Raw genomic sequence first — 120,000 nt, forward strand, 5'->3', positions numbered from 1 at the left:
GTTCCGATTTTATGTACTATAAAAAAACATTTACGAACGAATTCAGTTTTTAAAATCATATCTGCGAAATATTACAAAACAAACATTTAAGTATTTCATACAAATTCCATTAAAAAATTAGAAACTTTTAGAAGTTCACTTACGTATACGAGAAGGACAAAGCAGTGAAGAAAATATAAAAGAATGACGAATGCAAAAGCGATGAGAATTTATAACTGAATGTAACACCTCCAATACTAGTAAACAGCTGGTGACAATATATGTCTGTCTTTATTATCCCAAAACTGAAATGTATAATAATGACATTTTATAAAATACTTGCTAAGAACTAAAGATATTTTATGGCTCGTAGAGAAGTGAAAACAACGGTGTCTTCTACTGAACCTGAACTTAATAATCTAAATAAATAAAGGTTGCCTCAATCGACGCGATAGAATAGTTAATATGCAAGGGAGATCGATCGACAGATAGATATACATATGCTCAAACAGAGCTTCATCAGATTTTTGACGAACCAAGTTTCAGGAGTTTTGATTTTCTTGCTAATTTAGTTTCTAAAACCTCACATCTCAAATAACTAATGTCAGACACAAGGATGTCTCAGCAAGGAGATAGTTTATCTCCGTTTCTTTTTGCACCTTGCATGATCCCTGTGATTTTGTGTTGAGGAAAGTGAACATTGGATGTCAGTAACGAGGAAAACATAGGGAGTCAACCATCTTTTTCATGGACGATTTTATGTCGTATGGAAAGGAATAAGTACAAGCGAGGTCTTTGGTAAACATGTTTCCCGGATAAACTTCCATGCTTCCTGAGATTCGCCAACACTACACCTGATTTTCTTCCCTCCATACACACGCAAGCATGTATCTGACTCATACACTGTTCACTTTCCAGACATTTGTACAATACTGCATATGCTTTATATTCACTTTTGACAAGTTGTTGTGCACCTGAGCACTATATACAATAATTTCATTATTATTATTATTATTATTATTATTATTATTATTGAGTGAGAGAGCAGTGCATCCCATCAAAGTGACACTGGGGTAAAATATACAAAGCCCAATATACCCATCATGACTACTTGTCTGATAAGGGTACACCAGATACATGCATCACAACCATATGTGCGCGACATGGTGATCTCATATCAAGATAAACAGCGCATGACCTCGCAGGTGGGGCCCAGTTAGAATTTTCTTCAGGTCGAGTAGCCAATCCCGCTCAAAAGGTCCCTGAATAAGGTTCGTTTAAGGATGTTGAGCAAAACACCCATGTTTGCAAAAGTGAATTATTCAAACCACAAAGAATTCCTCTCAACACATGGCTATGATGCTCCCCCACTACTTCTGCTCATGATCAGAGAGGCACATATCGTCAGCCACCAAGGGACATGCTCAACTAGTTAAGGTCAAACAACTGACAAGCAAATCTGTAGTATTAAGCAGAATATTTACTGTAGCCCATCTTTTTATACCAAGACAAAACAATGTACATGATAACACTTCCAATCAATTAAGATCAGAAACCATGAGAGCCACTGTCTGGTACTACATATCCCTGCATGTAAGTTTATTATTATTATTATTATTATTTTATGTTTGACTTTTGTTTTGCATTTGTACAAGTTGGATCCAAGTCTCACCCAGAGACCTCAAGAGACAACAAGTTAGAAGTTCATGTAGGTGTTATGCCTAGGGTACCATATATTTGGATTTGTAGGGTTTTGTTCAAGTGAATGTTTAAGGAACCATAAGAAAATTATGTGTTTGCTTTAAAATTTGAGATCTCATAGACAGTATTTTACGTAGGATATGGGCAGTTCCCATGAGCACTATCTTTTGAACTTCAGCCATTTTGGGGTTTTCTGGTATCTGAGCTAGGTAGTAATCAGCCCGTTTCGCTGTCATTCCCAGGGCACCTATGACAATAGGTATTGTTTTCGTCTTCACATTCCACATTTTGCTAATTTCTATTTCAAGATCATAATATTTGCTCAGTTTTTTGGTAGTTCTTGATAGATACGTTTATATCGATTGGGACAGTCATATCAATAAGGAGGCATGATGGTGAGAAAGTCTTTTACGTTTCGAGCCTACGCTCTTCAAAAGAAAAGAACGCGAGAAAATAAACAGAAAAAATAAAAAACGCTTTTGTGGCTAGCGATAGGTTTCTTTATTAGCCACACAGGGCTCAACACAGAGGGGACAAAATACAAATGTAGAGTTTTTCTTTTCGAGGGGGTCGAAATCAAAGCAGAAAAAAAAACAAAAGTGGGGACAACGATGAAAAGAAAAAAAAAAAAAAAAAAAAAAAACATCGCAAAACGTTTGGGGTATTTACAAAAAATACGAAATAATACAAAAAATTCCCAATAAATGGGGAGGTTATCCGTGGAAAGAAAAACCTACGAAAAGACCACGGTAACCTCGGTCTTTAGCGTCACAGTTTGTTAAATAAAATTTCTCTGTTTACAAAATTTTAAAACGTTTTATAGAATCATGGTCAAGGTGGCTTCGTCATTTATACGTGCCATTCTTGCTACATGTATCCATCTTTTTTCGAAACATTTGCTAGACAACACTTGCCTCTCTACTCTCACCTTCCTTTTCAAGTGATACTTGAAAAAGTTGATGAGAGATTGACCAGAGAGGAAAGTATTTGTCTCTAATCCTTTCAGACGCGTCCACCAGATGCATTCTTTGGCCATAGCCACAAGTACGATAAATACAGCTCTTCCTTCCCGTTTAAAGGAAGGAGGCGTGACGATATTGACGATAGACTCGGTTGATAAACCGACTCGTCCCACACGCGACAGCAGTCGTTCGACATAAGCCCACAGCTCCGAAATGGTTGGACACTGCACGAGTGCGTGCAGAACGGTTTCATCGCTCTGACCGCATCTCGGGCAGGTCGGCCCCGCATTTCGCGAGCCGTGTCTATAGAGCTTATCCCGAACGGGTAGCGCCTCTCGGTAACACTGCCAGGCCAGGGATCTCTGGAAGTTGTCCATAGGTCCCGGCCCGAAAGTCGTCCTGAACAGGCGGGTCAGGTATTCCTCGTCGACGCCCAGGTTCGCCCCGAGATCGTCGTCGTACCTGCCCTCCACTAATCCCCTATAGAATGACTTCGTTGTGATGCAGCCGCTCAAGGTCGACCCGGGACGGCAAAGTTGTTGCAGAGCAACGCGACACTCACGGTGCCATTCGCCATTCCTCGGTCATGGAGACGAGCTGCGGGAAAGCGCGTCGCACAAACGGCGACCACACCTGCTCACCGTCGTCTACGTAGAGCCGGAGATGTCGCAGTCTCAGCGCATGTCTGCGCATCATCAACCACGGCATGCCCAGCCCTCCTTTCAGCGGGTGTTGGCAACAAACGGATCGCCTCACCATCGGAACGCTTCCTTTCCACAAAAAGCGGAAGAGGATGCGCTCCATTTCGGTGATGGCGCGATCGGGACAAGGCACGACGGTCAGGCGGTATTCGATGACGGACGCGATGTACGCGTTCGCCACCTCCGCCCGACCTTTTAGGGACAGCGTCCTCTCGGACCATTGCCGGCAGAGAGTGGCCACCCTACTCGTTATCTCGTCCCAGTTCTTCTCCGTTTGCAGGTCCGGACCGAACCAGACTCCGAGCAACTTGACCGGACCGTCCGTCCAGCGTCCCACTACTGAGGCGCTGCCGGACGGTATGGGCTTGCTTCTCCAGGTGCCGAGCAGCAAACCCACCGACTTATCCCGGTTGATTTTCGCTCCCGTCACCGCTTCGTAGTCTTTCAGCGTCTCGCCGACAAGCTCGATGTGCTCGTGGCTAGACGCTATGACGGTGACGTCGTCCGCGTATGCCGACACGCTCGTCCCGCACCCCAGTTCTCGCGGGATGCCCCTCAGCGTCGCCAGCTTCCGCAGTAGTGGCTCGAGAGTCAATACGTACAGGAGCGGCGACAGGGGGCATCCCTGACGAACCGAACGTGCAATGTCGAAGGGTCCCGATAGACGTCCATTGACGCGAACAACCGAACGGATGCCTGTGTACAAGGCAGCCATCCAGCCGCGGAAAACGGGACCGAAGCCGGCCGCTTCGAGGACGGCCTCCAAGTATCGATGGTCTACCCTATCGAAAGCTTTCGATTGATCCAAATTGATCAGGGCCCCACCCATGCCAGGTTCCTTAACTACCCTCTCTATGATGTAGCGCATCAGATGGAGGTTGTCATGGATGCTCCGGCCCGGCACGGCGCACGTCTGCTCCGTGCCGACCAGTTTCTCGATGACAAGCGCCAATCGCTTGGCTAACACCTTGGCCAAAATTTTCATGTCTGCATTGAGCAGAGTGATGGGCCTAAAGTTATCTATGGCGTCCCCCTTGTTTGGATCTTTCTTCAGCAGCGTTACCGCTCCTCGGCTCACAAAACCGGGAATGCTCCCGTTCTGCTGCCAGTTGCAGTACACGACCGCCAAGACTTCTCCAAACAAGTCTGGCATACAGTTGTAAAGCTCGTAGGGCAGACCATCCAAACCCGGAGATTTGTCCGTCGAGCAACCCGCCATCGCGTCCCTCACCTCCTCCGCCGTGATGACCCCTTCGCAGCACTCCGCCTCTCTTGCCGAGAGTCGTGGCAAGCTGTGCAGGTAGGCACTAAAATCCACCCTGCCTTCTCGCTCGCCACTCCTCCCGAACAGTCGGGCAAAATGCCGCTGAAACGCCTCGCACATCTTGCTCGGCTCGATCAATTCGCGCCCCTGTTCGTCTACCAGAGACCGGATGGTGGCTCTGTTACCCCGCTGCGCCTCCGCCACCCGGGCCTCTCGTGCGGCTCCAACACCTTCATTCCTCAGAGCACGCATCCTTGCCCTGACAGCACACCCTTCGTGTTTAGCATTGAAGTGTTGGTCGAGGGCCAACCTCGCCGCTAAAACGTCGGATGCGATGCCACTTCGCAATGCCTCTTCTAACTTTATCACTAGCTCCCCCTCTTCTCTGTTCCTCTCTACAGCTAGTGCCCTGCTATACCTTATTGCTTCCGCCCTCACTGCTCTCTTGAGGGCAAACCACCATTTGTTGTTGACGATGGCTCCCGTCAAAGCCCTCTTTACTAACGTGCTAATCCGGTCTCTGAAAACCTGTCTCGACGGGAAAGACGCGTTTAGTTTCCAGTAACCGGGACCCTGCCTATGTGCCTTATCTAAGTCTAGCGTACACGTCACAAGTTTGTGATCCGTGTAGCTGACTATGTGGAACTGTGGACATCCTAAACTATCTCTATCTCTTGTCCTACACACTATCCTATCTAGATACGATCTCGACGACCCAATGCGGTTGCTCCAAGTCCACGTTGGCACATTTGGGTGGTCGAGTCGGTACCTGTCAGACAACTGGAAGCGTCTGAGCAGGTCTATGAGGCCTTTGCATCCCCTTCTACTTTTGTCACTCCCCACGTAGTCTAGATGCGTGTCCAAGGTAGCATTCCAATCCCCCACTAAAAGTAAGGGACGAGACGTTCCCAGGAATACTTCTAGACGTCGAAAGAAGTCCGACCGACCTGTTAAAGGAGGCACATAAACTGCCAGCAACCGAAAAGCGCCTCCATCGCTGCCGTCCACATCTAGGACAACCAGTCTACCCTCCGGGTCCGTAAATATCGTCTTTACTTGGAGATCCAGACTCTTGCGAAAAAGAACCGCCGTGCCACTACCGCCCATCCTCGGCAGACAGGGAGAAAAATAAATGTTAAACTGTCCGCCAAACATGGACTTTAGGGCCCGCGGTTCATGGAGTCTGGTCTCACTAATGGCTATGATATCCAAATTGTGTGACTTGATGTCATTTAAGAGGTACCCTTGTTTCCAAGGGGACCCTAAGCCACGCACATTCACACAACCAATCTTCACCATGATTCTATTTATACGTGTGCTTTAAAGCACAAAACAAAAGAACAGAGTGTTACTTGCCGTTAGAAAGTTTTGTTTCCTCCTTGGATTTTTCACCAAGGAGGCTATTGTACAATTTCTTGCACAAATATTTCTGGAATCCCCCTACCGAGTTGGGGTAGAGGGATTTTATTGTGTTGTGTAATGCTGGTGTTACATGAATAATTTTAATGTGTTTTGGCGGTGTTGTACGTGGGTGGTTGTTGGTTTTGATATCGTTATTTGTGATGTTTGTTTTAGAGTTGATGTAATTCATCAACTCTGTGTTTGTACTGTCTATTGCTGTTAGCATTGTTTTTTTTATATTACTATTGGTGTTAGTAGTATTTTCGGGAGATGTGAATCTCCCTGCTTTGTTTGTGTTTGCATTTTGTTTTGTTTTCTTCTTACTGCGCTTCCTCTTTCCTTTCGTAGCTATTTTCCACTCCTCCCCACTCTCTTCATCGGATGATGGGAGATCTGAGGAGTCAGAAAGAGGTAACGGCAAATTTTGTGCGTCTGTGTGTGTTTCTGTGAATGTTTGTGTTGCTGTTTTTATTGATGTTGGCTGATTGTTATTTGTGTGTGGTGTATGTGATATGGGGGAGGGAGAGGCAGTCTTGGAATTTTCTTTTTTTTCTTCTGTTTTTGCAGTTTCTGTTGTCTTTTCTGTTGTGGTTATTGCTGATATTTCTGTTGTTGTTTTTTGCGTTGCTGGTGGTGTTGGTAGTAAGGTTTTTCTGTTGGGGGTATTTGGTAGTTGCTTCTGTTGTTGTTGTTGTTGTTGTTGTTGTTGTTGTTGTTGTTGTTGTTGTTGTTGTTTTTGTTTAGCGGCCAGAGGGCAGTCCTTTTTCAGATGTGCTTCGCTGTTGCATAGGTAACAGCGAGGTCGCCTGCCCTCTACCACCACATACAGCTTGTGGTCCTCTGCCAATCTAATGTTTGGAGGAATTTTCTGTGAAGCCTCCTCCGTGATGTGGAGAAGGATTTCCAGATTTTTCCCTCCCCAGTTCTTTTCCTCTCCGACCGTAATCTCCAAAATATTTGCCTCCTCCATTTCCAGGCACACGGCCGATATCAGCCATTGGGTGTCCACCTCCGATGGCACATTTTTTATCATAACTTTGGTCACTCTCTGTCCTAGATAACTCGGTATCATTACCAAGTCATCTGTTCGGAGAGAGAGTGTCGAAAATTGTTTAGCTAAATTTTCATCCAGAAACCTTACTTGCACCGTTCCAAATTTCCTTCCCCAGGTGACATGATTCTGATAAGGCCAAATTTTTCTAAGACAAACTTCAATTTTATCTGTGCTAACATTTTCTACACGTCTGGTTTTTGTGTTTACCAGTTTATAAATGATGCACTTTTTGTTTTTCATTTCTATAATATCTTTTGGGATGTTAATTCTGACATCATCTCCTTCTTTCGTAAGAAGGGATTTTGTGTCTTTTATTTGTTTTTGTGTGAATGTCACTGTTGTTCTTTTTTCCTTTAGAGCATTTGCGAAATTTGTTTTTGTTGTGCTGGCGGACATGTTCTTCTGGATATTTTTGTTTATGTTGGTGTATGTACTGCCTGGTTCAAAGGTGGTGGTAGTGGCAGCAGAGTTTGTTGAACAGGTGATGGTGTCATTGCTGACGGCCGATAACTTTACTTCCTTGTTGTTGCTGTTGTTGTTGTTGTTGTTGTCGTTGTTGCTGTTGCTGTTGTTGTTGTTGTTGTTGTCGTTGGTGGTGGTGATGATGGCGTCAGCAGCAGTGGTGCTTACGTCAGAGACATTTGTGACGGTTTTCACGCATGGTTTTGTAACCTTGGTTACAGTTTTGTTTTTGTTGTTGGTGTTGGTGGTGGTGGTGGTGGTGGTGGTGGTGAGAGGGCTGTTAGTAGCTGTACTCACAGTCTTTGTGACGTTTATAGCAACTGCGTTCGTGTCACTGCATGAGCACGCGCTATTCTGTTCTTTTTTCTCTTCTGGCATCTGAAGCCTCGGGAAATGCTTGTCAAAAGAACAAGACAAGCGTTCCAAAATTATGTTTCTCGACATTTTTCAAATGTCAAGAAGGAAATTTTTGTATTTTGCTAGGGCCGAAACTGCCCCTGGGGGTCAATTCCTGCCCTTGAAAATACAGACAAATGAAGCCTAGGTGCTTCGCAACAAAATTATTAAAAAATTCCAACAAAATGTGGACAGTAAAAGGTCAAATAAACGTTTACCTTCGCAGCCGATGTGACAGCACGTCCGTGAGAAGAGATAGATAGATAGATAGATCTTTGTGGCTAGCGATAGATAGATAGATAGATAGATGATAGATGGATAGATAAGTGGATGGATGGCTAGATAGATAGATAGATAGATGGATAAATAGATAGATAGATAAATAGATAGATAGATAAATAGATAGATAGATAGATAGATAGATAGAAAGTACAATTAGTTTAGATTTCGACTTGATATATTTTTTCTTTACCAAAACTTTAAATTAGACACGTTCCGATTTTATGTACTATAAAAAAACATTTACGAACGAATTCAGTTTTTAAAATCATATCTGCGAAATATTACAAAACAAACATTTAAGTATTTCATACAAATTCCATTAAAAAATTAGAAACTTTTAGAAGTTCACTTACGTATACGAGAAGGACAAAGCAGTGAAGAAAATATAAAAGAATGACGAATGCAAAAGCGATGAGAATTTATAACTGAATGTAACACCTCCAATACTAGTAAACAGCTGGTGACAATATATGTCTGTCTTTATTATCCCAAAACTGAAATGTATAATAATGACATTTTATAAAATACTTGCTAAGAACTAAAGATATTTTATGGCACGTAGAGAAGTGAAAACAACGGTGTCTTCTACTGAACCTGAACTTAATAATCTAAATAAATAAAGGTTGCCTCAATCGACGCGATAGAATAGTTAATATGCAAGGGAGATCGATCGACAGATAGATATACATATGCTCAAACAGAGCTTCATCAGATTTTTGACGAACCAAGTTTCAGGAATTTTGATTTTCTTGCTAATTTAGTTTCTAAAACCTCACATCTCAAATAACTAATGTCAGACACAAGGATGTCTCAGCAAGGAGATAGTTTATCTCCGTTTCTTTTTGCACCTTGCATGATCCCTGTGATTTTGTGATGAGGAAAGTGAACCTTGGATGTCAGTAAAGAGGAAAACATAGGGAGTCAACCATCTTTTTCTAGTTTCTAGTTCGTCTAATTCTTGAATTTGTTGCAATTGGAATTCACTTAGATATTCCTTTGCCTGTTTTGTTACTGAGTAAGATGTTTTCTTGCTTTCATGTTTTAAGACAAGTTTTAGCATCCAGTCCTCATAGTTTTTCAGATAGGTGTCTAGGCCAATTGTGGCTACCTTCATTGATAATACCAGCTGTAGAAGTCCTCGGCCTCCCTCTTTTCTTGGCAGATAAAGACGTTCTATATCTGCCTTAGGGTGGTGCATTCTATGCATTGTCAACAGTTTTCGTATTTTTCTGTCAACATTACATATTTCAGTAATTGACCAGTTAACGATATTGAAACTGTAAGTCACGACTGGTATGGCTAGAGCATTGATCGCTTCGATCCTGTTTCTCGCGTTCAGCTCTGTCTTCAGTATTGCTCTCACCCTGCGATAACATTCTCTTCTGATCCTTTCCCTCATCACTGAGTGCTTGATATCGTCCCCTTCAATTACCCCTAGGTATTTGTAGCTTTCCGCTGGTTCTAACTCTTTTATGACATTTTGCTGGTCAAGGTTCACATTAGATGTATTTGTCATTTTTCCTTTGATAAAGGTAGCTTTTGCACATTTATCAAGGCCAAATTGCATCCTGATGTCATCACTGAATTGTTTAACAATCGCTAGTAGGCCTTTGAGTTATTGGTCATTTTTTGCAAAGAGCTTTAAATCATCCATGTAAATGAGATGGTTTATATTTTTATCAAATATTTTATAACCATACTGTGCATCATTGAGCAATTTTGAGAGCGGTATTAGGGCTAGACAGAAGAGGAGTGGTGATAGTGAGTTACCCTGGAAAATGCCACATGAAATTCTTACATCTCCAGCATTTAGAGATTCATTGTCATTGTTCAACATCAGTGTGGTTCTCCATGATCTCATACTTACAGATAAAAAGTTTCGCAGAGTAGGAGCTATTTTATGCATTTCCAGACATTTCCTAATCCAGCTATGTGGTAGGCTATCAAAGGCCTTTTTATAGTCTATCCAGGCTATTGACAAGTTTTTGTGTCGCTTGTGACAATCTTCTAAGATCATCTTATTGATGAGTAGCTGATCTTTACAACCATAAGATCCACGTTTACATCCCTTTTGCTCATTAGGGAATATGCTACTTTCTATTAAAAAACTATAGGTGTACTCGGTTAGGACAGATGTTAGTGTCTTATACATTGTTGTTAAGCAGGTTATGGGGCGATAATTTTTTGGTTCGTTTGTTTCCTCATTTTTTGGAAGCAGGAATGTTAAACCATTAACTAGCCAAGAGGGCATCAAACTAGGATTTTGCAAAACATCGTTGTAAAGTTTTGTTAGCAGTTCATGGCTTTCTGGGAAGGCATTCAACCAGAAGTTAGGAATTTTATCCTTTCCTGGAGACTTCCATTTGCTTGACCTCCTGAGAGCAGATCTTATATCTTCTACCTTGACCCCCTCCCACTTTTGCTCCTCTAAGGAGTCTAGGTCTGTAGATATTCTATCAATCCAAGGGGCCTTTTCATTGTGAGTTTTATCTTCTGCCCAGATTTTATTCCAAAATTCTTGCACTTCTTTTGATGGGACAGACTTTATTGTTACTGGTGTTTTCCCTATCTTCCTGTAGAAAGTTTTGGGGTTATTTTTGAACATGTTATTATCTCGGAAGAATCTAACACGCTTTTCATACCTTGCTATGCGGGCAGCTTTAGCACATACCTTTTGCTTGATGGTTTCTATGGTGGCATCAATGTCAACTATGGTTTTCATATTATATTTTTTCTTTAGTTTTTGGGTCTTTGTAGGTTTGATACTCTTGTCAAATTTAAGGTTTTTCAAACATTTTATGTCAGATCTAAGCAGCTTAATTTGGTGTTGAATGCGTTCTTGCCAAGAAGGCTTTTTGTGGGAGCGTTGTCTTTTTCTAATCTTTTCACCACATAGAATCGTTGAGATTCTTGCGGATGCATAGTACAGGTGGTTGAGATCTGTAATATCAACATCATTAGCTGAAATTATATCCTTAAGTGCAAGGCGGATTTTACCAATTATTTTCAGGTTTTGGTTAGAATTGCAAATTTTGGGGAGAGTGTCGCGTTCATTCATACTAGTTTCTTTAAATTTTCAGCCATTCAATCATGATTTGATTTTTTAGATCATGTAGTTCTGTTGCGTCGATTTCTGTATAACTTTCTTCATCTATTTGATTTTCACCTGCCTTAGTGTTTATGGTTGGTTCAGAGAGTATTTCACTTTGCCTATCAGTTACCTTAACTCTTTCAATCATTACTGTATTTTCATCAGCCTTGGGCTGGTTTATAATTATTTCCTCTGTAGTATCTTCTTTAGCTGCAGTTTCATTCCTTTTATCCCTTACTGCTTGTTTAATTTGGTCAATCTCTACTTCAGTTAGTAATATTTTTTTCATAATGTTTCTTCTGACGTTGGCAAGTTTGTTACTGTCTATGTAGGGTCTTACTTCAAGGTGTTTCTGTCTCCAGTTTATTATTATTATTATTATTATTATTATTATTATTATTATTATTATTATTATTATTATTATTATTATTCCAAAGTGTGATATAATGAGCCTGGAAGGAAGGAAGGTACAGTCCTTGGCAGGGATAGGTTTACCAAACTGAGAAATGATGGAACAAATTGAATAGGAAATCTATAAGTACCATGGAATACGAGAGTTCATTGAAACATAGCGAAAGAAATGGGTTGGGTAGTAACTCGTAGACATTGTGGGACAGCTGCACCGGTATAGGTGAGCCGATATTTTCTGTCTCAAAATAAGGTTTTGGTATTAATTTTGTCTTTCTTTTTGTAATGAGTTATTTAGTAGCTATCTCCGGTTCTTCGTTAGCAAAAACATATCTTTCTAGCTGGGATGTAATGTATCTATCACAGGTGAAAATGAGGCTGCTTTTCCTGCCAATACTCTTGTTATCCTCTACCTTACAGGATATATACCCAAGCATCGCATTTTGGTGGTATGCTGCCTGCCCCTCCTCCCAAGCTTGTGTTTAGTTAGGCTAATCCAGCTTTCGTTGGTTAGCATATGTTGTATCGTCAGAGTACATTCGCAGTTGTTCTCGAACTCTGAATATGCTGTTGCTCTCATTTTCAGTATGCATGGAATGTACACATTCCTTTCTTTACTTTACAGATGTTTGAGTGATAAATGCTATATTCAAAGGATATTTCGACTGATTTTATGACGTTACCACCCTCACCTCTTCCCACGTAGATCTTATCGATGTGGGGGTGATATTCACGATATGCTTTCCTGCATATCTCTGCATGTAACTTTACCGTTTTCTTTACATACATACATACATACATACATACATACATACATACATACATTCTATAAATGACGAAATCGTTCAGAAAATAGTTAATATTTTACCTTGTATTAATATTATTTCTAAAAATAATAATAATTATAAACCAACATTAACACCTATTTTACAGGCGGGTGCTAGTAGAAATTCGTATAGATATGAGGGCAATTTACAAGTGAACAAATCCTTGTGTAATTGTGTAAACAAAACTCGATGCCTATATTGTTATTTAAACCTTTCAGTGTTTAAATAACAATATAGTATATCAGTGCAAAGTAATAACTAGACATCGGAAGTATTGATATATTTGTTCTCCTGATACTGATTGGAATTCTAGACTTTATAATTATTCTAATTCCTTTACATATAAGAGAAAATGTAATTCTACCGATCGTATAATATCGGTAATTGTACTTGTGATCTTTGACTCGAATAATCATTGAATTTTAATGGGCATTTAAATTTAAGATGTTGCCATAAATTTAGAAAGACATTCAACTATTTCAATTATTAATTATAATACTTTTTTTTATTAATTATTTTGTAATATTATTAATTATTTTGTAATAAAGTTAATTCATATTAAAGTGTTTAATATTATGAGTAAGTAATTAACTATAGCTATGTAATGTATCTAAGCTTCGATTAAGCATAACTTAGAATTCTTATTCTTTAGTTATTTACTAAGTTCACCAAGAGTTTAATCGTAATCTAACAAAGCTGCAACAAAATTTACATAATTATTTTTTTAATCCATATTGTGTAATAAATCACAGCACTAAAGTGTAGTGATATATTTGAAAATAGTGTTTAAATATTTTAAAAATGTAACATCGAGGTTCGTAGATGGAGCTCATCTTCTACATGGGCGTTCATAATTTGCCACCTTAAGTCAACATTGATTTTGTTTAAGTACGAAAATATAAATAGAAAGTTATATGTCTTACAGAAATAGGAAGACATTTACGAAGTTGTGGGTATTCTACTGCATTTCCTTACTACAGCTGGATACGTTTTAGCGTTAAATAACGACTTTAAAATGTCATCTTCTGAGAGCTCAATTAATTCCATCTGCAGCTCCTTAGGAGCCTTGCAGACATCAACTAGGTGTCGTTGAAATGCTAGTTTGAGTGAAATATCATGTTCCTGAAATGAGTGATCTTTTCAGAGTATTCTTCAATTAATAATTCCAGAACATCTGCCTATTCATCAACGGATTCATATGAATTTTCATGGTCATAAGTGACCTTAGCTACCTGGGGAAACTGCACATTTCAAATTTCATTTTGAAGGAGATCTTTCCGAAATGCTTCAAGTTCTTGCCACATGACATGAACTGATGTTGTTTTACCCTGCAAATAAATATTCAAGTCATTCTGCTTTGACATGATATCACAAAGAAATGCTGTATTTCTATAGAAATTTTCATATAATAATTCACATTGTTCATTCCATTATTCATGAAATTTCATTATCTGCCCGCGTAAAGTTAAAGCATTTTCGAACACCTTTCCTTGTGATAGTCACCTTACTTTACAATGATACGTCAAATCCACACGGAATAACTCATCCGCCAACGGCAGCATGTTACGAAACTCACGATGCATTGTCGCATTGGCAAGAAATATAGTTAACAATATTTATGACTTTCTGCAGAATGTTACATAAAGTGGTCGATTTCGCACAAAGGTTTTTGCTTTTATAATATGCGATGAAAACACAAATGAGAACATCTGGATCTGATAGGACTTCTTTTTAACTGGACAATAAATCCTTCGCGTTTTCCAGTGATGGACGGAGTACCGTCAGTACATACACTAACTAAAATATCCAAACTCAACACAACTTCTCGACATATATTTTGAAAGTTTGTGAAGATATTTATTCCCCGTGTTCCGCCCGTAAGAGTAACCACAGCCAGTAATTCTTCGTACTAAATGAAATTTTCTGTTACGGCACGAATAAAATATAAAACATAAACCGAGTCCATAGTATCAACTGATTCTTCTAAAGCGACTGAATTATATACATTTTCCATTTGAAGTATATTAGGAGGTTGTTCTGTTACATTGAGGGCCATTTCATGTAGCCGATCTGTTATGGTTCTCCTTGAAAGAGGTAATTGCTTGTACTTCGAAACCTTATTGGTGTCTATGCATCTTATGACTTCAATAATATTCTTTCACAATTTCCACTTCGCTGAAAAGCTTACTTTTTTATTTCTATGACACAAGCAACTATATAAATTGCATCTATTACATCATTTGCAGTCTGAAATAGCCATCTTTGATTTTCTCTTTCATTTTTTGAATTATTACAGAGGAAACATTCCTGCTTGTCCCTCAAAAATTGAAATAGTTATTATGTCTATGAGTCTTATAGTGCTGAAGAACGTTTCGCAGTATCACAAAGAAAACAAATCATCTTATCTTTCGAATTCACAAAGTAATACCACAGTTCTCAATACTCATTATAGATAGTCCACCTACAAAAATCACCAATGCGTCAAACTGCATGAGTTCTCTGCAGGGTTCTTGATCAATGAAACAGTGTTATCTCTAGCAGTGGTCAGCAGACATTTTACATAAAATCCAGCAAAATATGTTGAGAGTATTCATCATGTAATAATAACTATACGACGGAGAAGAATGGGGAGAAGAAGTAGAAGAAGATTAAACCTAACCCTAAGCCTAGACCTAACCCTGACCCTAACCCTAACACTAACACTAATATTATCCCTAGCCCTAACACACTAGCCCTAACCCTAAAATTAACCCTAACCCTAAAACTAACGCTAGCCCTAACCTTAACCCTAACACTAACCCTGACCCTAAACCTTACCCTAGCCCTAACCCTAAACCTAAGCCAAACCCTAGCCGTAAGTAACCCTAGCCGTAACCCTAACGCTAAACCTAACCCTATCCCTAACACTAGGCCTAACGCTAACCCCAGCCCTAACCGTAATCCTAACAATAAGCCTAACGCTAAACCTAGCCCTACCCTAACCCTAAACATAATACTAGCCCTACACTTAACCCTAACCCTAACCCTAACACTAACTCTAACCCTAGCCCTAACCCTAACACTAACTCTAACCCTAGCCCTAACCCTAACACTAACTCTAACCCTAACCCTAACCTAACCATAAAACTAGCCCTGAACTTAACCCTAACCCTAACCCTAACACTAACTCTAACCCTAGCCCTAACCCTAACACTAACTCTAACCCTAACCCTAACCTAACCATAAAACTAGCCCTACCCTAACCCTAAACATAATACTAGCCCTAAACTTAACCCTAACCCTAACCCTAACACTAACCCTAACCCTAGCCCTAACCCTAACCCTAATCCTAAATCTAACCCTAAACCTAACCCTAACACTAACACTAACCCTAACCCTGGCCCTAACCCTAACACTAACCCTAACCCTAACACTAACCCTAACACTAACCCTAACCCTAGCCCTAACCCTAACATTAACCCTAACACTAGCCCTAACCCTAACCCTAACCCTAACACTAACACTAACCCTAACACTAAACCTAACCCTAGCCCTAACGCTAACCCTAAACCTAACCTAACCCTAACCCAAACCATAGCCCTAACCCTAACCCTAACCCTAACCCTAACCCTAACCCTAAATCTAACACTAACCCTAACCCTAACCCTAAACCTAACCCTAATCCTAGCCCTAGCCCTAACCCTAACCCTAAAGCTAACCCTAACCCTAACCCTAACACTAACCCTAACCCTAGCCCTAAACCTAACCCTAACCCTAACCATTGCCCTAACTCTAACCCTAAGCCTAGCCCTAACACTAACCCTAACCCTAACCTAACCCTAGCCCTAACTCTAACCCTAGCCCTAACAGCAAACGAGACCCTAACCCAAACCCTAATCCTAACTGTAGCCCAAACCCTAACCCTAACCCTAACCCTAACCCTAACCCTAACACTAGCAATAAACTCAAACGTAACATTAATCCTAACCCTAACCCTAACCCTAAACCTAACCCTAACCCTAACCCTAACCCTAACCCTAACCCTAACCCTAACCCTAGCCCTAACCCTATGCCTGACCCTAACCCTAACCCTAACCCTAATATGTAAGGGCTTAACCTAGCTGCATTTACGAACACTGTTCTCGATGTATCACTCCCTATCTCCGTATATCCACCCGTACCACTACCACAATCCCTATTCCTTTCCTTCACTTCTTGCCTCTTCTTATCACTCTTTGCAGCCATCTGTCATCCCTAATTGATTTAAAGAATGCTTAGTGAGATTCCCGACCTGCAATAGTACTCCGCAGTCGCTAAGTTTTACCTTTGCCCCCCTCTCTCCGTTTCCTTTATTCTATCTCTTTTCATTCCCCCTTGTCATAGAAAACCTCCACTCTTTCCTTGACTTTGTTTTTTTTCGTCTCTAGTATAGTATAATTATCATAATAAATAGTTGTGGTTGCAATAATATATGCGTTTATCGATGGATGTAATTAATTACTTTACTGGACAAACTTATCTATGCCGACTGGTTTGGTTTAAATGCGTACCCTTTAACGTACAGGCATAACATTTGATGATGAAGCAAGTGGCCATTACTGTGATTGTTTTGGAATACAGAATTTTTAAAGCCAGAAATTCAGGTGACTCCTCTGTGTTAGGTGACAGACATGATATTTTCTTTGAGAAAAAACAAAATAAATAAAATTGTCAATCCAGGTGACTCCTCTGTGTTAGGTGACAGAGATGATACTTTCTTTCAGAACCCCCCCCCCCGAAAAAAAAAATTGTCAGGGTCAAGCTGTCCTAATTATCTGATCAAATTCTACCTACACCACTTACATCTTATGTATCCGACATCCATCCTATATTTGTATTCTATCAATACAAATATACGATGGCAGAGTCAATAGCTCGCCGGACGCAATTCTTAGCGGTATTGCGCCTGCCTCTTAGTTCTGAGTTCAAATGCCGCTGAGCTCGACTTTGCTTTTAATATATTCGAGGTCGATGAAATAAGTACTAGCTACGCACTGGCGTCCATGTAATTGAAGGCCCCCTCCTCCAAAATTTCAGGCCTTGTGCCTATAGTAGCAGGGTCTTGTCAGTGGAATTGCAATATAAGGGGGCATATCATTTTTCTAAGTACAGACTAGTTGATCTGTGGTATTGAGCAGAATACCAAGACAAAACAATATACATGATAACACTTCCTATAAATTAAGATCAAAAGTTATGAGAGCCCCTGCCTTGTAGCGCATCAGGGTATATATTATTGTTAAAGTTATCATTATTGTTATTATTCTTAAGGCAGAATCCTTGCGCGCTGGACGAAATGCTTAGCGGTATTTCGCCCCTCGCTACTTTCTTAGTTCAAACTCCGCTGAAGTCGACTTTGCCTTTCATACTTCGGGGTCGATAAATTAAGTATTAGTGAAACATTGGGGTCGATATAATCGAATAGTCCCTACCCAACAAGTTTGAAGCTTTGTGCCTCCAGTAGGAAGGAGGCTTCTTCTTCTTCTTTTCTCCTCGTCCTCCCCCTCCTTGCTGTTATTATTATTATTATTATCATTATTACTATTATTATTATTATTAGTCAAGACGAAGAGTGCGATTCGATTGTATAGATGTTTTATTTTTTGAACAATATTTCGGCAGAACGTCTGTCTTTGTCAAGTTCAAAACAAAAGGTGATTGAAAATTCAAAATTTCAGAAACCAAACGTAAACTATGAACGAGAGTAACCAGCGTTCATACGTTGATGGAATGACATCATCAGTTTTTGTATTTCTATCAGTGAAAAAACTTAATCGTTTTCGTCTGCTTGTTAAAAAACTGACAAAAACTGATGATGTCATTCCATCAACGTATGAACGCTGGTTACTCTCGTTCATAGTTTACGTTTGGTTTCTGAAATTTTGAATTTTCAATCACTTTTTGGTTTGCACTTGACAAAGACAGACGTTCTGTCGAAATATTGTTCAAAGAGTAAAACATCTATACAATCGAATCGCACTCTTCGTCTTGACTATTTATCTTCGTGAAGAGTTACGTCAATCCTTTTTTAAAAATATTATTATTATTATTATTATTATTATTATTATTATTATTATTATTATTATTATTATTATTATTATTATTATTATTATTATTATTAAGACGGTGAGCTGATAGAATCGTTAGCATGCCGGACGAAATGCTTAGCGGTATTTCGCCTGTCGTTACGGTCTGAGTTCATATTCTGCCGAGGTCGACTTTACCTATCATACTGCTGGGCTCAATAAATTAAGTACCAGATGCATACTGAAGTCGATCTCATCGACATCCCCCAAAATATTAGAACTTGTGCCTACAGTAGAAAGGATTATTATTATATGTCGATCTAATCAACTACCCCTCCCCAAATTTTCAGGCCTTGTGCCTATTGTTGAAATAATAATAATAATAATAATGATACTCATGATAATGATAACAATAATAATGACAATAATAATAATAATAATAATAAAATTAATTATAATCTTTATTATTATTGTTGTTGTTGTTATTATTATTATTATTATTATTATTATTATTATTATTATTATTATTATTATTATTATTGAATGAGTGAGAGAGCAGTGCATGCCATCAAAGTGACACTGGGGTAAAATATACGAAGCCCAATATACCCATCATGACTACCCGTCTGATAAGGGTACACCAGGCACATGCATCTCAACCATTTGTGCACGACATGGTGATCTCATATCATGATAAACAGCGCATGACCTCGCAGGTGGGGCCCAGTTAGAATTTTCTTCAGGTCGAGTAGGCCATCCCGCTCAAAGGGTCCCTAAATAAGATTTGTTCAAGGATGTTGAGCAAAACACCCATGTTTCCAAAGGTGAATTATTCAAACCCCAAAGAATTCCTCTCAACACATGGCTATGATGCTCCCCCACTACTTCTGCTCATGATCAGAGAGGCACATATCGTCAGCCACCAAGGGACATGCTCAACTGGTTAAGGTCAAACAACTGACAAGCAAATCTGTGGTATTAAGCAGAATATTTGTTGTAGCCCATCTTTCATACCGAGACAAAACAACGTACATGATAACACTTCCAATCAATTAAGATCAGAAGCCATGAGAGCCACAGCCTGATACTGCATCCGGGCAGTATTATTATTATTATTATCATTGTTCAGTAGTTTTATTTTTATAACATGCTTTCACTTCACTACCGAGCGCAGCTCTGTGCGCCTTGGGTATGTGCTGTGGTTTGCTGTGGTGCTCTTATGTTTACTGTATTGAAAGTGTTTTGCGTAGAATGTGTGCAGTACCCAGTAGTGCAATTTTCTGTATGTTATATATATTTGTAAGTCCTGGTGTTTTTGTTATGTATTTGTCTGAATATTTTTTTATTATACCTAAGGCACCTACTATGATAGGAATTGTTTCTGTTTTTAGATTCCACATTCGAGTTATCTCTATTTCCAGGTCTTTGTATTTTGAAAGTTTTTCCATTTCTTTTAGAGAAACGTTGTCATCTGCTGGTATTGATACATCAATTAAAAAGCATTCTTTTTCTTCATGATCTTTGAAAACTATATCTGGTATATTTGCCTTAATTTCTCTATCGACCTTTTCTGGCGTGTGTTTATACCATCTTTTTTCTGTTGTTATTCCATAGTGTTGGCATAGCTTCCAGTGTATATAGGTCCCAGCTCTGTCGTGTCTGTGAATATATTCCTTCTTAGCCAGGACTGGGCAGCCAGAGATAATATGATTTATTGTTTCTTGTCCATCTCCACATATTCTACAGTTACTTGTTATATTTCTTTTCATTATGTGTTTTTGGTAATTTCTGGTGGGGAGGCTCTGGTCTTGTGCAGCAATTAAAAATCCTTCAGTCTCTGCTTTGAGTCCTGAGCTTCTCAGCCATTGTTTTATCATGGTCCGTTGCTGTTCTAGTTTTAGTTTGGATTTCATTTGTTTTATAGCTTTTGTTGTTTCTTCTTCTTCTTCTTCTTCTTCTTCTTCTTCTTCTTCTTCTTCTTCTTCTTCTTCGTATTTGTTAGGTAGATTGATTTCTTGGTTGTATTTGTCAGCTTCCTTAAATACTGAAAACAGTTTTTTGTTTTGGTCGAGTTTTGTGACTATTTGTATTGGTTTCCCTTGCTTCTGGAGTAGGTATTTTTGCAGTCCTATGGTGGTTATTTTATAATAGTTTTCTAGCTGTATAAGACCCCTGCCACCTTCTGTGCGTTGTATATATAGCCTTTCTATGTCAGATTTTGGGTGGTGCATCCTATATCCTGTCGTTATTTTTCTTGTTTTCCTGTCTATTTTACATAGTTCGTTTAGTGTCCAGTTAAGGATGTTGTAGCTGTAGCTTATAACTGGGACAGCTAAAGTGTTGATACCCATTATCTTATTTTTAGCATTGGGCTCTATTTTTAGTATTGATCTAACTCGTCTATAGTACTCTTTCTTTATTTTTTCTTTCATTTGTGTATGTTGTATCCTATCTAGTTCATTGACTCCTAAATACTTATATGGTTGGCTTTCGTCTAGTTCTCTTATTTCATTGGCTTTATCTAGTGTTATATTACTACTTTTAACTAATTTTCCTATTATTATTATTATTATTATTATTATTATTATTATTATTATTATTATTATTATTATTATTATTATTATGTTGTTGTTTTTTTCTTCTTCTTTCTTCAAATTTTCTTCCATTTCTCGCCGAGTGTTTTCCGTACACCTAGGGCAGAGAAACTCGTTGTATGCATTCCCAGTTTACACACGCAAATTCACAGGTAAAACATGTATTTAAGAAAACAAAAAAAAAATTTCATGAATGGATGTTGTTTTCACAGCGATAATGCTCTTCTCGGTACATGAGTCGTTCCAGTTAGCACGATTTTTTGCACAAATGGTAAGCCTGGTATCATTTTCAAATAGGTTTCAGTACCTTTTTTTATCATTCCTAGAGATCCCACAATCACTGGTATGGTAGTCGCTTTGAGGTGCCACATTTTTTCAGTTTCTATTAGCAAGTCTTTATATTTACTGATCTTTATTATTATTATTATTATTATTATTATTATTATTATTATTATTATTATTATTATTATTATTAGTCTACACACACAACAGATTACACGGTTGGAAAACAAAAAATCCTAACAGCACTGCGACAACTAACCTTCAATGGCAAGGGACCTCTTAAGTATCCTAGCTGTCTCTAATAGCACTGCTTTCTGGAGTTGCTCTAATCTGTGTTTTATGCTTATTTCCTCTATTCACCTGTGTAAAATTTTTCAGGGTTGTTCCTAATGCACCTATAACTACTGGGATACCCACACTTTCCATACTCTCTGAAATTCAATGGCTTGCAGCATCCTTCTGTTGTCTTTTAATGCTGGCAATATTTTTCTTACTTCTTTGCTCATTACTTCTGGCATCTCATTACCCCCCCTCTGAAATCACTGAAGTCGCTGATATCAGTTGTCCATTCCTTATTGCTAGATTGTTCTTTGGTTTGATCTGTATCTCTTATGCTCTTGTTTGCCTTTACTACTGCCTAGTCTTTCTTGTGGTCTCTTCTATCACCAATTCTGTCATCCATTTTCTTCTAATAACATTAGCTTCGTCTACTAATCTCTGCTCAGTCACTTTAAAAATGTCCCTCTCTATCCAAAGTGTTTACATCTATTCTATATAGCCACCTGTTTCCTGTATCTGCTTTCGCGTTAAGAACTCTTGCAGACTGACCGTACATTTTTCCTTCCATGCTTTTTTATTCTTTTTGGACATTTTGGTTTAGACTTTTCTTTACTTACACAATTTTCAGTTTTGATGAAGCCGGCCTTCTTCGTGTGTTTCAACAAATTTGTCTTTAGTTACACAATCATCATCATCGTCATCCTCCTCCTCCTCCTCCTCCTCCTCCTCCTCCTCCTCATCATTATTATTATTATTATTATTATTATTATTATTATTATTATTATTATTATTATTATTATTATTGTCTTTGCACAGTTTCTAACGCTAGGGATGTAGTACGGTGTTTAGCTGTCCACTACCAGTGAACTAAGATTATTATTATTATTATTATTATTATTATTATTATTATTATTATTATTAGTAGTAGTAGTAGTAGTAGTAGTAGTAGTAGTATTGTTGTTGTTGTTGTTGTTGTTGTTGCGGATACCCCCAATTTAGTAGTGGGCTGTTCTGTTCCAGTACTAATAAATAGTGGATAGAGACAGCAAGCAATATCAGTCGGAGTGGCACACCGTGCGGGCCAGCTACGGAGATGACAAAATACGCCGTCATAATACGGAACATAAAAGAGGCGACGAGGATTCGTACACACGCACTGAAAAACAAATCCTGTTGAAGAAACAAATTGTGTGATAAAACTGGAACGCTAATGCAGAACTGAACTACACACAGTGAAGAATGATATAAATCCGTGTGAAAGATTTTAGTCAGGTCGCTATGTGTTAGTAGCGCTACCAGTAAACAATGTAGACTGGTTCTACCTGCAGCATTCTGAAGTGAAAAATAATTCTCTGTGGAAGAAAAAAATAATGATGATAATAAGTGAAGGATTTTAGTCAGGTCGCTATGAGTTAGTAGCGCTACCGGTAAACTAAGTAGACTGGTACTACCTGCGGCATTCCGAAGAAAAATAATGTTATATGAAACCAAAAAGAAAAGTATATAAAAAATCTCAAAAGTAGGAAGTATTGTGGTGGACGTCCCCAAGTGAGAAGTGAGCTATTCCACTACTGATAAATAGTTGGCAAACACAGCAAGCAATGTCAGCCAGCGAGATACGCCGTACGACCAGTCACACAGACAACGAAATACGCTCTCATAATGCGAGACATATCAATTATTATTATTATTGTTGTTGTTGTTATTATTATTATTATTATTATTATTATTATTATTATTATAAAAAGATGGGCTACAGCAAATATTCTGCTCAATACCACAGATTTGCTTGTCAGTTGTTTGACCTTAACCAGTTGAGTATGTCCCTTGGTGGCTGACGATATGTGCATCTCTGATCAGGAGCAGAAGTAGTGGGGGAGCATCATAGCCATGTGTTGAGGAGAATTGCATGCATTGCTTTCTCACTCAATGATGATAATAATAATAATAATAATAATAATAATAATAATAATAATAATAAGCTATTGTTCTATCATTTATTTCCTGATTTCATTGTAATCTAATTTGATATATTCCGTTGTCGATAATTTTATTCGTTTATTCTTCTTTTCACTCTTTAAAATAAAAGTTAATTTAAGTATGAGTTTATAAATAATTAATTTCTTTAATTGATTTGGTTTACTTAATTCCGATTCTAATGTTAGTATTATGTATCATGCGATCATATCTTCTTCTTCTTCTTCTTCTTCTTCTTCTTCTTCTTCTTCCCCTTCCCCCCTCCTCCTCCTCCTCCTCCTCCTCCTCCTCCTCCTCCTCCTTCTTCTTTTTTCTTCTTCTTCTTCTTCTTCTTCTTCTTCTTCTTCTTCTTCTTCTTCTTCTTCTTCTTCTTCTTCTTATTATTATTATTATTATTATTATTATTATTATTATTATTATTATCATCATTAACAATATAAATATTTCATAAACTTACGAAAGGATGCAAAAACTTCTGTTTTGAAACATTGATTTTGGGGCGCTTTCTGAGTCTATAAATAATGAAATTCAAACAGTAGATTGAAAAACCCTTTAGTTAGAAGTTAGAAGAAGGCTGAGCATGAGACTCGAAACTACATTTCATGTATACTTGTCAGGTGATCAGCCCGTAGATAGAAGCAATTCTTCGAAGATACAAATTTTGCTGTTACTCTTTTCATTCGCAATTCTTCGCCCAAAATTCGTAGGCAAGAGCTCCAAGAGAGATCAGGTATATCAACAAGCTCGTCAATTGTTCGGTGATTGCGGTCCAGAACAAGGTTGGACTTGAAGCAACATTTGATAATTCCTAAAACGTGGAAACCACTCGTAAGATTGTGTTTTGCTAATGGCAGCAGCCGTGTAAGCTCTTTGAGGTATGCCAACTGTGTTGGCCGTCGTTTTTCCAAGCAGAAAAATATTTCATGCAAGCACGCTGTTCCTTCGTTTCAGCCATTGCAAAAACGATGAAATGGGGAGAGGCACTGCAAACCAAAGGCGCACGACGTGGCAGTACGACACCAGTCGATGACGTCGATCGACAACTGTTACTCGGGGATCGCATCGAGTCGATTCTAACGGCGGAACATTGAACTACAAAAACGAACATTTCCCGTTACTTTTCGGTACCCCTCGTACATGTAAATGTATACATATGCCTGTGTTTGTGTGTTTCTGGGTGCGTCTGTGTGTGTTAGTGTGCGTTTGTGTGTGTGTGTATGTGTGTGTGTGTGTGTGTGTGTGTGTGTGTGTGTGTGCATCAGAAACGAAGCACAGTTAAAAAGTATCTGAGGGTTATGTAGTAGCGCACGCAAATGGTTAAATGCCGTCATTGTACAGAGACAAATACGTTGATTGTAGAAAGGAGTTTGTAAGTGGGTGAAATTTGTAAAATCCAGCATTTAATTTCAAAGGTAAAATAGCAGCGGAAAAGAGCGGAGAAGTGGCACCTAACTACTACGGAGAAGTAACGCATTATGAAGACAACAGGAAACGTGGAGAGCGAAACAACGGGTGATAAGAAGGAAGAGAAAGAAAACAGTGCGCATGCATGTATATTTTTGTAGACGCTTCATAAGATTTTGTGTGTTAACGAGGGAAGTTACAGTCTAGAGTAGCTGGGGCGTGTGTCTTTGTGCGGTTGGAAGTGTCTGTAAGTTTTTTTTTTTGTATAAGCGACATGGAGTGTCAGTAGCAAAGATGAGCTATTGTCTTGAGCAATTTAGCAAGTTAAGGAGAGCTGTAAAGCACAGTGGAAATGGCGGGTATATGAGCAAGGTATAAATTCTAGCACAGGTATGGTTCATATGTGGGTTTAAAGTAGAGATAAATTGCAATTTTGTACGTCTGTGTGTTTACGCGGATGGGTGTACGTGGACTGAGAGTGTAATACATTATGTATGTGTGGACGTGTTGGTGTATTTAGAGCTGTTAAGTGGTAATAAGGTGGAGGAGAGGCTGTATGCGTGTGCATGAGTGTAAGCGATAGCTATGAAGCTGTGCTGGGCAACGGGGTTTGTGTATAAGAGTACTGAATGTAAGCGGTAGTTTGGTGATGAGATAAAGTGTGTCCGTGTGGTGTCTGTTATGATTTTGTTATGGTGGCCTTGAAGAATTCCGAAAGGTCTCAGACGAATGATCAGCAGGACGTAAAAAAATGTTGCCTTTTAATCAAATCCTGGTTGTAATGATTTCTAACTGTCATTAAAATCCCAGTGGATACATAGGAAAGACAAAACAAGAAGCTGCAGGGTTGGATCAGTAATTAGTTTATTACATTATTTCTCAATCGTAGTTCAGTGATGATTATATAACAATAATTAAATCTTAACCCGGTATAATTATTTCCTTCTTTATCAGTTCATAGTAAACTGGTTTGACTTTGGCTTCGGTTTCCGATTGGCAAATCTGTCTTTCTATAAAAACGTAGATACACAAAACTGTTATAAAGCGGAAACAAATATTAACAAATAAAATTGCGTAGCGAAGTTAATTATAAGGTTATAAATTTTATTCTGATATAATATCCAGGGTACGGTGAATAAACTGCCGTCTAAATTAGACAAAAATGAAAATAACTCTGACATCTCATTTTAACAGATATATTTACCAAAATTACATAAAAATATATATTGAAATACTAAAGAGTAAATTTCTTCAATAAAAAAAAAAACCCGCCATTGGCTTGAACCATAGCCTCCAGATGACTTCGGCATCTCCTGCAACTTTTCTGGACCGTCTCCGTGTTTACGTTGGGGAATACTGCCATAATCCTTGCCTTTGGTTCATTTCTGATGTTACGAGGAGTTTTGTGGGTCTCTCGTTTAACTGTGCCCCACATGTAATAAGCAATAAGGTTTCTGCCTGGGGAGTTAGGTGGCCAGATGTTAGGGGTGGAATGGTCGCAGAAATTTTCTGACAACCATGAACGGATTCTACTGCTTGTGTGGCATGGTGTAGAATCCTGTTGCCATACGTAGGAACTTTCAGTAGCTACCCTTTTGACCCAGGGCTGCACTACCTCCTTCAGGCACTTGATGTGGGCGAAAGGGTTGAGTCTGAGGTCGTTTGGGAAGATGAATGCAAGCACAATATCGCCATCACTTGTGATCGTTCCAGACACCATGATGTTGAGTGGATATTTAATTTTTATCAATCTCGGTACATATCACTCTCATATTGCTCTGTCTTCCGATTCACACGCAAATACTCTGAAATGGTCGTGTTGGAGCTTCCGGCGCGGCTAGTACAGCATGGAGCACAGCAAGCAGAATAGCATGTCGATTCCTAATTTCTGGCAGAGTGAATTGCGTCATGGTGCTGTTCTTCTCGCAGAGGTTGCTGTCTAGTCGACAAAATCCGAAACAAACGATGCGTATGCGCGAAATTAAAAATGTAAAATGTCGATGATTTACCTCCCTCCGTACCCTGTCTGTCTATCTATCTATCTATCTATCTATCTATCTATCTATCTATCTATCTATCTATCTATCTTGAACATGTGAATACTGTTAAAAGAAAGGATTCGAAGAATTAGTCTTATATTATGACCCTCAGAGATATTGATGAATTTTCTGGAAATGACCATTCAGCACCAGTGTGTAGAGTACTCTTGTCTGCATAACATTCCCGCAGATACGACAAATATTTATGGAATATGCATGGAATATCCGTGCGCAAGTTTAGTTTCCTATCATGAATCGATCAAAAAGAATTTAGATAAATTCGGTAGAAAGAATCTTTGTATAAATTCGTCAAATATATGCATAAGAAAGCGCCCGCCCGCCCATCACTTGACAACGGATATTGGTGTCTATATGTCCACGGAAATTAGTGTTTAGGCAAACAAGATCAATAGAATATGTACTTGATTTACAAATATTAAGTCCTGGGTTAGGGTTAGGGTTAGGGTAGGGCTAGGGTTAGGGTTAGTGTTAGGGTTAGGGCTACGGTTAGGGTTAAGGTGGTGCTCCAGCACCGCCGCAGTCCAATGACTAAGACAAATAAAGGAATAAAAGAATAAATACCATATATATTATATGTTTGTGTATGTGTGTGCATATGTATATATATATATAAGTATATATCTATCTATCTATCTATCCATCTATCTATATATATATATTTCCAAGGTTTCAAATTTGTATATTTAAAAACGATAGAGACTTCCAACACGCTCGATTTTTATTCCATTTATTTAATTATTTATCATTCGATGTCAACATTTTTGTGCTCAACTCTATCCAGCGACTGATCCGTTGGATGTCTGATGTTTGGTACTTCCTCAGGAATGGCTTCCATTAGAACAAATGACCCAAAATTAGATCCTTAAGGAATCTAATCAATGATCCTTTGGGGTGAAGTCTTATGCTATATTGGTAACGATTACAAAATTTACTGGAAAATTATGTATATATATATATATATATATATATATATATATATATAAATATATATATGCATATACATATACATATATATATATATATATATATATATATATATATATATATGCATATACATATACATATATATATATATATATATATATATATATATATATATATATGCATATATATATATATATATATATATATATATATATATACACACATATATAGATATATATATATACATATATAGATATGTATATATATACATATATATATATATATATATATATATATATATATATATATATATACATATATATATATATATGGGAGAATATACAAAAAATAACAACAGACGAGGACAGGTGGTGTAAATAACAAAAGTATATATTAGTATGACGCTCGGGAATACGGAAAGTCTTTGACGTTTCGAGCTACGCTCTTCAACAGAAAGAATACGGAGACAAGGAGAAAAACACGGAGAAAAAAAATTGAATAGTGTTCAGTCAACGGTCAATGTATATATATATATGTGTGTGTGTGTGTGTGTGTGTGTGCGTGTGTGCGTGTGTGTGTGTGTGCGTGCGTGTGTGTGTGTGTGTGTGTATATACATATATATATATATAACGTGTTTGTGTGTTTGTTTGTTCTATATTTTGTCCGTGTATTCGGTTTCCCACAAAGGAAACCGATGGAATAAGAACCACATTTAAAAATAGATAAATACATTTGTCTATTTGTTTAGGTAATCCATTTAAGTGGCCGTAATCATAGTTAGCTTAACTTGACATGGGCTTCCCTGAAAAAGAAACAGACACGTTTTAAATTGAAAAAGAAATAAGCGATTTTAATAGTTCTATCATTCAACTGGAAATGCTAAGATTTGTACTTTCACATCTAAATTAGAGCTAACTGGAGTAAAATTTAGAACTGAAAGGGAAGTGTTACAAGCATAACGCAGCTGTGATATGGAGAAAATGAACTGTATGAGTTAAATCAAATAGCTTAAAAAATATACTCACAGACGTTAACATAATCCGGCATATTCTACCGTGGTTATAATTTTTGAATCTCCCTGATATTTGCAGGTGTAATTCCAGCATTTGTCATCACTTATGGTCACATAAGATGTGTCTATCTTAGAACATACGGCATTAATCAACCGACAATCTGTTGATAAAATGATGAATGTATTGATTATGCTATTAAAATTTTTCTACCACATAATTATGCCTATACTGGCACAAGACTTTGGCAAAATGTCAACAATTTCAGGGGAGCCTGTAAGTCGATTTCAATGATTCTAATTTTTAACCGGTACTTATTTTATCGACCTGGAAGTGATCGAATGCAAAATCAACCTCGGAGAAGTTTGAATTCGAGTCAGAAAGCCAGTAAAATTTCCAGTAAGCAAAAATGCCTGGCGTGCTATCTATTTTACCCACTCATGATTTCAGTTAGTGATATTCTGATATGGTATATATGTTTATTTAACGTAACTTATTATGCACTTTTGATATTAACTTCATATTCCTAAAATCGGAATAGAGTAAAGTATTTGTTTGTATAGTTTGTACCTCGTTTTTAAGGACAGGTAGAAGACATTTCAGTTTCTTTATACACCAGTAGAATGAAAGGTTATTTCGAAGCATCATATTCGGTTCCATGAGTGAAACTGGTTGCGACGTCGAGGTTTCCAGTGGTGCGTCCTTAACGTAGTTCTGAGGGAGCTTCAGAATGTGATAAGACTGATTTCTTGAAGTACAGTTACGACTCATTTTTGCTAGTTGAATGCACTGCGGCAACGCGAATTAACATGTCTTGTTCAAGAACAAAACGCACTGACAAGAATCGAACTCATGACCGCGAGCCGAATACCGTAACCAGTAAGCCATGCGCCTTCACACCTTATGAAAGTTATCATTGAGTGAACCTACTCAACACCTTAATGTGTCCTCAATGTTGCTTGAACAAAATGCTACGGATTAAACCACGCTAGATAATGTTACTGACTATTGTTCTCATATGATTTGTTTATGTGTTTGGGTAGGTTGCGGACATGATGACAAAACTGAATGTTATCTTGACTAAAGTTTAATGTAACAGCGAAGAATAGAGGTGCTGCGCATCACATTTATGGAAGTAACTCGGGTATATTTTTGTGCTTATTTCGGTTGAGGAGTTGCCGTTTATAGGCATTCTTATTAGTATGAGAGTATGTATGAATACGTGGACTTAGCTTTCATTTATAAATTGTGTGTGTGGGACCACAGTTTGTACAATAGTATCGTTATACTTTTGGTTGTAACGTATACACGCACACACATATATATATATATGTATATCTGTACCACTATACTGTTACTCTATTCAGAATAAAAGAAAAAAAAACCTATTTGACCCATATACCTAGGGTTGTAATTCCTCAACATTAATTCCTCAACATTTTGGTAGTAGTAAAATGACCTGATACTACTCTGACCAGTGAAACTTTTACATTCTAATACATTTTATAGCCTTGTCCATGCATACTGCTTACACCTTCCCTCTCTTTAGAAGTAATTGTCCCTTTGCTATCACCACTAGATAAGAAACAATAAAATCTGAGACAGTTAAAACTTTTGTCTAGAATCAATTACTAGCCTGATAGACTCGGCTATGTCAAGATGGATTTATGTATTCTTCCTCACATTTGGATTTTTATGTATTCTCTCTCCCACTTAGATTTGAAATGTTGCCACATTTATAATATGTCTTTTCTACAGTAATTTTCTGCATTTTCGTGCAGCTGAAAATTGCTCTTCATATTGCATTTAATGTAATGCTCGCATTACTTAAATAAATTGGAGTAGCATGAAACGTGCGTACTGCAATCACCTTTGAAATCCGTGTTGCTTATTTTTTTATTTTGATCACCTATCCTTTTAGGATACGATATTCGGGTGCCTACGCATAAGTACCATGTTCAACCTTGAATCTATTTATATGTATATATATATATATATATATACCAAAGTAATCACATAAACGTGAAAGAATGTGGGAAAAAATAGTACTCGAACACCGGAGGTAGAGTAATATGCTTTACTACTGAAGCTGCAAAACCATCGCAAATGTATCACAAAATGCTGCTACTCAGAGTTTCACGTTCCCATTCGTTGGGAAGTTGGAATCCAGAATGGAACAAGAATTTAGGTTAGACGTATAATTTATATTATGATGTACTTTACATTGACAGATACACGTTTGAATTTCATTGGTTGTGTCAACTAACGGTTTAAAAACAAACTGTAAATATGAATAAAAAAAGTAATAAAAACAATTAAAATTAAAAGTTGTTGTATAAAATGGGAAAAAGAACTTAAATCAAAAAGAAATTTCTTGTTTAAAAAGAAAGCATACATTTCCAGAGTAAATTAGTTAATGATATATATATGTTTAATTAAGATAAATATAAGTCTGTTTTTTTTTTAAAGAAAACTATCCCTTGAATTTGGGAAAGCTCGTAGATATTGATAATCACAGTGACAGAATACTTTTTCTACAAACAACTCATACACAAACACACACATACACACATGCAAATACAAGAATATACACATAGGCATATATACAAAAAGACATGTTATATATACATATATATACAAACAGTAAAGTTTAATTTAGTGGGATATAAGTTCAGAATGTAAAGATCCGGAAGAAATGCCGCTAAGCATTTTGTTCGACGTGCTAACGATTCTACCAGCCAACCAGAATCGTTAGTGCGCCTGCAAAAAGGCTTTGCAATATTTAGACACATTTGTTTAAGCGCTGAGATCTGTTGGATATTTGTTTTCGTCAGTTCAGTTCAATAAACTAAAGATCCGCTGTTTACTGGGTTAGATATAATCGTCTGTGTGTTGGGGTACATCAGCCTCACAGTTAACGTTGGTCAATAAGTAAGACTTACTGAACAAAGCTTATCGCATTCAAAACAAAGCAAAGCAAATATAAACTTTCATTGGGATTTTGATACATCAAAACACGTAGTGAATAGAGGAAACGAAAGATTTCTTTATCAACTTACACTCTCTTATTTCAACTGCTTTCCAACGACCGCAAACACGTTTGCATTGTTTCCGAGAACACTTTCGGGGCCACTTTTCCAACCATGTATGTCCCTCACCACGGCATATGTTCCCGTAGTAACAACCTTTACACCCTAAATAAAAATACATATATTATAGTAATATCTACCCAGCAGTTTTGTACAGTGGATATTTTCTAAGGTAGTTTTATTATAAACTAGAAGAAGGTAAAAATGGTTCCAATAATATCCAACTGAAATCATATCCTTTACTTACTTCTAATTCATATATGAAATTCAGTCGGATCATTTATCTCCTTTCCCACTCCTGTGGGAAAGGAGATAAATGATCCGAAGTGTGGGGAGTATAGTGATACCAGTTTAATAATACGTTCTTCTACAAACGTTTCTCCTACCTGCGTGCTTTTGGCAGACAAAAAAGATTTGGTGTGAAGGGGTAAATCGCATCCAGGTTTCGGTATAAGCGTAATTTGGTTGCTAAAATTTGTGAACGCTAAAAAATAAAACTAATAAAACTAATAATAATAATAATAATTAAATCGTTTTATTGGCCACAAGGGCTAATATCAATTAAAAACATATAAGGACAAAGACAGGACGAAGGTTACAAAAGGTTTTGTCCGAAAAGGTAGGAAAGTTCGTCTAAACAGAGGAAGAAAACGGAGAAAGATATAATAAATAAATAGATAAATAAATAGATAAATAAATAAGTAGAACTCCCAAAGGGGGAGGCGCTTCGAAAAAGGAAAGTCTACACGTGGAAAAACCCATAAAACCACGGAAGCCTGGTCAGAAAAAATAAGAAAGGGGTATAAAGCCCTTTCTCCTTTTACATTACCTTTTTTTTTTCTCTTTTTTTTTTTTTACAAGTGTATTCTCAGAATTGGTCCGTTTATACTGGCCATTCTTCCAACAGTCACCCATCTTTCAACGAATTTGCTATGAGACAGCACTTCCCTCTCTACTCTCATCTTCCTTTTCAAGTGGAACTTGAAAAAGTTGATGAGGCCTTGGCCAAAGAGGAAAGTGTCTGTCTTTAGCCCTTTCAAACGGGTCCACCATATCACCTCTTTCGCTACAGCCACTAGGCATAGGAAAATTGCCTTGCCCTCCTGGTTAAAGGAGGTCGGCGGGTCAATTCTGACGATGGATCCAGCTGATAGCCGGATCCGTCCTACACGTGACAGTAGCTGTTCGATATAGACCCACAGGTCAGCAATGCTCGGGCACTGGACGAGTGCGTGCAGAACGGTTTCGTCGTCCTGAGAGCACCTCGGGCAGGCCCGGTTGACGGCACTTCCATGTCGGTAGAGTTTATCTCGAACAGGTAGCGCACCTCGGTAGCACTGCCAGGCGAGGGACCTTTGGAAATTATCCATGGGCCCCGGCCCGAAAGTTCTCCTGAACAGACTGCTTAGCTGATTATCCTCGACGCCTAGAGTTTCCCCGAGAACGTCGTCGCACTTTTCTCCCACTAACCCTCTATAGAACGCTAGAGTGGAGCTACTACCGATCGCACTGCCCGCCTGACTGAGGGCGGTGAGAGCTTGGCGGCACTCGAGGTGCCAAGCGCCCTTTCTCGGTCTACGTTTGATCCAGGATTGCAGCTCTGTTAAAGAAACGAGCTGCGGAAAATCGCGTCTGACGAAAGGCGACCACACCTGTTCACCGTCCACGAAACGCTTGAGATGTCGTAACCTGAGCGCATGTTTGCGCATCAGCAACCACGGCATGCCGAGGCCTCCGTTCAGCGGCTGTTGACAGCAGATGGAGCGCCTGACCAGTGGTACCTGACCCTTCCACAAAAAGTTGAAGAGCAAGCGTACTATCTTGGTTAACCAGCGGTCGGGACAAGGGACGACGGTCAAACGGTAATAGATGACGGATGCGATGTACGCATTCGCCACCTCCGCTCGACCTTTCAAAGAGAGCTCCCTCTCAGCCCATTTCTGGGTGAGGTTGGCCACCCTGTTCGTCACTTCTTCCCAGTTTTTCTCCAACTGCAGGTCCGGACCGAACCAGACCCCGAGCAGTTTAACGGGTCCGTCTGTCCAGCACCCTACGACGCTGTTGGACGGCATGGACTTGCCCCTGCAGGTGCCTAGTTGCAAGCCCACTGACTTTTCCGCGTTAATTTTCGCACCTGTCACCGCTTCATACTCGTTTAGTGTCTCGCCAATCAGGTCAATATGCCTGTGGCTCGACACCATCACGGTGACGTCGTCGGCATATGCAGACACGCTCCTTCCACATCCCAGATCACGCAGGACGCCCCTCAAAGCCTCCAACTTCCGCAGTAATAGCTCGAGAGTCAATACATACAGAAGGGAGGAGAGAGGACACCCTTGGCGAACCGAACGCGAGATGTTGAACAGTTCCGATAGATGGCCGTTCACCCGTATGACCGAGCAGATGCCGCTGTATAAAGCAGCTATCAACCCGCGGAAGACCGGACCGAAGCCAGCTGCCTTGAGAACAGCTGCCAGGTATCGATGGTCGACCCTATCGAAGGCTTTAGACTGATCTAAATTGATCAAAGCCCCACCCGCGCCAGCTTCGTTACCCACCCTCTCTATGATGTAGCGCATGAGATGGAGGTTGTCGTGGATAGACCTGGTCGGCACAGCGCATGTCTGCGCCTTGTCGATCAGTTTGCCCACGACAGGTTACACTCTCTTGGCTAGCACCTTGGCCAAGATCTTCAACTCTGTGTTGAGCAGAGTGATGGGCCTAAAGTTCCCTATAATGTCCCCCTTGTTTGGGTCCTTTCTTAGCAAAGCCACCACTCCTCGACAAACAAAAGCAGGAATTCTCCCGTTTTGTTGCCAGTTGCAGTAGACGTTTGCCAAGACGCCCGCAAACAAGTCTGGCATTGACGTATAAAGCTCGTAAGGCAGACCATCCAAACCCGGCGATCTACCTCTCGTGCAGCCTTTCATCGCTTCCTGTACTTCCCAGGCAGATATGGGTCCTTCGCAGCACTCGGCCTCGCTGGTCGAGAGTTGCGGCAGGCCGTCTAGGTACACACCGAAGTCTGTTTTGTCGTCCGTCCTACCGTCGTCCCGAACAATTGAGCAAAGTGCTGCTGAAAGGCTGAACACATCTGCTTCGGTTCCGAAATCTCGCAGTCGTTCTGGTCCACTAAAGACCGAATGGTCGCTCTGTTCCCACGCTTCGCCTCAACCACGCGGGCCCATCGAGCGGCCTTAGTCCCCTCCCCGCTTACCGAAAGTGCTTTAGCTCTGACAACGCAGCCTTCATGCTTGGCATCAAAGTGTTGGTCGAGGGCCACTTCGCTGCTAACACGTCGGTTGCGATGCCTGTCCTAAGAGTCTCGTCTAGTTTGTTAACTAAATCCCGCTCTGTTTTCTTACGTTCTACAGCTAGAGCCTTACTAAACCTAATTGATTCTGCTCTAATTGCCCGCTTCAGAGCGAACCACCAGTTGTTGTTGATGATTGCCCCGGTTAAAGCCCTCTTAACTAATAAACTAATCCGGTCTCTGTAGGCTTTGCACGCCGTTATTGACGTGTTTAGCTTCCAGTAACCGGGGCCTTGTCTATGGAGCCTATCTAAGTCGACCGTACAGATCACGAATTTGTGGTCCGTGTAGCCGACTATGTTGAATTGTGGACACCCTATGCTATCCTTATCCGCTGGCCTACAGAAAAATCTATCTAAGTACGATCTAGACGACCCGATGCGATTAGTCCAAGTCCACATTGGCACATTCGGGTTGTCTAGTCGATACCTGTCGGACAGCTGAAAGCGTTTGAGCAGGTTGGCGAGGCTCTTGCATCCCCCTTTCCTATTAGATGCTCCCGCACCCACCCTATCGATACGTTCGTCTAGGACAGCGTTCCAGTCCCCAACTAGCACTAAAGTGCGAGAAGTACCTAGGAAAACCTCCAGACGTTTGAAATAATCCGACTGCCCTGCTCCTGTCGGAGCGTAGGCAGCCAGTAGTCTGAAAGCAGCGCCATCACTACTATCGACGTCCAGGACCACCAACTTACCTTCCGGATCCAGGAAGACTGCCCTTATTTCCGAAATAGCACCGCAGTACCTCCACCGCCCGCTCCCGGCCGACATGGAGATAGAAAAATCTCGTACCCGCCAAAAAGGGCTGCGAGTTCCTGCGGGTTGGAGAGCCTGGTTTCGCTAATGGCTGCTACATCTACAGTGTAAGACCTCAGGTTGTTCAACAGGTGACCTTGTTTCCAAGGCGACCCGAGGCCTCTCACATTTATGCTTCCGATTCTGAGAATTACTATTATTATTATTGTTCAAGCGGATGGATGTGTCTCTCGAAGCTCTGTAAGTTGTTGCCGTTTTTACCCGGAAATCTTTTGAAATCTGTTTTGACTAGGTTCTTTCGGAGCTAGTCGGTTAGGCGAGATTTCCCCCATTTAGGGGTGAATTCTTCGTTTGAAAAACTTCCATTTTCACATTTCACACGTATCATATCTGAAAAATGTCGGAAAAAAAATAACAAGCTGTTCTCTTCTCTCTGCATCACTCCCCTACAAAAAGAATGACGGGTCAAGTCTTTTTTCACCCCGCCCAGTTAATGCCATAAAAGGCAAAATGTCAGTGAAAAGAGCAGCCAGCTGTTCTCTTCTCTCTGCATCACTCCCCGACAAAAAGAATGACAGGTCAAGTCACATTCCACCCGACCCAGCTGACGCCATAGTGGACAGTGTTCCTGATTCAGGTCTGTTTAACAGACTCTCTGCTGCTGACTTCTCAGCTCTCACCTCCACCATTGCTTCTACACCGGAGAGGGAGGAGGAAAAAAAAAGAACAAGAAAACAAAGTAAACAACACCAGCAACAGCACCAAGACCACAACCAGTAGCCATTGTAACGGTTTCGCCTCCGCAGCTAAGCAGAGCTCAGAAGAAATCCAAGTGACAATGGCAGAAATAAAAAAATGCCAAGGAATTGTTAAGAAGGGGTGGCAATAATGTCTTCCTTAACACTCCACAAGCATTAATACAAGCAACGAAAAGAAAAACAATAGTATACAAGGTATTCAATACAAAATATCAAAAGATGGAGTATGCTACCCACAGAGATTGGAGATAGCTCTAAAGCCGATATGGGGCCAAAAAAGCTTCGTAACCAAAGGGAGGCGCTTTGGAACAGTTAAAGGCGGAAGAATTATTACTCGTGCCGACATACCTTGGTCGACGTGTGACAGAAATAAAAATAATAATAATAATAATAATAATAATAATAATAATAACAACAACACTATGTACAAATCCAAATATATTGTACCCTCGGCATAACACCTACATCAACTTCTAACTTGTTGTCTCTTGAGGTATCTGGGTGAGACTTGGATCCAACTTGTACAAATGCAAATCAAAAGTCAAACATAAAATAATAATAATAATAAAAGGGATATATTCACAGACACGACAGAGCTGGGACTTACATACACTGGAAGCTATGCCAACACTATGGAATAACAACAACAAAAAAAGATGGTATAGGCACACCCCAGGAAAGGTCACAGAAAACGAGAAAGCAACCATACTATGGGATATGCCACTACACACAGATAGAGAAATTAAGGCCAAGTAGTTCGAACTAATCTGGTCTTCCTGATCAGAAAATGCGATCTTTCGAAACTCCTTTCACCACCCCTTCGGAAAAAAATTCCCCACAAATTTCTTTATAGTCGTAATCTATGCTGTTTGAAAGGTATTTGTGTAAAATTTCCTTAAATGATATCCATTTTCCTGAAAGTTACGAGGGAAAAAACTCGAATCTTGTGAATTTTTCAAAACTCCTCTCCCCATCCCTTCGGAAATATTCCTTCTCATACCTCACAACTCTCTATTTACTCTGAATCCACGTCATCTAAGTAGTATTTGTGGAACATTTTGTTAAAATGTATCCAATTTGTCTGGAAGTTATGAGGCAACAAATTCGTGTGCGTTGTTTATGCAGTTTTGTTTGTGTATACTTGCGTGCGAGTTTGTCTGTAATTTAATACGGCCAAATCGGCACAAAATGGGAAAATACTCTGAAAGAAAGTACGCCTGAAATGGGAAGGAGAAACGGAATAAAACAAGTTTCGCGTAAATCGGAACATGGATCCCCAATGTTTGCTTGACCTATTTATATAAAATTGAAAGTGATGCTTCTTTAGAAAGAAAGAGAGAGAGAGAGAGAGAGAGAGAGAGAGAGAGAGAGAGAGATAGAGTGAGAGAGAGAGAGGAGAGGGAGAGTGAGGGTGAAAGAGAGAAACAAATTGGAAAGGAAGGTGCAGGGGGAAGAGAGGAGGATAGAGTGGGAAATAGTGAAGGTAGAGAAGAGAAAAGGAAGTAGAGTATTTTGGGGGTTTGCAGAGGTAGAGAAAATGTTTGAGAGGGACGGGGAGGTAAAGAAGGTGTGGCTTTTATATCAATGTGGTCAAATTTGTTTGATTAGGATTCAATATGTTGTTTCTTTCCTTTTTAGTGACCTTTTGGGTGGGGAGGGAAAGCAATTTTTCTGATCAAGTAATCGAGGTTTTTAATTGGAAGACCAGATATTTTTTTTTTCTCATGGAACAATTATAATTACATTGCAAGGTCTTGCCTTCTTCTTTTGTATTGATTAATGTAAGGAGAAGAGAATATTTGCATGGATGTTTTTGATTAAAATTCCAGTTGTTGTTTTCGATTTAGCCGTGTAAAGGTATGTTTTTGAAATATAGTTCCATTGCATTTTGGAATTTGGGGTTGTTCTTTGAGCATTTATAGAAGGGGAAGATCTTGACTTTTACATCTCCACATATTTCCATATGTTTGTTCAGTGGAATTTTCCGTAGTTCTTCTTGCGAGATTTAGTGTCTGTGGATTCTTGTGCGTTGGGAAAAGGAATTATTGGTCTCACCAATATAATTTTCTTTGCATTTGGGAGAAGTAACGCAGTATATGAGATTTTGTGCCTTGCAGCTCATATTTGCATTTACGTTGAACGACAATCCACTCTTAAATTTTATGTGGGTGTCCCCATATATATATATTTGAAGTTGTTGTTCGTGTTGCATATTCCACATTCTGTTACGGAGAATTTTGTTTCATTCACTGATGTGAATTTTGCCACTGTGAGTTGTTTTAAAGGAATTTTCAGTCGTTTACTATTTCAGATGCAGCTTTTATCTATCAGAATTTCTCATTTTGGGGCTCTGTAAGAATATTTGGTAGGTTTGTATTACGTGGAAAATATTGGTTATTCCAGAGTTGTGTGTATTAATAAAGGGAATAGTATTTTCCTTGTTTTTTTTTTCTTTTGGAGTCCCTAGTTGTGTGATGTCAAATATCGTCGGTTTCGAGAATCTATTATTTACTAGGTTCACGGAGTAATTTTGTTCTTGTAGGATGTTTTTGAGTTCATCAAGTCTAATTTGGCATATTTGTGGGTCAAACGCTCTGGTGCAGATACGTGTTGCATACTGTATGGGATGTTCCTTTTAATATGTGAGGGGTGGCAAGAGTAGAAAATCAAATATTGGTGTGTCTCCGTTTGTTTGTAAAATGTCTGCTGTAACAGCGGAGTTGTGTATTTTGATGTGAATGTCTAGGAATGGTAATTCCTTGTAGGTTGTTACTTTTGTAAGTTTGATAGATGGGTCAGTGTGTTGAGGAGGTCGTTGTGAAATGGTCTTTTAATCTATCCCCCAAAATGAAACAATCATCGAGGTAGCGCTTCCACTTCTTCACGATGTCTTCCTTGACGCTGTGATCACAGATTTTTCCTACTTACTCGTAAAGTTAACCTTCTAGGTAACCCATGACTAGGTTGGCATATGAAGGTGCAAATTTCGTAGCCGTGCCCTCTATCTGTCGGTATATCTTATTATTAAGACTGAAGGTGTTTTCTTCTAGTACTAGACGTGTGGCTTTGGTAATGAAGTCTGTTCTGAAATGTTCATCTATACATCTTCTGTGTTTGTCTACCCAGTTCGACTGCTTCCTGGCCTAAGCTATGAAGTATGTTGTTATAGACTTTAATGACATTAAAACTTGCAAGTATACCTTCCAGGACAGTAGTTAGGATATGCTTGAGTAAGTCCATGCTATCTCGTATATAGCTGGGTATTAATGGGCATATATATATATATTTTTATATATATATATATATATATATATATATATATATATATATATATATATATATATATATATATATATATATATATATATATATATATATATATATATATAAATATATATAAATATACATATATATATATATGCCCATTAATACCCAGCTATATACGAGATAGCATGGACTTACTCAAGCATATCCTAACTACTGTATATATATATATATATATATGTATATGTATATATATATATATATATACACATATAAGTCGATATATGTATGTATATGTATGTACATTACATGTATGCATAAAAATAATTTGCTATCTTGATCATTGGACATTTTGCACATACACACGTATATATGTAGACATGTACGTGTATCTGTCTCTTCTGTATTTAATCAATTAACCCCTTCTTCTGGTGTGTATAGTGTATGCCTGCATGAACTGTACATATATATACATACATATATAGATATATATTTGTATATATAAATATATATATATATATATATATATATATATATATATGTAAATATATAAAAACAAAATGATAAAGAGAGCAAAGGTAAGGTTGAAGAAATTTATGGATAGAGTCTTACAGCTGTTTCTGGGAAGATCCAGTACTTCCCTTCATCGGAGACAGAAAAAATATAGTAAACTATTATTATATCCATAGGCGGATATTTTTAGTATTTTTAGTACTGGATCTTCCCAGAAACAGCTGTAAGACTCTATCCATAAATTTATTCAACCATACCTTTGCTCTCTTTATCTTTTTGTTTTTATATATTTACATATACACACGCTAATACACGACTTATAATACCCAATCCTGTTCATACAATGATTGGGGCAAACTAATTGGTATACAGCACTTACTCGATATTACCTGTATCCTCCGGGGTTTGGTTAAATCCAATACCCTCCTCAACCTTATATATATATATATATATATACGGATTCACATACCTATATCTATCTATCTATCTATCTATCTATTCATATTTACATACACGTGTATACGAATTGACAATTCGTGGCAATGGAGATCATATACCGGCAATTGTAACGCATTCAAAGTATGAAAAGACTGATTAGCTGAATAGAGGAAAAGATTTTGTGCTCAACTAATGCTCCAAATTTATTCATTCAGTATTTTGGTATATGATTGGCAACTTACGGTTAACGGTTACTGTCATAACAATTGTTATCGCAGTCATAAGCAGCACGCAAACAGGAAATAGTCGTGTCATATTGATCTGAAAGTACAAAAGTATTTTCACGGGATCGAAATAGTAACTGTTGTTAATTTCAAGGAAAAAGAGGAACAACGAAAGTAGATACGTGTGTGCATTTTATAGGTATACATGTGTGCTTGAATGTGAGTGTGCGTATGTTTGCATGTATGTATGCGTGTATAAAAGTTTATCTGCATATATATAAATATATATATAGGTGTGAGAAAGTTGGTTTGTGAAAGAACGTGGTTGGATGTATAAAAGATAAACAAGAGTGAAAAAACTACAGAAGGCTTGTGTTACATGGTTAAAGTATATATTTAAATTGTTATGTCAGAATATTGTTATAATATTTTGGGTATAGTAACATTGTACTCGGAGAAATAACCGGTTTTGTGTTGTCTTTTCAAATTTCTCTACTTGTATCGTAACATGTCTTCGCTCCAATGTATAAAATGGAGTTCTAGATAGGGGGAGGTAATAAGGGATTTTTCCGGTATAAGGGAGATAATTGAAATGTGGGAGGTGATAGATTTTGATTAATTTACCATGATTTGGTTTAGAGGGAATAGAATGTTAGGTTTTGTTCTATATATTTTTCTCTCAGTGAGGTGAATTTCCTTATTGAAAAGTGTTAGCAATGGTTAAGTTTGGGCTTATATTTTTCAATGATGGAGGTTTCCTTATTTAATCTAATTTGTGTTAGTGTTCCAATGGTACATTGATAGAATGGAAAGATTATAAATTGTGGTAGCATTTGTTTTGCGCATTTCTCAATATGTTCACTAAAGGGTATCATTCTGTACTCTGGGAATGCAATCTGCTGTCGATGCAGAGTGCATCTGCGTCTGAGCGATAATCCGGTGGACCCTATGTAGTGTTCGTGGCAGCCCGAGCATCTTATGACATAAATAAGGTTAAAAGAGAGAACAAAGTGTATGTACGCTGCTACAAATATATCTCGACTGATGAAAGAAAACTCCGAATGACCTCTTCTTGTTTTCTTTGTATCGTCTGTCTGGAGGTTTTGCGTTCTTGTCCCGTTTTGTATTATACATATATACATATATAATTAATTCAATAATAGGATAAAATCTTTTACAAGAATTTATCAAGTAGCTAGCGTGAAAAAACCTCATAAGGGAAAAATCATTTAGAAGATTGTTTATCCCTATATATCTATGTAAACGGCAGGCTTTTTTGGAATTGCATCTCGGTACATACATACATATATATACATACACATAAGCATGCATAAAAATACTGTAAGATGTGTTACGCGTGTTCCTTTTGTTTGCCTTTACATAGACCTATGGAAGAGTTTAAAGGTGCGATAGAACCTATGACAACATCTAGAAAAGCTTCGTGTTATTTATTAAGTAATTGTGGTGAATTATGCATTAATATTTGGAAGGCTTCTTTTAGGCACAGCTCGCAAGTGGATCATTTACCATGGTATAGGACCCTAGAATCTATTCTGGCCTATGATTTTCTATATGTTACCTTTGTATTTATAAAATGGTGCATATGGTTGGTTAGGGAGGTATATCACTCCAAGCCTTTATGATGTTGATTGGATGTATGACTTTTATCACTCTCGATACATGTCTTCAGATTACACTGTACTCAGACTGTACTCAGACTATACTCAGACCCAAACCCTCTAAGATGTGCGTATTGAAGTTTTCAGCGTGAATGCTAAGTAGTACAAGAAAGTCGTTTCCAAATGTCTGGCAGAGTGAATTGCGTCATGGTGTTGTTTTCTCACAGACAGTGCCCAACTAACACTACTATACTATATAGTCGACAAAATAGGAAAAAACAATGCACGTGCGTAAAATTAAAAATATCAAATAGCGACAACGTACCCATCACACGCTGTGTATATTTAAACACACACATATACATGAGGTGTGATCAATGAATACCCGGACTGTTGCCATAGTAACGAGGCTAAGACACACAGTGTGAAGTCTCTTGGTACAGATTGAAAGCTTCTATGCATTCCACCTCATAAACAGGAGTTACACCACAGTCATTTTGTGATCTTTGCTACCCTGGTATCTATTAACCAATTTATTTTGTCCGAGTTATTTATTAATTAGGAGAAAATAAATACATATAATAATATATATATGTATATATATATATATATATATATATATATATATATATATATATATATATGAAAGAAGGTTTGAAAATGCACTTATTTAAAAAAAATATTTATTTACTTAACCGGTTTCACTTTTTTAGAAAAAGATTATCAAAAGTCTTTGAGAATAATAAAAAATGTTAAAAGACAGTCTGAGTATTAAAATGCATATATGCATTCTTTGATGATAAAATATATTTAAAGTATAAAGCTTTGTATGAACTTTGTAGTGTTACATACTGATTGTCATATTAAGGTGAAATTGTTAAAAACAGAGAACGGGCCAAGGCAATTGCTACCCATGACCTGCGAAAACCGAAACACATACACGGCACGTTAAATAGTCTCCCATATCTCTCAACACACAATCCTAGAAATGCAGAAGCTTACACAATAATATACAAAAACATCCCACTACTGAATCAAGACCCACGTCTAAAAAGAGTACTCGCAACCCATAAAATAATAAAAAGTAAAAGACAACCCAAATCCCTAAAAAACCTACTCACGAATGCAAAATTGCCCAACACAAGCCCACCACCTACTGTCAAAAAATGTGGTCGTTCCAACTGCAGGACCTGCATCCACCTCATGGAAGGAACAACATACAGATTCCAGTCGGGACACACTTTTGTCATAAAAAATAACTTCACCTGCGCATCAAAAAATTTACTTTATGCCATAAGGTGTGAAGGGTGCCACAAAGAATACATAGGGCAAACGAGCCTTACTCTCAGAGAAAGGATGACAGTCCACCGCCAACAATTGAGGGATCCCACCACAAGACAGATACCACTCAGTGGGCATTTAGATCTGTGTGCACAAAACAAGTCTCCCAAATTCCTAGTTTTCCCATTATACCAATGCTCAGACAACACCACTGACCAAACACGAATAAATAAGGAAAATAATCTTATTCAAAAATACAGACCACAGCTCAACATACTCTAACATAAGCCTCCTCCCCAGGTGCACGCCCAAAACAAAGACACACAGATACGCAAAATCACACACATCAATACAATGCAAACCTCCGACACGAACACACTTACACACATATATACACACACACACAATCACAGTATCTCCACACCAGAGCACAAACCCACATACATTTCAAGAAAGAACACATGCGCATATATATACTTACAATACAATTGTAGCAACCACAACCAACACCCATACACACATATGTAAACAGGTACATGCACACACCTACACACCACTCCGGCAACCACAAATCATATTCACACACGCATATTTGCATACATATGTACACACATATACAAACACCATACGCCTGTTCCCCAGTAAAAATGTCACATACACACTCAAAAGAAAAACACACACAATACAATCCCAACAATCACAACAAACACCCACAAGCACACATGCACAGAAGCATGCACACACAATGACACACCTCCCCGACAAATACAAGCCACATAGACGCACTCACACAAACACACGCACACGTATACACACATATACTGTACTAACAATACAAACAAAACTAATCACTCACAATTACAGCGCACACACACATGTACACATATACACCAGGAAACTACACAAACCATACCCACGTACACACACATACAAACGCATACCCAGTACCAACATACACGGAACACACATGCACACACATACACCTCACCTGGATAAACCCAACGTACAAGGACACCTAATAAATGCAACACACACATACATGCTCACACACACATACACCCTCATGCACACACATACAGTTGCTCCCTCACACACACACGCACCACAATGACAACTCAAACACAAACATACTTAGAGACACACACAAACTCACGTACACACATATAACACCCCCACCAACACACAACACAAATAAACATACGTACACATACAGACATACACATACATATGAACCATCACACACACATACGGTTGCTTACACACACACACACACACACCACAATGGGTATTTAAAACAACACACTCACTCAGACACAGAGAGAGACACACACACACTCACGTATACACACACTCCCACATTCACACAAAACACTCCCACGCACACACACAGATGCACACATACATACACACACAGACGCACACACATGTACACACCCTCACACATACATACGGTTGCGCTCTCTCTCACACACACACATCACAAGGACGATTAAAACAACACATACATACTCAGAAAAATAGATATACGCACAGTCTCACGTACACACACCTAACATCCCCACCGACACAAAAACACACACAAACACACATACACACGCACTCACAAACGCACTCACGCACACACACGAACAAACACATATACACATACACACACACAACACCCTAACAAATATTAATCACACACATACACACTCACACAAACGTGCACACACATACACACACCATCCTACCATAGATAAAAAAACACACACATACTCATATACACATGCCACACACGCACACATACAGACATAGGCATACACATACATATGAACCATCACACACATACGTTTGCTTACACACACACACACACACACATACCACAAGGTATTTAAAACAACACACCCACTCAGACAGAGAGACACACACACACTCCCACACTCACACAAAACACTCCCACGCACACACACAGATGCACACATACATACACACACATACGCACACATACATACGGTTGCTCTCACACACACACACACACCACAAAGACTATCAAAACAACACATACACACTCAGACAAAGAGATATACGCACAGTCTCACGTACACACACCTAACATCCCCACCGACACAAAAAACACTCAAACACACACTCATATACACATTCCACAATAAACTCTGGGACCAATAAAAACGGCACACACACACACACACACACACACACACACACACACACACCCACACCCACACACACGGACACAAACACACATATATACACACACATAGAGATGTGCACAGAACCAGTCCCAAAAACCAGTGAACCATGACAGACTGTCACAGACCAACCAAAAATAAAAAAAATCTTCTTTAACTCTTCTTCCCTCCCACCCCAGCTAGCCAGTCATACTGTCTCTTAAGACAGTAAAACATTCCTTCAATATACACAAGAGAAAAAGGCCAGGTCAGTTCCTTCTCAATTTTATTCGATTGTCAAAGAATATGTATGAGAATATGTATACGTATATGTATTTTTCCATATGTGTATTTTCATACACTGTTTTTAACACTGTTTTTAACAATTTCACCTTAATATGACAATCAGTATGTAACACTACAAAGTTCATACAAAGCTTTATACTTTAAATATATTTTATCATCAAAGAATGTATATATGCATTTTAATACTCAGACTGTTTTTTAACATTTTTTATTATTCTCAAAGACTTTTGATAATCTTTTTCTAAAAAAGTGAAACCGGTTAAGTAAATAAATATTTTTTAAAAATAAGTGCATTTTCAAACCTTCTTTCATATATATTTCCACTCGTACGGTATTCCACAACTTTACTTTATTATATATATATATATATATATATATATATATATACATAGATGTATGTATATTTACATATATATACACACATATATATATATAGGTATAGATAGTTTGCTAGGTAGATAAATGGATAGATAGATAGATAGATAACTTTCTTTTATTAGCCACACAGGGCTGCACACAGAGGGGACAAATACAACTGTAGAGCTTTTCTTTAAGAAAAAAAAAGAAAAAAAAATCCGATCAAAAGGGATCGGTAGGGGCAAAAAAAAAAAAGGGGTATCGTATATCACAGAAAATATCAATTGCGTAAAATGGGGTAACATTAGGTTTATCCATGGAGAGAAAAGCCTACGGAAAAGACCATGGTAACCTGAGCAGGGAATAGACACATGAGAGTGAAGTGCTCTCTCTCTCTCTCTCCCTTTTTTTTTTTTTTTCTCGATTTATAGGATCATGCTCAAAGAGGTATCGTCACTCGCACGCACCATCTTTGCTACATTCACCCACCTTTTAATGAAACTTTCACGAGACAAAAACTGTCTCTCTATTCTCACCTTCCTTTACAAGTGATACTTGAAAAAGTTGATGAGCGATTGGCCAGAGAGGTAAGTTTTCGTCTCTAATCCTTTCGCTCGGGTCCACCACACACATTGTTTCACCATGGCCACCAGTATGATGAACACTGCCTTGCCTTCCCTGTTGAGGGACGGTGGTGGAGCAATTTGCACGATAGACTCGGCTGACAGGCGGACTCGTCCCACACGTGACAGCAGCCGTTCGACATAAGCCCACAGGTCGGAAATCTTTGGACACTGCACGAGTGCGTGCAGAACGGTTTCGTCGCTCTGACCGCATCTCGGGCATGTCGGTCCGGTGTGTCTCGAACCGTGTCTGTAAAGCTTATCCTGAACGGGTAATGCTTCTCGATAGCACTGCCAGGCCAGGGATCTCTGGTGGTTGTCCATAGGTCCCGGCCTGAAAGTTGTCCTGAACAGGCGGGTCAGGTGTTCCTCGTCGACGCCCAGATTCTGCCCGAGATCGTCGTCGCACCTCCCCTCCACTAATCCTCTATAGAACGCTTTTGTGGAATCAAAGTTGCACAAGATTGGTCCCGGACGGCAGAGTTGCTTGAGAGCAACGCGACACTCGCGGTGCCATTCGCCGAGGCTAGGTCTCTGTTTAATCCACGACTGCAGTTCGGCTAAGGAGACGAGCTGCGGGAAAGCGCGCCGCACAAACGGCGACCACACCTGTTCACCGTCGTCTAGGAAGCGCCGGAGATGTCGCAGTCTCAGCGCATGTCTGCGCATCATCAACCACGGCATACCCAGTCCTCCATTTAGCGGCTGTTGACAGCAAATGGATCGCCTAACCATCGGAACGCTTCCCTTCCACAAGAAGCGGAAGAGTATGCGTTCCAGTTTGGTGATGGTAGGGTCGGGACAAGGCACGACAGTCAGACGGTATTCGATGACGGATGCAATGTACGCGTTCGCCACCTCCGCCCGACCTTTTAGGGATAGCTTCCTCTCGGCCCATTGCCGGGTGAGAGTGACCACCCTAGTCGTTATTTCGCTCCAGTTCTTCTCCACTTGGAGGTCCGGACCGAACCAGACTCCGAGCAATTTAACCGGCCCGTCTGTCCAGCGTCCCATAGTGGAGACGCTGTTAGACGGCATGGGCTTGCTTCTCAAGGTGCCGAGCCGCAAGCCCACTGACTTATCCAGGTTAATTTTTGCTCCCGTTACCGCTTCGTATTCTTTTAGTCTCTCGCCGACCAGCTCGATGTGCTTTTGGCTCGACACTACGACGGTGACGTCGTCCGCGTATGCAGACACTTCGTCCCACATCCCAGCTCTCGTGGGATGCCTCTCAGCGTCGCCAGCTTCCGCAGTAGAGGCTCAAGAGTCAATACATACAGAAGGGCCGAGAGGGGAATCCTTGACGAACCGAACGCATGATGCCGAAAGGTCTGGATAGATGACCGTTTACGCAAACTACCGAGCGGATGCCGCTGTATAAGGCAGCGATCCAACCGCGGAAGACGGGACCGAAACTAGCCGCTATGAGGACGGCTTCCAAGTAGTGATGGTCTACCCTATCGAAAGCTTTTGATTGATCCAAATTGATCAGCGCCCCACCCATGCCAGGTTCCTTAACTACCCTGTCCATGATGTAGCGGATCAGATGGAGGTTGTCATGGATACTCCTACTCGGCACGGCGCACGTCTGCGCCCTGTCGACTAGTTTCTCGATGACAAGCGCCAACCTCTCGGCTAACACTTTGGCCAAAATTTTCAAATCTGCGTTGAGCAGAGTGATGGGCCGAAAATTATCTATGATGTTCCCCTTGTTTGGGTCTTTCTTTAGTAGTGCCACTGCTCCTAGCTTTACAAAGACGGGGATGCTCCCGTTTTGCTGCCAGTTGCAGTAGACAGCTGCCAAGACGCCTCCAAACAAGTCTGGCATATGACAATAAAGTTCGTAGGGCAGACCATCCAAGCCTGGCGACTTGTCTCCCTTACAGCCTGCCATCGCATCCCGTACGTCCGCGGCTGTGATGGGTCTTTCACAACACTCCGCCTCTCTTGCTGAGAGTCGTGGCAGGCCATGCAGGTAGGCACTAAAGTCTACTCTGCGTTCTGACCCACCAGTTGTCTCGAACAGTCGGGCAAACTGCTGTTGAAAGGCCTCGCACATCCTTTCAGGCTCGAGTAATTCGCGCCCTTCTTCATTTGTCAGAGACCTAATGGTGGCTCTGTTGCCTCGTTGCGCCTCCGCTACTCGGGCCTCTCGGGCCGCTCCAACTCCCTCGTCCCTCAGAGCACGCATCCTAGCTCTGACAACACATCCTTCGTGTTTGGCGTTGAAATGTTGGTCGAGGGCCAACCTCGCTGCCACTACGTTGGACGCGATGCCAGTACTAAGTGCCTCTTCTAATTTTTTAACTAGGTCTCCCTCTATTCTATTTCGGTCTAACGCTAGGGCCTTACTGTACCTAACCGATTCTGACTTGATCACTTTTTTGAGGGCATACCACCATCTGTTGTTGATGATGGCACCCGTTAAAGCTCTCTTAACTAAAGTGCTAATCCGGTCCCTGTAAGCCTGGTGTGCCGTGCACGACGCGTTCAGCTTCCAGTAACCGGGACCCTGTTTATGTGTCTAATCTAAGTCAAGCGTACAAGTCACAAATTTGTGATCTGTGTAGCTGACTATGTGGAATTGTGGACAACCTACTCTATCCTTATCCACTATCCTACAGAATACCCTATTTAAGTACGATCTGGACGACCCGATGCGGTTACTCCATGTCCACATTGGCACATTCGGGTGGTCCAGTCGATACCTGTCAGACAGGTGGAAACGTCTGAGCAGGTCTTTGAGGCTTTTGCATCCCTTTCTATTGCTATCGCTGCCTGCGTAATCTAGATGCGTGTCCAGGGTAGCGTTCCAATCCCCCACTAGAAGTAAAGGTCGAGATGTTCCCAAGAAAACCTCTAGACGTCGATAGAAATCTGGCCGGCCTGTTAAAGACGGTGCATAAACTGCTATCAGTCGAAAAGCACACCCATTGCTGCCGTCGACATCCAAGACGACCAGCCTACCCTCCGGGTCTAGGAAAATTGCTTTTACTTTGAGGTCCAAACTCTTCCGAAGAAGCACCGCGGGGCCTCCTCCACCCATTCGCGGCAGACACGGAGAAAAATAAATGTTGAAATGTCTGCCGAACATGTGCTGGAGGGCCCGCGGGCTGTGGAGTCTGGTCTCGCTGATGGCTATGACATGCATATTTTGTGACTTGATATCGTTTAACAGATACCCTTGTTTCCAAGGCGACTCCAAGCCACGTACATTTATACTGCCTATTTTGAGCATGATTCTATCAAAATTTGTGTTTTACACACGAAAGGAGAGAGAGAGTTACTTACTGTCCGAATGTTCTTGGTTCTTCGCCTCACAGTCTTCTCTCAGAAGGTCTTTGTACAGTTTTTTAGATGAATATTTCTGGTATCTCCCTACTGCATCCGGGTAGAGAGATTTCAGTGTATTGTATGTGCTACGTGTTACGTGTATGATTTTGATGTGTTGTGGTGGTGTTGTTCGTGGGTGATTGCTTGTTTTCGTGTCATTTTCTGTTATGTTAGTGTTTGACCTAATGAATTTCATTAGGTCTAGATTGTTTGTGTTTATCGCTGTCAACATTGTTGTGGGGTTCTGTGTTGGTGCGTTTGTGTTGGTGTTTTTGTTTTCTGTGGATGTGTTGGTTTCGGGGCTGGTAAAGCTCCCCGCTTTGTTTGTTTGTTTTTACGTTCTTTTTTTTCCTCTTTTTCTTCTTCCCCCCGTGGCCACTTGCCAATCCTCTGTGTCATCTTCATCTGACGACATGTCGGAGGAATCGGAGGGTGGGAGGGGAAGGGTGTTGGGGTCTATTTTTGTGTGGGTTGATTTTGTTGTTGGTGGTGTTGGTGCTGTTTCGTGACAGTTGGGATGTGGTGTTTGGGTTTTTGGGGGTGGGGTGGGAGTCTTTTTCGTGTTCCCTTCTTGTGGGGTTGTTGTTGTTGTTGGTGGTGATGATGGTGCTGATTCTGTTCTTGGTGGTACTGGTGGTGTTGTTGTTTGGTTCGGCTGTGTTGCTGGCTGCTGACGATTCTCCATTTCGTTGTACAGCTGCTTGACCAGTTGTGCATATGGCGGTGTAGGCAGTAATGCTGTTTTTTCTGGTGCTTTTGGTCTTCTTGTGGTTGTTGTTGTTGTTGTTGTCTTTCTTGGTATTGTTGACGTTGTTGTTGCCTTTGCTTCTGGGCTACTGGGCATGTGTTTCGAAGGTGAGTTTTGCTACTACAAACGTAGCAAACTGGCCTTCTGCCTTCGACGGAAACATGGAAACTTGAATCCTCAGTTAATTGGATTCTATGTGGAATTTTCTCGTAGTTTGCTGGATCAACTTGTACCAGGAGTTGAAATTCCTGGCCAATCCAGTTTTCATTGTACACGGCAGATGCTTCTAAAATGTTTATTTCCTCCTCTATGCCGAGACATATGGCAGATACGAGCCATTCTTCCTCAATTTCAGGAGGCACATTCGAAATTTTTATTTTCGTAACCCTACGACCAAGGTACGTAGGGATCATGAGCAGGTTCTCATGTTGTAATGACTTTGTGGAGAGGTCCTTGGCTCGCTGCTCGCTGTCGAGTCTTACTTCTATTGTTGCGAACTTTATTCCTCTCGTTATGTAAGTTTTATAAGACCATAGTGGCTTTAAGCATCTCTCAACCTTTTCTTGAGTGAAGTTTTCCAGTGTCTTTGTCTTTAAATTAATGGTTCTGTAGATGATAGTTTTTTTATCTATGTTTATTTTAAAGTCCGCAGATGTTTGAAGATGGACTGTAACGTCCTTTTTACTTAGCATGCTTTTGCATGCGAGTAATTCCTCTTTCGATATATTCAAAATTCTTTTTCTGGGCCTTCAAAGCCTCGGCAAAGTTCGTGTTTGTTGTGGTGGTGGTGGCGGTAGTGGTGGTATCAGTGGTGAGGACAGTGGTGAGGACATTTGTGTCCTTGCTGTTGCTGTTGTTGTTGTTGTTGTTTTTGTTGTTGTTTTCACTGGTGACGGTGGCAGGCAAGACTGCTGTAGCAGCAGAGTTTTTACACGTGATGGTGGTAGTGATGGTGGTTGAGGCAGCAGCAGTAGATTCACAATCATTGCTCTTCTCCACCACCTGTCTGCGTTCATGCGGAACGGCATTAAGTTCTTTCGCCTCTGGTATTAGAGGCGGGAAATCGGCCTTGTATACCATAGCCATATTCGTTTTACAGAATATGGCTAGGAACGAGGAAGATGTTTTTGAATTTTTGGAAATAAGGCTCTAAATAGAGCTATTTCCGATTTGAAAAATATATACTCACGAAGTATTTTGTGTAATACACAACTTATACAAAATTTAAAAACAAAACAGTTCTTTTAAGAGGTGAAAAATGCAACTTACATGGGAGCCGATGTGTCTACCGTCCGTCCATGATGAGATAGATAAATAGATAGATAGATAGATAGATAGATAGATAGATAGATAGATAGAAATACACAGCTATATATTCTTATACAGAAACAGAGAAAATGCAATTAGTCTAAATATAAACCTTATATATTCTGCTCTTTACCAACAAAATCAAATCAACATACTGCCAGTAACTTTATATTAGACGCGTTTTTCATGAATTATAAGGAGACACTGACGAACAAATTCAGTTGTTAAAATCATATTTAAGTTATAATGCAAGACAATCATGTAAACATTTCATACAAATTCCATAAAAATTAAAATATTTTTAAAAGTTCACTTACGTATACCAACAGGAAAAAGCTGTGAAGAAATTTGAAAGAATGACGAATGCGAAAACGATGCGCATCTATAACGAATATAACATCTCCAGTCTTTGTGAACAGCTGGTGATGATATATCTCAGTCCCAAACCTGAATCGGGTAATAACGACATTTTATAAAATACTACCTGACAACTATAGACTTTTTATGGCTCGTAGAGAAGTGGAAACAATGGTTTCTTCTTCTGCACCTGAACTAAAAAAAAAAAAACAACTTTGCACCGATCCACACAGCATAAAGGATAACATCGTAGATAAATCGATCGAGAGATAGACAGTTATGCACATATAGAAACTATGTCAGTTTTTAGAAGAAATATGTTTGAAAGCTTTAATTTCTTTTCAAATTCAATGTTTTTAAAACCTTCTTAAATATAACAGTCAGACACAAGGATGTCTCAGCAACTGAAAGTGCACAATATAATCTTTGCCTTAAAATCGGATACGCCATACTGCTAAACCCTTTATGGACGGGAAACCTAAGGTAATCCCATAAACCGGCCTACCCCATTTTCAATATATACTGCTCTACATCTTAGAGTGTGCTTCTTCCTTCGGATATATGTTTTCTACAAACGATATATATATATATATATATATATACATATATGTGTGTGTGTGTGTGTGTGTGTGTGTGTGTGTGTGTGTGTGTGTGTGTGTGTGTGTATGTGTGTGTGTGTGTGTATATATGTATATATATATATATACATATACATATAAATACATATGTATGTATGTATGTATGTATGTATGTATGTATGTATGTATCTATCTATCTATCTATCTGTCTATCTATCTATCTATCTATCTATCTATCTATCTATCTATCTATCTCTATGGACGGACGGTAGACGTGTCGGCTCCGTAAGTTTTGCCTTTTTCATGTTTTAAAAAGTTTGTTTGTAAAGTTTATTTTATATACAAAGTTGTATAACAACTTGTAGACTCTCTGGTGCAAGTTTTTTGCGACGGAAATCTGCCCTGTGTGGCACATTTCCAGGATATAAAAACCAATTTCGGCTTTCTAGCCATTTTTTTTGAGACGATGGCGTCTTGTAGCCATGAAAATTTTTGTGAAACGAACGCTGCAGTCTGCAGTGTTTCGTTCGAAAAAGAATTTCCTAGTCTTCCTTCCTCACAGTTAAAGGAGAGAATGGAGAAAAAGAAAGACTCTGCTGCTACAGCAGTCTTGCCTGCCAACGTAACCAGTGACAACAACAACAACAACAACAACAACAACAGCAGCAGCAGCAGCAGCAGCAACAACAAGGACACAAATGTCCTTGCTAACAAAACCACTGTCCTCACCACTGATACCACCACTACCGCCACCACCACAACAAACGAACTTTGCCGAGGCTTTGAAGCCTAGGAAAAGAATTTTGAATATATCGAAAGAGAAATTACTTGCATGCAAAAGCATGCTAAGTAAAAAGGACGTTACAGTCCATCTTCAAACGCCCGCGGACTTTAAGATAAACATCGAAAAAAAAACTATCATCTACAGAACCATTAATTTAAAGACAAAGACAGTGGAAAAATTCACCCAAGAAAATGTTGAGAGATGCTTAAAGCCGATTTGGTCTTACAAGACTTACATAACGAGAGGTTTGAAATTCGGAACGATAGAAGTAAGACTAGACAGCGAGCAGCGAGCGAAGGACCTCTCCACTAAGTCATTACAGCATGAGAACCTGCTCATGACCCCTACGTACCTTGGTCGTAGGGTTACGAAAATAAAAATTTCGAATGTGCCTCCTGAAATTGAGGAAGAATGGCTAGTATCTGCCATATGTCTAGGCATAGAGGAGGAGATAAACATACTAGAAGCATCTGCCGTTTGCAATCAAAACTGGATTGGCCAGGAATTTCAACTCCTGGTACAAATTGATCCAGCAAACTGGGAAAAAATTCCACATAGAATCCAGTTAACTGAGGATTCAATTTTTCATGTTTTCGTCGAAGGCAGAAGGCCAGTTTGCTACGTTTGTAGTAGCAAAACTCACCTTCAAAAAACATGCCCAGTAGCCCAGAAGAAAAGGCAACAACAACGGCAACAATACAAAGAAAAACAACGACAACAACAACAACAACAACAACAACAACAACAACAACAACAACAACAACCACAAGAAAAGCACAAGAAAAAAACAGCATTACTGCCTACACCGCCATATGCACAACTGGTCAAGCAGTTGTACAACGAAATGGAAAAACGCCAGCAGCCAGCAACACAGCCGAACCAAACAAAAACACCACCAGTACCACCAAGAACAGAATCAGCACCATCACCACCACCAACACCAACAACAACAACCCCACAAGAAGGGAACACGAAAAAGACTCCCACCCCACCCCCAAAAACCAAAACACCACATCCCAACTGTCACGAAACAGCACCAACACCACCAACAACAAAATCAACCCACACAAAAATAGACCCCAACACCCTTCCCCTCCCACCCTCCGATTCCTCCGACATGTCGTCAGATGAAGATGACACAGAGGATTGGCAAGTGGCCACGGGGGGAAGAAGAAAAAGAGGAAAAAAAAGAACGGAAAAACAAACAAACAAAGCGGGGAGCTTTACGAGCCCCGAAACCAACACATCCACAGAAAACAAAAACACCAACACAAACGCACCAACACAGAACCCCACAACAAGTTTGACAGCGATAAACACAAACAATCTAGACCTAATGAAATTCATTAGGTCAAACACTAACATAACAGATAATGACACGAAAACAAGCAATCACCCACGCACAACACCACCACAACACATCAAAATCATACATGTAACACGGAGCACATACAATACACTGAAATCTCTCTACACGGATACAGTAGGGAGATTCCAGTTTATGTGCCTCCTTTAACAGGTCGGTCAGACTTCTTTCGACGTCTAGAAGTATTCCTGGGAACGTCTCGTCCCTTACTTTTAGTGGGGGATTGGAATGCTACCTTGGACACGCATCTAGACTACGTGGGGAGTGACAACACTAGAAGGGGATGCAAAGGCCTCATAGACCTGCTCAGACGCTTCCAGTTGTCTGACAGGTACCGACTCGACCACCTAAATGTGCCACGTGGACTTGGAGCAACCGCATTGGGTCGTCGAGATCGTATCTAGATAGGATAGTGTGTAGGACAAGAGATAGAGATAGTTTAGGATGTCCACAGTTCCACATAGTCAGCTACACGGATCACAAACTTGTGACGTGTACGCTAGACTTAGATAAGGTACATAGGCAGGGTCCTGGTTACTGGAAACTAAACGCGTCTTTCCCGTCGAGACAGGTTTTCAGAGACCGGATTAGCACATTAGTAAAGAGGGCTTTGACGGGAGCCATCGTCAACAACAAATGGTGGTTTGCCCTCAAGAGAGCAGTAAGGGCGGAAGCAATAAGGTATAGCAGGGCACTAGCTGTAGAGAGGAACAGAGTAGAGGGGGAGCTAGTGATAAAGTTAGAAGAGGCATTGCGAAGTGGCATCGCATCCGACGTTTTAGCGGCGAGGTTGGCCCTCGACCAACACTTCAATGCTAAACACGAAGGGTGTGCTGTCAGGGCAAGGATGCGCGCTCTGAGGAATGAACGTGTTGGAGCCGCACGAGAGGCCCGGGTGGCGGAGGCGCAGCGGGGTAACAGAGCCACCATCCGGTCTCTGGTAGACGAACAGGGGCGCGAATTGCTCGAGCCGAGCAAGATGTGCGAGGCGTTTCAGCGGCATTTTGCCCTACTGTTCGGGAGGAGTGGCGAGCGAGAAGGCAGGGTGGAGTTTAGTGCCTACCTGCACAGCTTGCCACGACTCTCGGCAAGAGAGGCGGAGTGCTGCGAAGGGGTCATCACGGCGGAGGAGGTGAGGGACGCGATGGCGGGTTGCTCGACGGACAAATCTCCGGGTTTGGATGGTCTGCCCTACGAGCTTTACAACTGTATGCCAGACTTGTTTGGAGACGTCTTGGCGGCCGTGTACTGCAACTGGCAGCAGAACGAGAGCATTCCCGGTTTTGTGAGCCGAGGAGCGGTAACGCTGCTGAAGAAAGATCCAAACAAGGAGGACGCCATAGATAACTTTAGGCCCATCACTCTGCTCAATGCAGACATGAAAATTTTGGCCAAGGTGTTAGCCAAGCGGTTGGCGCTTGTCATCGAGAAACTGGTCGGCACGGAGCAGACGTGCGCCGTGCCGGGCCGGAGCATCCATGACAACCTCCATCTGATGCGCTACATCATAGAGAGGGCAGTTAAGGAACCTGGCATGGGTGGGGCCCTGATCAATTTGGATCAATCCAAAGCTTTCGATAGGGTAGACCATCGATACTTGGAGGCCGTCCTCGAAGCGGCCGGCTTCGGTCCCGTTTTCCGCGGCTGGATGGCTGCCTTGTACATAGGCATCCGTTCGGTTGTTCGCGTCAATGGACGTCTATCGGGACCCTTCGACATTGCACGTTCGGTTCGTCAGGGATGCCTCCTGTCGCCGCTCCTGTACGTATTGACTCTCGAGCCACTACTGCGGAAGCTGGAGACGCTGAGGGGAATCCCGCGAGAACTGGGGTGCGGGACGAGCGTGTCGGCATACGCGGACGACGTCACCGTCATAGCGTCTAGCCACGAGCACATCGAGCTTGTCGGCGAGACGCTGAAAGACTACGAAGCGGTGACGGGAGCGAAAATCAACCGGGATAAGTCGGTGGGTTTGCTGCTCGGCACCTGGAGAAGCAAGCCCATACCGTCCGGCAGCGCCTCAGTAGTGGGACGCTGGACGGACGGTCCGGTCAAGTTGCTCGGAGTCTGGTTCGGTCCGGACCTGCAAACGGAGAAGAACTGGGACGAGATAACGAGTAGGGTGGCCACTCTCTGCCGGCAATGGTCCGAGAGGAAGCTGTCCCTAAAAGGTCGGGCGGAGGTGGCGAACGCGTACATCGCGTCCGTCATCGAATACCGCCTGACCGTCGTGCCTTGTCCCGATCGCGCCATCACCGAAATGGAGCGCATCCTCTTCCGCTTTTTGTGGAAAGGAAGCGTTCCGATGGTGAGGCGATCCGTTTGTTGCCAACACCCGCTGAAAGGAGGGCTGGGCATGCCGTGGTTGATGATGCGCAGACATACGCTGAGACTGCGACATCTCCGGCTCTACGTAGACGACGGTGAGCAGGTGTGGTCGCCGTTTGTGCGACGCGCTTTCCCGCAGCTCGTCTCCATGACCGAGCTGCAGTCGTGGATCAAAAAGAGGCCGAGGAATGGCGAATGGCATCGTGAGTGTCGCGTTGCTCTGCAACAACTTTGCCGTCCCGGGTCGACCTTGAGCGGCTGCATCACAACGAAGTCATTCTATAGGGGATTAGTGGAGGGCAGGTACGACGACGATCTCGGGGCGAACCTGGGCGTCGACGAGGAATACCTGATCCGCCTGTTCAGGACGACTTTCGGGCCGGGACCTATGGACAACTTCCAGAGATCCCTGGCCTGGCAGTGTTACCGAGAGGCGCTACCCGTTCGGGATAAGCTCTATAGACACGGCTCGCGAAATGCGGGGCCGACCTGCCCGAGATGCGGTCAGAGCGATGAAACCGTTCTGCACGCACTCGTGCGGTGTCCAACCATTTCGGAGCTGTGGGCTTATGTCGAACGACTGCTGTCGCGTGTGGGACCAGTCGGTTTATCAACCGAGTCTATCGTCAATATCGTCACGCCTCCTTCCTTTAAACGGGAAGGAAGAGCTGTATTTATCGTACTTGTGGCTATGGCGAAAGAATGCATCTGGTGGACGCGTCTGAAAGGATTAGAGACAAATACTTTCCACTCTGGTCAATCTCTGATCAACTTTTTCAAGTATCACTTGAAAAAGAAGGTGAGAGTAGAGAGGCAAGTGTTGTCTAGCAAATGTTTCGAAAAAAGATGGATACATGTAGCAAGAATGGCACGTATAAATGACGAAGCCACCTTGACCATGATTCTATAAAACGTTTTAAAATTTTGTAAACAGAGAGTTACTTACGTTTCTAACATAAATAAAAGAAATTTTATTTAACAAACTGTGACACTAAGGACCGAGGTTACCGTGGTCTTTTCGTAGGTTTTTCTTTCCACGGATAACCTCCCCATTTATTGGGAATTTTCTGTATTATTTCGTATTTTTTGTAAATACCCCAAACGTTTTGCGATGTTTTTTTTTCATCGTTGTCCCCACGTTTGTTTTTTTTTTCTGCTTTGTTTTCGCCCCCCTCGAAAAGAAAAAAACTCTACATTTGTATTTTGTCCCCTCTGTGTTGAGCCCTGTGTGGCTAATAAAGAAACATATCTATCTATCTATCTATCTATCTATCTATCTATCTATCTATCTATCTATCTATCTATCTATCTATCTATCTTTCTAACAATCATAAAGATCACAGTGTATCCATAGGAAAAGCCAAAGACAAAGAAATAGCACAGTTGGTCTGAAATGAGTTTATTGCATTATTTATTACATGTGTTTCTGTGAGGATTATAAGAGAGAAATATTAAAGTTTGGCCCGGTATAATTATTATCTCCTTCTTCATCGGTTTATTGCAAATTGATTTTGGTATTGGTTTCGATTTCGTTTTCGGTTCTAGATTGGCGAGTTTCAATTTCTATAAAAATAAAAGTTATATAAAATAATTATTTATATATAGCGAAAATAAATATTACCAAATCAAATTTGGCTAGCGTTGTTAATTATCTATTTTACTACAACAGAATTTAAATCTTTACAAATTTACCGCCATTAAAGGATATGTGGGTATCCTACTGCATTTTTCCGTACTTCAAATGGATCTTCTTAGCGTTAAATAACGATGTTAAAATGCCATCTTCTGGGAGCTCGATGAATTCCATCTGCAACTCTTTAGGAGTCTTGTATGCATCTACTAGATGTGTTTGAAACGCTAGTTTCAGAAAAATATCAAGTTTCTCAAATCAGTGATCCTTTCACAGTATTCTTCACTTAATAAATTCAGAATACCTGCATATTCATCAAGGGATTCATACGAATCCTCATGGTCATAAATTACTTTAGCTAACTGGGGAAAGTGTACAGTTGAAATTTCATTTTAAAGGAGAGAATCTTTCAAAAAGAAATGCTTCAATTTTTTGCCATATGTCATAAACTGATTTTCTTTTACGCTACCAATAAATATTCAAGTTATTTTGTTTGTCATGATATCACAAAGAAAAGAAACATTTCTATTGAAATATTCATCTAATAATTCACATTGTTCATTCCGTTCTTCATAAAATTTTATTATCTGCCAGGTTAAAGTTAAAACATTTCTCACACCTGTACTTGCGATAACTAACGCACTTTAGAATGACACGACAAATCCACTCTCGATACCTAATTGTCCAACCGCAGCATGTTACAAACTAACGATGCCTAATTGCATTGGCACGAGTACAGTTAACAATATCTATTATTTTCTGCAGAGCGTCACTTAAAATTGTCGATTTCTGACAAAGGGTTTTGCTGGTGTAATATACAATAAAACGAAATGAGAACATCTGGATCATTTTCTTATCAGGGCTAATAAATCCTTCACGTTTTCCAATCATGGAAGCAGCACCATCTGTACATAATCCTAAACCAGACCCTAATCCAAACCCTAACTCTATCCCTAGCCCTAACACTAACCCTAACCCTAACCCTAACCATAGCCCTAACCCTAACCCTAACCCTAACCCTATCCCTAACCCTAACCCTAACCTTAACCCTAGCCCTAACCCTAACCCTAGACTTAACCCTAACCCTAACCCTAACTCTAACCCTGTCCCTAACCCTAACCCTAACCCTAGCCCTAGCCCTAACCCTATTTACTAACACTGTACTCGATGTATCACCCTCCCTATCTCCGTATATCCACCCGTACCACTACCACAATCCCTATTCCTTTCCTTCACTTCTTGCCTCTTCTTATCACTCTTTGCAGCCATCTGTCATCCCTAATTGATTTAAAGAATGCTTAGTGAGATTCCCGACCTGCAATAGTACTCCGCAGTCGCTAAGTTTTACCTTTGCCCCCCTCTCTCCGTTTCCTTTATTCTATCTCTTTTCATTCCCCCTTGTCATAGAAAACCTCCACTCTTTCCTTGACTTTGTTTTTTTTCGTCTCTAGTATAGTATAATTATCATAATAAATAGTTGTGGTTGCAATAATATATGCGTTTATCGATGGATGTAATTAATTACTTTACTGGACAAACTTATCTATGCCGACTGGTTTGGTTTAAATGCGTACCCTTTAACGTACAGGCATAACATTTGATGATGAAGCAAGTGGCCATTACTGTGATTGTTTTGGAATACAGAATTTTTAAAGCCAGAAATTCAGGTGACTCCTCTGTGTTAGGTGACAGACATGATATTTTCTTTGAGAAAAAACAAAATAAATAAAATTGTCAATCCAGGTGACTCCTCTGTGTTAGGTGACAGAGATGATACTTTCTTTCAGAACCCCCCCCCCCCCCGAAAAAAAAAATTGTCAGGGTCAAGCTGTCCTAATTATCTGATCAAATTCTACCTACACCACTTACATCTTATGTATCCGACATCCATCCTATATTTGTATTCTATCAATACAAATATACGATGGCAGAGTCAATAGCTCGCCGGACGCAATTCTTAGCGGTATTGCGCCTGCCTCTTAGTTCTGAGTTCAAATGCCGCTGAGCTCGACTTTGCTTTTAATATATTCGAGGTCGATGAAATAAGTACTAGCTACGCACTGGCGTCCATGTAATTGAAGGCCCCCTCCTCCAAAATTTCAGGCCTTGTGCCTATAGTAGCAGGGTCTTGTCAGTGGAATTGCAATATAAGGGGGCATATCATTTTTCTAAGTACAGACTAGTTGATCTGTGGTATTGAGCAGAATACCAAGACAAAACAATATACATGATAACACTTCCTATAAATTAAGATCAAAAGTTATGAGAGCCCCTGCCTTGTAGCGCATCAGGGTATATATTATTGTTAAAGTTATCATTATTGTTATTATTCTTAAGGCAGAATCCTTGCGCGCTGGACGAAATGCTTAGCGGTATTTCGCCCCTCGCTACTTTCTTAGTTCAAACTCCGCTGAAGTCGACTTTGCCTTTCATACTTCGGGGTCGATAAATTAAGTATTAGTGAAACATTGGGGTCGATATAATCGAATAGTCCCTACCCAACAAGTTTGAAGCTTTGTGCCTCCAGTAGGAAGGAGGCTTCTTCTTCTTCTTTTCTCCTCGTCCTCCCCCTCCTTGCTGTTATTATTATTATTATTATCATTATTACTATTATTATTATTATTAGTCAAGACGAAGAGTGCGATTCGATTGTATAGATGTTTTATTTTTTGAACAATATTTCGGCAGAACGTCTGTCTTTGTCAAGTTCAAAACAAAAGGTGATTGAAAATTCAAAATTTCAGAAACCAAACGTAAACTATGAACGAGAGTAACCAGCGTTCATACGTTGATGGAATGACATCATCAGTTTTTGTATTTCTATCAGTGAAAAAACTTAATCGTTTTCGTCTGCTTGTTAAAAAACTGACAAAAACTGATGATGTCATTCCATCAACGTATGAACGCTGGTTACTCTCGTTCATAGTTTACGTTTGGTTTCTGAAATTTTGAATTTTCAATCACTTTTTGGTTTGCACTTGACAAAGACAGACGTTCTGTCGAAATATTGTTCAAAGAGTAAAACATCTATACAATCGAATCGCACTCTTCGTCTTGACTATTTATCTTCGTGAAGAGTTACGTCAATCCTTTTTTAAAAATATTATTATTATTATTATTATTATTATTATTATTATTATTATTATTATTATTATTATTATTATTATTATTATTATTATTATTATTATTATTATTAAGACGGTGAGCTGATAGAATCGTTAGCATGCCGGACGAAATGCTTAGCGGTATTTCGCCTGTCGTTACGGTCTGAGTTCATATTCTGCCGAGGTCGACTTTACCTATCATACTGCTGGGCTCAATAAATTAAGTACCAGATGCATACTGAAGTCGATCTCATCGACATCCCCCAAAATATTAGAACTTGTGCCTACAGTAGAAAGGATTATTATTATATGTCGATCTAATCAACTACCCCTCCCCAAATTTTCAGGCCTTGTGCCTATTGTTGAAATAATAATAATAATAATAATGATACTCATGATAATGATAACAATAATAATGACAATAATAATAATAATAATAATAAAATTAATTATAATCTTTATTATTATTGTTGTTGTTGTTATTATTATTATTATTATTATTATTATTATTATTATTATTATTATTATTATTATTATTGAATGAGTGAGAGAGCAGTGCATGCCATCAAAGTGACACTGGGGTAAAATATACGAAGCCCAATATACCCATCATGACTACCCGTCTGATAAGGGTACACCAGGCACATGCATCTCAACCATTTGTGCACGACATGGTGATCTCATATCATGATAAACAGCGCATGACCTCGCAGGTGGGGCCCAGTTAGAATTTTCTTCAGGTCGAGTAGGCCATCCCGCTCAAAGGGTCCCTAAATAAGATTTGTTCAAGGATGTTGAGCAAAACACCCATGTTTCCAAAGGTGAATTATTCAAACCCCAAAGAATTCCTCTCAACACATGGCTATGATGCTCCCCCACTACTTCTGCTCATGATCAGAGAGGCACATATCGTCAGCCACCAAGGGACATGCTCAACTGGTTAAGGTCAAACAACTGACAAGCAAATCTGTGGTATTAAGCAGAATATTTGTTGTAGCCCATCTTTCATACCGAGACAAAACAACGTACATGATAACACTTCCAATCAATTAAGATCAGAAGCCATGAGAGCCACAGCCTGATACTGCATCCGGGCAGTATTATTATTATTATTATCATTGTTCAGTAGTTTTATTTTTATAACATGCTTTCACTTCACTACCGAGCGCAGCTCTGTGCGCCTTGGGTATGTGCTGTGGTTTGCTGTGGTGCTCTTATGTTTACTGTATTGAAAGTGTTTTGCGTAGAATGTGTGCAGTACCCAGTAGTGCAATTTTCTGTATGTTATATATATTTGTAAGTCCTGGTGTTTTTGTTATGTATTTGTCTGAATATTTTTTTATTATACCTAAGGCACCTACTATGATAGGAATTGTTTCTGTTTTTAGATTCCACATTCGAGTTATCTCTATTTCCAGGTCTTTGTATTTTGAAAGTTTTTCCATTTCTTTTAGAGAAACGTTGTCATCTGCTGGTATTGATACATCAATTAAAAAGCATTCTTTTTCTTCATGATCTTTGAAAACTATATCTGGTATATTTGCCTTAATTTCTCTATCGACCTTTTCTGGCGTGTGTTTATACCATCTTTTTTCTGTTGTTATTCCATAGTGTTGGCATAGCTTCCAGTGTATATAGGTCCCAGCTCTGTCGTGTCTGTGAATATATTCCTTCTTAGCCAGGACTGGGCAGCCAGAGATAATATGATTTATTGTTTCTTGTCCATCTCCACATATTCTACAGTTACTTGTTATATTTCTTTTCATTATGTGTTTTTGGTAATTTCTGGTGGGGAGGCTCTGGTCTTGTGCAGCAATTAAAAATCCTTCAGTCTCTGCTTTGAGTCCTGAGCTTCTCAGCCATTGTTTTATCATGGTCCGTTGCTGTTCTAGTTTTAGTTTGGATTTCATTTGTTTTATAGCTTTTGTTGTTTCTTCTTCTTCTTCTTCTTCTTCTTCTTCTTCTTCTTCTTCTTCTTCTTCTTCTTCTTCTTCTTCGTATTTGTTAGGTAGATTGATTTCTTGGTTGTATTTGTCAGCTTCCTTAAATACTGAAAACAGTTTTTTGTTTTGGTCGAGTTTTGTGACTATTTGTATTGGTTTCCCTTGCTTCTGGAGTAGGTATTTTTGCAGTCCTATGGTGGTTATTTTATAATAGTTTTCTAGCTGTATAAGACCCCTGCCACCTTCTGTGCGTTGTATATATAGCCTTTCTATGTCAGATTTTGGGTGGTGCATCCTATATCCTGTCGTTATTTTTCTTGTTTTCCTGTCTATTTTACATAGTTCGTTTAGTGTCCAGTTAAGGATGTTGTAGCTGTAGCTTATAACTGGGACAGCTAAAGTGTTGATACCCATTATCTTATTTTTAGCATTGGGCTCTATTTTTAGTATTGATCTAACTCGTCTATAGTACTCTTTCTTTATTTTTTCTTTCATTTGTGTATGTTGTATCCTATCTAGTTCATTGACTCCTAAATACTTATATGGTTGGCTTTCGTCTAGTTCTCTTATTTCATTGGCTTTATCTAGTGTTATATTACTACTTTTAACTAATTTTCCTATTATTATTATTATTATTATTATTATTATTATTATTATTATTATTATTATTATTATTATTATTATTATGTTGTTGTTTTTTTCTTCTTCTTTCTTCAAATTTTCTTCCATTTCTCGCCGAGTGTTTTCCGTACACCTAGGGCAGAGAAACTCGTTGTATGCATTCCCAGTTTACACACGCAAATTCACAGGTAAAACATGTATTTAAGAAAACAAAAAAAAAATTTCATGAATGGATGTTGTTTTCACAGCGATAATGCTCTTCTCGGTACATGAGTCGTTCCAGTTAGCACGATTTTTTGCACAAATGGTAAGCCTGGTATCATTTTCAAATAGGTTTCAGTACCTTTTTTTATCATTCCTAGAGATCCCACAATCACTGGTATGGTAGTCGCTTTGAGGTGCCACATTTTTTCAGTTTCTATTAGCAAGTCTTTATATTTACTGATCTTTATTATTATTATTATTATTATTATTATTATTATTATTATTATTATTATTATTATTATTATTAGTCTACACACACAACAGATTACACGGTTGGAAAACAAAAAATCCTAACAGCACTGCGACAACTAACCTTCAATGGCAAGGGACCTCTTAAGTATCCTAGCTGTCTCTAATAGCACTGCTTTCTGGAGTTGCTCTAATCTGTGTTTTATGCTTATTTCCTCTATTCACCTGTGTAAAATTTTTCAGGGTTGTTCCTAATGCACCTATAACTACTGGGATACCCACACTTTCCATACTCTCTGAAATTCAATGGCTTGCAGCATCCTTCTGTTGTCTTTTAATGCTGGCAATATTTTTCTTACTTCTTTGCTCATTACTTCTGGCATCTCATTACCCCCCCTCTGAAATCACTGAAGTCGCTGATATCAGTTGTCCATTCCTTATTGCTAGATTGTTCTTTGGTTTGATCTGTATCTCTTATGCTCTTGTTTGCCTTTACTACTGCCTAGTCTTTCTTGTGGTCTCTTCTATCACCAATTCTGTCATCCATTTTCTTCTAATAACATTAGCTTCGTCTACTAATCTCTGCTCAGTCACTTTAAAAATGTCCCTCTCTATCCAAAGTGTTTACATCTATTCTATATAGCCACCTGTTTCCTGTATCTGCTTTCGCGTTAAGAACTCTTGCAGACTGACCGTACATTTTTCCTTCCATGCTTTTTTATTCTTTTTGGACATTTTGGTTTAGACTTTTCTTTACTTACACAATTTTCAGTTTTGATGAAGCCGGCCTTCTTCGTGTGTTTCAACAAATTTGTCTTTAGTTACACAATCATCATCATCGTCATCCTCCTCCTCCTCCTCCTCCTCCTCCTCCTCCTCCTCATCATTATTATTATTATTATTATTATTATTATTATTATTATTATTATTATTATTATTATTATTATTGTCTTTGCACAGTTTCTAACGCTAGGGATGTAGTACGGTGTTTAGCTGTCCACTACCAGTGAACTAAGATTATTATTATTATTATTATTATTATTATTATTATTATTATTATTATTATTAGTAGTAGTAGTAGTAGTAGTAGTAGTAGTATTGTTGTTGTTGTTGTTGTTGTTGTTGCGGATACCCCCAATTTAGTAGTGGGCTGTTCTGTTCCAGTACTAATAAATAGTGGATAGAGACAGCAAGCAATATCAGTCGGAGTGGCACACCGTGCGGGCCAGCTACGGAGATGACAAAATACGCCGTCATAATACGGAACATAAAAGAGGCGACGAGGATTCGTACACACGCACTGAAAAACAAATCCTGTTGAAGAAACAAATTGTGTGATAAAACTGGAACGCTAATGCAGAACTGAACTACACACAGTGAAGAATGATATAAATCCGTGTGAAAGATTTTAGTCAGGTCGCTATGTGTTAGTAGCGCTACCAGTAAACAATGTAGACTGGTTCTACCTGCAGCATTCTGAAGTGAAAAATAATTCTCTGTGGAAGAAAAAAATAATGATGATAATAAGTGAAGGATTTTAGTCAGGTCGCTATGAGTTAGTAGCGCTACCGGTAAACTAAGTAGACTGGTACTACCTGCGGCATTCCGAAGAAAAATAATGTTATATGAAACCAAAAAGAAAAGTATATAAAAAATCTCAAAAGTAGGAAGTATTGTGGTGGACGTCCCCAAGTGAGAAGTGAGCTATTCCACTACTGATAAATAGTTGGCAAACACAGCAAGCAATGTCAGCCAGCGAGATACGCCGTACGACCAGTCACACAGACAACGAAATACGCTCTCATAATGCGAGACATATCAATTATTATTATTATTGTTGTTGTTGTTATTATTATTATTATTATTATTATTATTATTATTATTATAAAAAGATGGGCTACAGCAAATATTCTGCTCAATACCACAGATTTGCTTGTCAGTTGTTTGACCTTAACCAGTTGAGTATGTCCCTTGGTGGCTGACGATATGTGCATCTCTGATCAGGAGCAGAAGTAGTGGGGGAGCATCATAGCCATGTGTTGAGGAGAATTGCATGCATTGCTTTCTCACTCAATGATGATAATAATAATAATAATAATAATAATAATAATAATAATAATAATAATAAGCTATTGTTCTATCATTTATTTCCTGATTTCATTGTAATCTAATTTGATATATTCCGTTGTCGATAATTTTATTCGTTTATTCTTCTTTTCACTCTTTAAAATAAAAGTTAATTTAAGTATGAGTTTATAAATAATTAATTTCTTTAATTGATTTGGTTTACTTAATTCCGATTCTAATGTTAGTATTATGTATCATGCGATCATATCTTCTTCTTCTTCTTCTTCTTCTTCTTCTTCTTCTTCTTCCCCTTCCCCCCTCCTCCTCCTCCTCCTCCTCCTCCTCCTCCTCCTCCTCCTTCTTCTTTTTTCTTCTTCTTCTTCTTCTTCTTCTTCTTCTTCTTCTTCTTCTTCTTCTTCTTCTTATTATTATTATTATTATTATTATTATTATTATTATTATTATCATCATTAACAATATAAATATTTCATAAACTTACGAAAGGATGCAAAAACTTCTGTTTTGAAACATTGATTTTGGGGCGCTTTCTGAGTCTATAAATAATGAAATTCAAACAGTAGATTGAAAAACCCTTTAGTTAGAAGTTAGAAGAAGGCTGAGCATGAGACTCGAAACTACATTTCATGTATACTTGTCAGGTGATCAGCCCGTAGATAGAAGCAATTCTTCGAAGATACAAATTTTGCTGTTACTCTTTTCATTCGCAATTCTTCGCCCAAAATTCGTAGGCAAGAGCTCCAAGAGAGATCAGGTATATCAACAAGCTCGTCAATTGTTCGGTGATTGCGGTCCAGAACAAGGTTGGACTTGAAGCAACATTTGATAATTCCTAAAACGTGGAAACCACTCGTAAGATTGTGTTTTGCTAATGGCAGCAGCCGTGTAAGCTCTTTGAGGTATGCCAACTGTGTTGGCCGTCGTTTTTCCAAGCAGAAAAATATTTCATGCAAGCACGCTGTTCCTTCGTTTCAGCCATTGCAAAAACGATGAAATGGGGAGAGGCACTGCAAACCAAAGGCGCACGACGTGGCAGTACGACACCAGTCGATGACGTCGATCGACAACTGTTACTCGGGGATCGCATCGAGTCGATTCTAACGGCGGAACATTGAACTACAAAAACGAACATTTCCCGTTACTTTTCGGTACCCCTCGTACATGTAAATGTATACATATGCCTGTGTTTGTGTGTTTCTGGGTGCGTCTGTGTGTGTTAGTGTGCGTTTGTGTGTGTGTGTATGTGTGTGTGTGTGTGTGTGTGTGTGTGTGTGTGTGCATCAGAAACGAAGCACAGTTAAAAAGTATCTGAGGGTTATGTAGTAGCGCACGCAAATGGTTAAATGCCGTCATTGTACAGAGACAAATACGTTGATTGTAGAAAGGAGTTTGTAAGTGGGTGAAATTTGTAAAATCCAGCATTTAATTTCAAAGGTAAAATAGCAGCGGAAAAGAGCGGAGAAGTGGCACCTAACTACTACGGAGAAGTAACGCATTATGAAGACAACAGGAAACGTGGAGAGCGAAACAACGGGTGATAAGAAGGAAGAGAAAGAAAACAGTGCGCATGCATGTATATTTTTGTAGACGCTTCATAAGATTTTGTGTGTTAACGAGGGAAGTTACAGTCTAGAGTAGCTGGGGCGTGTGTCTTTGTGCGGTTGGAAGTGTCTGTAAGTTTTTTTTTTTGTATAAGCGACATGGAGTGTCAGTAGCAAAGATGAGCTATTGTCTTGAGCAATTTAGCAAGTTAAGGAGAGCTGTAAAGCACAGTGGAAATGGCGGGTATATGAGCAAGGTATAAATTCTAGCACAGGTATGGTTCATATGTGGGTTTAAAGTAGAGATAAATTGCAATTTTGTACGTCTGTGTGTTTACGCGGATGGGTGTACGTGGACTGAGAGTGTAATACATTATGTATGTGTGGACGTGTTGGTGTATTTAGAGCTGTTAAGTGGTAATAAGGTGGAGGAGAGGCTGTATGCGTGTGCATGAGTGTAAGCGATAGCTATGAAGCTGTGCTGGGCAACGGGGTTTGTGTATAAGAGTACTGAATGTAAGCGGTAGTTTGGTGATGAGATAAAGTGTGTCCGTGTGGTGTCTGTTATGATTTTGTTATGGTGGCCTTGAAGAATTCCGAAAGGTCTCAGACGAATGATCAGCAGGACGTAAAAAAATGTTGCCTTTTAATCAAATCCTGGTTGTAATGATTTCTAACTGTCATTAAAATCCCAGTGGATACATAGGAAAGACAAAACAAGAAGCTGCAGGGTTGGATCAGTAATTAGTTTATTACATTATTTCTCAATCGTAGTTCAGTGATGATTATATAACAATAATTAAATCTTAACCCGGTATAATTATTTCCTTCTTTATCAGTTCATAGTAAACTGGTTTGACTTTGGCTTCGGTTTCCGATTGGCAAATCTGTCTTTCTATAAAAACGTAGATACACAAAACTGTTATAAAGCGGAAACAAATATTAACAAATAAAATTGCGTAGCGAAGTTAATTATAAGGTTATAAATTTTATTCTGATATAATATCCAGGGTACGGTGAATAAACTGCCGTCTAAATTAGACAAAAATGAAAATAACTGACATCTCATTTTAACAGATATATTTACCAAAATTACATAAAAAATTATATTGAAATACTAAAGAGTAAATTTCTTCAATAAAAAAAAAAACCCGCCATTGGCTTGAACCATAGCCTCCAGATGACTTCGGCATCTCCTGCAACTTTTCTGGACCGTCTCCGTGTTTACGTTGGGGAATACTGCCATAATCCGTGCCTTTGGTTCATTTATGATGTTACGAGGAGTTTTGTGGGTCTCTCGTTCAACTGTGCCCCACATGTAATAAGCAATAAGGTTTCTGCCTGGGGAGTTAGGTGGCCAGATGTTAGGGGTGGAATGGTCGCAGAAATTTTCTGACAACCATGAACGGATTCTACTGCTTGTGTGGCATGGTGTAGAATCCTGTTGCCATACGTAGAAACTTTCAGTAGCTACCCTTTTGACCCAGGGCTGCACTACCTCCTTCAGGCACTTGATGTGGGCGAAAGGGTTGAGTCTGAGGTCGTTTGGGAAGATGAATGCAAGCACAATATCGCCATCACTTGTGATCGTTCCAGACACCATGATGTTGAGTGGATATTTAATTTTTATCAATCTCGGTACATATCACTCTCATATTGCTCTGTCTTCCGATTCACACGCAAATACTCTGAGATGTTCGTATTGGAGCTTCCGGCGCGGCTAGTACAGCATGGAGCACAGCAAGCAGAACAGCATGTCGATTCCTAATTTCTGGCAGAGTGAATTGCGTCATGGTGCTGTTCTTCTCGCAGAGGTTGCTGTCTAGTCGACAAAATCCGAAACAAACGATGCGTATGCGCGAAATTAAAAATGTAAAATGTCGATGATTTACCTCCTTCCGTACCCTGTCTATCTATCTATCTATCTATCTATCTATCTATCTATCTATCTATCTATCTATCTATCTATCTTGAACATGTGAATACTGTTAAAAGAAAGGATTCGAAGAATTAGTCTTATATTATGACCCTCAGAGATATTGATGAATTTTCTGGAAATGACCATTCAGCACCAGTGTGTAGAGTACTCTTGTCTGCATAACATTCCCGCAGATACGACAAATATTTATGGAATATGCATGGAATATCCGTGCGCAAGTTTAGTTTCCTATCATGAATCGATCAAAAAGAATTTAGATAAATTCGGTAGAAAGAATCTTTGTATAAATTCGTCAAATATATGCATAAGAAAACGCCCGCCCGCCCATCACTTGACAACGGATATTGGTGTCTATATGTCCACGGAAATTAGTGTTTAGGCAAACAAGATCAATAGAATATGTACTTGATTTACAAATATTAAGTCCTGGGTTAGGGTTAGGGTTAGGGTTAGGGTAGGGCTAGGGTTAGAGTTAGTGTTAGGGTTAGGGCTACGGTTAGGGTTAGGGTGGTGCTCCAGCACCGCCGCAGTCCAATGACTAAGACAAATAAAGGAATAAAAGAATAAATACCATATATATTATATGTGTTTGTGTATGTGTGTGCATATGTATATATATATATAAGTATATATATATCTATCTATCTATCTATCTATATATATATATATATTTCCAAGGTTTCAAATTTGTATATTTAAAAACGATAGAGACTTCCAACACGCTCGATTTTTATTCCATTTATTTAATTATTTATCATTCGATGTGAACATTTTTGTGCTCAACTCTATCCAGCGACTGATCCGTTGGATGTCTGATGTTTGGTACTTCCTCAAGAATGGCTTCCATTAGAACAAATGACCCAAAATTAGATCCTTAAGGAATCTAATCAATGATCCTTTGGGGTGAAGTCTTATGCTATATTGGTAACGATTACAAAATTTACTGGAAAATTATATATATATATATATATATATATATATATATGTGTGTGTGTGTGTGTGTGTGTGTGTGTGTGTGTGTGTGTGTGTGCGTGTGTGCGTGTATGTGTGTGTGCGTGCGTGTGTGTGTGTGTGTGTGTGTGTATATAAATATATATATATATAACGTGTTTGTGTGTTTGTTTGTTCTATATTTTGTCCGTGTATTCGGTTTCCCACAAAGGAAACCGATGGAATAAGAACCACATTTAAAAATAGATAAATACATTTGTCTATTTGTTTAGGTAATCCATTTAAGTGGCCGTAATCATAGTTAGCTTAACTTGACATGGGCTTCCCTGAAAAAGAAACAGACACGTTTTAAATTGAAAAAGAAATAAGCGATTTTAATAGTTCTATCATTCAACTGGAAATGCTAAGATTTGTACTTTCACATCTAAATTAGAGCTAACTGGAGTAAAATTTAGAACTGAAAGGGAAGTGTTACAAGCATAACGCAGCTGTGATATGGAGAAAATGAACTGTATGAGTTAAATCAAATAGCTTAAAAAATATACTCACAGACGTTAACATAATCCGGCATATTCTACCGTGGTTATAATTTTTGAATCTCCCAGATATTTGCAGGTGTAATTCCAGCATTTGTCATCACTTATGGTCACATAAGATGTGTCTATCTTAGAACATACGGCATTAATCAACCGACAATCTGTTGATAAAATGATGAATGTATTGATTATGCTATTAAAATTTTTCTACCACATAATTATGCCTATACTGGCACAAGACTTTGGCAAAATGTCAACAATTTCAGGGGAGCCTGTAAGTCGATTTCAATGATTCTAATTTTTAACCGGTACTTATTTTATCGACCTGGAAGTGATCGAATGCAAAATCAACCTCGGAGAAGTTTGAATTCGAGTCAGAAAGCCAGTAAAATTTCCAGTAAGCAAAAATGCCTGGCGTGCTATCTATTTTACCCACTCATGATTTCAGTTAGTGATATTCTGATATGGTATATATGTTTATTTAACGTAACTTATTATGCACTTTTGATATTAACTTCATATTCCTAAAATCGGAATAGAGTAAAGTATTTGTTTGTATAGTTTGTACCTCGTTTTTAAGGACAGGTAGAAGACATTTCAGTTTCTTTATACACCAGTAGAATGAAAGGTTATTTCGAAGCATCATATTCGGTTCCATGAGTGAAACTGGTTGCGACGTCGAGGTTTCCAGTGGTGCGTCCTTAACGTAGTTCTGAGGGAGCTTCAGAATGTGATAAGACTGATTTCTTGAAGTACAGTTACGACTCATTTTTGCTAGTTGAATGCACTGCGGCAACGCGAATTAACATGTCTTGTTCAAGAACAAAACGCACTGACAAGAATCGAACTCATGACCGCGAGCCGAATACCGTAACCAGTAAGCCATGCGCCTTCACACCTTATGAAAGTTATCATTGAGTGAACCTACTCAACACCTTAATGTGTCCTCAATGTTGCTTGAACAAAATGCTACGGATTAAACCACGCTAGATAATGTTACTGACTATTGTTCTCATATGATTTGTTTATGTGTTTGGGTAGGTTGCGGACATGATGACAAAACTGAATGTTATCTTGACTAAAGTTTAATGTAACAGCGAAGAATAGAGGTGCTGCGCATCACATTTATGGAAGTAACTCGGGTATATTTTTGTGCTTATTTCGGTTGAGGAGTTGCCGTTTATAGGCATTCTTATTAGTATGAGTGTATGTATGAATACGTGGACTTAGCTTTCATTTATAAATTGTGTGTGTGGGACCACAGTTTGTACAATAGTATCGTTATACTTTTGGTTGTAACGTATACACACACACACATATATATATATATGTATATCTGTACCACTATACTGTTACTCTATTCAGAATAAAAGAAAAAAAAACCTATTTGACCCATATACCTAGGGTTGTAATTCCTCAACATTAATTCCTCAACATTTTGGTAGTAGTAAAATGACCTGATACTACTCTGACCAGTGAAACTTTTACATTCTAATACATTTTATAGCCTTGTCCATGCATACTGCTTACACCTTCCCTCTCTTTAGAAGTAATTGTCCCTTATGCTATCACCACTAGATAAGAAACAATAAAATCTGAGACAGTTAAAACTTTTGTCTAGAATCAATTACTAGCCTGATAGACTCGGCTATGTCAAGATGGATTTATGTATTCTTCCTCACATTTGGATTTTTATGTATTCTCTCTCCCACTTAGATTTGAAATGTTGCCACATTTATAATATGTCTTTTCTACAGTAATTTTCTGCATTTTCGTGCAGCTGAAAATTGCTCTTCATATTGCATTTAATGTAATGCTCGCATTACTTAAATAAATTGGAGTAGCATGAAACGTGCGTACTGCAATCACCTTTGAAATCCGTGTTGCTTATTTTTTGATTTTGATCACCTATCCTTTTAGGATACGATATTCGGGTGCCTACGCATAAGTACCATGTTCAACCTTGAATCTATTTATATGTATATATATATATATATATATACCAAAGTAATCACATAAACGTGAAAGAATGTGGGAAAAAATAGTACTCGAACACCGGAGGTAGAGTAATATGCTTTACTACTGAAGCTGCAAAACCATCGCAAATGTATCACAAAATGCTGCTACTCAGAGTTTCACGTTCCCATTCGTTGGGAAGTTGGAATCCAGAATGGAACAAGAATTTAGGTTAGACGTATAATTTATATTATGATGTACTTTACATTGACAGATACACGTTTGAATTTCATTGGTTGTGTCAACTAACGGTTTAAAAACAAACTGTAAATATGAATAAAAAAAGTAATAAAAACAATTAAAATTAAAAGTTGATGTATAAAATGGGAAAAAGAACTTAAATCAAAAAGAAATTTCTTGTTTAAAAAGAAAGCATACATTTCCAGAGTAAATTAGTTAATGATATATATATGTTTAATTAAGATAAATATAAGTCTGTTTTTTTTTTAAAGAAAACTATCCCTTGAATTTGGGAAAGCTCGTAGATATTGATAATCACAGTGACAGAATACTTTTTCTACAAACAACTCATACAGAAACACACACATACACACATGCAAATACAAGAATATACACATAGGCATATATACAAAAAGACATGTTATATATACATATATATACAAACAGTAAAGTTTAATTTAGTGGGATATAAGTTCAGAATGTAAAGATCCGGAAGAAATGCCGCTAAGCATTTTGTTCGACGTGCTAACGATTCTACCAGCCAACCAGAATCGTTAGTGCGCCTGCAAAAAGGCTTTGCAATATTTAGACACATTTGTTTAAGCGCTGAGATCTGTTGGATATTTGTTTTCGTCAGTTCAGTTCAATAAACTAAAGATCCGCTGTTTACTGGGTTAGATATAATCGTCTGTGTGTTGGGGTACATCAGCCTCACAGTTAACGTTGGTCAATAAGTAAGACTTACTGAACAAAGCTTATCGCATTCAAAACAAAGCAAAGCAAATATAAACTTTCATTGGGATTTTGATACATCAAAACACGTAGTGAATAGAGGAAACGAAAGATTTCTTTATCAACTTACACTCTCTTATTTCAACTGCTTTCCAACGACCGCAAACACGTTTGCATTGTTTCCGAGAACACTTTCGGGGCCACTTTTCCAACCATGTATGTCCCTCACCACGGCATATGTTCCCGTAGTAACAACCTTTACACCCTAAATAAAAATACATATATTATAGTAATATCTACCCAGCAGTTTTGTACAGTGGATATTTTCTAAGGTAGTTTTATTATAAACTAGAAGAAGGTAAAAATGGTTCCAATAATATCCAACTGAAATCATATCCTTTACTTACTTCTAATTCATATATGAAATTCAGGAGTGGGAAAGGAGATAAATGATCCGAAGTGTGGGGAGTATAGTGATACCAGTTTAATAATACGTTCTTCTACAAACGTTTCTCCTACCTGCGTGCTTTTGGCAGACAAAAAAGATTTGGTGTGAAGGGGTAAATCGCATCCAGGTTTCGGTATAAGCGTAATTTGGTTGCTAAAATTTGTGAACGCTAAAAAATAAAACTAATAAAACTAATAATAATAATAATAATTAATTCGTTTTATTGGCCACAAGGGCTAATATCAATTAAAAACATATAAGGACAAAGACAGGACGAAGGTTACAAAAGGTTTTGTCCGAAAAGGTAGGAAAGTTCGTCTAAACAGAGGAAGAAAACGGAGAAAGATATAATAAATAAATAGATAAATAAATAGATAAATAAATAAGTAGAACTCCCAAAGGGGGAGGCGCTTCGAAAAAGGAAAGTCTACACGTGGAAAAACCCATAAAACCACGGAAGCCTGGTCAGAAAAAATAAGAAAGGGGTATAAAGCCCTTTCTCCTTTTACATTACCTTTTTTTTTTCTCTTTTTTTTTTTTTACAAGTGTATTCTCAGAATTGGTCCGTTTATACTGGCCATTCTTCCAACAGTCACCCATCTTTCAACGAATTTGCTATGAGACAGCACTTCCCTCTCTACTCTCATCTTCCTTTTCAAGTGGAACTTGAAAAAGTTGATGAGGCCTTGGCCAAAGAGGAAAGTGTCTGTCTTTAGCCCTTTCAAACGGGTCCACCATATCACCTCTTTCGCTACAGCCACTAGGCATAGGAAAATTGCCTTGCCCTCCTGGTTAAAGGAGGTCGGCGGGTCAATTCTGACGATGGATCCAGCTGATAGCCGGATCCGTCCTACACGTGACAGTAGCTGTTCGATATAGACCCACAGGTCAGCAATGCTCGGGCACTGGACGAGTGCGTGCAGAACGGTTTCGTCGTCCTGAGAGCAGGCCTCGGGCAGGCCCGGTTGACGGCACTTCCATGTCGGTAGAGTTTATCTCGAACAGGTAGCGCACCTCGGTAGCACTGCCAGGCGAGGGACCTTTGGAAATTATCCATGGGCCCCGGCCCGAAAGTTCTCCTGAACAGACTGCTTAGCTGATTATCCTCGACGCCTAGAGTTTCCCCGAGAACGTCGTCGCACTTTTCTCCCACTAACCCTCTATAGAACGCTAGAGTGGAGCTACTACCGATCGCACTGCCCGCCTGACTGAGGGCGGTGAGAGCTTGGCGGCACTCGAGGTGCCAAGCGCCCTTTCTCGGTCTACGTTTGATCCAGGATTGCAGCTCTGTTAAAGAAACGAGCTGCGGAAAATCGCGTCTGACGAAAGGCGACCACACCTGTTCACCGTCCACGAAACGCTTGAGATGTCGTAACCTGAGCGCATGTTTGCGCATCAGCAACCACGGCATGCCGAGGCCTCCGTTCAGCGGCTGTTGACAGCAGATGGAGCGCCTGACCAGTGGTACCTGACCCTTCCACAAAAAGTTGAAGAGCAAGCGTACTATCTTGGTTAACCAGCGGTCGGGACAAGGGACGACGGTCAAACGGTAATAGATGACGGATGCGATGTACGCATTCGCCACCTCCGCTCGACCTTTCAAAGAGAGCTCCCTCTCAGCCCATTTCTGGGTGAGGTTGGCCATCCTGTTCGTCACTTCTTCCCAGTTTTTCTCCAACTGCAGGTCCGGACCGAACCAGACCCCGAGCAGTTTAACGGGTCCGTCTGTCCAGCACCCTACGACGCTGTTGGACGGCATGGACTTGCCCCTGCAGGTGCCTAGTTGCAAGCCCACTGACTTTTCCGCGTTAATTTTCGCACCTGTCACCGCTTCATACTCGTTTAGTGTCTCGCCAATCAGGTCAATATGCCTGTGGCTCGACACCATCACGGTGACGTCGTCGGCATATGCAGACACGCTCCTTCCACATCCCAGATCACGCAGGACGCCCCTCAAAGCCTCCAACTTCCGCAGTAATAGCTCGAGAGTCAATACATACAGAAGGGAGGAGAGAGGACACCCTTGGCGAACCGAACGCGAGATGTTGAACAGTTCCGATAGATGGCCGTTCACCCGTATGACCGAGCAGATGCCGCTGTATAAAGCAGCTATCAACCCGCGGAAGACCGGACCGAAGCCAGCTGCCTTGAGAACAGCTGCCAGGTATCGATGGTCGACCCTATCGAAGGCTTTAGACTGGTCTAAATTGATCAAAGCCCCACCCGCGCCAGCTTCGTTACCCACCCTCTCTATGATGTAGCGCATGAGATGGAGGTTGTCGTGGATAGACCTGGTCGGCACAGCGCATGTCTGCGCCTTGCCGATCAGTTTGCCCACGACAGGTGCCACTCTCTTGGCTAGCACCTTGGCCAAGATCTTCAACTCTGTGTTGAGCAGAGTGATGGGCCTAAAGTTCCCTATAATGTCCCCCTTGTTTGGGTCCTTTCTTAGCAAAGCCACCACTCCTCGACAAACAAAAGCAGGAATTCTCCCGTTTTGTTGCCAGTTGCAGTAGACGTTTGCCAAGACGCCCGCAAACAAGTCTGGCATTGACGTATAAAGCTCGTAAGGCAGACCATCCAAACCCGGCGATCTACCTCTCGTGCAGCCTTTCATCGCTTCCTGTACTTCCCAGGCAGATATGGGTCCTTCGCAGCACTCGGCCTCGCTGGTCGAGAGTTGCGGCAGGCCGTCTAGGTACACACCGAAGTCTGTTTTGTCGTCCGTCCTACCGTCGTCCCGAACAATTGAGCAAAGTGCTGCTGAAAGGCTGAACACATCTGCTTCGGTTCCGAAATCTCGCAGTCGTTCTGGTCCACTAAAGACCGAATGGTCGCTCTGTTCCCACGCTTCGCCTCAACCACGCGGGCCCATCGAGCGGCCTTAGTCCCCTCCCCGCTTACCGAAAGTGCTTTAGCTCTGACAACGCAGCCTTCATGCTTGGCATCAAAGTGTTGGTCGAGGGCCACTTCGCTGCTAACACGTCGGTTGCGATGCCTGTCCTAAGAGTCTCGTCTAGTTTGTTAACTAAATCCCGCTCTGTTTTCTTACGTTCTACAGCTAGAGCCTTACTAAACCTAATTGATTCTGCTCTAATTGCCCGCTTCAGAGCGAACCACCAGTTGTTGTTGATGATTGCCCCGGTTAAAGCCCTCTTAACTAATAAACTAATCCGGTCTCTGTAGGCTTTGCACGCCGTTATTGACGTGTTTAGCTTCCAGTAACCGGGGCCTTGTCTATGGAGCCTATCTAAGTCGACCGTACAGATCACGAATTTGTGGTCCGTGTAGCCGACTATGTTGAATTGTGGACACCCTATGCTATCCTTATCCGCTGGCCTACAGAAAAATCTATCTAAGTACGATCTAGACGACCCGATGCGATTAGTCCAAGTCCACATTGGCACATTCGGGTTGTCTAGTCGATACCTGTCGGACAGCTGAAAGCGTTTGAGCAGGTTGGCGAGGCTCTTGCATCCCCCTTTCCTATTAGATGCTCCCGCACCCACCCTATCGATACGTTCGTCTAGGACAGCGTTCCAGTCCCCAACTAGCACTAAAGTGCGAGAAGTACCTAGGAAAACCTCCAGACGTTTGAAATAATCCGACTGCCCTGCTCCTGTCGGAGCGTAGGCAGCCAGTAGTCTGAAAGCAGCGCCATCACTACTATCGACGTCCAGGACCACCAACTTACCTTCCGGATCCAGGAAGACTGCCCTTATTTCCGAAATAGCACCGCAGTACCTCCACCGCCCGCTCCCGGCCGACATGGAGATAGAAAAATCTCGTACCCGCCAAAAAGGGCTGCGAGTTCCTGCGGGTTGGAGAGCCTGGTTTCGCTAATGGCTGCTACATCTACAGTGTAAGACCTCAGGTTGTTCAACAGGTGACCTTGTTTCCAAGGCGACCCGAGGCCTCTCACATTTATGCTTCCGATTCTGAGAATTACTATTATTATTATTGTTCAAGCGGATGGATGTGTCTCTCGAAGCTCTGTAAGTTGTTGCCGTTTTTACCCGGAAATCTTTTGAAATCTGTTTTGACTAGGTTCTTTCGGAGCTAGTCGGTTAGGCGAGATTTCCCCCATTTAGGGGTGAATTCTTCGTTTGAAAAACTTCCATTTTCACATTTCACACGTATCATATCTGAAAAATGTCGGAAAAAAAATAACAAGCTGTTCTCTTCTCTCTGCATCACTCCCCTACAAAAAGAATGACGGGTCAAGTCTTTTTTCACCCCGCCCAGTTAATGCCATAAAAGGCAAAATGTCAGTGAAAAGAGCAGCCAGCTGTTCTCTTCTCTCTGCATCACTCCCCGACAAAAAGAATGACAGGTCAAGTCACATTCCACCCGACCCAGCTGACGCCATAGTGGACAGTGTTCCTGATTCAGGTCTGTTTAACAGACTCTCTGCTGCTGACTTCTCAGCTCTCACCTCCACCATTGCTTCTACACCGGAGAGGGAGGAGGAAAAAAAAAGAACAAGAAAACAAAGTAAACAACACCAGCAACAGCACCAAGACCACAACCAGTAGCCATTGTAACGGTTTCGCCTCCGCAGCTAAGCAGAGCTCAGAAGAAATCCAAGTGACAATGGCAGAAATAAAAAAATGCCAAGGAATTGTTAAGAAGGGGTGGCAATAATGTCTTCCTTAACACTCCACAAGCATTAATACAAGCAACGAAAAGAAAAACAATAGTATACAAGGTATTCAATACAAAATATCAAAAGATGGAGTATGCTACCCACAGAGATTGGAGATAGCTCTAAAGCCGATATGGGGCCAAAAAAGCTTCGTAACCAAAGGGAGGCGCTTTGGAACAGTTAAAGGCGGAAGAATTATTACTCGTGCCGACATACCTTGGTCGACGTGTGACAGAAATAAAAATAATAATAATAATAATAATAATAATAATAATAATAATAATAACAACAACACTATGTACAAATCCAAATATATTGTACCCTCGGCATAACACCTACATCAACTTCTAACTTGTTGTCTCTTGAGGTATCTGGGTGAGACTTGGATCCAACTTGTACAAATGCAAATCAAAAGTCAAACATAAAATAATAATAATAATAAAAGGGATATATTCACAGACACGACAGAGCTGGGACTTACATACACTGGAAGCTATGCCAACACTATGGAATAACAACAACAAAAAAAGATGGTATAGGCACACCCCAGGAAAGGTCACAGAAAACGAGAAAGCAACCATACTATGGGATATGCCACTACACACAGATAGAGAAATTAAGGCCAAGTAGTTCGAACTAATCTGGTCTTCCTGATCAGAAAATGCGATCTTTCGAAACTCCTTTCACCACCCCTTCGGAAAAAAATTCCCCACAAATTTCTTTATAGTCGTAATCTATGCTGTTTGAAAGGTATTTGTGTAAAATTTCCTTAAATGATATCCATTTTCCTGAAAGTTACGAGGGAAAAAACTCGAATCTTGTGAATTTTTCAAAACTCCTCTCCCCATCCCTTCGGAAATATTCCTTCTCATACCTCACAACTCTCTATTTACTCTGAATCCACGTCATCTAAGTAGTATTTGTGGAACATTTTGTTAAAATGTATCCAATTTGTCTGGAAGTTATGAGGCAACAAATTCGTGTGCGTTGTTTATGCCAGTTTTGTTTGTGTGCATACTTGCGTGCGAGTTTGTCTGTAATTTAATACGGCCAAATCGGCACAAAATGGGAAAATACTCTGAAAGAAAGTACGCCTGAAATGGGAAGGAGAAACGGAATAAAACAAGTTTCGCGTAAATCGGAACATGGATCCCCAATGTTTGCTTGACCTATTTATATAAAATTGAAAGTGATGCTTCTTTAGAAAGAAAGAGAGAGAGAGAGAGAGAGAGAGAGAGAGAGAGAGAGAGAGAGAGAGAGAGAGAGAGAGAGTGAGAGAGAGAGAGGAGAGGGAGAGTGAGGGTGAAAGAGAGAAACAAATTGGAAAGGAAGGTGCAGGGGGAAGAGAGGAGGATAGAGTGGGAAATAGTGAAGGTAGAGAAGAGAAAAGGAAGTAGAGTATTTTGGGGGTTTGCAGAGGTAGAGAAAATGTTTGAGAGGGACGGGGAGGTAAAGAAGGTGTGGCTTTTATATCAATGTGGTCAAATTTGTTTGATTAGGATTCAATATGTTGTTTCTTTCCTTTTTAGTGACCTTTTGGGTGGGGAGGGAAAGCAATTTTTCTGATCAAGTAATCGAGGTTTTTAATTGGAAGACCAGATATATTTTTTTTCTCATGGAACAATTATAATTACATTGCAAGGTCTTGCCTTCTTCTTTTGTATTGATTAATGTAAGGAGAAGAGAATATTTGCATGGATGTTTTTGATTAAAATTCCAGTTGTTGTTTTCGATTTAGCCGTGTAAAGGTATGTTTTTGAAATATAGTTCCATTGCATTTTGGAATTTGGGCTTGTTCTTTGAGCATTTATAGAAGGGGAAGATCTTGACTTTTACATCTCCACATATTTCCATATGTTTGTTCAGTGGAATTTTCCGTAGTTCTTCTTGCGAGATTTAGTGTCTGTGGATTCTTGTGCGTTGGGAAAAGGAATTATTGCTCTCACCAATATAATTTTCTTTGCATTTGGGAGAAGTAACGCAGTATATGAGATTTTGTGCCTTGCAGCTCATATTTGCATTTACGTTGAACGACAATCCACTCTTAAATTTTATGTGGGTGTCCCCATATATATATATTTGAAGTTGTTGTTCGTGTTGCATATTCCACATTCTGTTACGGAGAATTTTGTTTCATTCACTGATGTGAATTTTGCCACTGTGAGTTGTTTTAAAGGAATTTTCAGTCGTTTACTATTTCAGATGCAGCTTTTATCTATCAGAATTTCTCATTTTGGGGCTCTGTAAGAATATTTGGTAGGTTTGTATTACGTGGAAAATATTGGTTATTCCAGAGTTGTGTGTATTAATAAAGGGAATAGTATTTTCCTTGTTTTTTTTTTCTTTTGGAGTCCCTAGTTGTGTGATGTCAAATATCGTCGGTTTCGAGAATCTATTATTTACTAGGTTCACGGAGTAATTTTGTTCTTGTAGGATGTTTTTGAGTTCATCAAGTCTAATTTGGCATATTTGTGGGTCAAATGCTCTGGTGCAGATACGTGTTGCATACTGTATGGGATGTTCCTTTTAATATGTGAGGGGTGGCAAGAGTAGAAAATCAAATATTGGTGTGTCTCTGTTTGTTTGTAAAATGTCTGCTGTAACAGTGGAGTTGTGTATTTTGATGTGAATGTCTAGGAATGGTAATTCCTTGTAGGTTGTTACTTTTGTAAGTTTGATAGATGGGTCAGTGTGTTGAGGAGGTCGTTGTGAAATGGTCTTTTAATCTATCCCCCAAAATGAAACAATCATCGAGGTAGCGCTTCCACTTCATCACGATGTCTTCCTTGACGCTGTGATCACAGATTTTTCCTACTTACTCGTAAAGTTAACCTTCTAGGTAACCCATGACTAGGTTGGCATATGAAGGTGCAAATTTCGTAGCCGTGCCCTCTATCTGTCGGTATATCTTATTATTAAGACTGAAGGTGTTTTCTTCTAGTACTAGACGTGTGGCTTTGGTAATGAAGTCTGTTCTGAAATGTTCATCTATACATCTTCTGTGTTTGTCTACCCAGTTCGACTGCTTCCTGGCCTAAGCTATGAAGTATGTTGTTATACACTTTAATGACATTAAAACTTGCAAGTATACCTTCCAGGACAGTAGTTAGGATATGCTTGAGTAAGTCCATGCTATCTCGTATATAGCTGGGTATTAATGGGCATATATATATATATTTATATATATATATATATATATATATATATATATATATATATATATATATATATATATATATATATATATATATATATATATATATATATATATATATATATATATATATATATATAAATATACATATATATATATATGCCCATTAATACCCAGCTATATACGAGATAGCATGGACTTACTCAAGCATATCCTAACTACTGTATATATATATATATATATATGTATATGTATATATATATATATACATATAAGTCGATATATGTATGTATATGTATGTACATTACATGTATGCATAAAAATAATTTGCTATCTTGATCATTGGACATTTTGCACATACACACGTATATATGTAGACATGTACGTGTATCTGTCTCTTCTGTATTTAATCAATTAACCCCTTCTTCTGGTGTGTATAGTGTATGCCTGCATGAACTGTACATATATATACATACATATATAGATATATATTTGTATATATAAATATATATATATATATATATATATATATATATATATATATATATATATATATATATATATATATATATATGTAAATATATAAAAACAAAATGATAAAGAGAGCAAAGGTAAGGTTGAAGAAATTTATGGATAGAGTCTTACAGCTGTTTCTGGGAAGATCCAGTACTTCCCTTCATCGGAGACAGAAAAAATATAGTAAACTATTATTATATCCATAGGCGGATATTTTTAGTATTTTTAGTACTGGATCTTCCCAGAAACAGCTGTAAGACTCTATCCATAAATTTATTCAACCATACCTTTGCTCTCTTTATCTTTTTGCTTTTATATATTTACATATACACACGCTAATACACGACTTATAATACCCAATCCTGTTCATACAATGATTGGGGCAAACTAATTGGTATACAGCACTTACTCGATATTACCTGTATCCTCCGGGGTTTGGTTAAATCCAATACCCTCCTCAACCTTATATATATATATATATATATACGGATTCACATACCTATATCTATCTATCTATCTATCTATCTATTCATATTTACATACACGTGTATACGAATTGACAATTCGTGGCAATGGAGATCATATACCGGCAATTGTAACGCATTCAAAGTATGAAAAGACTGATTAGCTGAATAGAGGAAAAGATTTTGTGCTCAACTAATGCTCCAAATTTATTCATTCAGTATTTTGATATATGATTGGCAACTTACGGTTAACGGTTACTGTCATAACAATTGTTATCGCAGTCATAAGCAGCACGCAAACAGGAAATAGTCGTGTCATATTGATCTGAAAGTACAAAAGTATTTTGACGGGATCGAAATAGTAACTGTTGTTAATTTCAAGGAAAAAGAGGAACAACGAAAGTAGATACGTGTGTGCATTTTATAGGTATACATGTGTGCTTGAATGTGAGTGTGCGTATGTTTGCATGTATGTATGCGTGTATAAAAGTTTATCTGCATATATATAAATATATATATAGGTGTGAGAAAGTTGGTATGTGAAAGAACGTGGTTGGATGTATAAAAGATAAACAAGAGTGAAAAAACTACAGAAGGCTTGTGTTACATGGTTAAAGTATATATTTAAATTGTTATGTCAGAATATTGTTATAATATTTTGGGTATAGTAACATTGTACTCGGAGAAATAACCGGTTTTGTGTTGTCTTTTCAAATTTCTCTACTTGTATCGTAACATGTCTTCGCTCCAATGTATAAAATGGAGTTCTAGATAGGGGGAGGTAATAAGGGATTTTTCCGGTATAAGGGAGATAATTGAAATGTGGGAGGTGATAGATTTTGATTAATTTACCATGATTTGGTTTAGAGGGAATAGAATGTTAGGTTTTGTTCTATATATTTTTCTCTCAGTGAGGTGAATTTCCTTATTGAAAAGTGTTAGCAATGGTTAAGTTTGGGCTTATATTTTTCAATGATGGAGGTTTCCTTATTTAATCTAATTTGTGTTAGTGTTCCAATGGTACATTGATAGAATGGAAAGATTATAAATTGTGGTAGCATTTGTTTTGCGCATTTCTCAATATGTTCACTAAAGGGTATCATTCTGTACTCTGGGAATGCAATCTGCTGTCGATGCAGAGTGCATCTGCGTCTGAGCGATAATCCGGTGGACCCTATGTAGTGTTCGTGGCAGCCCGAGCATCTTATGACATAAATAAGGTTAAAAGAGAGAACAAAGTGTATGTACGCTGCTACAAATATATCTCGACTGATGAAAGAAAACTCCGAATGACCTCTTCTTGTTTTCTTTGTATCGTCTGTCTGGAGGTTTTGCGTTCTTGTCCCGTTTTGTATTATACATATATACATATATAATTAATTCAATAATAGGATAAAATCTTTTACAAGAATTTATCAAGTAGCTAGCGTGAAAAAACCTCATAAGGGAAAAATCATTTAGAAGATTGTTTATCCCTATATATCTATGTAAACGGCAGGCTTTTTTGGAATTGCATCTCGGTACATACATACATATATATACATACACATAAGCATGCATAAAAATACTGTAAGATGTGTTACGCGTGTTCCTTTTGTTTGCCTTTACATAGACCTATGGAAGAGTTTAAAGGTGCGATAGAACCTATGACAACATCTAGAAAAGCTTCGTGTTATTTATTAAGTAATTGTGGTGAATTATGCATTAATATTTGGAAGGCTTCTTTTAGGCACAGCTCGCAAGTGGATCATTTACCATGGTATAGGACCCTAGAATCTATTCTGGCCTATGATTTTCTATATGTTACCTTTGTATTTATAAAATGGTGCATATGGTTGGTTAGGGAGGTATATCACTCCAAGCCTTTATGATGTTGATTGGATGTATGACTTTTATCACTCTCGATACATGTCTTCAGATTACACTGTACTCAGACTGTACTCAGACTATACTCAGACCCAAACCCTCTAAGATGTGCGTATTGAAGTTTTCAGCGTGAATGCTAAGTAGTACAAGAAAGTCGTTTCCAAATGTCTGGCAGAGTGAATTGCGTCATGGTGTTGTTTTCTCACAGACAGTGCCCAACTAACACTACTATACTATATAGTCGACAAAATAGGAAAAAACAATGCACGTGCGTAAAATTAAAAATATCAAATAGCGACAACGTACCCATCACACGCTGTGTATATTTAAACACACACATATACATGAGGTGTGATCAATGAATACCCGGACTGTTGCCATAGTAACGAGGCTAAGACACACAGTGTGAAGTCTCTTGGTACAGATTGAAAGCTTCTATGCATTCCACCTCATAAACAGGAGTTACACCACAGTCATTTTGTGATCTTTGCTACCCTGGTATCTATTAACCAATTTATTTTGTCCGAGTTATTTATTAATTAGGAGAAAATAAATACATATAATAATATATATATGTATATATATATATATATATATATATATATATATATATATATATATATATATATATATATATATGAAAGAAGGTTTGAAAATGCACTTATTTTTAAAAAATATTTATTTACTTAACCGGTTTCACTTTTTTAGAAAAAGATTATCAAAAGTCTTTGAGAATAATAAAAAATGTTAAAAAACAGTCTGAGTATTAAAATGCATATATGCATTCTTTGATGATAAAATATATTTAAAGTATAAAGCTTTGTATGAACTTTGTAGTGTTACATACTGATTGTCATATTAAGGTGAAATTGTTAAAAACAGAGAACGGGCCAAGGCAATTGCTACCCATGACCTGCGAAAACCGAAACACATACACGGCACGTTAAATAGTCTCCCATATCTCTCAACACACAATCCTAGAAATGCAGAAGCTTACACAATAATATACAAAAACATCCCACTACTGAATCAAGACCCACGTCTAAAAAGAGTACTCGCAACCCATAAAATAATAAAAAGTAAAAGACAACCCAAATCCCTAAAAAACCTACTCACGAATGCAAAATTGCCCAACACAAGCCCACCACCTACTGTCAAAAAATGTGGTCGTTCCAACTGCAGGACCTGCATCCACCTCATGGAAGGAACAACATACAGATTCCAGTCGGGACACACTTTTGTCATAAAAAATAACTTCACCTGCGCATCAAAAAATTTACTTTATGCCATAAGGTGTGAAGGGTGCCACAAAGAATACATAGGGTAAACGAGCCTTACTCTCAGAGAAAGGATGACAGTCCACCGCCAACAATTGAGGGATCCCACCACAAGACAGATACCACTCAGTGGGCATTTAGATCTGTGTGCACAAAACAAGTCTCCCAAATTCCTAGTTTTCCCATTATACCAATGCTCAGACAACACCACTGACCAAACACGAATAAATAAGGAAAATAATCTTATTCAAAAATACAGACCACAGCTCAACATACTCTAACATAAGCCTCCTCCCCAGGTGCACGCCCAAAACAAAGACACACAGATACGCAAAATCACACACATCAATACAATGCAAACCTCCGACACGAACACACTTACACACATATATACACACACACACAATCACAGTATCTCCACACCAGAGCACAAACCCACATACATTTCAAGAAAGAACACATGCGCATATATATACTTACAATACAATTGTAGCAACCACAACCAACACCCATACACACATATGTAAACAGGTACATGCACACACCTACACACCACTCCGGCAACCACAAATCATATTCACACACGCATATTTGCATACATATGTACACACACATACAAACACCATACGCCTGTTCCCCAGTAAAAATGTCACATACACACTCAAAAGAAAAACACACACAATACAATCCCAACAATCACAACAAACACCCACAAGCACACATGCACAGAAGCATGCACACACAATGACACACCTCCCCGACAAATACAAGCCACATAGACGCACTCACACAAACACACGCACACGTATACACACATATACTGTACTAACAATACAAACAAAACTAATCACTCACAATTACAGCGCACACACACATGTACACATATACACCAGGAAACTACACAAACCATACCCACGTACACACACATACAAACGCATACCCAGTACCAACATACACGGAACACACATGCACACACATACACCTCACCTGGATAAACCCAACGTACAATGACACCTAATAAATGCAACACACACATACATGCTCACACACACATACACCCTCATGCACACACATACAGTTGCTCCCTCACACACACACGCACCACAATGACAACTCAAACACAAACATACTTAGAGACACACACAAACTCACGTACACACATATAACACCCCCACCAACACACAACACAAATAAACATACGTACACATACAGACATACACATACATATGAACCATCACACACACATACGGTTGCTTACACACACACACACACACACCACAATGGGTATTTAAAACAACACACTCACTCAGACACAGAGAGAGACACACACACACTCACGTATACACACACTCCCACATTCACACAAAACACTCCCACGCACACACACAGATGCACACATACATACACACACAGACGCACACACATGTACACACCCTCACACATACATACGGTTGCGCTCTCTCTCACACACACACATCACAAGGACGATTAAAACAACACATACATACTCAGAAAAATAGATATACGCACAGTCTCACGTACACACACCTAACATCCCCACCGACACAAAAACACACACAAACACACATACACACGCACTCACAAACGCACTCACGCACACACACGAACAAACACATATACACATACACACACACAACACCCTAACAAATATTAATCACACACATACACACTCACACAAACGTGCACACACATACACACACCATCCTACCATAGATAAAAAAACACACACATACTCATATACACATGCCACACACGCACACATACAGACATAGGCATACACATACATATGAACCATCACACACATACGTTTGCTTACACACACACACACACACACACACATACCACAAGGTATTTAAAACAACACACCCACTCAGACAGAGAGACACACACACACTCCCACACTCACACAAAACACTCCCACGCACACACACAGATGCACACATACATACACACACATACGCACACATACATACGGTTGCTCTCACACACACACACACACCACAAAGACTATCAAAACAACACATACACACTCAGACAAAGAGATATACGCACAGTCTCACGTACACACACCTAACATCCCCACCGACACAAAAAACACTCAAACACACACTCATATACACATTCCACAATAAACTCTGGGACCAATAAAAACGGCACACACACACACACACACACACACACACACCCACACCCACACCCACACACACGGACACAAACACACATATATACACACACATAGAGATGTGCACAGAACCAGTCCCAAAAACCAGTGAACCATGACAGACTGTCACAGACCAACCAAAAATAAAAAAAATCTTCTTTAACTCTTCTTCCCTCCCACCCCAGCTAGCCAGTCATACTGTCTCTTAAGACAGTAAAACATTCCTTCAATATACACAAGAGAAAAAGGCCAGGTCAGTTCCTTCTCAATTTTATTCGATTGTCAAAGAATATGTATGAGAATATGTATACGTATATGTATTTTTCCATATGTGTATTTTCATACACTGTTTTTAACACTGTTTTTAACAATTTCACCTTAATATGACAATCAGTATGTAACACTACAAAGTTCATACAAAGCTTTATACTTTAAATATATTTTATCATCAAAGAATGTATATATGCATTTTAATACTCAGACTGTTTTTTAACATTTTTTATTATTCTCAAAGACTTTTGATAATCTTTTTCTAAAAAAGTGAAACCGGTTAAGTAAATAAATATTTTTTAAAAATAAGTGCATTTTCAAACCTTCTTTCATATATATTTCCACTCGTACGGTATTCCACAACTTTACTTTATTATATATATATATATATATATATATATACATAGATGTATGTATATTTACATATATATACACACATATATATATATAGGTATAGATAGTTTGCTAGGTAGATAAATGGATAGATAGATAGATAGATAACTTTCTTTTATTAGCCACACAGGGCTGCACACAGAGGGGACAAATACAACTGTAGAGCTTTTCTTTAAGAAAAAAAAATAAAAAAAAATCCGATCAAAAGGGATCGGTAGGGGCAAAAAAAAAAAAGGGGTATCGTATATCACAGAAAATATCAATTGCGTAAAATGGGGTAACATTAGGTTTATCCATGGAGAGAAAAGCCTACGGAAAAGACCATAGTAACCTGAGCAGGGAATAGACACATGAGAGTGAAGTGCTCTCTCTCTCTCTCCCTTTTTTTTTTTTTTTCTCGATTTATAGGATCATGCTCAAAGAGGTATCGTCACTCGCACGCACCATCTTTGCTACATTCACCCACCTTTTAATGAAACTTTCACGAGACAAAAACTGTCTCTCTATTCTCACCTTCCTTTACAAGTGATACTTGAAAAAGTTGATGAGCGATTGGCCAGAGAGGTAAGTTTTCGTCTCTAATCCTTTCGCTCGGGTCCACCACACACATTGTTTCACCATGGCCACCAGTATGATGAACACTGCCTTGCCTTCCCTGTTGAGGGACGGTGGTGGAGCAATTTGCACGATAGACTCGGCTGACAGGCGGACTCGTCCCACACGTGACAGCAGCCGTTCGACATAAGCCCACAGGTCGGAAATCTTTGGACACTGCACGAGTGCGTGCAGAACGGTTTCGTCGCTCTGACCGCATCTCGGGCATGTCGGTCCGGTGTGTCTCGAACCGTGTCTGTAAAGCTTATCCTGAACGGGTAATGCTTCTCGATAGCACTGCCAGGCCAGGGATCTCTGGTGGTTGTCCATAGGTCCCGGCCTGAAAGTTGTCCTGAACAGGCGGGTCAGGTGTTCCTCGTCGACGCCCAGATTCTGCCCGAGATCGTCGTCGCACCTCCCCTCCACTAATCCTCTATAGAACGCTTTTGTGGAATCAAAGTTGCACAAGATTGGTCCCGGACGGCAGAGTTGCTTGAGAGCAACGCGACACTCGCGGTGCCATTCGCCGAGGCTAGGTCTCTGTTTAATCCACGACTGCAGTTCGGCTAAGGAGACGAGCTGCGGGAAAGCGCGCCGCACAAACGGCGACCACACCTGTTCACCGTCGTCTAGGAAGCGCCGGAGATGTCGCAGTCTCAGCGCATGTCTGCGCATCATCAACCACGGCATACCCAGTCCTCCATTTAGCGGCTGTTGACAGCAAATGGATCGCCTAACCATCGGAACGCTTCCCTTCCACAAGAAGCGGAAGAGTATGCGTTCCAGTTTGGTGATGGTAGGGTCGGGACAAGGCACGACAGTCAGACGGTATTCGATGACGGATGCAATGTACGCGTTCGCCACCTCCGCCCGACCTTTTAGGGATAGCTTCCTCTCGGCCCATTGCCGGGTGAGAGTGACCACCCTAGTCGTTATTTCGCTCCAGTTCTTCTCCACTTGGAGGTCCGGACCGAACCAGACTCCGAGCAATTTAACCGGCCCGTCTGTCCAGCGTCCCACAGTGGAGACGCTGTTAGACGGCATGGGCTTGCTTCTCAAGGTGCCGAGCCGCAAGCCCACTGACTTATCCAGGTTAATTTTTGCTCCCGTTACCGCTTCGTATTCTTTTAGTCTCTCGCCGACCAGCTCGATGTGCTTTTGGCTCGACACTACGACGGTGACGTCGTCCGCGTATGCAGACACTTCGTCCCACATCCCAGCTCTCGTGGGATGCCTCTCAGCGTCGCCAGCTTCCGCAGTAGAGGCTCAAGAGTCAATACATACAGAAGGGCCGAGAGGGGAATCCTTGACGAACCGAACGCATGATGCCGAAAGGTCTGGATAGATGACCGTTTACGCAAACTACCGAGCGGATGCCGCTGTATAAGGCAGCGATTCAACCGCGGAAGACGGGACCGAAACTAGCCGCTATGAGGACGGCTTCCAAGTAGTGATGGTCTACCCTATCGAAAGCTTTTGATTGATCCAAATTGATCAGCGCCCCACCCATGCCAGGTTCCTTAACTACCCTGTCCATGATGTAGCGGATCAGATGGAGGTTGTCATGGATACTCCTACTCGGCACGGCGCACGTCTGCGCCCTGTCGACTAGTTTCTCGATGACAAGCGCCAACCTCTCGGCTAACACTTTGGCCAAAATTTTCAAATCTGCGTTGAGCAGAGTGATGGGCCGAAAATTATCTATGATGTTCCCCTTGTTTGGGTCTTTCTTTAGTAGTGCCACTGCTCCTCGCTTTACAAAGACGGGGATGCTCCCGTTTTGCTGCCAGTTGCAGTAGACAGCTGCCAAGACGCCTCCAAACAAGTCTGGCATATGACAATAAAGTTCGTAGGGCAGACCATCCAAGCCTGGCGACTTGTCTCCCTTACAGCCTGCCATCGCATCCCGTACGTCCGCGGCTGTGATGGGTCTTTCACAACACTCCGCCTCTCTTGCTGAGAGTCGTGGCAGGCCATGCAGGTAGGCACTAAAGTCTACTCTGCGTTCTGACCCACCAGTTGTCTCGAACAGTCGGGCAAACTGCTGTTGAAAGGCCTCGCACATCCTTTCAGGCTCGAGTAATTCGCGCCCTTCTTCATTTGTCAGAGACCTAATGGTGGCTCTGTTGCCTCGTTGCGCCTCCGCTACTCGGGCCTCTCGGGCCGCTCCAACTCCCTCGTCCCTCAGAGCACGCATCCTAGCTCTGACAACACATCCTTCGTGTTTGGCGTTGAAATGTTGGTCGAGGGCCAACCTCGCTGCCACTACGTTGGACGCGATGCCAGTACTAAGTGCCTCTTCTAATTTTTTAACTAGGTCTCCCTCTATTCTATTTCGGTCTAACGCTAGGGCCTTACTGTACCTAACCGATTCTGACTTGATCACTTTTTTGAGGGCATACCACCATCTGTTGTTGATGATGGCACCCGTTAAAGCTCTCTTAACTAAAGTGCTAATCCGGTCCCTGTAAGCCTGGTGTGCCGTGCACGACGCGTTCAGCTTCCAGTAACCGGGACCCTGTTTATGTGTCTAATCTAAGTCAAGCGTACAAGTCACAAATTTGTGATCTGTGTAGCTGACTATGTGGAATTGTGGACAACCTACTCTATCCTTATCCACTATCCTACAGAATACCCTATTTAAGTACGATCTGGACGACCCGATGCGGTTACTCCATGTCCACATTGGCACATTCGGGTGGTCCAGTCGATACCTGTCAGACAGGTGGAAACGTCTGAGCAGGTCTTTGAGGCTTTTGCATCCCTTTCTATTGCTATCGCTGCCTGCGTAATCTAGATGCGTGTCCAGGGTAGCGTTCCAATCCCCCACTAGAAGTAAAGGTCGAGATGTTCCCAAGAAAACCTCTAGACGTCGATAGAAATCTGGCCGGCCTGTTAAAGACGGTGCATAAACTGCTATCAGTCGAAAAGCACACCCATTGCTGCCGTCGACATCCAAGACGACCAGCCTACCCTCCGGGTCTAGGAAAATTGCTTTTACTTTGAGGTCCAAACTCTTCCGAAGAAGCACCGCGGGGCCTCCTCCACCCATTCGCGGCAGACACGGAGAAAAATAAATGTTGAAATGTCTGCCGAACATGTGCTGGAGGGCCCGCGGGCTGTGGAGTCTGGTCTCGCTGATGGCTATGACATGCATATTTTGTGACTTGATATCGTTTAACAGATACCCTTGTTTCCAAGGCGACTCCAAGCCACGTACATTTATACTGCCTATTTTGAGCATGATTCTATCAAAATTTGTGTTTTACACACGAAAGGAGAGAGAGAGTTACTTACTGTCCGAAAGTTCTTGGTTCTTCGCCTCACAGTCTTCTCTCAGAAGGTCTTTGTACAGTTTTTTAGATGAATATTTCTGGTATCTCCCTACTGCATCCGGGTAGAGAGATTTCAGTGTATTGTATGTGCTACGTGTTACGTGTATGATTTTGATGTGTTGTGGTGGTGTTGTTCGTGGGTGATTGCTTGTTTTCGTGTCATTTTCTGTTATGTTAGTGTTTGACCTAATGAATTTCATTAGGTCTAGATTGTTTGTGTTTATCGCTGTCAACATTGTTGTGGGGTTCTGTGTTGGTGCGTTTGTGTTGGTGTTTTTGTTTTCTGTGGATGTGTTGGTTTCGGGGCTGGTAAAGCTCCCCGCTTTGTTTGTTTGTTTTTCCGTTCTTTTTTTTCCTCTTTTTCTTCTTCCCCCCGTGGCCACTTGCCAATCCTCTGTGTCATCTTCATCTGACGACATGTCGGAGGAATCGGAGGGTGGGAGGGGAAGGGTGTTGGGGTCTATTTTTGTGTGGGTTGATTTTGTTGTTGGTGGTGTTGGTGCTGTTTCGTGACAGTTGGGATGTGGTGTTTGGGTTTTTGGGGGTGGGGTGGGAGTCTTTTTCGTGTTCCCTTCTTGTGGGGTTGTTGTTGTTGTTGGTGGTGATGATGGTGCTGATTCTGTTCTTGGTGGTACTGGTGGTGTTGTTGTTTGGTTCGGCTGTGTTGCTGGCTGCTGACGATTCTCCATTTCGTTGTACAGCTGCTTGACCAGTTGTGCATATGGCGGTGTAGGCAGTAATGCTGTTTTTTCTGGTGCTTTTGGTCTTCTTGTGGTTGTTGTTGTTGTTGTTGTCTTTCTTGGTATTGTTGACGTTGTTGTTGCCTTTGCTTCTGGGCTACTGGGCATGTGTTTCGAAGGTGAGTTTTGCTACTACAAACGTAGCAAACTGGCCTTCTGCCTTCGACGAAAACATGGAAACTTGAATCCTCAGTTAATTGGATTCTATGTGGAATTTTCTCGTAGTTTGCTGGATCAACTTGTACCAGGAGTTGAAATTCCTGGCCAATCCAGTTTTCATTGTACACGGCAGATGCTTCTAAAATGTTTATTTCCTCCTCTATGCCGAGACATATGGCATATACGAGCCATTCTTCCTCAATTTCAGGAGGCACATTCGAAATTTTTATTTTCGTAACCCTACGACCAAGGTACGTAGGGATCATGAGCAGGTTCTCATGTTGTAATGACTTTGTGGAGAGGTCCTTGGCTCGCTGCTCGCTGTCGAGTCTTACTTCTATTGTTGCGAACTTTATTCCTCTCGTTATGTAAGTTTTATAAGACCATAGTGGCTTTAAGCATCTCTCAACCTTTTCTTGAGTGAAGTTTTCCAGTGTCTTTGTCTTTAAATTAATGGTTCTGTAGATGATAGTTTTTTTTATCTATGTTTATTTTAAAGTCCGCAGATGTTTGAAGATGGACTGTAACGTCCTTTTTACTTAGCATGCTTTTGCATGCGAGTAATTCCTCTTTCGATATATTCAAAATTCTTTTTCTGGGCCTTCAAAGCCTCGGCAAAGTTCGTGTTTGTTGTGGTGGTGGTGGCGGTAGTGGTGGTATCAGTGGTGAGGACAGTGGTGAGGACATTTGTGTCCTTGCTGTTGCTGCTGTTGTTGTTGTTGTTTTTGTTGTTGTTTTCACTGGTGACGGTGGCAGGCAAGACTGCTGTAGCAGCAGAGTTTTTACACGTGATGGTGGTAGTGATGGTGGTTGAGGCAGCAGCAGTAGATTCACAATCATTGCTCTTCTCCACCACCTGTCTGCGTTCATGCGGAACGGCATTAAGTTCTTTCGCCTCTGGTATTAGAGGCGGGAAATCGGCCTTGTATACCATAGCCATATTCGTTTTACAGAATATGGCTAGGAACGAGGAAGATGTTTTTGAATTTTTGGAAATAAGGCTCTAAATAGAGCTATTTCCGATTTGAAAAATATATACTCACGAAGTATTTTGTGTAATACACAACTTATACAAAATTTAAAAACAAAACAGTTCTTTTAAGAGGTGAAAAATGCAACTTACATGGGAGCCGATGTGTCTACCGTCCGTCCATGATGAGATAGATAAATAGATAGATAGATAGATAGATAGATAGATAGATAGATAGATAGATAGATAGATAGATAGATAGATAGATAGATAGAAATACACAGCTATATATTCTTATACAGAAACAGAGAAAATGCAATTAGTCTAAATATAAACCTTATATATTCTGCTCTTTACCAACAAAATCAAATCAACATACTGCCAGTAACCTTATATTAGACGCGTTTTTCATGAATTATAAGGAGACACTGACGAACAAATTCAGTTGTTAAAATCATATTTAAGTTATAATGCAAGACAATCATGTAAACATTTCATACAAATTCCATAAAAATTAAAATATTTTTAAAAGTTCACTTACGTATACCAACAGGAAAAAGCTGTGAAGAAATTTGAAAGAATGACGAATGCGAAAACGATGCGCATCTATAACGAATATAACATCTCCAGTCTTTGTGAACAGCTGGTGATGATATATCTCAGTCCCAAACCTGAATCGGGTAATAACGACATTTTATAAAATACTACCTGACAACTATAGACTTTTTATGGCTCGTAGAGAAGTGGAAACAATGGTTTCTTCTTCTGCACCTGAACTAAAAAAAAAAAAACAACTTTGCACCGATCCACACAGCATAAAGGATAACATCGTAGATAAATCGATCGAGAGATAGACAGTTATGCACATATAGAAACTATGTCAGTTTTTAGAAGAAATATGTTTGAAAGCTTTAATTTCTTTTCAAATTCAATGTTTTTAAAACCTTCTTAAATATAACAGTCAGACACAAGGATGTCTCAGCAACTGAAAGTGCACAATATAATCTTTGCCTTAAAATCGGATACGCCATACTGCTAAACCCTTTATGGACGGGAAACCTAAGGTAATCCCATAAACCGGCCTACCCCATTTTCAATATATACTGCTCTACATCTTAGAGTGTGCTTCTTCCTTCGGATATATGTTTTCTACAAACGATATATATATATATATATATATATATACATATATATGTGTGTGTGTGTGTGTGTGTGTGTGTGTGTGTGTGTGTGTGTGTGTGTGTGTGTGTGTGTGTGTGTATGTGTGTGTGTGTGTGTATATATGTATATATATATATATACATATACATATAAATACATATGTATGTATGTATGTATGTATGTATGTATGTATGTATGTATCTATCTATCTATCTATCTATCTATCTATCTATCTATCTCTATGGACGGACGGTAGACGTGTCGGCTCCGTAAGTTTTGCCTTTTTCATGTTTTAAAAAGTTTGTTTGTAAAGTTTATTTTATATACAAAGTTGTATAACAACTTGTAGACTCTCTGGTGCAAGTTTTTTGCGACGGAAATCTGCCCTGTGTGGCACATTTCCAGGATATAAAAACCAATTTCGGCTTTCTAGCCATTTTTTTTGAGACGATGGCGTCTTGTAGCCATGAAAATTTTTGTGAAACGAACGCTGCAGTCTGCAGTGTTTCGTTCGAAAAAGAATTTCCTAGTCTTCCTTCCTCACAGTTAAAGGAGAGAATGGAGAAAAAGAAAGACTCTGCTGCTACAGCAGTCTTGCCTGCCAACGTAACCAGTGACAACAACAACAACAACAACAACAACAACAACAGCAGCAGCAGCAGCAGCAACAACAAGGACACAAATGTCCTTGCTAACAAAACCACTGTCCTCACCACTGATACCACCACTACCGCCACCACCACAACAAACGAACTTTGCCGAGGCTTTGAAGCCTAGGAAAAGAATTTTGAATATATCGAAATAGAAATTACTTGCATGCAAAAGCATGCTAAGTAAAAAGGACGTTACAGTCCATCTTCAAACGCCCGCGGACTTTAAGATAAACATCGAAAAAAAAAATCATCTACAGAACCATTAATTTAAAGACAAAGACAGTGGAAAAATTCACCCAAGAAAATGTTGAGAGATGCTTAAAGCCGATTTGGTCTTACAAGACTTACATAACGAGAGGTTTGAAATTCGGAACGATAGAAGTAAGACTAGACAGCGAGCAGCGAGCGAAGGACCTCTCCACTAAGTCATTACAGCATGAGAACCTGCTCATGACCCCTACGTACCTTGGTCGTAGGGTTACGAAAATAAAAATTTCGAATGTGCCTCCTGAAATTGAGGAAGAATGGCTAGTATCTGCCATATGTCTAGGCATAGAGGAGGAGATAAACATACTAGAAGCATCTGCCGTTTGCAATCAAAACTGGATTGGCCAGGAATTTCAACTCCTGGTACAAATTGATCCAGCAAACTGGGAAAAAATTCCACATAGAATCCAGTTAACTGAGGATTCAATTTTTCATGTTTTCGTCGAAGGCAGAAGGCCAGTTTGCTACGTTTGTAGTAGCAAAACTCACCTTCAAAAAACATGCCCAGTAGCCCAGAAGAAAAGGCAACAACAACGGCAACAATACAAAGAAAAACAACGACAACAATAACAACAACAACAACAACAACAACAACAACAACAACAACCACAAGAAAAGCACAAGAAAAAAACAGCATTACTGCCTACACCGCCATATGCACAACTGGTCAAGCAGTTGTACAACGAAATGGAAAAACGCCAGCAGCCAGCAACACAGCCGAACCAAACAAAAACACCACCAGTACCACCAAGAACAGAATCAGCACCATCACCACCACCAACACCAACAACAACAACCCCACAAGAAGGGAACACGAAAAAGACTCCCACCCCACCCCCAAAAACCAAAACACCACATCCCAACTGTCACGAAACAGCACCAACACCACCAACAACAAAATCAACCCACACAAAAATAGACCCCAACACCCTTCCCCTCCCACCCTCCGATTCCTCCGACATGTCGTCAGATGAAGATGACACAGAGGATTGGCAAGTGGCCACGGGGGGAAGAAGAAAAAGAGGAAAATAAAGAACGGAAAAACAAACAAACAAAGCGGGGAGCTTTACCAGCCCCGAAACCAACACATCCACAGAAAACAAAAACACCAACACAAACGCACCAACACAGAACCCCACAACAAGTTTGACAGCGATAAACACAAACAATCTAGACCTAATGAAATTCATTAGGTCAAACACTAACATAACAGATAATGACACGAAAACAAGCAATCACCCACGCACAACACCACCACAACACATCAAAATCATACATGTAACACGGAGCACATACAATACACTGAAATCTCTCTACACGGATACAGTAGGGAGATTCCAGTTTATGTGCCTCCTTTAACAGGTCGGTCAGACTTCTTTCGACGTCTAGAAGTATTCCTGGGAACGTCTCGTCCCTTACTTTTAGTGGGGGATTGGAATGCTACCTTGGACACGCATCTAGACTACGTGGGGAGTGACAACACTAGAAGGGGATGCAAAGGCCTCATAGACCTGCTCAGACGCTTCCAGTTGTCTGACAGGTACCGACTCGACCACCTAAATGTGCCACGTGGACTTGGAGCAACCGCATTGGGTCGTCGAGATCGTATCTAGATAGGATAGTGTGTAGGACAAGAGATAGAGATAGTTTAGGATGTCCACAGTTCCACATAGTCAGCTACACGGATCACAAACTTGTGACGTGTACGCTAGACTTAGATAAGGTACATAGGCAGGGTCCTGGTTACTGGAAACTAAACGCGTCTTTCCCGTCGAGACAGGTTTTCAGAGACCGGATTAGCACATTAGTAAAGAGGGCTTTGACGGGAGCCATCGTCAACAACAAATGGTGGTTTGCCCTCAAGAGAGCAGTAAGGGCGGAAGCAATAAGGTATAGCAGGGCACTAGCTGTAGAGAGGAACAGAGTAGAGGGGGAGCTAGTGATAAAGTTAGAAGAGGCATTGCGAAGTGGCATCGCATCCGACGTTTTAGCGGCGAGGTTGGCCCTCGACCAACACTTCAATGCTAAACACGAAGGGTGTGCTGTCAGGGCAAGGATGCGCGCTCTGAGGAATGAACGTGTTGGAGCCGCACGAGAGGCCCGGGTGGCGGAGGCGCAGCGGGGTAACAGAGCCACCATCCGGTCTCTGGTAGACGAACAGGGGCGCGAATTGCTCGAGCCGAGCAAGATGTGCGAGGCGTTTCAGCGGCATTTTGCCCTACTGTTCGGGAGGAGTGGCGAGCGAGAAGGCAGGGTGGAGTTTAGTGTCTACCTGCACAGCTTGCCACGACTATCGGCAAGAGAGGCGGAGTGCTGCGAAGGGGTCATCACGGCGGAGGAGGTGAGGGACGCGATGGCGGGTTGCTCGACGGACAAATCTCCGGGTTTGGATGGTCTGCCCTACGAGCTTTACAACTGTATGCCAGACTTGTTTGGAGACGTCTTGGCGGCCGTGTACTGCAACTGGCAGCAGAACGAGAGCATTCCCGGTTTTGTGAGCCGAGGAGCGGTAACGCTGCTGAAGAAAGATCCAAACAAGGAGGACGCCATAGATAACTTTAGGCCCATCACTCTGCTCAATGCAGACATGAAAATTTTGGCCAAGGTGTTAGCCAAGCGGTTGGCGCTTGTCATCGAGAAACTGGTCGGCACGGAGCAGACGTGCGCCGTGCCGGGCCGGAGCATCCATGACAACCTCCATCTGATGCGCTACATCATAGAGAGGGCAGTTAAGGAACCTGGCATGGGTGGGGCCCTGATCAATTTGGATCAATCCAAAGCTTTCGATAGGGTAGACCATCGATACTTGGAGGCCGTCCTCGAAGCGGCCGGCTTCGGTCCCGTTTTCCGCGGCTGGATGGCTGCCTTGTACATAGGCATCCGTTCGGTTGTTCGCGTCAATGGACGTCTATCGGGACCCTTCGACATTGCACGTTCGGTTCGTCAGGGATGCCTCCTGTCGCCGCTCCTGTACGTATTGACTCTCGAGCCACTACTGCGGAAGCTGGAGACGCTGAGGGGAATCCCGCGAGAACTGGGGTGCGGGACGAGCGTGTCGGCATACGCGGACGACGTCACCATCATAGCGTCTAGCCACGAGCACATCGAGCTTGTCGGCGAGACGCTGAAAGACTACGAAGCGGTGACGGGAGCGAAAATCAACCGGGATAAGTCGGTGGGTTTGCTGCTCGGCACCTGGAGAAGCAAGCCCATACCGTCCGGCAGCGCCTCAGTAGTGGGACGCTGGACGGACGGTCCGGTCAAGTTGCTCGGAGTCTGGTTCGGTCCGGACCTGCAAACGGAGAAGAACTGGGACGAGATAACGAGTAGGGTGGCCACTCTCTGCCGGCAATGGTCCGAGAGGAAGCTGTCCCTAAAAGGTCGGGCGGAGGTGGCGAACGCGTACATCGCGTCCGTCATCGAATACCGCCTGACCGTCGTGCCTTGTCCCGATCGCGCCATCACCGAAATGGAGCGCATCCTCTTCCGCTTTTTGTGGAAAGGAAGCGTTCCGATGGTGAGGCGATCCGTTTGTTGCCAACACCCGCTGAAAGGAGGGCTGGGCATGCCGTGGTTGATGATGCGCAGACATGCGCTGAGACTGCGACATCTCCGGCTCTACGTAGACGACGGTGAGCAGGTGTGGTCGCCGTTTGTGCGACGCGCTTTCCCGCAGCTCGTCTCCATGACCGAGCTGCAGTCGTGGATCAAAAAGAGGCCGAGGAATGGCGAATGGCATCGTGAGTGTCGCGTTGCTCTGCAACAACTTTGCCGTCCCGGGTCGACCTTGAGCGGCTGCATCACAACGAAGTCATTCTATAGGGGATTAGTGGAGGGCAGGTACGACGACGATCTCGGGGCGAACCTGGGCGTCGACGAGGAATACCTGATCCGCCTGTTCAGGACGACTTTCGGGCCGGGACCTATGGACAACTTCCAGAGATCCCTGGCCTGGCAGTGTTACCGAGAGGCGCTACCCGTTCGGGATAAGCTCTATAGACACGGCTCGCGAAATGCGGGGCCGACCTGCCCGAGATGCGGTCAGAGCGATGAAACCGTTCTGCACGCACTCGTGCGGTGTCCAACCATTTCGGAGCTGTGGGCTTATGTCGAACGACTGCTGTCGCGTGTGGGACCAGTCGGTTTATCAACCGAGTCTATCGTCAATATCGTCACGCCTCCTTCCTTTAAACGGGAAGGAAGAGCTGTATTTATCGTACTTGTGGCTATGGCGAAAGAATGCATCTGGTGGACGCGTCTGAAAGGATTAGAGACAAATACTTTCCACTCTGGTCAATCTCTGATCAACTTTTTCAAGTATCACTTGAAAAAGAAGGTGAGAGTAGAGAGGCAAGTGTTGTCTAGCAAATGTTTCGAAAAAAGATGGATACATGTAGCAAGAATGGCACGTATAAATGACGAAGCCACCTTGACCATGATTCTATAAAACGTTTTAAAATTTTGTAAACAGAGAGTTACTTACGTTTCTTACATAAATAAAAGAAATTTTATTTAACAAACTGTGACACTAAGGACCGAGGTTACCGTGGTCTTTTCGTAGGTTTTTCTTTCCACGGATAACCTCCCCATTTATTGGGAATTTTCTGTATTATTTCGTATTCTTTGTAAATACCCCAAACGTTTTGCGATGTTTTTTTTTCATCGTTGTCCCCACGTTTGTTTTTTTTTTCTGCTTTGTTTTCGCCCCCCTCGAAAAGAAAAAAACTCTACATTTGTATTTTGTCCCCTCTGTGTTGAGCCCTGTGTGGCTAATAAAGAAACATATCTATCTATCTATCTATCTATCTATCTATCTATCTATCTATCTATCTATCTATCTATCTATCTATCTATCTATCTATCTTTCTAACAATCATAAAGATCACAGTGTATCCATAGGAAAAGCCAAAGACAAAGAAATAGCACAGTTGGTCTGAAATGAGTTTATTGCATTATTTATTACATGTGTTTCTGTGAGGATTATAAGAGAGAAATATTAAAGTTTGGCCCGGTATAATTATTATCTCCTTCTTCATCGGTTTATTGCAAATTGATTTTGGTATTGGTTTCGATTTCGTTTTCGGTTCTAGATTGGCGAGTTTCAATTTCTATAAAAATAAAAGTTATATAAAATAATTATTTATATATAGCGAAAATAAATATTACCAAATCAAATTTGGCTAGCGTTGTTAATTATCTATTTTACTACAACAGAATTTAAATCTTTACAAATTTACCGCCATTAAAGGATATGTGGGTATCCTACTGCATTTTTCCGTACTTCAAATGGATCTTCTTAGCGTTAAATAACGATGTTAAAATGCCATCTTCTGGGAGCTCGATGAATTCCATCTGCAACTCTTTAGGAGTCTTGTATGCATCTACTAGATGTGTTTGAAACGCTAGTTTCAGAAAAATATCAAGTTTCTCAAATCAGTGATCCTTTCACAGTATTCTTCACTTAATAAATTCAGAATACCTGCATATTCATCAAGGGATTCATACGAATCCTCATGGTCATAAATTACTTTAGCTAACTGGGGAAAGTGTACAGTTGAAATTTCATTTTAAAGGAGAGAATCTTTCAAAAAGAAATGCTTCAATTTTTTGCCATATGTCATAAACTGATTTTCTTTTACGCTACCAATAAATATTCAAGTTATTTTGTTTGTCATGATATCACAAAGAAAAGAAACATTTCTATTGAAATATTCATCTAATAATTCACATTGTTCATTCCGTTCTTCATAAAATTTTATTATCTGCCAGGTTAAAGTTAAAACATTTCTCACACCTGTGCTTGCGATAACTAACGCACTTTAGAATGACACGACAAATCCACTCTCGATACCTAATTGTCCAACCGCAGCATGTTACAAACTAACGATGCCTAATTGCATTGGCACGAGTACAGTTAACAATATCTATTATTTTCTGCAGAGCGTCACTTAAAATTGTCGATTTCTGACAAAGGGTTTTGCTGGTGTAATATACAATAAAACGAAATGAGAACATCTGGATCATTTTCTTATCAGGGCTAATAAATCCTTCACGTTTTCCAATCATGGAAGCAGCACCATCTGTACATAATCCTAAACCAGACCCTAATCCAAATCCTAACTCTATCCCTAGCCCTAACACTAACCCTAACCCTAACCCTAACCATAGCCCTAACCCTAACCCTAACCCTAACCCTATCCCTAACCCTAACCCTAACCTTAACCCTAGCCCTAACCCTAACCCTAGACTTAACCCTAACCCTAACCCTAACTCTAACCCTGTCCCTAACCCTAACCCTAACCCTAGCCCTAGCCCTAACCCTATTTACTAACACTGTACTCGATGTATCACCCTCCCTATCTCCGTATATCCACCCGTACCACTACCACAATCCCTATTCCTTTCCTTCACTTCTTGCCTCTTCTTATCACTCTTTGCAGCCATCTGTCATCCCTAATTGATTTAAAGAATGCTTAGTGAGATTCCCGACCTGCAATAGTACTCCGCAGTCGCTAAGTTTTACCTTTGCCCCCCTCTCTCCGTTTCCTTTATTCTATCTCTTTTCATTCCCCCTTGTCATAGAAAACCTCCACTCTTTCCTTGACTTTGTTTTTTTTCGTCTCTAGTATAGTATAATTATCATAATAAATAGTTGTGGTTGCAATAATATATGCGTTTATCGATGGATGTAATTAATTACTTTACTGGACAAACTTATCTATGCCGACTGGTTTGGTTTAAATGCGTACCCTTTAACGTACAGGCATAACATTTGATGATGAAGCAAGTGGCCATTACTGTGATTGTTTTGGAATACAGAATTTTTAAAGCCAGAAATTCAGGTGACTCCTCTGTGTTAGGTGACAGACATGATATTTTCTTTGAGAAAAAACAAAATAAATAAAATTGTCAATCCAGGTGACTCCTCTGTGTTAGGTGACAGAGATGATACTTTCTTTCAGAACCCCCCCCCCCCCCGAAAAAAAAATTGTGAGGGTCAAGCTGTCCTAATTATCTGATCAAATTCTACCTACACCACTTACATCTTATGTATCCGACATCCATCCTATATTTGTATTCTATCAATACAAATATACGATGGCAGAGTCAATAGCTCGCCGGACGCAATTCTTAGCGGTATTGCGCCTGCCTCTTAGTTCTGAGTTCAAATGCCGCTGAGCTCGACTTTGCTTTTAATATATTCGAGGTCGATGAAATAAGTACTAGCTACGCACTGGCGTCCATGTAATTGAAGGCCCCCTCCTCCAAAATTTCAGGCCTTGTGCCTATAGTAGCAGGGTCTTGTCAGTGGAATTGCAATATAAGGGGGCATATCATTTTTCTAAGTACAGACTAGTTGATCTGTGGTATTGAGCAGAATACAAAGACAAAACAATATACATGATAACACTTCCTATAAATTAAGATCAAAAGTTATGAGAGCCCCTGCCTTGTAGCGCATCAGGGTATATATTATTGTTAAAGTTATCATTATTGTTATTATTCTTAAGGCAGAATCCTAGCGCGCTGGACGAAATGCTTAGCGGTATTTCGCCCCTCGCTACTTTCTTAGTTCAAACTCCGCTGAAGTCGACTTTGTCTTTCATACTTCGGGGTCGATAAATTAAGTATTAGTGAAACATTGGGGTCGATATAATCGAATAGTCCCTACCCAACAAGTTTGAAGCTTTGTGCCTCCAGTAGGAAGGAGGCTTCTTCTTCTTCTTTTCTCCTCGTCCTCCCCCTCCTTGCTGTTATTATTATTATTATTATCATTATTACTATTATTATTATTATTAGTCAAGACGAAGAGTGCGATTCGATTGTATAGATGTTTTATTTTTTGAACAATATTTCGGCAGAACGTCTGTCTTTGTCAAGTTCAAAACAAAAGGTGATTGAAAATTCAAAATTTCAGAAACCAAACGTAAACTATGAACGAGAGTAACCAGCGTTCATACGTTGATGGAATGACATCATCAGTTTTTGTATTTCTATCAGTGAAAAAACTTAATCGTTTTCGTCTGCTTGTTAAAAAACTGACAAAAACTGATGATGTCATTCCATCAACGTATGAACGCTGGTTACTCTCGTTCATAGTTTACGTTTGGTTTCTGAAATTTTGAATTTTCAATCACTTTTTGGTTTGCACTTGACAAAGACAGACGTTCTGTCGAAATATTGTTCAAAGAGTAAAACATCTATACAATCGAATCGCACTCTTCGTCTTGACTATTTATCTTCGTGAAGAGTTACGTCAATCCTTTTTTAAAAATATTATTATTATTATTATTATTATTATTATTATTATTATTATTATTATTATTATTATTATTATTATTATTATTATTATTATTATTATTAAGACGGTGAGCTGATAGAATCGTTAGCATGCCGGACGAAATGCTTAGCGGTATTTCGCCTGTCGTTACGGTCTGAGTTCATATTCTGCCGAGGTCGACTTTACCTATCATACTGCTGGGCTCAATAAATTAAGTACCAGATGCATACTGAAGTCGATCTCATCGACATCCCCCAAAATATTAGAACTTGTGCCTACAGTAGAAAGGATTATTATTATATGTCGATCTAATCAACTACCCCTCCCCAAATTTTCAGGCCTTGTGCCTATTGTTGAAATAATAATAATAATAATAATGATACTCATGATAATGATAACAATAATAATGACAATAATAATAATAATAATAATAAAATTAATTATAATCTTTATTATTATTGTTGTTGTTGTTATTATTATTATTATTATTATTATTATTATTATTATTATTATTATTATTATTGAATGAGTGAGAGAGCAGTGCATGCCATCAAAGTGACACTGGGGTAAAATATACGAAGCCCAATATACCCATCATGACTACCCGTCTGAAAAGGGTACACCAGGCACATGCATCTCAACCATTTGTGCACGACATGGTGATCTCATATCATGATAAACAGCGCATGACCTCGCAGGTGGGGCCCAGTTAGAATTTTCTTCAGGTCGAGTAGGCCATCCCGCTCAAAGGGTCCCTAAATAAGATTTGTTCAAGGATGTTGAGCAAAACACCCATGTTTCCAAAGGTGAATTATTCAAACCCCAAAGAATTCCTCTCAACACATGGCTATGATGCTCCCCCACTACTTCTGCTCATGATCAGAGAGGCACATATCGTCAGCCACCAAGGGACATGCTCAACTGGTTAAGGTCAAACAACTGACAAGCAAATCTGTGGTATTAAGCAGAATATTTGTTGTAGCCCATCTTTCATACCGAGACAAAACAACGTACATGATAACACTTCCAATCAATTAAGATCAGAAGCCATGAGAGCCACAGCCTGATACTGCATCCGGGCAGTATTATTATTATTATTATCATTGTTCAGTAGTTTTATTTTTATAACATGCTTTCACTTCACTACCGAGCGCAGCTCTGTGCGCCTTGGGTATGTGCTGTGGTTTGCTGTGGTGCTCTTATGTTTACTGTATTGAAAGTGTTTTGCGTAGAATGTGTGCAGTACCCAGTAGTGCAATTTTCTGTATGTTATATATATTTGTAAGTCCTGGTGTTTTTGTTATGTATTTGTCTGAATATTTTTTTATTATACCTAAGGCACCTACTATGATAGGAATTGTTTCTGTTTTTAGATTCCACATTCGAGTTATCTCTATTTCCAGGTCTTTGTATTTTGAAAGTTTTTCCATTTCTTTTAGAGAAACGTTGTCATCTGCTGGTATTGATACATCAATTAAAAACCATTCTTTTTCTTCATGATCTTTGAAAACTATATCTGGTATATTTGCCTTAATTTCTCTATCGACCTTTTCTGGCGTGTGTTTATACCATCTTTTTTCTGTTGTTATTCCATAGTGTTGGCATAGCTTCCAGTGTATATAGGTCCCAGCTCTGTCGTGTCTGTGAATATATTCCTTCTTAGCCAGGACTGGGCAGCCAGAGATAATATGATTTATTGTTTCTTGTCCATCTCCACATATTCTACAGTTACTTGTTATATTTCTTTTCATCATGTGTTTTTGGTAATTTCTGGTGGGGAGGCTCTGGTCTTGTGCAGCAATTAAAAATCCTTCAGTCTCTGCTTTGAGTCCTGAGCTTCTCAGCCATTGTTTTATCATGGTCCGTTGCTGTTCTAGTTTTAGTTTGGATTTCATTTGTTTTATAACTTTTGTTGTTTCTTCTTCTTCTTCTTCTTCTTCTTCTTCTTCTTCTTCTTCTTCTTCTTCTTCTTCTTCTTCTTCTTCTTCTTCTTCTTCTTCTTCTTCTTCTTCTTCTTCTTCTTCTTCTTCTTCTTCTTCTTCTTCTTCTTCGTATTTGTTAGGTAGATTGATTTCTTGTTTGTATTTGTCAGCTTCCTTAAATACTGAAAACAGTTTTTTGTTTTGCTCGAGTTTTGTGGCTATTTGTATTAGTTTCCCTTGCTTCTGGAGTAGGTATTTTTGCAGTCCTATGGTGGTTATTTTATAATAGTTTTCTAGCTGTATAAGACCCCTGCCACCTTCTGTGCGTTGTATATATAGCCTTTCTATGTCAGATTTTGGGTGATGCATCCTATATCCTGTCATTATTTTTCTTGTTTTCCTGTCTATTTTACATAGTTCGTTTAGTGTCCAGTTAAGGATGTTGTAGCTGTAGCTTATAACTGGGACAGCTAAAGTGTTGATACCCATTATCTTGTTTTTAGCATTGAGCTCTGTTTTTAGTATTGATCTAACTCGTCTATAGTACTCTTTCTTTATTTTTTCTTTCATTTGTGTATGTTGTATCCTATCTAGTTCATTGACTCCTAAATACTTATATGGTTGGCTTTCGTCTAGTTCTCTTATTTCATTGGCTTTATCTAGTGTTATATTGCTACTTTTAACTAATTTTCCTATTATTATTATTATTATTAGGTTGTTGTTTTTTTCTTCTTCTTCTTCTTCTTCTTCTTCTTCTTCTTCTTCTTCTTCTTCTTCTTCTTCTTCTTCTTCTTCTTCTTCTTCTTCTTCTTCTTCTTCTTCTTCTTCTTCTTCTTCGTATTTGTTAGGTAGATTGATTTCTTGTTTGTATTTGTCAGCTTCCTTAAATACTGAAAACAGTTTTTTTGTTTTGCTCGTGTTTTGTGGCTATTTGTATTAGTTTCCCTTGCTTCTGGAGTAGGTAATTTTGCAGTCCTATGGTGGTTATTTTATAATAGTTTTCTAGCTGTATAAGACCCCTGCCACCTTCTGTGCGTTGTATATATAGCCTTTCTATGTCAGATTTTGGGTGGTGCATCCTATATCCTGTCATTATTTTTCTTGTTTTCCTGTCTATTTTACATAGTTCGTTTAGTGTCCAGTTAAGGATGTTGTAGCTGTAGCTTATAACTGGGACAGCTAAAGTGTTGATACCCATTATCTTGTTTTTAGCATTGAGCTCTGTTTTTAGTATTGATCTAACTCGTCTATAGTACTCTTTCTTTATTTTTTCTTTCATTTGTGTATGTTGTATCCTATCTAGTTCATTGACTCCTAAATACTTATATGGTTGGCTTTCGTCTAGTTCTCTTATTTCATTGGCTTTATCTAGTGTTATATTGCTAGTTTTAACTAATTTTCCTATTATTATTATTATTATTATTATTATTATTATTATTATTATTATTATTATTATTATTATTATTATTATTATTATTATTATTATGTTGTTGTTTTTTTCTTCTTCTTTCTTCAAATTTTCTTTCATTTCTCGCCGAGTGTTTTCCGTACACCTAGGGCAGAGAAACTCGTTGTATGCATTCCCAGTTTACACACGCAAATTCACAGGTAAAACATGTATTTAAGAAAACAAAAAAAAAATTTCATGAATGGATGTTGTTTTCACAGCGATAATGCTCTTCTCGGTACATGAGTCGTTCCAGTTAGCACGATTTTTTGCACTTCCTGTAGGGATGGTAAGCCTGGTATCATTTTCAAATAGGTTTCAGTACCTTTTTTTTTTTTTATCATTCCTAGAGATCCTACAATCACTGGTATGGTAGTCGCTTTGAGGTGCCACATTTTTTCAATTTCTATTAGCAAGTCTTTATATTTACTGATCTTTATTATTATTATTATTATTATTATTATTATTATTATTATTATTATTATTATTATTATTATTATTATTATTAGTCTACACACACAACAGATTACACGGTTGGAAAACAAAAAATCCTAACAGCACTGCGACAACTAACCTTCAATGGCAAGGGACCTCTTAAGTATCCTAGCTGTCTCTAATAGCACTGCTTTCTGGAGTTGCTCTAATCTGTGTTTTATGCTTATTTCCTCTATTCACCTGAATTCAATGGCTTGCAGCATCCTTCTGTTGTCTTTTAATGCTGGCAATATTTTTCTTACTTCTTTGCTCATTACTTCTGGCATCTCATTACCCCCCCCCCCCTCTTAAATCACTGAAGTCGCTGATATCAGTTGTCCATTCCTTATTGCTAGATTGTTCTTTGGTTTGATCTGTATCTCTTATGCTCTTGTTTGCCTTTACTACTGCCTAGTCTTTCTTGTGGTCTCTTCTATCACCAATTCTGTCATCCATTTTCTTCTAATAACATTAGCTTGGTCTACTAATCTCTGCTCAGTCACTTTAAAAATGTCCCTCTCTATCCAAAGTGTTTACATCTATTCTATATAGCCACCTGTTTCCTGTATCTGCTTTCGCGTTAAGAACTCTTGCAGACTGACCGTACATTTTTCCTTCCATGCTTTTTTATTCTTTTTGGACATTTTTGTTTAGACTTTTCTTTACTTACACAATTTTCAGTTTTGATGAAGCCGGCCTTCTTCGTGTGTTTCAACAAATTTGTCTTTAGTTACACAATCATCATCATCGTCATCCTCCTCCTCCTCCTCCTCATCATTATTATTATTATTTTATGTTTGACTTTTGTTTTGCATTTGTACAAGTTGGATCCAAGTCTCACCCAGAGACCTCAAGAGACAACAAGTTAGAAGTTCATGTAGGTGTTATGCCTAGGGTACCATATATTTGGATTTGTACAGTTTTGTTCAAGTGAATGTTTAAGAAACCATAAGAAAATTATGTTTGCTTTAAAATTTGAGATCACATAGACAGTATTTTACGTAGGATATGGGCAGTTCCCATGAGCACTATCTTTTGGACTTCAGCCATTTTGGGGTTTCCTGGTATCTGAGCTAGGTAGTAATCAGCCCGTTTCGCTGTCATTCCCAGGGCACCTATGACAATAGGTATTGTTTTCGTCTTCAGATTCCACATTTTGCTAATTTCTATTTCAAGATCTTTATATTTGCTCAGTTTTTGGTAGGTCTTGACAGATACGTTTATATCAATTGGGACAGTCATATCAATGAGGAGGCATGATTTTTGTCTGAAGTCTTTCAGTATGATGTCTGGCCTATTTGCGTCTATCTTTCTGTCAGTTTGAATGGTGAAGTTCCAGAGGAGTGCAATGTGATCATTTTCAAGTACTGGGGGTGGTTTGTGTTCCCACCAGTTTTTATCATGGGGCAAGTCCAGGTTTTTGCATATTACCCAGTGAATATATTGTGCAGCTCTATCATGCCTGTTGAGATACTCTGTAGGCGCAAGCAGACTGCACATGGAGACAACATGATCGATGGTCTCATTTTGTTGTTGGCATATACGACATAATGGGGAGCTGCCGTTCTTTAATATGTTGGCCTGGTAGTTCTTTGTAGGTAGGCATTGATCTTGGGCTGCTATGATAAACCCCTCTGTTTCTGATTTCAATCCAGAGGCCATTAACCATTGGTGGGTAAGGGCTTTGTCAATATCTGCATTATTCGCTCTCTTTGGGTATTTGCCATTGAGAGGTTTTCCATGCCATTTTTCAGTCATAATAGCTAAGGCAGCAATTTTAGCACGGGTTTTCAAGCGCTTAGCTTTTTCTGTAGGTGTTTCTAGTTCGTCTAATTCTTGAATTTGTTGCAATTGGAATTCACTTAGATATTCCTTTGCCTGTTTTGTTACTGAGTAAGATGCTTTCTTGCTTTCATATTTTAAGACAAGTTTTAGCATCCAGTCCTCAGAGTTTTTCATATAGGTGTCTAGGCCAATTGTGGCTACCTTCATTGATAATGCCAGCTGTAGTAGTCCTCGACCTCCCTCTTTTCTTGGCAGATAAAGACGTTCTATATCTGCCTTAGGGTGGTGCATTCTATGCATTGTCAACAGTTTTCGTATTTTTCTGTCAACATTACATATTTCAGTAATTGACCAGTTAACGATGTTGAAACTGTAAGTCACGACTGGTATGGCTAGAGCATTGATCGCTTCGATCCTGTTTCTCGCGTTCAGCTCTGTCTTCAGTATTGCTCTCACCCTGCGATAACATTCTCTTCTGATCCTTTCCCTCATCACTGAGTGCTTGATATTGTCCCCTTCAATTACCCCTAGGTATTTGTAGCTCTCCGCTGGTTCTAACTCTTTTATGACATTTTGCTGGTCAAGGTTCACATTAGATGTATTTGTCATTTTTCCTTTGATAAAGATAGCTTTTGCACATTTATCAAGGCCAAATTGCATCCTGATGTCATCACTGAATTGTTTAACAATCGCTAGTAGGCCTTTGAGTTGTTGGTCATTTTTTGCAAAGAGCTTTAAATCATCCATGTAAATGAGATGATTTATATTTTTATCAAATATTTTATAACCATACTGTGCATCATTGAGCAATTTTGAGAGCGGTATTAGGGCTAGACAGAAGAGGAGTGGTGATAGTGAGTCACCCTGGAAAATGCCACATGAAATTCTTACATCTCCAGCATTTAGAGATTCATTGTCATTGTTCAACATCAGTGTGGTTCTCCATGATCTCATACTTACAGATAAAAAGTTTCGCAGAGTAGGAGCTATTTTATACATTTCCAGACATTTCCTAATCCAGCTATGTGGTAGGCTATCAAAGGCCTTTTTATAGTCTATCCAGGCTATTGACAAGTTTTTGTGTCGCTTGTGACAATCTTCTAAGATCATCTTATTGATGAGTAGCTGATCTTTACAACCATAAGATCCACGTTTACATCCCTTTTGCTCATTAGGGAATATGCTACTTTCTATTAAAAAACTATAGGTGTACTCGGTTAGGACAGATGTTAGCGTCTTATACATTGTTGTTAAGCAGGTTATGGGGCGATAATTTTTTGGTTCGTTTGTTTCCTCATTTTTTTGGAAGCAGGAATGTTAAACCATTAACTAGCCAAGAGGGCATCAAACTAGGATTTTGCAAAACATCGTTGTAAAGTTTTGTTAGCAGTTCATGGCTTTCTGGGAAGGCATTCAACCAGAAGTTAGGAATTTTATCCTTTCCTGGAGACTTCCATTTGCTTGACCTCCTGAGAGCAGATCTTATATCTTCTACCCTGACCCCCTCCCACTTTTGCTCCTCTAAGGAGTCTAGGTCTGTAGCTATTCTATCAATCCAAGGGGCCTTTTCATTGTGTGTTTTATCTTCTGCCCAGATTTTATTCCAAAATTCTTGCACTTCTTCTTTTGATGGGACAGACTTTATTGTTACTGGTGTTTTCCCTATCTTCCTGTAGAAATTTTTGGGGTTATTTTTGAACATGTTATTATCTCGGAAGAATTTAACACGCTTTTCATACCTTGCTATGCGGGCAGCTTTAGCACATACCTTTTGCTTGATGGTTTCTATGGTGGCATCAATGTCAACTATGGTTTTCATGTTATATTTTTTCTTTAGTTTTTGGGTCTTTGTAGGTTTGATACTCTTGTCAAATTTAAGGTTTTTCAAACATTCTATGTCAGATCTAAGCAGCTTAATTTGGTGTTGAATGCGTTCTTGCCAAGAAGGCTTTTTGTGGGAGTGTTGTCTTTTTCTAATCTTTTCACCACATAGAATCGTTGAGATTCTTGCGGATGCATAGTACAGGTGGTTGAGATCTGTAATATCAACATCATTAGCTGAAATTATATCCTTAAGTGCAAGGCGGATTTTACCAATTATTTTCAGGTTTTGGTTAGAATTGCGAATTTTTCGCGGGGGCGAAGAAGCTATAAGAAGAGATCGACTGGTATTGGTAATACATAGAGATTGACTCTTATTATCAAAATGGAAAATGAAACAGATGAATAATATTTCGACGTGCCGTGTGTCTTTTACAAGTTCAGAAATTGTAAAAAGCACGCCGACTGTTGAAATATTGTTCATTAGGTTAAACTTTTATTTTAATAAACGGCGTCAAACTCAATTTATGAGCGATAACAGTGGCGCTCTTCTTATTGCTTTATTATCATTCAGTAGTTTTATTTTTATAGGGCACTTTCACTTCACTACCGAGCACAGCTCTGTGTGCCTTGGGTATGTGCTGTTGTTTGTTGTGATTCTCTTGTAGTTACTGTATTGAAAGTGTTTTACGTAGGATGTGTGCAGTGCCTAGTAGTGCTATTTCCTGTATGTTATATATATTTGTTAGTCCTTGTGTTTTTGTTATGTATTTGTCTGAATTATTATTATTATTATTATTATTATTATTATTATTATTATTATTATTATTATTATTGTCTTTGCACAGTTTCTAACGCTAGGGATGTAGTACGGTGTTTAGCTGTCCACTACCAGTGAACTAAGATTATTATTATTATTATTATTATTATTATTATTATTATTATTATTATTATTATTATTATTAGTAGTAGTAGTAGTAGTAGTATTGTTGTTGTTGTTGTTGTTGTTGTTGTTGCAGATACCCCCAATTTAGTAGTGGGCTGTTCTGTTCCAGTACTAATAAATAGTGGATAGAGACAGCAAGCAATATCAGTCGGAGTGGCACACCGTGCGGGCCAGCTACGGAGATGACAAAATACGCCGTCATAATACGGAACATAAAAGAGGCGACGAGGATTCGTACACACGCACTGAAAAACAAATCCTGTTGAAGAAACAAATTGTGTGATAAAACTGGAACGCTAATGCAGAACTGAACTACACACAGTGAAGAATGATATAAATCCGTGTGAAAGATTTTAGTCAGGTCGCTATGTGTTAGTAGCGCTACCAGTAAACAATGTAGACTGGTTCTACCTGCAGCATTCTGAAGTGAAAAATAATTCTCTGTGGAAGAAAAAAATAATGATGATAATAAGTGAAGGATTTTAGTCAGGTCGCTATGAGTTAGTAGCGCTACCGGTAAACTAAGTAGACTGGTACTACCTGCGGCATTCCGAAGAAAAATAATGTTATGTGAAACCAAAAAGAAAAGTATATAAAAAATCTCAAAAGTAGGAAGTATTGTGGTGGACGTCCCCAAGTGAGAAGTGAGCTATTCCACTACTGATAAATAGTTGGCAAACACAGCAAGCAATGTCAGCCAGCGAGATACGCCGTACGACCAGTCACACAGACAACGAAATACGCTCTCATAATGCGAGACATATCAATTATTATTATTATTGTTGTTGTTGTTGTTATTATTATTATTATTATTATTATTATTATTATTATAAAAAGATGGGCTACAGCAAATATTCTGCTCAATACCACAGATTTGCTTGTCAGTTGTTTGACCTTAACCAGTTGAGTATGTCCCTTGGTGGCTGACGATATGTGCATCTCTGATCAGGAGCAGAAGTAGTGGGGGAGCATCATAGCCATGTGTTGAGGAGAATTGCATGCATTGCTTTCTCACTCAATGATGATAATAATAATAATAATAATAATAATAATAATAATAAGCTATTGTTCTATCATTTATTTCCTGATTTCATTGTAATCTAATTTGATATATTCCGTTGTCGATAATTTTATTCGTTTATTCTTCTTTTCACTCTTTAAAATAAAAGTTAATTTAAGTATGAGTTTATAAATAATTAATTTCTTTAATTGATTTGGTTTACTTAATTCCGATTCTAATGTTAGTATTATGTATCATGCGATCATATCTTCTTCTTCTTCTTCTTCTTCTTCTTCTTCTTCTTCTTCTTCTTCTTCTTCTTCTTCTTCCCCTTCCCCCCTCCTCCTCCTCCTCCTCCTCCTCCTCCTCCTCCTTCTTCTTCTTCTTCTTCTTCTTCTTCTTCTTCTTCTTCTTCTTCTTCTTCTTCTTCTTCTTATTATTATTATTATTATTATTATTATTATTATTATTATCATCATTAACAATATAAATATTTCATAAACTTACGAAAGGATGCAAAAACTTCTGTTTTGAAACATTGATTTTGGGGCGCTTTCTGAGTCTATAAATAATGAAATTCAAACAGTAGATTGAAAAACCCTTTAGTTAGAAGTTAGAAGAAGGCTGAGCATGAGACTCGAAACTACATTTCATGTATACTTGTCAGGTGATCAGCCCGTAGATAGAAGCAATTCTTCGAAGATACAAATTTTGCTGTTACTCTTTTCATTCGCAATTCTTCGCTCAAAATTCGTAGGCAAGAGCTCCAAGAGAGATCAGGTATATCAACAAGCTCGTCAATTGTTCGGTGATTGCGGTCCAGAACAAGGTTGGACTTGAAGCAACATTTGATAATTCCTAAAACGTGGAAACCACTCGTAAGATTGTGTTTTGCTAATGGCAGCAGCCGTGTAAGCTCTTTGAGGTATGCCAACTGTGTTGGCCGTCGTTTTTCCAAGCAGAAAAATATTTCATGCAAGCACGCTGTTCCTTCGTTTCAGCCATTGCAAAAACGATGAAATGGGGAGAGGCACTGCAAACCAAAGGCGCACGACGTGGCAGTACGACACCAGTCGATGACGTCGATCGACAACTGTTACTCGGGGATCGCATCGAGTCGATTCTAACGGCGGAACATTGAACTACAAAAACGAACATTTCCCGTTACTTTTCGGTACCCCTCGTACATGTAAATGTATACATATGCCTGTGTTTGTGTGTTTCTGGGTGCGTCTGTGTGTGTTAGTGTGCGTTTGTGTGTGTGTGTATGTGTGTGTGTGTGTGTGTGTGTGTGTGTGTGCATCAGAAACGAAGCACAGTTAAAAAGTATCTGAGAGTTATGTAGTAGCGCACGCAAATGGTTAAATGCCGTCATTGTACAGAGACAAATACGTTGATTGTAGAAAGGAGTTTGTAAGTGGGTGAAATTTGTAAAATCCAGCATTTAATTTCAAAGGTAAAATAGCAGCGGAAAAGAGCGGAGAAGTGGTACCTAACTACTACGGAGAAGTAACGCATTATGAAGACAACAGGAAACGTGGAGAGCGAAACAACGGGTGATAAGAAGGAAGAGAAAGAAAACAGTGCGCATGCATGTATATTTTTGTAGACGCTTCATAAGATTTTGTGTGTTAACGAGGGAAGTTACAGTCTAGAGTAGCTGGGGCGTGTGTCTTTGTGCGGTTGGAAGTGTCTGTAAGTTTTTTTTTTTGTATAAGCGACATGGAGTGTCAGTGGCAAAGATGAGCTATTGTCTTGAGCAATTTAGCAAGTTAAGGAGAGCTGTAAAGCACAGTGGAAATGGCGGGTATATGAGCGAGGTGTAAATTCTAGCACAGGTATGGTTCATATGTGGGTTTAAAGTAGAGATAAATTGCAATTTTGTACGTCTGTGTGTTTACGCGGATGGGTGTACGTGGACTGAGAGTGTAATACATTATGTATGTGTGGACGTGTTGGTGTATTTAGAGCTGTTAAGTGGTAATAAGGTGGAGGAGAGGCTGTATGCGTGTGCATGAGTGTAAGCGATAGCTATGAAGCTGTGCTGGGCAACGGGGTTTGTGTATAAGAGTACTGAATGTAAGCGGTAGTTTGGTGATGAGATAAAGTGTGTCCGTGTGGTGTCTGTTATGATTTTGTTATGGTGGCCTTGAAGAATTCCGAAAGGTCTCAGACGAATGATCAGCAGGACGTAAAAAAATGTTGCCTTTTAATCAAATCCTGGTTGTAATGATTTCTAACTGTCATTAAAATCCCAGTAGATACATAGGAAAGACAAAACAAGAAGCTGCAGGGTTGGCTCAGTAATTAGTTTATTACATTATTTCTCAATCGTAGTTCAGTGATGATTATATAACAATAATTAAATCTTAACCCGGTATAATTATTTCCTTCTTTATCAGTTCATAGTAAACTGGTTTGACTTTGGCTTCGGTTTCCGATTGGCAAATCTGTCTTTCTATAAAAACGTAGATACACAAAACTGTTATAAAGCGGAAACAAATATTAACAAATAAAATTGCGTAGCGAAGTTAATTATAAGGTTATAAATTTTATTATGATATAATATCCAGCGTACGGTGAATAAACTGCCGTCTAAATTAGACAAAAATGAAAATAACTCTGACATCTCATTTTAACAGATATATTTACCAAAATTACATAAAAAAATATATTGAAATACTAAAGAGTAAATTTCTTCAATAAAAAAAAAAACCCGCCATTGGCTTGAACCATAGCCTCCAGATGACTTCGGCATCTCCTGCAACTTTTCTGGACCGTCTCCGTGTTTACGTTGGGGAATACTGCCATAATCCTTGCCTTTGGTTCATTTCTGATGTTACGAGGAGTTTTGTGGGTCTCTCGTTTAACTGTGCCCCACATGTA

General features: G+C 39.8%; 4 protein-coding genes across 7 annotated transcripts in view; all 4 read right to left on the minus strand.

The window, feature by feature from the left end:
- Positions 1–8,669, minus strand: part of LOC128248175 (uncharacterized) — a 24,234-nt gene extending 15,565 nt beyond the window's left edge. Inside the window, exons 1-2 of the mRNA XM_089353419.1 lie at positions 8,556–8,669; positions 144–284 (exon numbers count right to left, since the gene is read on the minus strand). The gene's annotated coding sequence lies outside the window, so the exon portion shown is untranslated. The remainder of the gene's footprint in view (positions 1–143; positions 285–8,555) is intronic.
- Positions 8,670–25,955: 17,286 nt separating this feature from the next.
- Positions 25,956–53,757, minus strand: LOC149134937 (uncharacterized). 2 transcript variants are annotated; one of them, XM_089353417.1, is made up of 6 exons: positions 53,518–53,757; positions 53,162–53,177; positions 41,476–41,554; positions 32,163–32,297; positions 29,119–29,266; positions 25,956–26,118 (listed from the first exon to the last, which is right to left on the minus strand). In XM_089353417.1, exons 1-5 carry the CDS (start codon positions 53,580–53,582, stop codon positions 29,124–29,126), a joined length of 438 nt encoding a protein of 145 aa, XP_089209543.1. In that variant the 5' UTR covers positions 53,583–53,757; the 3' UTR covers positions 25,956–26,118; positions 29,119–29,123. The 2 variants fall into 2 exon arrangements, with proteins under 2 accessions (XP_089209543.1, XP_089209544.1); XM_089353418.1 differs by lacking the exon at positions 53,162–53,177 and having other exon boundaries at positions 53,518–53,740.
- A 16,965-nt stretch (positions 53,758–70,722) lies between these two features.
- Positions 70,723–98,143, minus strand: LOC149134938 (uncharacterized). 2 transcript variants are annotated; one of them, XM_089353409.1, is made up of 6 exons: positions 97,899–98,143; positions 97,511–97,526; positions 85,818–85,896; positions 76,475–76,609; positions 73,430–73,577; positions 70,723–70,885 (listed from the first exon to the last, which is right to left on the minus strand). In XM_089353409.1, the coding sequence occupies exons 1-5, from the start codon at positions 97,961–97,963 to the stop codon at positions 73,435–73,437; spliced, it is 438 nt and encodes a 145-aa protein (XP_089209535.1). In that variant the 5' UTR covers positions 97,964–98,143; the 3' UTR covers positions 70,723–70,885; positions 73,430–73,434. The 2 variants fall into 2 exon arrangements, with proteins under 2 accessions (XP_089209535.1, XP_089209536.1); XM_089353410.1 differs by lacking the exon at positions 97,511–97,526 and having other exon boundaries at positions 97,899–98,129.
- A 21,266-nt stretch (positions 98,144–119,409) lies between these two features.
- Positions 119,410–120,000, minus strand: part of LOC149134939 (uncharacterized) — a 27,885-nt gene continuing 27,294 nt past the window's right edge. For both annotated transcript variants that reach the window (XM_089353411.1, XM_089353412.1), the window contains one exon: positions 119,410–119,572. The gene's annotated coding sequence lies outside the window, so the exon portion shown is untranslated. The remainder of the gene's footprint in view (positions 119,573–120,000) is intronic.

Source organism: Octopus bimaculoides, chromosome 6, assembly GCF_046866305.1.
Source record: "Octopus bimaculoides isolate indiv1 chromosome 6, ASM4686630v1, whole genome shotgun sequence".
Classification (NCBI taxonomy): Eukaryota; Metazoa; Mollusca; class Cephalopoda; order Octopoda; family Octopodidae; genus Octopus; species Octopus bimaculoides.

Excerpts from the sequence above, each read along its gene's own strand:
- LOC149134938 (XM_089353409.1), bottom strand. The coding sequence starts at position 97,963 with ATGCGCATCGTTTTCGCATTCGTCATTCTTTCAAATTTCTTCACAGCT. Across the intron at positions 76,610-85,817 it reads TATGACAGTAACCGTTAACC|GGTGTAAAGGTTGTTACTAC; the intron begins GTAAGTTGCCAA and ends ATTTTTATTTAG. Across the intron at positions 73,578-76,474 it reads AGCAGTTGAAATAAGAGAGT|ATTGTCGGTTGATTAATGCC; the intron begins GTAAGTTGATAA and ends TTTTATCAACAG.
- LOC149134937 (XM_089353417.1), bottom strand. The coding sequence starts at position 53,582 with ATGCGCATCGTTTTCGCATTCGTCATTCTTTCAAATTTCTTCACAGCT. Across the intron at positions 32,298-41,475 it reads TATGACAGTAACCGTTAACC|GGTGTAAAGGTTGTTACTAC; the intron begins GTAAGTTGCCAA and ends ATTTTTATTTAG. Across the intron at positions 29,267-32,162 it reads AGCAGTTGAAATAAGAGAGT|ATTGTCGGTTGATTAATGCC; the intron begins GTAAGTTGATAA and ends TTTTATCAACAG.